Source organism: Linepithema humile, chromosome 4 (genome assembly GCF_040581485.1).
Source record: "Linepithema humile isolate Giens D197 chromosome 4, Lhum_UNIL_v1.0, whole genome shotgun sequence".
Classification (NCBI taxonomy): Eukaryota; Metazoa; Arthropoda; class Insecta; order Hymenoptera; family Formicidae; genus Linepithema; species Linepithema humile.
The window spans coordinates 23,215,891-23,328,322 of record NC_090131.1 but is presented as its reverse complement, the minus strand read 5'-3'; the positions used below and the strand labels follow the sequence as shown (position 1 = coordinate 23,328,322).

At 40.0% G+C, this 112,432-nt stretch overlaps 1 protein-coding gene across 1 annotated transcript; it reads left to right on the top strand.

Moving 5' to 3' along the window:
- The first annotated feature begins 23,760 nt into the window (after positions 1-23,760).
- LOC105672592 (cell adhesion molecule 2) lies at positions 23,761-109,226 on the top strand. The gene is made up of 6 exons (XM_012367633.2): positions 23,761-24,226; positions 79,419-79,624; positions 85,788-85,920; positions 86,801-86,934; positions 93,656-93,899; positions 108,292-109,226. The coding sequence occupies exons 1-6, from the start codon at positions 24,151-24,153 to the stop codon at positions 108,462-108,464; spliced, it is 966 nt and encodes a 321-aa protein (XP_012223056.1). The 5' UTR covers positions 23,761-24,150; the 3' UTR covers positions 108,465-109,226.
- The last annotated feature ends 3,206 nt before the right edge of the window (positions 109,227-112,432 follow it).

Below are 112,432 nucleotides of genomic sequence, written 5' to 3'. Positions count from 1 at the left end.
ATATAGATTAAATGGCTTTCATTAACTCAGCTATGAGTAATCAGCATCATTATCGCTTCACGGGTCACAATTTCATTGAGAGATATGGCATCAAAATTTTTAGCAAATCATTAATCCTTGTTACATTACGAATGAGTTAAAGCAGAATATACCCTCGATCTAGAAAAATGGAAAGATTATACTGTAAATATGATTGCTGCAGATAAAATAATTACGGAAATATATAAAGAAATCAGCGTGAACAGTGCGAGAAGATAGACAAAAATACAGACAAAGTGGGGATTATGTTTGCAGTAAAATCACATAACGAAGTAATAAGAGAATTACTCGCGAAATTATTACGAGATAATACGCAATTTTGTCAAGTAAAATTCTGGGAAAGTGGAGATAAACTCGTGAAACGTATCTAAATGTCCGTGCAGTCAAACTGTTAGGAAACAAGAGTGGAAATGAGAAGGATGTCATAGAGACGCTATAGACAGAGGACACTCGAATAGAGACCGACGAAAGCCGACACTAACGAATGCTGCTACAGGCAGATATGAGTTTTATTAGCAGGAGCGCATTTTCCCCACTCGAAAAATAATGAATGCAAAACGCGAAAGTTCATACGTGAGCGTGTTTTCTTGCAAGCAAAAGTCAGGGTGAGAAGTAGGTTGCAATTATACTTTGGCTCGTCAAATAATTTAAAATATTACAACGTTGTCAAGTAAATTACAACGTAAATGTCAATGTTTAATCCACAGTTATTTAACGCATTTAATAAAAGCTGCTCTTTAGTTTAGCAAAGACGAGCTTCTTATTAAATGTTGTATAAGCGGATTAAAAACAGCGTTGCGCAGTAATGAAGACAAATTATCAAGCGAGTTTTCCTACCATAACTCCCATATTCTTCGTAGATCATTAAGCTATCTTAGGAAGTTACGCATTGTCAAGTTTTCCAGATGCTCGGTACTTGTGGCTTGGGCTTATATTAATATGCGATTAAACTCTTATCGCGTGGCAGGCGGTAAATGAGACCACGACTCTATTGTACAGGAAACTTTTCCTTGTGGTTGTGTATCCCAGATGGTTTGCTCGAGCAGTTTATTTCATTAGACGTAAATAAAATGCTATTGCTCTTTCAGAGTTATTGTTTTATCCAAATCGCATAAATCATCTTTTCAAAATAGTGATAAAAAACTATATCTTCTTTGTTTTTCTTATAAAAAGATTGAAGATTAAAAGATAATTATTTAAATTATGTCCATTCTATGAACATATTATATTCTATTCAAAGTTACATTTCGCAAATTATTCTCTTTACATTTTTTGCTTATCCTGTTAAAAATAAAAGACCACCGTCTCGATATCTTAATTGAAAATTAGAAACTCATCAGAGAATATGTTATTAAAAGTAAAGTCACGTGTTTGCAGATACCCCATATAAATTCATCGCATTGCCTTATCGCTCTGCTACTGAGAACCAATATTTTTTAATAATGACGAAATAAAAATGAAAAAAAAGAAAGAACATTTGAAATAAGTTGCTGAAGTTGTCCCCGCGCCCGTAGATCTGCCTCACAGACTTACGGAGTGCTCGATAACACGTTCTCCAGATCCCCGATAGCTGCAACTTCGGCTTATGTTAATACGCGATTAAATTCTTATCACTCGACGGACCGTAAATGAATCCACTCGGCGAATTCCGAGCACGTCCTAGTTTGGTGCTCTCGATTCGCCAACGGCATGGGTTCTGCGCTGAGTACCGTCGGGAAATGCAGGAGAAGGTGGACCCGTAGAGGCAGGGCCGGGTTCAGACGTTAAAAATAGCGTTAATGATATCAAATAAGACGCTTTATCATTTATAATACCGTTACTGTTATTTAAGATTCGTATAATTTTTGACATAATTATTTTCAAGAAATATCTGAGTGACAGTATTAAAGAGAAACAAACCAGCGTCATTAAATATAAAGATATTTAAATTTGCGATGCATAAATAAAATAATATAATTTTATAGATATACACACTTTATACTTTAATACATAAACTGATTTGAAATAAAAATTTTATGTAAGAATTAAAATTGATGAAGAGATGCTGGTTTTAGCTTTGCCTCTCAAGGTACACAAACGGCTGATCCCGGTCCTGTGCCGGAGGTTGAGTGGCGCGGGTCATCGCGAATGGCGTGAAAGGAGACAAAAGGAAGGAAGAAAAGAGTCGCGCGACACTGTAGGCGTGCATCACCGCGCTCGCTAAATTCACGGTGCCGAAGCGACCGGGCGTTCGTTACAATTTCAACTTGCATCAATTACCAAGATCTCCCCGCCGCCCCTCCCTCGTCCGCTCGTCGCCGCGCTCCGTGTAATTTCCCCCGCCTGGAATAACCCGGGCGCGATTAAAAGCCTTCTCGGTCCCTCTAGTTTATACTGAGAATTATTCGCAGTGTTCGGACAGATAGCACACCAACCCGACTGTGCTTGGATGTACATTTAAGTGTATGCGATCCGCAGTGCGGTGGGTGAGAATTTCATCGCAAAAAGTGCACGCGGAAGTTGGGGTGCAAATGCGCGTAATCGCTGATTAACATTCTATGTCGTGTTGATTATAGCGTTAGTTGACCTCATTAACGAAAGTTATTGAGCTCGTGATATCGAGGAGTAGATAAAATTCGGATTAACCATGCGTATTATAAAGAAATGAAAAAATTATTTTAAATTAAAATATGTAACAAATAAAGTAATAAGACTTATATGTGTTCATATTCATTTTTCAACATTATTGAGATAAAAACATAAAATAATTTGATTTTGACTCACCGATACATGAAGCGCAACAGCGGAGTTGTAGTCTACGTTGATCTGTAAAATACAAAAATATTTTTCAAATATTACTGATATTTAACTACGTAATAAAATACTAAAATAAACTACAAAACAAGTATTATTTTACAATAAGCTTTATTTTATAAATTCTATATACGTGCATTTTTTTCAACCAGATTTTACCAGCGTACAAAATAAAATTAATATTTAAAAAATAATTATTAAACGTATAATAATTAATGTATAATTACTACATGCAAATTTTGTGTTATACATTTTTTAAAATATATTTAAATATACTTAAAAAAAATTTAAATATATTTAAAAAAATGTATAATTATAAATAGCAGAAAAAATTTATTTTATGTCTACAAATTTATAATAATTTTATGTACATTATATCAAACAATGATATCTGATTATTGTAGTAATAAATTACTTACTCTATAGTTACTTCGCCGTCGCCAGACTTCCCCCAAGTCTGCTCCTCTTTTCAGTAGTCCATTGATGACTCCTTTATGGCACAACTTTTATTCCCAAAATACCATTAATTACGGATTACGTGATATTTTCTACAGCACTCTCAACTACGTACCTTGTCTCATCAAGATGAAAAACGACTCAATAAACGCGATTGCGTGGAGTTACGAATTGTTTGATATTTTAATGTCCGCAGACAATAATCAGAACAGAGACAAAATTCGGAAATTTTACGACCAACTTTACGTGCAAACAATAAATCTATTATTCGTACGAAATAATCTTTTAATATTTAAAAAATAATAATTGTGATTGTTTTAAGACGTAATAATGTAACGACACTGTGTTAAAAGATATAAACACAACATCCAGCGCTGTGTGTGAGCATTTGTCATACGGATTTTTACGTATTGTAATATATGTTATACGTTATAAAATATGATCCTTTTTCGTTTCAAATTTTGATTTTGCAAAACTTGAGAGACAATTGAATTTTTACTATTATTTTTTACACCTTTGTTAGATGTATTTGTAGGATGCTGATTTGTACCTATTTGTAAAATAATGATCAGTTCCGTTTTCCAAAATTTCAATCCAGCAAAATTATTACCTTAAGCGACACTGACGAGTAAAATAAAGATATAAAAAAACGCAAATAATAAATTTATTGTTCGCGCACAAAATCGTAAAATTTTTTATTTTTTTTTTGGCCGCTGTTGTCTGTATTTTTCAAACAGATTTAAAAAATGCATAACAAAAAAAATTTATTTTATGTCTAACAATTCAAAAAATTTCAAACACGAGTGTTGAACGGTTCGTAGTTCCGTGCAATCGCATTCGTTAAGTTGTTTCTTTAATCGTAACTAACTATTTTGAGAATGAAAAATGTGCCATAAAAAAGCAACTATCGAGGGACTGCTGAGAGGAGGAGCAAGTCTGAGGGATGTCCGGCGACGATGGAGCAACTGTAGAGTAAATAATTTATTATTTATCCATAATTTTTTTCGAAAAGAATATTCATCGTTTATTATCGTGATTGTCCAATTGATTGTATAGTATAATGTATAAATATATGAAATAATTTTTAATATTTTTTGTATTTTGCAGATTAACGTAGACTACAACTCTGCTGTTGTGCACCATATATCGGTGAGTCAAATTATCTTTGTTTTTATTTCTAACGTAATAGATCTTTGGAATTATGTTATATAGTCATACATATATACTGCATACTGCATATCACAGCATTATCTGTAATAAAATTTATTAATAAAGCAGACAATATGGCATAATGTTAATCATAACGTACAAAAAATTAACTGTTTAATAATAACTAAAATATTCAAAGCGTTTGTAAATTAGCAACACGCAACGGCGAAATTTCCGCACTGGATTAAAATAAAAGTTTAACGAAGAAAACAATGTGATATTGACTCTTGCTTTTTTCGTATGTTACTTGTTCTCCAAACAATATGATATTGTTCTGGCACTCGCTAGACGATTATTTTACGTACTATTTGCAACAGTATAATGGCGGAAACTTTCCAAAACCAGCTACGGAATATTCGCCGTTTTAGAAATTATTAAAACCACGACGTCCGGTTGAAACTTCGCATTACCGTAAAATAAAGCGAGGACCACGTTGAAAATTATTAAAGCGCAGCATGTACTACTCATGGCACTGGAAACGCAAGTAATGGAAATGTGCTGTTAATAGCACTGCAGAGATGAAAAGGGAAATAACAGACATTTTCCTACTTTGTAGGAGACACGAAACATAATTTACTGTGTTATATACGTGTTTCTATCTAGAAATTACATTTAAGTATACCTGATGTTTTCTGTCTTCACGTGTAAAAGTATACGTCATAACGTGAACAAACTTTACTGAATTAAAGATTATTTACTAAATTCATTTTTCCTTGATACAAATTTTGAAATGGATCTTATTATCAAGATATTTAATATTAAAGAAAAGTATTTTCTTGAATTAGATCGATATAGTTTCGATAATATCATAGATCATTTAGCAAACGCATAATAAAAATTTTTTAACTTTAACTTTATTTAAGTAGAAAATTTATCACAAGTTTACCAAAGTAATTATAATAGTGAGAATTTATAAAGAAATAATAAATTTCAATTTTCGCTAAGAAAAAGTTTATGAGATCTAAAATTAAAATTTGATACGGTGAAGGTGGCGGATCTTCTTCACAGGATTTTAACCACCGAATTTTCTCATGTAGTGAATAATTCCATAGAATTATAAGTTGGGATGAGTTATAACTTCACAGAAATATAAAATTCTATAAGCAATTCTGAAGCGTCTTAAGAGTCCGTAGAAATAACAAAATCATGTAGAATGTAGAATATAGATAGTAGTTGAAAAAGATCTCGGTAATGCAATTGCAAGTAAAATATCGATACGATAAATGCTGATGTGATTAAGGATAATACATTTTTAGTTTTAGAAAATCAATTTAAAAAAGCGTGGCAGTTATTGTGTTATTACTGCACGATTGAGCAAGAATATTATCACCATAATGGTAGATAATTGTCCTTCGCGATTAGCTCTCAATTTATGCGAAGCGGCCATTAGTGATATCCATTTCGGGATCTTTAATACATTGGCTAATATACTGGGCGTTTCAAAGCGGAGCATTTATATTTAAAAAAAATGTCCCTTTAGTTAATGGATTTTCCGTCAGTTTATTTTCTAAACAAAAATGTGATATTTATCGTAATATTTTAATCTTTAATCTCAATAAAAATTAAAATTTTATTGCTTATTTTTTGAACATAAAAATCATGATAAGCTTATTTTTATTTCTATATAACAGCATTTAATTAAAGTGATAACATTATACTTTTTACATTAAAGATAAATCGCGTTTCCGTTTTTGGGGTTAATGTATCAACATGCAAACAATCAATACCTTTTTCAATTTGACTTCTCGTGTTGATTATTGGCACACGTGCTTTTGAAAACTCTGTATATATAATGTCAAAATAACGAAGAGAAAAAGCCGAATGCACATAGAGCATAATCAATGATATCGGTACACGCGATCAGCACGGATCGATACATTCAGAACGATGTACTTTTCGAACCGTAACGGGATTCGATACTATCAATTAAACATAGAGAGGATGATTTGCTCTCTATCCTATCGGCTTCCTTCATGCTAATGCACGCCCCTGATCAAATTTTCCGTTAATTTACGATCCTGCTCGGAAGCGAATCTCGAGAACGGGCAAAAAGTTTGCTTACCTTTGATGCTTAAGCTTCAAATATTAACTTCGGCAATCTTAAAATACATTTATATATATAATATATATATTTATTTTATATATTTATATAATATATATAATAACATTTTTTAAAAATTGTCGGCATTTTTTGTCGCGATCTGGAAACTAATGAAAACATTCTACACCGACTTATAATTGATATTACAAAATTTTTCAAACTCGTTTTTTTCTCTTCCTCTTGTTCATTCACTTTTTACATGGTTTAAATGATATTGATAAAACTTGAAGTGTTCTGTTTTATATTAGCAATCATTAGGACAATATCAATTCAAGAGCTCGCAACGTAGTTTCTCTTAATTAAATACAGCGCGAATTTAGCAAATGAGGGACATTGCCAAGCTGTTTTCCACGGCATATCTGGACTTTAGTACAAATTTTTTGCCGATATAAACACGAAGACGCTTATTTCGGTATCCGTGTTGTTTTTCAACTGCCACCCTTCCCAGCATCAACTCTCCTCACACAATTGGCGAACCTCCGATACGGGAGTTTAACTTTGTATTGGTATAGTTTCTGTAACTGGCGCGTAGACGTAACACACCGCCAGCTGTACAAGGAGCTTTTTATCCATTAAGCGGCAATGCGCTGAAATTAGCTTGCGACCACTGATACGCGCGTATTCGCGAGCGTTGAAATACGCGCGCGCGCGCGTGCGCAAATGTCGTTCTAGAGATAAAAAAAAACCAAAAAGAATTAAAACTTTTTCCGATCGTCGTTATTTCGCTGGTCAGCTCCGTTCGATAGAAGGACTCCCTCGGCATTTTCGATTCTGCTTGTACCATAAATTGTCTCTATATTTTTTTGCTTTTTCTGCTCCGAGGGCTCATCGCCTGTCTGAATAAACATCGCACGATCGATGTTGTTATTATCGTCGTTGGGGGCATGGCAAACGCTCTTTGCGATGTTTTCCCCTCTGCTTTCAATGCTTTATATGTGATGCCTTGTGTATACGAAGTACACACCCATGTGCGTTCTCGGTGTCGTTAGAATTCTTTAATCGTTTTTGGAGCGAGCTTTTTCTTGCAAAACTTATTGTAAGTGTTTTAAAAGTACAATAAACGTGCATTATGACAAAGACAGTTTTAAACTAGATTTTTTCTTCTTTATCTTTGAGACTAGGCGTTCTAATTCTAAAGCAGAGATTGTTATCGTAATGAGCAACTTCTTGTAACATAAAGTATTTAAATTTAATATCGAATTTTGTCGTATTATAGGTGTAATTAAAAATTGGATAGATAATATTTGCGATACCAAACGGATACCAAACGGTATCCGTAGTTTAAGCAAAAATTTAGGTGACGCTTTTTATGTACACAGGTGTGTACCATATTATATCTCTGGACAATGAGAATATGCTATTTCCGCTTAATACTGTCTATAATATTGTCAGTTTCCGTAGTAACCGTCAGTTTCAATTTGCCCACATAGAATTGTGTAATTGGCCTTGCTGAAACTTGTGGTTATATGTTGAAAGCAATTTATCGAGAATACGATAAACGGATGGTTTTTTTTTTTTACGAGTAAATGAAAGATGCGCTACTTGCAGTCGTGAATCACTGCTAATTTCAATTTCTATCGTTGTTGCTGAATTATGTCCGATTAGAGCGAGAGTTATTACCTAAATCGTGATTGAATTCCACGTCAATTAAGTTATTAAATCAATTAATTTGGCGGACAGCGCGATCACAGCACAGCATAGAGCTTCACAATGTCTGGTATTAAAGCGATGACGGGGCGCAGCGCGGTTCGTGAACAATTCGCGCGCAGACCGGTGTGTGAAAAACCAACCCTTAACGAGACGCGACCGCCCGCAGCGATCGCGAAACGCCGCGTTGTCTTCCGCGTAATGAATGCGGAATTGAATAACATGCGGTGTCGGCATGCGACATTCACCGCGGACATGCCTCCGGATGGTTTCAGCATCCGGCAGCTGTTCATGCTTATCGAACTGTTCGAGCGAGACTGTTGCGCGGCTCGCTCGCTCTCGCTCCACGCTTTATCGCTCTCGATGCTTTAATCGCGAATTTTTTCCCACTTAGTTGTGCAATACGAGTTACGTCTTTTTGCGTTTCGCTTCGAAAAGCAGCGAATAACTGCGCTATCGTTTCATTTGGAAGCCGTTTGTGCACTATAAGCTCCTCACCGCTCTTGTTATCGTTAAATCACGCCAAGAATACGGAAAAATTCATTTTTCGTTTCCCCCGTTTTTGTTTCATTTTTCACGATACTCGCGTTTTCAATTTTCGCCGCCGTTTTTGCGAGCAGCGTAAAATAGAAATGCCTGGCAAAAAATAGAATGTAAACCAAAACGATCGCTTTAATTTGCTTCAACATAATAATAGGGACTCTGTGAGAGGAATTTAATTACAAATCCACATTGTTTCTTACATATTAACGCAGGCGAATCACTTTATAGCGCGAATCACTTTATAGTGCGCAACGCACTGTAGATTAATGTGTCTTTCTGTTGGAAAAGGAACCGCACACTGACAGTACGGAGAGGTGTGAAATGTAGAAACCGCTGTTACACATGCTGTCACGTCACGTTACGTTGTGGGATTTTGACATGATGGCACATTATTAGAATCTCGTGATATTGTTGTCATTTAGTTAACCATACACTTCCTCCCGGAGGACCCGTTATTATGGCGCACAAAGTAATTGCAATATGAACGCATACATCATCATCCCTCTCTCTTTCTCTCTCTCTCACGCTCTAAAGCCGATATAAATCTATTTCAAATAAAAAAAACGAGCGCGAATAAAAATTATGTATTTGCATTTTTAGATTTTGGATAAATATATCGTTGTTAATTTCATATATTTTACCCGTGAATTTATTTCACACACAGGACGTTAAATCCTTTAAATTGTTTTGGCATTTGTTCAGAAATGTAACGCAGGATCTGCGTTAACACGTTGAAATAAATTTTTAACGCGTTTTATGAAATGTTACAAACGACATCTTTAACGCGCAGTACATTTATTCAGTGCGTCGAGAATTTATTTCCGAGCTACCCGGGCCCCACTTTTTTTCCTCGTGTGAAGAAATATGCTTGAAAAAATATCTCGAGAGCGAGAGAGCTTTAATTTCGCGTTTAGCCCCGTCAAATATTTATCATGTTATTGTGTGTGGCGTTCGCTGAACAAACCTATCGCTACCCGTAAAACAATGCACATTCGACAACACAATTACGCCAAGATTTCTCAGTTTTTTCTCGACGCATATTGTGCATCCGGAGAAAAAGATCGTCGCACAATGTCGCCGCAGGTCTTGTTGCAAAAATTGTCACCAATAGTAGCAGGGGAGGGGGGGGGATGAGCAGCTGCGCGAATTGCTGCATCGTCATTGTTCCGAGAAGGGAAACCAACACTTACCCTGCATTGTCGCGCATCTTCAGCATCACTTCTAGACCGACGTTCCTGAAAAAGACGCATTATAAAAAAATGATTAATGGAAAATAACGATGCGTAAATACGTTATTAGAAAGTTTTTATATCACACACATTCATACAATTTTTTAAAAATTTCGATATAAATATATAACGTCAGGAAATTTAAAATAAAAAAGATCTGAGTTGCTTAATTAATAAAAATAAAATAAAAATTAATTTTTTTAATTTTGTTATTTATAAAGTATTTTAATTCTAATCTAATTGAAATTATTAACGCATAGTGGAAGACCATGTAGATATTATTTCTGATTTAAGATATGAATTGCTTCTCTTTATTTTTAGCGTTTCAATGATTACTTATTCATACCCGAAAAGCTTCTCGCGTCAACTACGGATCTGTATAATAGCTACCTTAAATGATATGCGTAAAGACAATATTGTACATATCTATACACTGTTGTTGTGCATGTTTGTGTAACGTGATACGTCGCATGTGTTAATGGTACTAGACGTGGCTTGAGGATGACATTAAGCGGCAAGTGCAGCGGACTGTGCATTGTCATCCCCGGTGAATATCGTCGGCGATGGTTATATCATACATTCTCCATCCATCTAGTCAAACCTTGCTCTAAACCCATCAGTTATTTCCTTCACTTTTTCGTCCATCTCCGTCTCGTCCGCTCGCGCCCGATGAAGCGCGCACAACCATCCCGGCCGCTTTGTTTCGTTCTCGATGTGCAGTCATGACTCGAACGACCGCTCATCCATTAAGTCTAATAACATTTCGATGAATGCGCTGCGGTTGTTATTAGCTATGCATTTGCATAAACGCCGGAGCAATTATTTCGCGAGCCGCGATTATGATGTGCCGTGATCCTCCTACGTCCCGCGCATTATACCTATTCGATTTTATAATACGCATGGCGCGTTATTATAATCGTCATCTATATGACGAAAACTCGCGCTTGTGGAGCAATTAAAGCGTGTATTAATTGGATCCACAATTGCACGCGCGAAATATCAGCCGTTAGCATACCCATGAACCAAAAATGAAATTTTTTTCGCCGCGGGGCGCGCAGTCGTATTATCATCACTCATGCGGTATTATTGTATTGTAAATAAATGCGCGAAAATGGTGCGACATAAAATTCCATAGGCAAAAGTTGAAATTTTAAAATATAACATCACAGAATTTCAGACTCATTTTATCGCCAAATCTCAACCGAAGTTAAATTGCTTTAACTTCCGATATTTTACGCTATTTTTCTAGGTGTCCCGTTTTATATTCGATGATGACAATTTAGAATATGCACATGCTGCATTATATCACTCCTAGTTCAACCTTATTTAAACCAGCGCAAGCACTTCACTGCGGCGAAACTCGATAAAACCGATCGGAAAATTTAATTGGTCGCCATCGCTTTCTATTCCCACACAGCTGTTAGGAAAAATCGAACTCCAGTCACCGAATATAAATTTTTCGCTATAATACCAAATTTCCCGAGAGGAATTAATTGGTAATTATCTCGCGGCATGTCGACGCGGTCGAGCGTGATGCGTATTTATCATATGAATTAATCAAACTTGCGGTATCCATGCGTACGTCCGTGTCGTCACGCGCGCGTCAATTATTAAAATTCAAAGAACAACCAGTGACGCGCGACGTGTCTGTGTCGAGTTGTCGAGAGTGTAAGAGATTCATAATTTCCTCGCATATCGAAAATATCAATACTAATCTCCTTGAATGTCGCAAAGATTCACCGTGCACACATCGCACACTCGAGACTGCCACACAGTTAAGAGACCTTACGATCTTTTAATAAGACAGCAAGCACTTGTGCCGCTCGATGTCGCGAGATATTCGCTGATGTAATATGAGCGCGAGTATCCGATTCCGCAAGAATAAATCAGCGTTTATTTTAATAGAAAATAATTTTTCAGAAATCCAACAATCTGGCGATGGTTTCCGCAAAATTGTCGAATGGACGGTTTCGACGGTTTTATCGGTTCCATATTTATCATTAGCAGAATTATTAGCGTTCCTTCGATCGTGACGCAAACTTATCGTATATAGTATTGCGATCTATTTCTGTGTCTATGCTACAAGTATGAGTAATTTGGTAATATTGATTTGGTGCTTATCTTGCTGGAAAATATTTTTTCGGAAATCCGACTATCTCGCGGCGAAAACGACTTCGGCAAAATTGTCGCATGACCGACTACAGCGATTTTATATCGGTTCGATACTTTGGAGAAAAGTCTATCTGTCCTTTCGTAACATAATCTTATATGGTATTACAATCTATTCCCGTCTGTGTGTGCGATCAGCGGTATGCATTCTTTCCAAACGATCCCTCTTCTTCTGGTTTCATTCCCCCCCCCTCCCCCCCGCACGTCCATCTCATCCTCTTCACCGTCGGCGGTTCTCTTCCCGTTGCAGTATCGATTTCAATCCTCGCGTTTCCTCCATCCCTGCATTTTTCCTCGTCCCTTTCCCCCTCGCCTTCTGTATCCCGTCGTTTCTGTCCGTCTGTTTCGCAAAAGCGGCTCTTTTACATTTTCCGTTGACTCGATGAGAAAACCCCCGAGTTTTGTACGGATTGTTTGGCGCGACTCCATCTTGGATCGCACTTACTCAGAATTCTTTGCACTCCCTGCGGAAGCTATCGTGCCGCGAGAGCACTTTCCGCGCTCGTTGTATACGATTATCGGCCGCGAAAAACAATGCGCGCGGTCTGGCAAACGTATTGCGAGCCCTGGCGATTCGCCTCGCGAATTATGTTAAGCACCATGTACGCGCGCTGCATGCTCGGCTACCTCGGCGAAATCGCGTCGCGAGTTTTATTGCGACGAGACTCGTTACGCGAGATAAATCGAGCAGTTCTCAAGGAAAGCCTCACCCGTACATCGTCGCGAAATCGGGGGCTTCGCCATTGCCTTCTTGCTTCATGCTATTGTTTCTCGAACGCGACAGGTCGCAAAGAATTACGCTCGCTGCGTAGCGCGCCTAACTGTCGCGATATCAAGCTTGAGTCTCGGCGCATCAAATTACACGTTATTGCATTTTTCTCCACGCTATTGTTGTGGAAGACTGTTGCCAACCTGCGCTCATTGGAATACGTTTCGAAAAAAGAGAGTGGAAACATTCCGTGAAAAAATGTAAAATTGTGAAAAACCGGTTTAATTTTTAATTCAACGTAAATATGACGTTGCGCCGGTGAGCTTCAAAGGATGCGCCGGTAACGCGCAAGACAAAAATACCCTGATATTGTTACGACAGGAAGGATGTCCGCGGCATAAAAGGATATCAAGTGTCAGGAATATTTCATGCTTTATTTCGTTTCCTTTCTGCCCATTTTATTTACTTCATGTGCTTTACGTAGCTGTATTTCAAAACAAGATTGCTACGCGCTCCCCGTTTATTACCCAAAGTAGGCCACGGCTGTTCTTGTCGTGCTCGTCTAATTTCTTATCACTGCCGCGCGCACGCAATATCAGCATCGTGGGAATAAGAAGATCATAAACAGTAGAAATAGTGCAACTGCACGACTTTTGTTCCACAGAAAAATTGCAAGCGTAACGTCAGCAAAGACGTTTAAGTCTGTGATTTAATTCTCTCGAGACTATTGCAATGCATACGCCGCAATTGCAATAAAAACATACAGTAATACAATTACTAATATAATAACATTAATTATTTAATAATTCTTAATTTCTATTACATTCGCGAAATACTTTTAAAAGGGACTTACAAACATACGTAAATGTGTGCTGGATTATCATTATGTAATTTACTACGTGATTATATCGTTTGTAGCCAAGCTCAAATGAAGGCAATAAACAAGAGAACATTGCGAGAGGGAACTAAAGAATTAATATCTTTCTTGAACAGGAGTCACTATTATTTTTATTTTGCTTTTGAATTAAATAAACGGAAAGATTTTTACCTCGAGGTCGCTCCTCGTTTTGTACCAATTAATAGCTTACCAATTCAAAGCTTTAATATGCAGCATGGGCAATTTTATCCAATTAAAGATTGAATTAGCCGAAACAAAGCGTCAAACTTCTTTCTTTTCATATTTATGAAGCTTCATTATTATCCGGCGAGTAATTTTCAGAACATTTTTCTACGTTACATTGCTCCGTAATTGCAAATTTCACTCCAGTATCACCACTTTTTCTCGCTCCCTCCCCCTCTCTCTCTCTCTCTCTTTCTCTCCTTTAATAATTTCATTCAGAAACAAGCGCGCACATCCACGACAAGTAATAACGGAAACTGGTACCGCCGTTGAATCGATAAATCACGCGGCTGTATGAAATCGAATGTTATACAGTTCAATAATCCGTGCGCGTAGAATGTAAATTCGCCGATCGACGATGCAAGTGCATGGCGCTCATTCGAAAATCAGAGTTCGTACAGAACAGTCGATTAAACGGCTGAAAAAATTCGACTAAAAAGAATAAGCATCTCAAAAGCACGAAAATTGGCGGCGCCGATCTTGTTCCGCCCTAAAAAGACCGGTTGATCGGAATTTCAAAGACGGTTCCTAACCGCTTGAGAAAACAAGACCCGATCGATGTGACTCATTGATTCGTTAAATGGCTCAATTATCCAAATGTAAAAGAAAGCTGGCGAAGTGCGAAGTCGGGAAGAGACGAAACCAAAAGGGGGAGCAGCAATTGTGCGAGCCGCAAAATGCTTCCGGAATTTTCATTGAATTTTGCGCGACGTCTCATAACGAATATTGAAACGACGAGTCGCGTATCGATCGGCAGCAAAAAAGAAAAAAAGCTTTCATATTAGGCGATCATCTGGAAATCCGGGCAGATAAGGGCGCCTTTGAAAATTCATTCGGTTGTAACGCGACGATCACGACCGCATCGACTAAAGGGTTGATTCAAGGATTTCACTAGAAAAAGTGCACTGCAAAATTACAGTGATGCAATGCGAAAGTTGTAAAATGTATAAAAAGGAGAGGAGACTTTCCCGGCTCGTTAGCGTCAGAAAACATAAGAATCAATCAAACTGATCGAGTCTCGAACAACTTTATTCCCGCAACTTTCGAGAGGTTTACAAGGACTTAATTAAAGCAAATGGTCCCGCGAGTAATAAAAGTTTTCCGCGTATAATGAACTCGCTTAATTCCAGGCTTAAAAGTGAATTATCCAAAATTTACATTCGAGAAAATTTACGTTACGTGGAGGGAACGGAATGATGAAGGACGAGCGAGACAAAAACTCTTTTAACGAGCAGTGTCTCCTGTGGCGCTGCTAACTGAAGCTTAGGTATTGAAGATCGTAAACACGATGACAGCCTTGCGCGATAACAATTTTTATATCTATTAATATTGCTATCTTAATAAACGCCAAATTCGATAGATTAATAATTCTTAAAATTTTGCATCTTGCAATGCAGTGTTTTTATGTTGTTTAAAATTAAATAACAACGAGAAGAGGAATCGCAAAAGAAGTCGTTTTTGCAAGTAATTATAAGTATCCCATCTTGAACGAACTCACTTAATGCTGCGCTCAAAACTGAATTATCTGAAATTTGCATTCGGGGGAGATATCGCGACAGGGTCCGGAACGCGGGTTGTAGGCGAAAATTCTTTCGAAGAGTAACATTCCCCGCGGGATCAATGCTTCCACCCGTTAACCATCCCGGTAACGAATAACGGCGTCGTTTCAATTTGCTTGCAAGCAGCATCGCAAAACCCGCAAAATAATGGTACATAAAACCGTTCCGTGGTTTCCAAGTAGATCGCACCGTCTGAAAGCAAAGGACTCGCATATACATTGACTAATTGAAGCGTACTTCGCCTCGAGAACGCTATTCGTGTCTGTTTTCCGTCCATCAAAACCATTTTCGCCGGTAAAGATGATTTTTCGCTGCATAATTAACCGCGTCGCGAAGCGAGACATCTATTATAATCTCATTCGATACGACACTATTTCCATCGCTTCTTCGTACGGAGCGCAATGAATTTTTTATCGATCGCGTTATCGGTGAATTTTAATATTCTCCATTCTTTTTTCCACGCGGAAGGTCATTGACGGATATTATTGCCTTCGACATTTGCAGATTCAATATTGTATTAAGCTTTCCATCGTGTTCGAGCCGAACTTTTGCATTATTTGGCTAACCACTTTTTCACGACACTTAATTTAGCAATTATGCGAGGTATTCCATTTTTCGTGCAATATGCATTTTGTTCATCAAGTTTCGTTTACAGACCGATCGGCCGCGATTCATTGACGGTGATGAGTCGGGAATACACGGCGCATAGCTTTCTCGTTATGCTTTCTCGTTACAACAACGAACCAAACAGCATCAAAATACGACGGGCCACCACGGTCGCAGGTTAATTTTACATTATCCCGCACTGTACTGCCGCGGCTTCGAATTAGCAGTAACAGAGTAGAATACACGCTACGTGCACCATGCATAAGTGCCCTCGCTGCGTTTACATCATCACCGCCCATTCGTGTGCATATGCATTTTACAAGCACGAACAGAGAATGTGCCACTCAACCGGTCGCTGCTAACAACTTTAAAAGTTCCGGCTAAACGAGAGATTCGATTACATTCTGTTCCGATCGGTGATCCTTTTCGGCCGAACGAAGATCCGCGATATTTATATTGTGCAGCGCGAGTATAAATACATATACCGTGGGCTATATTGAAATCATCACGGCGTGTCTGTCCAATAATTGAATATTCTACTTGAAAAGTTCGTTTAATTACGGCGACAGTGTTACTCACGCGTGAACGTTCAGTCTGGTAAGAAATTCTATAAAGATAAGATATATAAGACTAATTTTACAAAAATATCACATTGCTAGTTATACTTTTAATTCAATTGGGTTATTAAAGAATAAATATTTTATAAGTTAAATTACGTTTGTTAATTCGCGATGAAGTAACTGTTCGTTGATACGTTATTTTCTCAATCCGCAAGATTATACAATCCCAAGCTTTTTATACGTCGCCGTGTGTAATACAATTATAAACAAGATTGATTCCATCGCGTCGAACCTTCCTACCCCGGCCGCTTAGATGAGCGCTCGCGCAGATGCAGTAATATCAGTTAATAGACGAAGATAATATCGACCGCCGATTCATCTTATCGTTGCAATAATGCTCTAATGGACGTCAAACTTCGTCGAACTGGCATGCTCGGGCAACTTTACTTAATCTTGCATAAGTTACAGCCCCAAACTAATAGTAATAGAGTAGAATACGTTTGGCGTACTGCGCCATAAGTGCTCCGGCTGCATGTACGCCTAGTACCGGCGTGTTTTCGAGGGCGCGTACTCGCGCGGTACACACGAGCGCAGAGAATACGAGGAGGAAAGGCATAAGAGCGAACAGGCCGTTGGGAGAAAGAGGACGAACAGACGGACGGGACATGCGGCCAGTGCCTCGTTAACAGCTTTGAAAGTTCGGATTAAACGCAGAATTGCGTTAAATTCCGCCCGGGCAGCGCTGATACCTCCGCCGTGCTTGCTTTCGACGAAGCGCGATAAAAATTAAATCAAAATGCGATAAAGAAGGAAAAATATGTTCTTTAATGACACCTGAAGTGCGACCTATTCAGGTTACGTGTATATTATATTTGGTAACATTAAACTCTTGTTGAAAAATAAATGGATAATATTAAGTGAAATCCAAAACTTATAAATAGCGAACTGTAATAATTTTGGAAAAAATCTTTAATGAACACGGCAGAAACACGATCAGTTTGAGTATTTTGCGGCGCAGATACAAACAATATAATTATACGTACGAAAATTTTATTCAAAAATGTATTACAAATGCAAGTATATCAATATAAAGGGATATTGGATGGAAATATAAGCCATGAGTAAAATTAATTTAAAATTGTTTTGTAATTTAAAGTAATTTTTGTACGTTATTACTTGTTTTTGTACATTCATGCATTATCTCTGTATTATAAATTTCTCAATGTTAACAAGTCTGATATTTTTATTACGTATTTGTTTCCCGTTAAAATAATACATTGGAAAACACATCAAAGAGGAAAGGGATTAACGACATATAGCTTTAAAATACCGCTGCGAGTAAAGTTCAGCATGTCGCGCAGGTGAAAATACCGCTTAATACCTAATCCGATTACCGGTTTAAAGTATACAGGGTGTCCCGCCACTGTCATGTCAATCTTTAATGGCACGTTTTTCGATGGACATTGAAGATCAATTACTTTATATTAATAATGTTGTGCGAAAGATCAGCGCGCTTATCGCAAGTTTTCATTTTTCGGCATTAAATATCTTCGTGTAATTTCTTTTTGACTTACAAATCCATTAAACCTGAAATCTATTCAAAATTAATAAATCCAAAATAAATCGTATAATAAATGTAATTTATTAGTAGTTCCAAAATTTTCATTTGTTATTCGCTGCTGGACGCTTATAACATGAAAACGTCACATCCATCAAAGAATATGTCATCAACAATTAATGAGAATCACCGTCAAACACCCAGTATAACACGCGCATAATTTCAAACATGTTTTTAATGCTCGCCTACATATCTAAACCGCACTGTGGATCGCGGCGGACACGCCGGCGGGAGCGGAAATCCTCGTATTGCATTATATTCCATCAGGCGTTGCTTCTCGCGCGGAGATGAATTTTGATCCGCGGCAACAACGTAAAAATGGGATCCGCCACTGAAGTCTCACCGCGATGGCGCACGGAATTTGTCCCCAGTGTGTTAACCGCCAAGCAGGTATTTTCACTCGGCCGATGGGCTCTGTAGCGTGGAAGGAGAGTGCTAGCCGCGAAGGTCGGATATAGAAACAGGAAGAACACGCGGCCGCAGAAGGGAAGGAGCGAAGAGAGACGAAATGAAAATGCCACCGGAAATGTTAAAAGTTGAGAATATTACTCCGCTGAAACCGCATGGCGGTATAAAGCTGGCTGGAATTAATGTTTAAGGGTCAATTTGAGGCCCGCGCGCCCGGATGCGAAAGTGACGTGACCCACTATCGTATCAGCCCCTATTTCCCCAGTCTCCATCCAGGTCTCTCGAGCGATTCGTCCTTTCCTCCCTATGGAAACACACGGTGCATACGGGGCTAACGTTTTGCGCGAAAGTGATATAACTCTGCGCACTCGTGAATACCGTCGCGACGACGGGGAGAATTTCATTTGTTATTATTACTCGCGACTTTTTATTCTTTTTCTATGTCCGCGCGTCATGTAACGTTTCAGTGTTGGCGCACCTTGATATCAACCTTGTCAAGGACGCAATCCGCTCCATTCTAGTTGTGCATTCCTTCCGACGCTCTCGTCAATATCACTGCCGTGCAAATCAATCGGTTCCGCGATTCAATTTCTTTCCGTTTTATTTTAATAATTTGAGCGAGAAATTCGTAATATTATAATTTCGCAATATTAAAGTTATGATTATGCATATGTTAATTATTTCGATTATTTATAAATTTGACATATTTTTCAATAGGAATTAATTCATCTGATATTTCGTGTTGTTATTTATCCCACGTATTTGCCTAATAAAATGATTCTCATGTCCTCTCTGAGGCCAAGTAATTTCCTGAATTACGTCCAGCCCTATTTTACGCGTCACCGAGTATCTTCTAACCGCTGCAGCGTGCGGTAATAATGGAACGCTTTAGGTAAATCGCACAATTTGGGATGCAGAAGCGACGCAACCTCCCCTTCGTGTCGCGCAACCCGCATACGAGAATAACATTTGCCGTGGCAGTAATTTAACTTTCTAATTATATGTGCGCGTATGCCTCTTGATTCTGCTCGTGACGCTTCTCTGAGAATTGAAATTGTTATAAAACTACTGCGAACTCGGCGGGAGCTTCGTTTGCTTAGAACAGCCTTCGAGACATCCTCATGAAATGTTAGATAAAAAGTAAGATTCACACACACACACACACACACGTTATTCGACTATTTTAAAATTATTTGCTACGTCGCGGATACATGTGAATTGCAGCAATGTTTACGGCGTTTTTTTAAACTATTTCATGTCACATAAATATATGATAATGACAAGTGGTATTGTCGCGTTAAACATTTCTCTTATTCATATTTGTTTCAATTGTTTGTCCCAATCCGTTTGTAATTTTGTTTACAACTTTCTCATCGCACCGCTATTGCGCGCTATTTACTGTACAATTTTATTTCAGTAATATTAAAGTTATGCAGTTAAGTTGAAAAGTTAAATCCAAAGCAAAACTTGTCCATGCGGGCTTCAAGCTCAGCACCACGTTATCCTGGAATTTCGCGCTGATTTGTTAGCAACTTTGTTGCTGGAACATATTATATGCGAACGCGAGTGTAACTTCTCACGTGGGAGTAATTTAACTTTCCAATTACGTGTGCGTGTGTGCCCTTGAGTTCGGCGAATCGAACTTTATTGCGTTTAGTTTAAAATCGCGCGGGCACAGTTTTATACGGGGCTATAAATATTTCACTCTATTTCGCGATAAAATACGTACAGTTGGATTGCTCGCGAGTGCCAAACTTTCCGCGAAATTTTCTTCAATTCTAGACAGACTTGTAAAATCTCGCGGACATTCCGTGATGATGTGGAAAGAGCAGCCCCGTGGTGCTTGAAACCAAGCGTAACGTACGAATATAAATGTGATTTTCCACGGCGCCAACTTCCCTCCAGATTCCGCACAGTTGATCGATCTGCGCTTTGAGAACATATCGTGTATGTTACTTACGGGAGTAACTTCTCGCGTGAGAGTAATTAAACTTTCTCGCTCTTTGTACACATAATCCTCTTGGTGATACCAACGATGTACTGGAAAGTTCACTTCTCTGACGCGACACATATAATGTTGTTGAATCAGCAATATCACCTTATACTTGCCGAGAGACCCGAGACTGCTTTTTTCTTTCAAGTCACGCATATATAGTTAACTGTATAAGCAGCTCGTATACATATTTTACGGGGGAAATTAAAGCAGGAGCTTGTAAAACGTAAAACAACTACAAATATTATTCAATACTACTTATTTATTCTGTTTTACGAGACAAATATGCAACAAGTAAAAGCGTATTGTATAATACGATTTCCTCCCGTTTGTACCGAAGAGCTGTAAAAAGAAAGCGTAATGCACGTAATGACTCTTGATATTGATTTCGCTATGTCATCTTCATCGAGACTCGCCACAGAATAATTTGCACAGATAGATGGGAATTATTCATGAGTCAATTTAGTATGCTTCGGTAATCAAATGCGTCAACGCGCTTTCATAGCAAAACCAGCGGCGTTCTGACGCTTGCCGAGCGCGGATGTGAGACGCAGACACCGGAGAGTTTCGGTGTATCGCGTCGCCGTAATCAGTAATAAGTCAACGAATTGATAGAACATCCGGCCGGCTCTGCGACCTATCACCATATTTTCCCGATACTCTGTTTGCCAAAGTTACACGCGGATGACGCCTCATTCCATGTCCTGTGCCGAGCGGCCGCTGACCACCGCCGCGAAAAGCATCCGATTGGAACGCGGCGAATGTTCGATCCTTCGTTACGTATGATGCATTGATGAAATTTGCGGATCCGCGCATTACGATGTCGCAGAGTTACGCTGATGAACGACGCAAGCTCGTCACAGCGTCAAATTACGGAGTGGCTGCAGCGCTGTCGGTCGGTCCGACTGTTGTCCGCGGTAACGAGTTGACTTCCGCGATGCCATATTAATTATCATATTGCCGGCGCGGCGAAACGTCGTTTCGCCGCGAGTTAACGAGCAAGGAACTGATCGAGTAATCTGATTATGATCCCTCCCTGAAAATTCCTTACGTACCCGCGTTCCGTGCGGTTCTTGGGCGAGATTTCATTATCACCGGGAATTCACTCCGTGGCGGCGACGTTGCTTGTATTTTTACGGGTTTAACATATGCGCAGGCGAGCGAACGCGTAATTTGCATAACGTAGCTCAGGCAACTTGCGATTGTTATTTCACGCGATGCTTCTTTCTCGAATACTTTTTTCATTCCTTAAACGGAGATTTGTGTTGCCGCGCTTTCTCATTTAATTTTACATTATTTTGCACTTAGAGCGAATATTCGCGTTACTCGCAACGTTATAAAATAAACAATGTCATAAGTGCTAACTCATGAACACTCATGCGACTATTTAATTTTAAACAGAATGCCGAGCAATATGATTTAGCGCAAAGTATATTTTGACACGATGATGTGGCGAGATACGAAAACGAAACTGTTGTCACTCTACAACGTAGCCGCGTTCTCTGCGTTAACTTTGCACAAATTCAGTTGTCTGGTGTTCGTTCCTGGTCGAGCTAATTGCTTTGTGCGAAGCTGCCTCTTTTACGGCTTTGCTAGGAACAAAGCCATAAAAACTTACTAGTAATTGGATGTGAAAGGTAAATGTTCGCATAGTTCGTTGGTATATTATGATAATCAACTCTCCTGTATCCTATTTCCGCTCGCTCTCCCGCGCACGCTTTTAGAATGCACGCTACGCAAAGCACGGAGGAACTAGTTGTCTAGTATTACATATGTCTTTGGAATTAATGTTTCTCGTCAGCGAGTCATCGCGAGTGCAACAGAACGTGCGTGCCGTTGTGCAACAAAACATCGGGAACGTAATCGCGAAATTGTGAGGGAGGCTGGCTGACTATTAAGCCGGCCTGGCTGAAATAAAGCGGTCAAACAGCTCGTCCCGCCTGCGACGGACAGCGCTATCAGTCGCGCCGTCATCTTCGTCGTTGCGAGGCCTCTTCTAGGAAATCCCGTTCCTTAAACGTATGCATGACTCTCGACCGATTCGGGCCTGTTAACATATAAATTGCCGCTTAACGGCGAGACAATCAGTTTCGCAGGAACTCTTGGGGAAGAGGGGTGATGACGGGATCGACAAAGACGGTCGACAGCGAGCGCGAGAGCAAACGGAACGTAAAGGGCAGAGAAGACAAAGAGAGAGAGAGAAAACGCGAGAAAAGGACCGACGAGGATGGGATGAAGAGACGAGGTCACCCCCGAAAATAACGGAGAAACGCGGTGGAAAGGACGGAGAGCGCGCGCGAGGGTGGTCGACGGAGAGACAGAAACAGGGGAGGGTGGCATTCAATTCAATTTCCTAAGAAACTCTTTAGTGTTTGAGATACAGCCGCCGAAAGGATGCGCGTGAGGTTAGATATGTGGTGGAGAGATTGTGAGTGCGATCGCGAATGTGGGGGGAAGACGGATAAAGGGGACAGAGGGGTTGGAAGGGGGGGGGGGAGAAGTAGGTGGGATAGAGAGAAATCCGGCGGATGGATGGAAGCGCGATCGTGGTTGCGCGCAAACGGGGCGGAAAGGGGAGCGAAAGAAGAGGAGACGCGACACGCCGCGCGGGAAGGACGGAGCGGGAGATAGAAAAACTGTAATAGGGAGTGAGTCAGAAGACAAATACAGCGATAGAGGGCTGTAAAAGAGAAAGAAGTTTTTCGTGTGAGTGCAGAGGCGGGAATAAGAGGATGAAAGGGCGAAAGGAAGATGAGGAGGGAGAGAGAGAGAGAGCGAGAGAGAGAGATGAAGGCGGAGGGGAGGGTGGAATTGATATCACCGAAAAGAGAAGGAGGATAGCGAGTTAGGATACAAGAGGGACAGGATATGAGGGAGAACGTGGACGGAAGAACGCGGGATGAACGGAGATGCGGAACGGCAGAGAGAGAGACTGACTAACTGACTGTGGCCGGTTTCAGGGGGCGAAGGGGAATAAGGATTCTGTGCGCGGGCGCGAAGCTGGCGCAAACTCTTCGTGCAGCATCCCTCGTCAGTTGCAAGTCAGGAACTATCGCGGCCGCGTGGCGCCCGCCCGTGCCGCCGCCAGTCCTGCCGATTTTCAGCGCGACGATCGGCCGATCGGATTCGCGTGAGGAGGCGATAGCCGCAGGAGTGAAAAGTTTCGCGCGAAATCGTCCGAGCACGCGATCTCCACCGATGCTGTCCCGCCGCGCGACACGTTTTCGTTCGCGCGAGTAGATTTTTTTTTTCTTTTTTATGGAAAGCCGCGGAAACGGAAACGCTGTGGTACCGATCGACGAGCGGGACTTTTTATATGTAGAGAAGAAGCGTGAGATAACACGCGCGCGCGATTACAGTGTGACACGCAATTAGGATTCCTCACGGCAGAATGGATAAAGACTACTGTCGTCGGAAGTACAGAAAAATGCGATGTGCTCTGCTACACCTGCTGCTCATAGTGGGCGGTAAGTTTCATTACGCAGTGTTAAATTTATTACGGAAGGGATGGTCTCTAAGTGATTCTCGGTTTTCTCACTGATTATCACGCCGGCAAGGTGCTCTCTTCATCGACTTCTAATCTCCGGGAATAATCGTTCAAGTGAGTCTTCCACCGGCGCTTCGCCGCGTTGATGAGAAAGTAGCAACGCTGGCTACAGAAAAGGTGGGTGGGGGATTGTGTTTCTCCAGTCAGTGGTAATTTCGAAGCGAGGGTACTTTAAACAACAACTCCACGCAGAAGAGGAGTCTCGTTGATGAAAGCCCTGAAACACTATGTGGCTCTATCAGCCCCGGTTTACATTGCTGGATGACGTCGGGTGTAGCGGCGGGGAGGGGGAAGGGTGGGATAACACCCCCGCTCTTTCGTATCGCGCCAAGAAGGAGAGACGTAAAACGGTTAAGTTCCTACTAAGTTGGGCCTGCAGTCGTTAGGGGAGTCGTTAGGAGCTTTTGGCCTTCCACGCCTTACCTACGTTTACTTCATCAAGTCCCGTGAGGTCCGTTGATACGAGAAAGGACGCGAAATACCTTGCCTTCCTGGCGAATGGGCGGTCGTTTACAGCCGCTCTACGATCGACAAGAATGATATCATTACAAGTGCAGCACGGCTGGATCGAAATTGCAACCTTTTACGCGCGCCGGTGCATTCCTCGATGTTACTACTGCGGCTCGCTGTACTCGCGATTATCACTGCGAAATTTTAAACTGTACAAAAGTGACAGCACGACAATGTTGCTTGACGGTTGCGTATAAATCATGTTTAATTGATCGTCCCGCGCTTTTGGTGAACGAAGCAAACTTTTACGTACTGCGAACTGGAAAAGATTGCAGTGCGAACGTTTTGCTCTGATTCGCGACATCTTGGACGTGAGCCATTTCACTGGGATGGCTCTTATAGAATAACAATTTCAGTATCAGGCTTGTTATAGGCGAGCTCGCTAAAGTTTGGTTTCACTTCGTCAAAGTAGGTCGGGCGCGCAGTACTCATACTTAAGAGAAACATTGGAGAGTGATAGCTTTCTTACAGTCTGTCTTTCGACATAAATCATTTTAAATGAACCTTTTTTTTTCTCGTTAAGAGAACAAGTGTATCTATCATTGAATAGATCTGTCATAGGCTCATTCAATAGTGATGAATGAGTAGAATTGAAAACACGGTCGCATGAGAATTAAATCTTTCTCACGCTACGGAGAAAAGGATATAATTTGGCCGCGTAAGAACAGCTGCTGTGACAATCAGGAGAATTAGTGGAGTAAGTTAAAGTCAGCGGAGGGGTGTGTGAGTCGGTAAGCGAGTTTTTTAGACACGTTCGAAAAGAGTGATGTATGCATTCGACGACGTAAAAAGCGTAACGGGCGAGAACTTCCGAAACTATTTGAGATATCGAAAAACCATTTCCGACTTTCGCGTTTGGAAAAATTTAAAAAGTTTGGTGTGTACGTGTATCTAGATTGACTAACCGGATTGAACCGAGCAAAACAGTCCATACGTTACGAAATCGGACTCTAGTTAAGCCGCGATTAAAGATCATTATCGCTTTTTGCATTTTCAAATTAAGGGGCGTTTAAATTCCATAAAGATTAAAGATTAAAACTTTTAACTAATGTATAGAGCACATTTATATATATATAAATCATTTTTATTTTTAATAAATAATTGTATTAATAAACTATTTTTTTAATAAATTTTATTGATAAATATTATTTAAATATTATATAATTCTACATGATTATATAACATAAAGAAAAAATATTGAAAAATTCTACAAAATTTTCAAATCCTTTTAAAATATTTGATGTATTATTTTTATATTCTATTCTGTCAAGAAAGGGCGGAGCCCACTGGACATCTCGCAATCTGCTAAAAACGAGCAGCAAGCGAGCTAATTAATTTACACAATCTGATTAAACATTAAAATCTTCCTATTAATCTAATCGCTGTTATTATATAAATTTGTTAAATTAATTATAGATATTCGTATACTAAAAGCACATAGCATGCATAGTAAATATGCCAGTGCATACAAATGCTATGTGCATACATGTGCTTTTAGTGTACAAATAATTGATATGTCTGTTGGTATGTTCTCATGTTTTCTCCGAGAATTTTAACACAATATTTATCTTTATACGTAGACAATATAGAGATCTTTTATAGTCATATCGCGCAGTTTTCAATTCCTCGAAATCCACATTGTATTCCGAAAGTTTTTGGGAAGCAGCATGCCATTCTTGCGTTGTGGAACTCGGTTGTTTCCGATGAGACAAATTTTTCCGACTGAATATTTGCCCTACGCCGGACCGCTGCTTTTCCGCACGATTGCGCCGTGCCACGAGAAGGCGAACAGATACGTGAAAATTCTTCGTAGAGAAAGGAAGAAGTCGAGATAGAACAAATCGTGGCGAACGCGTACCGGAATGCAGACATATCCGAGATACACTCACCTCCTTCGCCATCTTCTCACAGATACTTTACTTCCGTGACGTAGCTTCCGCGAATGCGTTCTAAGTCCGCGTTTTCTTTTATTGGAAAAATACTACGCGATGTTGAAAGAGTATATCGATGACATGATTTATCTCTCTTTCGGATGTCGCTTTTAGAGGAGAGATTTTTATATCCAACGGTTTAGCAACGCTATCGCGCATTCTACTCTCGCATCTATATACATACAGCCTTTGTGTATTTAGAAAAGCACTGTGTTTTTTTCGTTCGATCGCGCTGTGATTTTGAGCGAGAGAGAGAGGTAAGATCCTCGGTACCCAAGAAATTTTCCTTTATTTCTATCTGGTACTAGGGTATTTTCGAAATGAGCGTGTTTGCTTCCGAGAGTGCACCATATTTTCGAATGCTTCTATAAACTCTCTTCACTCTGCGAGCAGTTTCAGCGTGAAACGTTTGTTATCTTTCACAACTTTATCCACCGTTGTCCTGCTTAGTTCTTCCCGTACTTTTTATTGCTATTGTTAAATATTTTTGAAAAGAGATCTATTGAGAAAAGTTTGCGCTCATATATATTCATTTAAACTGAGATATGAGTATTGTCAGTTATCCGAATGAATTTGTATGATATTGATGCATGAAAATGAACTGAGAAGTTGAGAGAAGCACTTTTTCTTTCTTATGCAAATGCAGCTATATTTTTCCGGCATGCGCGAACGTTTCGGGAAGTATTCTATAGTTGGGCTCAATTTCGACGGTAGGCTTTAACAAAATTGATCTTTGTCGGTTAACTGCGACGAACGGATCCATTTACAATGTAAATTTCGAAATCAATTCAATGATAACCGAATTAATCCTAGCGCCCAATTATTTGTTTAAATTTTTTAAACCATTTTTGCGTCATTGGTTCATTACGTCACGTATGAATGCTATAGGCATTTCCGTGTTTAAACTGGCAGAGTAAACATGCAAACATTTGCAATTGGAATATGAATTTGCAATTGGAATATCCATCCCTCACGAATTTTTAATGACCATTTAACTTCCTCTTCGGTGTCATTATTTCCGCATGGCGTTAAGAATGTAAGCATGCGTATGACGACTTAATAAATCCATCACAAATTACACATGATCTATTCGCAAGAAACGTCGTTCATATATTTCTCATAATTTGCATAAAGAGATCAACAACGCGAGAACTTGCGCTCGTAATATAATTTTTTCTCGATGCTTTAAAGTAAGAACGTAATAGTAATAACATCCGTTCTTCCTCAGTCTTTCTGCAATAATATTACATTCCAAAATATAACGGATTTAATTCATTCTGTGTAAAAGTAGCGCGCTAAAAGAAAAGCCCTTCAAACAGCTCTGTTCTCGGTATCTTATTCAACACTGCAAATTTTAATCTGCTAATTGTACTTTTTTCTTAATTGATTATTTCACGTCTTAATCTCCTTGTCATCGAAATGTACTTCAAAATAAAAAAGCGAAGGAACACGGCGTCATATTGATAGTACTGTTATCGTAATATACATCAAAATGCAATGCAAATGAAACAAGTGGAGAAAAAGAAATGACAGCATATTAATAATCCTATTTATGCACATTGAAATTTGCAATCCCTTTGGAAGGACTACAAACGCAAAAGCACTAATGTATAAATATAAAAGTCTGCTCGAGGCACTCATCTTTATTGATCGCGAATCAGTCCGCGTCCCCCATTCATAATTATTACATCTGTTGCGACTCTCGAACAGCGATGCCTCAACAAACTTGGCGCGTAGTTCCGCCAGACATTACTTCTAATTACCTTATCAAATTAACCACCCTTCCTTTATTCCTCCTCGCAGCAACAGCTGCAATTCAAGCAGCAGAAACATGGCGCTCGGTCGCGCTCGTGGCAGGGATCAAATTTTGACCAATTACTTCCGCCAACGTTGCTTTTATCGCTCACGACCGGCACTAATGAACGCAAACTTCACGAGGCGTCTGTTACCCGACATGAACTTTACTCTTCGTTAACCAAATTCAGTTTCGCATTCGTAACAATAAACACGAAACATCTATCACCCTCGCTCTTACATATCGCGCACAGTTTCGCGTTCGTTAAACTTTCTTCCTCAATCGCGCGCTCTCTCCACGACTTTAATCTCGATGTCAATTTGAGACGTTCCGAAGTAAGATTGAACGAGATGAAAAAGATCTCGTTAAGGCGAAGGTACCTAATCTGCAGCGTAGCATTACGAGTCCAATAATGATCCCGCAAGCCAAACATTTTATCCACTCGTCGCGCTTCGATTTGCGAAAAAGCAAAAGAGAGAGATAGAGAGAGAGAGAGAGTGAGAGAAGGAGAGACGTCTCTATTCTGATCTCGTCGACCGTCTCGAGCGGGCTACAATCCGCGGGCAGACAGGCCGAAAGATTTCTTCGAGACACGGCATTGGAGATGTACCTTCGTTCCTTCCGCCTTGTCTCTTCTTTCTTTTTCCCCTGAAATCGGAATGCAAAGGATGCAGAAATGAAGAGGGTACTTCCGTCCACAATTCGAAGACCTCATCGCCTTCCGCCTCGACCCGATTGTTCCGTCTCCGTCTTCGTCACGGCCGTCGTTTCTCCTTTGTTCCTTGAGTTTCTCGCTGCTCGCGTCGCAGCCGGAACGAAGAAGGAGAAAAGGAATTCTCAGAGCGAGAGTCCCTCCTCGCGGACGCGCCGCTCGCCCCTTGTCGGATATTACTTTTATTCTGTTTCGAGCCTCGTCGCTGCCCGGACGATGTCTTCACCCTCCCCCGCTCTCGAGCATCCTTTCATCTTCGAGTCGTTTTGTATCATCGCGATTGTATCGCTCGCGTGTACGTGATCAGAATTGCTCCGAATCTCCACGGTACCCGTGTCCGATGGTATCCTTCCGTGGAGTACAATTTCCCGACAAGAACGAGCAGTGTACCTCTCCTTGTACCATCAGCACAAAGTTAGTCACTGCCATGAATTGAAAAACAAGGTACGTTTCGCGCGTTGATTTTCAATTTGAAGAACACACGATATAAAGGCGCTCGCCGCTCGTAACTGTTCTCTCACGCGAGCACGTCGCGCAGATACAATAAGTTTTCATCGAAATTAGAACGAATACTTTTATATCGATAAAGAATTGAGACAGAAGAAAAATTCTACAAAGTCAGATGGGAAAAAAATGCAATTAACAGAAATTAACACAGACATAATTTGTTCACGTCGGATCATCCCTCCTGAAGTTTCTTCCTTCATCCTTCCGAGAAGATCTTAGTGTATCCTGGGAAACGTGTCCGCGCCACTTAACATTTAATTACGCGAATTACTCAAGTCACGCGATGCTTCTAATCGCTTCGAAATTGGATCGACGCGAGGATCCGCACGCTGGAATTTATCCTATAGACACCGGGGTGATCAGTCGAGGACGGATCCGGCCGCAGCAGCGGAACGGAGAGAGAGAGAGAGAGGATGAGAGAAAAACAAGGATTGAAAGTCGATCGAAAAGAACGAAGCGCTTCCGGATGTAATTCCGCAAATACGTTTCGGTTTCCGCTCGAGCGGGCAACCCGACCAGCGTCGAATCATCCATGTGAAATTTCGTCCACGGCGTCCGGGCCGACCACGCGCGCGCCATGTGCGGTCAACAAGCGCGCCTTTTTGCGGCCCGCGGAGCCAGAAAATAACGGCGCGCGTGCGCCAACGCTTTCTTTTTACGGCCGGGAAAAGGGTCGGCGTGCTGACATGGGGGATAATTTCATCAGGCGCGACACGGAGAACCCGGTTAAAGATCGCCGTCCGGCACCGCCTTGGCCGCGGAACCGAATTACGGTTTTCTACACGGCTCGTTAATTGCCGTCATTCCCCGCGTCAGTCCTGCGAACTGTCACGTTTTCGCGGAACCTGTGCGCGTTGGGTCGATTTAATTGTTTTCGCGATCACAAACAGCCGCGGTAACCGGCTACGACAAATTCGACCGGATTAATCGAATTGAGTCACGCCGGATTTATAGCTAATTGGAGCGTGCCGCGTTGCTTCAATAGGCGACTGTAAAATTCTGATAGCGTAATTACGGGCAATCTCATCGATTCGCGTTTTCGGAAGCGCGAATTATAGTCAAAGCGTAAGGCAAAGAAGCGCAATTTTGAGATTGCGACCTTTGATAAATTAATGGTTCGCGTTGCCGACCTATAAAGCATTATATACGCCGTTTATTATGGCGGTAATTGCTATATTTAAAATAGTCAGCCGAGATCAAACGACGATAACAAGACGCGCGACTCCTCTGTAACAGGGACGATTCGAGACGCAGGTAACTGCGGATTGTTACGTGCAACTCGAATCGTCGTTGTTTCAGCAAAAGAATCGGGCACAGTCGTGCTTTATAAAGTATCACATTTAACGCACCCTTATAACGGCTGTATTTCGCAGCGACGACAAAAGATCGGTCCGGCGATAAAAGGGCCGTTAAGACTTGGATACGCGGGGAGAAACAGGGAACAGGTGAACTAGTAGGTCAAGAGGGAAACGAGTAGCGAACTCAAATGTCAGAGGCGGGCGAGACGACGCGAGAGCAGGAATCGAATGAAAAGGACGGAGAGTAGTCTCGCGGCGGAGCATACAAGGAAAGAAATCAAGCGGAAGAGATGGCGGTGCGGGAGGTGGGACGGCGATTCACCTTCGGCACGAAAGTTTTTCAGAGAACTGCGAGGCGTCGGCCATTACCGTGGATCACATACCTCTTTCACTTCGCTTCCACCGCTTCGTCTTGCGCGCACGTAAACCACTATGGGTCTCGGATGCCCGCCGGGCGAAACTTTCGACTGTGCTCCGTCGGGAGTTAAAAATTTATCCGCTTTAAAACTGATTAGGCGGCGCGCGTACAACGCGTCCCGGCAAACGTCTCACTTTCCCCTTAATTGAAAAGAAAATCTGAAATTGCGATGCGCCGCGATCGCCCGCAGTTATTTAATTCCCTTGCGGTGGACGCGCGCCGTTTCTCCCGCCTTGCGATTCTCCCCCGAGGAAATTCGACGCGAATACGAGACCTCTCGAGTGCCCGTCGGGTTGTCCTTATACGTTTAATGGATTCCATGGGACCGGTTTAATCGTCCTTGCAAGCACGAGACGGCTGCGGCGGACCGAGCGGATGCACGGAGATGAGAGTTGGGATTACTCTGAGCGCGTGGTCGCGCCATTTTTGCTTAGTTGTCTTTCTGAATGTGTTGGCTCCGAGTGAAACACCTAATCGAATATCTCAACGTTGCGCTTTCGCGGTTATTGCGACTTTACTGCGAGATATGGAAATTATTTATAGCGCGCCGCGTGTGCCGTAATGTTTTTCCAGATAGCATTGAGGACGCGCGGAGTGCTCGGCGGCTTGCGAGATACATGCAAAACTACCGTAACACAAGTAATGTACATTACAAAATAAGCTTGCAACGGTGAATCGCATAAGGGTTTAAGTTGTCGCACATAAACTTTATTTATCGTATTATTAATACTCGTTGATAACATTCCATAAAACAAAAACAGCATTATTACTTCTGACGTGAATAATTAACAATTCTTTAGTTTCATCTCTCTTGCTAAAATACAACAAAATTTCACTTCAAATGCACGCCGATCGTTCATATATTTTTCCAAAAGCGAGATTTCTATTATCGATTCAATTAACTAAAGCGCTTCATTTTAATTGGAAGCAAAATTTGTTTTTGAGCGAATATCGTTTTATAAATCGTATAGGAAAGAGAAAGGATGCATATCTGCGAGAAAACTCGGATAATAAACCCCTCGAATGTCTTCACGTTGTCTTAATATATTTCGTACCGAAAGGTGGTCGGATTGGTCTTTGTTGGAAAGCCACTTACGCCGCCGAGATACGTAATCTTGCCCGATGGCCCTAGGGCTTACATCGATCTAGGATTTCAGCTAACGCGGCGCAGGGAACTGAAGTTTATTAAGAAGCCTTTCGAGACTGTACCGAGGAGAATGGCGGCGCATCGGTTATTACGGGGACGAGCTCTCCCAGGCTCGGACCAGCTGCAAATAATTAATCTACCTAGCCTGGGTATTTGCGATGCGTTAGGAGCACGCCATGATGTCGGGTCAACTGAGGCTGCATTAAAGCCACCGGACACGAGATTTTCCTGCTTCTTATTTATGCACGAAAGTGCCTGTATCAACTGGTTCGTTGTGAGAATGCCATTGTGAAAAAAATATCAGATTAATTTGCAAAATGCTAAGTTTCATATTGCTTTGTTGCACATTAATCTCTTTCTTCTTTAATAAATCTGTTGGTGAAAGGTCTTGAATTTTGTAACGTGTTAAAATAATTATCCAGGATAATTAGCGTTTCAAAATAACTAGAATTGATAACGTCAACATTTTGAATATCTGGAAACTAGAGTATTGATTGATTATTAAATATTAGAGATTCGTTAATTAGTTATCTCTCAGCGAAATTAGAAGATACTAATTATACATTTCTATACCAACTATAATGCCGTAATGACCTGAACAAAATAATATTTTGCAGACAATGATAGAACAGTTATGCACATATCAACGAATCGTTACAGTCATCAGCTGCATTACGGCGCGTCGTTATTGTTGTAAAGTAGGGCGCTGCGTACCGTGGTCTTCGGTCACGCGATAAACGTGACAAACGGTTCAAAAATAGTATTAACCTAACGCGGCGCGCACGGGCAATGAACGGGCAAAAAAGAAAGATATTAACCGTGTCTGGAGACTCCATCCGGGGATGCTCGGGGCTAAAACCTCGCCTACGGTACGCAGTATCTCAAGCTGGCGTCTCACCGGTTGTACTTGGCGGAGCACTGGCTTTCGTTGCGATAACAAACGTTATTTCCGTGCGCCACGGAAGAAACTAGCTTGCTTCGGCGACGGCCGGCGCGATATATGTCGCTAATTTTTGTCGCGCGATTTATTCGAAATCCAGTAAGCATTCTTTATGACGGCGAGTGTCACGTGCAGTCGCATTTGCATTATTGCGAAAAGACAATGGTTCAAAAATTATTTTACTCTTAATTAAAAACTTCAATAAAGTCGATGTAATTTGCGTTACGCAATTTACGTAAACGTTATAATTAAACAAATTATATATTTTCATTTCTAGATACTCGACACAAAAGAGAGGCAAATCTGTTTTAATGTACATATACAATGTAATTAAAAGAAAAATAGGTATGTCTTTGAAGAAATTCCCGGAAGAATCTTTGAAGAATGTAATTTAAAGAATGCTATTACGTTTAAATGAGCTAGAAAACTGATTGATGACATTGATATTTCATTCGGCAATTGACATCGACGATTCTCGCGACGACGTCCTAATTAAATTTATTCCGCATGGCAATAGAAGGTGCAAGTCTCAAGAAAGTAACGTCTCTAAATGAAGAACAAATTCCCGACAAAACATTCCCGAAACGCGACCGGAGATAATGCGTGTGATTCGCCGCGAGGAATGAGGCAAGAGATGAATCAAGAAGGGCGCCCCCAGTCACCGGGATGAATCAAGAAGGACGCTCTACGAGCTACATTTAAAAGTATAATTTAAAAATGGCGGCGCAGAACACACGAAATGGCTCATAAGCATAATTTATGCGGTCGTTTCGCCATCCCCCTCACGTCGCAGTGAGTTTGTTTCCCCGCGCACTTTCTCTCTCTCTTACATTTAATAAAGGATCTTCGCCGCGTGGCCGGGAGGTACGCCAGTCTTTTTTGTTTTCGGAAACTGTCGCCCTTTCCTCTCCCTTTCCTTACCTTTCATTTGAATTCGTTAACTCGACGATCGTCAAATCCACTCCCCCCCCCCCCCTTCCGCGCCATCCGCCGCGCATTTCGGGTGGAGCTGCGGGTGGAATCGATCTTCTTACGAATCGAGGCAGAATAATTCGCAAGAACCGCGGCAGCCTGCATCTCATCTGCGTCGAAATAAATTTCAGAGAAGAAACTCGGAAACAGAAGAAGAAGGTGTTATTTGTTACCGTCGGAAACGCGCGGGAGGACCGCGGAAAAAGAGAGGCGCGCAGAGCGGGGGTGGCATAATTTAGACCAAGCGCCATGAGCGTAGCTGTTATAATTTATTCAACGGCTGTCCAGATTGGATTTGTCAATTAATCGCATTTCTCTGCGATAATTTGTTCTAACAACTATCAAAATTTGTATTCGCGCAGTCTCCAGTGTATGGATTTATCGTGCACGCCAATTAACTCTTTGCGATGTAATAGTCGTGTCGCGTGACCAATTTTCAGAGTTTTATATTATTTTTACCATTTGAGATTGTATATTGTTTTTTTTTTTTACAAAAATGGTAATAATTCCATAAATTCCGCTTTCTGATAAAGTAGTAAATCTCCACAATTATTCGTAGCACATCGTAAATATCAAATAGAGGAAAACATTTGCGTTGAAAAACGCCCTCGGGATATTTACCGTGTTGCGCGGCGTTTTCGGTTTCTTAGAATCCAGCAATTTATAAATCACGGAAACAAATTGCTTCATTTCGAGTTTGTTAATAAAATAGTTGTTGGTAAACTTCTTGATATTCGTCAAAGGGAACTCGCGAAACAAGTTGCTATGCGACAAGTAGACGTCTAAATAAATTAATTATTGACATTTAATCTTTACTTGCTTCAAAAGGGTACTTTACATTGACACAGGACCTTTCCTTTCTCCCCCACGCTTTTCGTTCTCTTTTTCTGCTAAACCAAGTTCAAAAATTTAAACTTGTTTGCCTCGAAGTAAAATTCACAGATAGCGAAATGAGTTCCAACTGTTATCGCATATTTAAAGATGAAGTGTGGACTTTGCTCTTTCTAATTTTTTTTCCCCCGTACCCGATTCTTGTGCCTTTTTGCTTTCTTTCCATGAGAATTCTGATTAAACAGCCAACTTCTCTCATATTTTCCGTTAAACAAACTTCTTTATACAAGAGCGTTTGGTTAAACATTCAGTAGTACAGTTCAACCGAGCTTGTTAGATGTAGATGAAGTCGCACAGGCGGAAGGACGCTCCAGGCGAGTTGTCTTACACATGGACTTCGAGTTTCTCAGATATTTTGGAGGGAGAGAGAGAATGATCAGTTGATCGCGATCGTTTAGTCTTTGGTAGCGCAGAGCAAAGCCGCACGATTTGTCGGCGTGTAAACGGCAGCCGATGCTACTTCGGCGGATGTTCTCGCGATTGGCTAGTCCTTTGATCATCAAGTATTTCAGCTTTGCTGCACGCTGACGGAAGTCGTATTTTTCTTTAAATCAATACGTTTACGGAGCGAGCTTCTCGTATCGCAATGTCTTTTTGCCGCATCATCTTTCACGAGCGTGACATATTACGGCAAGAAATATAGCAAATGCATCGCAGTCGAAAAATATTATATATTATCGCATATGTTGAATTACAGTTGAACGAAAAATAGCGCGTTAACTTTTATGTGCGTCGATGCTGAATATAGAACTACCACCCGCGAATATCTTCGCTGTAATCCCATAAATACCAATTATAGCAGAGACTTTAATGCAAGTTTAATTCGGTGTAATTATGCTATATCGTGCCTGGCTTCAGTCCAAGAGATACACACGGTTACGTCGTATGCATTTTCTCTTTCGAAAAAAGTGGTGTCAAAGTAACTAACAAGCTAACTACGCAAAACTGTTGAGACAGTTTATCTAATGAAGCCGCAGATTATGTATTAATTGAATATTTCTTAATAGTACAAATCAATTTTCGCTAATTGGTGGTTTGCGAAAAATTTGTAACACGAGATGAATGGTATGTTTAGTACAGTTTTGAGCTTTTTAATGGCATTTTTATTACAATTTAACGCAATTTTTCCAAGTTTTAAATTGGACAAAACACGTTTTCTAACTGGGTCAATTTAATGTTTTACAACCGCGAGTTACGAATCCTTTCCCTTGGCAGAAAATTTTGTACGCGGGGCAGATTGCTCCTTCTATTCGGATTTAATGATGTATAACCAAGGTGCGCAATTTCGTCGGCTGGAGAGAGCTTTTATTTAATGACTTGACCTATTTAAATGGCTTTCTCCCGAGAACTTTTGACCTTAAGACCTTAGAACCTGCTTAATATATCACGCCGCTAAAGTGCATAATTCCCCGGGATCTTTCTCGCGTAATTTCGGCGCTCTGACAGACAAAGTGTATATATCTTGGCACGGCTAAGAAGAGCGATAAAAGCAAATATATTGAAAGCAGGGAGAGTATTTCGATGAGGAGACTGGCGCTGTACGAAGAAACGTATTATATGTAATGCCATTTGAAGTATAAATCATAATGCCATCGATTCTCTCAAGAGGGAATTGCGCGACGCTGCGAACGTGAGTCGCGGAGACAGCTCTTTTCCCCGGCACTTATTAACGAGACAAGTGAATGTAGATTGCAAAGAGAGCTCGGGACATCCCGCCGAGAATTGCGCTGTTTGCGCCAATCGCATTAAGCAACTTTGTAATCGGAGTCGATGAAACGAGTTACCTTCACGGAGAACTTCGGAGACAAGTCGCACTTACCCGCAAACTTCTCAATAGAGATCCACTTTGAATTTCATGGAGAGGGCACAAAAATTCAATTGAGCGGACTCGCGTGTCGATTGATCTTACGGATAATTGTGCGACAATCGCGTCGAGATATCTCTTGCCCGCGGATCATTAGGCGAGATTCTTCACAACGGCGTTCGCGCTAGACACAAGTAATACCTTCTATACCCCGCTTTGCGCGGCTCTCTTAAAAAATTTCAACGAATGAGCTTCTCGGCTGAAACGGAGTCCTTTGTATCCACGGCTCATTAGGTGGAAGCCTTTTATGAGAAACGTCGAGAACGGTATTCCCTTTCTTCGTTTTCCGAGTTATTCAACGTGCTCCTGACTTTCGTAAAAAATTTCGTATAAGTGGCTTTCACCTTCAATTACACCACGTTATTCTAGCGGGTTCCGGCAGACTCTCATGGTACCTTCAATACCACGTTCGCTTCATTGACCGCGTTCCTCCGACCGGCAGCTCGAAGTCTCCGAATGCCTGTTCCGCGGCTTCAAATGTTTTACGTATTTGCGTTTATTGTGCTATGTATAAAATGTAAATGAGATATCGAATTAAGCGTAATTCACTACTACTTCGCGCGGTATTTATTAACGCAAAATGAAGTCAGGATTTGCTAAGGAAGAAAAAAGATATCCTCTGTGATTATGCGAGATTTAAAATGCCACTTAATTAATATAAACAATTAAAAATTTGCGAAGCTGTAGTGTGTCATTTTGAATTTGCAGTTAAAGAGGAGAGCCTGAATGGGACAGTTAAAAAAATTGACTTTTTGGTTTCAAACACGTTCGTTTTGTGTCGTATAATCACAATTGAAGTGCTCTGTTTGTTTGTAAAACATCGCTAAAATATCAATATTACTATTTGCATGGAAAATATAAACAGCAGGACGCGGGACCAACGCATGTTACGCGGCAAAATCGTTTAATGCTATAATCAATGTGATCGCTTCCATCGGAACGGAAGCGACGTAATTTCCCACCGCTTTTTGCCGCGTCAAATTGATCCATGTTTAGACAATGGCGGCGGACGTCGTGCAAAAACATGAGCTGGCCGTCGTATCAGATTAAACGTTTAGACAATGGCGCGAACTTTGGAAGTCTTCCCTCATGTCAGTATCGGCAAAAAGCGCGGAAAGCAGGCGAGACGTTTTATCTCCCCTGGAGAAGTTTCCTTCGGTGCGCCACGGCGGTGGATTTTATTCCTTCGCGCTTCGTACTTCCGCAGCCGCTACAATAAAGTCTCGTCGTTCGATAAAACGTCAAGCCACGAATTTCCGGCGACTCGCGGGAGACGTCAACATCGAGGGTGGTGCACGCGGGAAAAAAACGCCCTTTACGGAATCGACAAAAAGCGCGCTGAGAGGAAGGGGTCCTATATTTGGTCCCGTGCGGAAAACGCGCTCGAAAATTTTTCCTCACGTGAGAAACCTCACGCTGCAGAGCGCATCGGATTATCGGCCCTTTTCACGCGATGACTGGAATATTTGACGGCCGGATTTCTGCGCATAAGAGGTATTTGTCTTGCATTTGACGTCTTACAGGGCTAATGGAAATGCAAAACTAGGACGAAGTATTATTAATAGTGAAGTGTAAGTGACAGCTAAAACGAGAGAGTTTCTTGAGAAAAATGATATAAATTGTATTATGCATTATAATATTCAACATATCTCAACTTTTATATAATATTTAAATCGCATTTTTCACAACATTTATTAATATTAATAAATTTTCAAAAATGCTGCAAAATTATTTTGCAGCAAATTATGTTATACAATATCGTATGTGTGTGTAGTTAAAAATAAATATACTTATATATGTCTTTTCACAATCTTTGATTAACGCGTGTTTATTTTTGCGATATGTAAAAATGATGGTTTAAGAACTCAAAAGTAATTTCACGCGCAACGCCGTGTTTCGGAAAGGCGTTTCTGTTTCGTAATTTGTTATATTTTATTTCTCACTGAAGAGTGCCGGACCTTTTCGCGGCTTTTCGGCTTCGAAGCGACGATTCTCAACGATTCAATCAGCGCGGCCAATCGAATTCGACAATTGAGTAATCCGGTACTCCGTTCAACGTTTCTTCTTTTCCTTTAGTGCTTCCTCGTATTCTTTCTCTCGCCCTCTCAAAGACGCCGCCGATTACAGACGAAGGGATCCTTCGCGTACAACCAAACACACGGGCGGACAGATGAAAAGAAAATGTGGGAAATAACGGGAGACCATTAAGATGAAAAAAATCACATTTTTGCATTAAATAAATGAATGGCTGAGAAAATGTATATATTACATTTTATAAATTTTACGAAAAAACAAAAAATACTACGCACTTTCATATTTAAAAACTAATACCTTACTTTACACATATTTTTCCATTCATATAATATGAAAAAGAAATGAAATAAAAAACAAAAAACGGCATGCAAAAATAAGATTTTATTGTTTTTAAATGTTGGATTAATACACAATATTGTAATTAACAGTAATTTGCTAAATTAATATGTATTTGCGAACAAAACTAACCATGATATTCACGCTTACCAACTATTTCTCAGATATTAGTATCGTAACTTCAACATTCTTTCACGAAAAATAAAAGCAAAATTCAAACTTTGAAACGCTGTAATACCATTTTTTGAGCAAAATAAAAGTTAAATAAATACATGCTTTTGTATAATTATATTTAATGTTTTTTCAGAAAAAATTTTTTTTTAATTTTAACATACAACGGTTTTTCAGCCACCCATTTAAATTTCAAACGGCAACTTATCTCTAACCCAACTTACCTGAAGTTATAGCTTTAAGAAAGTTGTGCGACACTTTTTTTTATTTACAAGAATGATTCAATATTTTAATCAATTTCAAATGTTAAAATTATTTTGTCTGCAAGTATTTTGTTACAAGTGATTATCATATTTTATAATTTTTTAAATTAATGTTAAATAATTCGAAAATACTAATAAATCTAAATAGTACTATACATATAACATAAACAATTAATATTTTGTTCACAAATAATTATATGACAAATAAAGTTTTTATGATAAATAATGGAAATGATATGATATAATAACTTTAATCGTTAAATCGTCGCGTTGAAAATAATTAATCTGCAGTTAGCAGCTGCAAATTACCCAAGTAATGTAAAATGTAAAATAGCAGCAATTTCGTAGTGAAAAATATTTATATTTATATTTATATTTACGCGTTTGAATCTCATGGAAATTCGTCCTCGAAGCGCACATGCTGCGAAAGCACGATATTACAATGCTATAATATACCCAAGATTCCTCTTACAAGCAAACGCATATTTCGCGTGTAGCTACGCGAAATCTCTTGCTCGCATCCCATTTTAATAAGAGCAAGGAAGGAGGACCGAAATTTTCAACGAATAGCGGCTGCCTGCTTTCTGGGAGATTGCATACCTACTCAGGGAAAAGCCAGGAGCATGTGAAAACTTCAGCTAAGAAAATTACTAATCGCAACGAGTGCTAAAATTTCCACACGCACACAGAGCGTTACATTCATCCAGAGTCGGATTGTGCCTGTCACTGATAAATTCACTCCTGCTCTAAATAATTATATTAAAATCAAGAAAAATAAATGTAATATTTGTGTAGCATTTTCATGTATCTTTACTAAGAAAAAACTCAATTATTTATTACCGTATAAAATATATAAATTTAAATGTCTTTGAATAACACGCTTACGTTAGCAATCTTAAATCTTTGAAATCGAACAGCAATTTATGACAGGAAAGAGAGTCAAAGGATCTCATAACTCAGAGCTTACGGTTTAGAAATGTGTACCGGTTACATGTTCCATATTTATAGTCTGATGGACTATAAACCTGATTTATAGCTGTAGAAAAAAAATTTAAGCGAAATTTAATGCGCGGGAAAAATGTAATCTCCAAGAAATGGGAGAAATTTTCAAACTGTTTCCATCATCGGCAATATCGCTAAAAATGCGAAGAGATGCGTGCATCTCCCGCCGCTTCGCTCTCCTTTTATCGCGAGATTTGTCGATAAACGTCGACGAAAAGTTGCGGGCAACCCGTTTGAAGAGATAAACGGCTTTCCACAAATCGACGTTGCAGTTGAATCGCAAAGGTAGGAAAATCGTAGGTACGTCATCACGTTCCTAGCTACATCAATCTTGACTTCGACTTGTCAACGTCAACGACAATCGCGAGCTCATCACTCGCGTGGAAAATATTTTCTCTGAGATCGAGGAGCTCATCTTTTAAAGCGGCGGGCGTGTACGCAAAGTGTGCTACTCGCTCGCTCCCCGAAGAAATAACCGCGAGCAATGTTTTGAGCACAAGTTATCTTTTGGTTTGTGGAAAGCGATATATCAATTATTATCTAAAGAAACTTTACATAATTAAGTTTTTCTTCGAATAAGCGAATAAATCTCGAATATCATAATTTTTCGAAATATTATAATTAATGGAAGTTTTCACTCAATGCTAATGAAATAAAACGATAAAGTTTAAAAGCAATTATAAATTGTTTATAACAAAAATTAAATGCCGCTAATTATAATTAATGCCAATTTTCGCGTATTAATTATATAAAATTGTTTGGGAAAATGATATGAATATTATTCATACTTAATCAACGTTTTTATCATAAGCCTATTATAATTAAATGACTATATTAATGGACCTCTCGTTATTATTTTTCTTATTATTGTTTTTAACATCAATTTCTCAAACATATATACGAGTTTTCAGACACGCTGTGGAGTAGAATGCACTGAATAACGGTTGCAAAGAAATAGCGGAGAGAAAACTTTAGATTGAAGATGCGCGCTCTCCTTTCTTTAAATCGCTGTAGGATTTCACATCCAGAGGCTGCTTTACCTTCGCCAACGTCGGCGATTATCTGGCGTCGAGCGCGCTTGTATTCCCTTGCGGCGAATTTCGCTTATTTCAAATGAGAACAAAAGATGCAACTCCATTGTGTCTTACATACCTAATGCGTATCGTTGATAATTTAGTATCTTATTTCTTCCAATTGAGACATACGTTTTTTTTCCTATAAATTACAAGTAACTAAAATTGAATATTATTTATTAAAATGCGTGAGAAAATTATATATATATATATATTAATTTGGAGAATATTTTGATATAATAACGATACTTTTCCGTCTTCTATTTTCATCGCATTGGTAAATGGGAAAAATTCTCTTTCGCACATACACAGTCAAATAATCTTCACTCCACAGAAAATGTGTAAGAGTATCTGAAACACACCATTTCGCGTTTGGCGGATTCTTTGTAGGTTCTAGGAAAGAGCAACGAAGCGCGCACATCCCATGCAACTTTATTTAATAAACCGCATACACACGCGCACGGAACTCGAACAGACGCCGATGTACGTGTGCGAATGCAATAGAAGAGGCGCCCCGTATTTTGATGCCCCGAGCGCAGTGGTTTTCTCAATTTCTGACAATTTCTGTTTGGTTCTCCATTGAAGCGCCCTTCTACGTCTCGACCGACGCGCGCGTCTCGTCTTTCCTTTTTACTGCCGGTGGTCGTCGCGAGCTCTTTTTGCCCCGTCGCTGGCCTCGCCAGCGTCGATTCTCCCGCCGGTTGTCGCGGTGGCGCGTCCTCGGTTTTTCGTCGCCGTTTCGGTGGAAACAATGCGCGTGCGGTTTCACAATATCGAGCAATCATTTATTTCCGGATTCGTAGGGCGGGATGCATGCGGAGAGGGAAGGCAAAACGTGAGACAATTACTCAATGTTGCCGGAGCTGCGCCATGCTGGGTGGATTTTGCCGGTGTGGTTATTGAAGATAATTGGGAGCAGTCACCGAGAGGAACGCTCGTCCCGGCTCTGTGTGCGGCGCCGTGCACGCGTGTGTGCATGCATGAGAGCGAGAGACACGGCCGTATGACAGTCACACACCTATACGTTGATTCATGTACGTGACGTTTATGGATCAGTACGTGGGGAGAAAATACAGAGGAAATTCTTGGGCTCCACGCGAACACCAGGGGTTGTTCGTTGTACTTATTTACATAAACATTTGCCCCTAAGTAAGTGGACAACGCGGATTAGTTGCGGACGTGTGTACCGTGGAGCGAGTTCCGACGAGCGAAGAGATAGAACATAGAAAAGCTCGCCGTGTAAATCTAAATTTTACATCATTATTGTAAAAAATAAATTTGAGCTTTGTTGCATTAAAATATTTAAATGGAATGTTATTGTTGAAATAAATCTTTAATATTAATAGTTATGAAAAAACTGCGTCTTTTTACGTAAAATGACCTGTCTTGGTACGGTTAACATAATTAGAGTATATTTTTACAAGGATTATATTACACTAATAAAGATTTTCCAACAACAAATTTTAAATGTAAAAGAACGAAAAGTGCCGCTTTTTCGTTCTTTCGGAATTAAGCAGCGTGCATATAAGCAACGCGTAAAATTAACGTAACTTTCGACGAGAGAATTCAACGATCTCCGCTTCTTTTAGCGGCACTACAAAGAAAAATGTTTTACCGAGTTTCATAGGTAAGTGCTTAGAACTAGTTCAGAAAATACTCGTTAGACTTACCTTATTATGGGTAAGTAATTTTATGAAAACGGGATTCTTATTAAAGCTCCACACGAGTTTCGAGGAGCGTTTTCATCTTTCCGAGGAGCTGGCCGTATTCTCCGGCTATAATAAATTCAATTTGATCGGGCAAATAGAGGACTGCAGTAGAGGTCTGTCAATAGATCTCAATGCAATACCAAACCTAAGTAGCCATACATATGCTGCCGCACGTCGCTGCATCGCAGCTTCTCGAGAAAGCGCGGCGTATCCCCTAACGGTTTATATGTTCGCAGCTGTTACCTAAATCTGCATTACGCCGGTGGCGAATGGCCTCCGGCAAGGGCAAATGAGCTGCTAAAAAAAAACGTTATATTCGAGAAAGAGACGTTGCTCGTAATTGCGCGTTTGCGACTTTACGATTATTGTCGCCCATTTGTGGAATATTCGCGTAAATACACAATTCTGCGGGGCAACGTTGCGGAAAGGAGCATTTGTCGTTTTCGCCGAGACGCGGATACATCTTGATTCCGGTGGATTATTCTGACACTACATTCTACTCCCGGCGTCGCGTGTTTTCAGGTCAGTTGTCGTCAAAAAAAAAAAAAATTTTTTTTACAAAAGTCTCCACATCTCTTCCGCGTGCGTTACATCTGTCGTGTATAATCTTAAATTTTCATCCAGCATTGTGGTGATACCGTTTCTTGATGCACTTTATCCCAAAATCGTTATTGAAGCAGCCGAGCACGTACAATATTTATATATATATATATATATATGTCTGCGGGCAATGATATATCTTTTTAGCATAGATAGACCACACAATCGTATCGTGCGTATCCGGCGAGCACTTTAAAATTAGAAAGTTACCAACACTCGGCTGCACACACGGCAACTTGGGCGGGCGGCGTCGCGATCCACCGCGCATCTCGAGCATGCAACATGTTCTTCGTATCCTTGTTACAAATTTACGACGGGGCGGCGCGCACAGGCAAGTTCGGCACGCGGGTTTGAACTTTGGAAAGGCGGATTTGGAAAATTATTCCGTGACCTGGGAAAGATTACTTCGCCGCGAGGAGCGATTCTTAGAGGCGAGGGTGGTACGTGCGTTCCGCTGTACACAAGCGGAAGGAGGCAAGCGTTTTCTGTCTGAACCAAACACGGATGTAACTGTGTCTGTACGATCGCGCGTATCGCGCCGTACCGAGCGGCATCGATACAGGGGGGAGGAGGGAATGGTAAACCGGTTTCAAACTTTTCCGGCGTTGGCACCACCTACTCCGACATTTCAATCGAACCGCTTTCTCACGCAACACCCCCGTACGTCGAGTTTTCCCGCGACTAAAATTCTCGATTCTCGTCTCCGTACCTTATACAGGGGGCCCCCTTTCGTCCCCTCCAAAGACCGCCTTTCGCCTTTCCGCCCAACCCCATTCACAACACTCTCTCGTCTTTTCCATCCCTCACCTATGTTTCCACGCTCGTCGTTCCACGCTCGAGAACTCTCGCGCTGAAAGCTGGAAATTTTCTCTGCGCCGCGAAATTTTATCTGGTACATTACACGTAACATTGCGCGCGCGTAAGAGATGTTTGATTAATAATCGGATTTCGATAGGTGAGAGAGAACGACTCAATTTGTGAGAAACCTATTTTTAAGTTAAAAAGCTTCTAAAGTTGAAATCCATTGAATATGCAGAAATCTGGAGTGCTTCGGCATCTAAACCTGTTATTTTTGATACGTGTTTATTGAATTATATATGAATTTCGCGTATAATTCTGAAATTTGATCTACAAACTATTATTATTTAAAAAATAATTTTTTATTATATCCAATTCGCAACTGTTTTGTAATTTGAATGATCAACTAATATAAAACGAAATAAAACAAAATGCAAAGCGTATCAAATTATCAATTGCTATAAATTCATGGCGATTATCTTGCAACGATCAACCAATTTCGCTGGGCTTTTATCGGCCTTTTACCATCGATAAATTTGACGAAACTGCGTGGCGGCATTGTAGATACATATTATCACGCTGTTTCATTGTTGGTGAATACGTCTCTGCAGACGTGTCGGTCTGGCCGCAGCGAAATATCCTGATCTATTATTGGTTTATCAGTTGAATCCCAGCTACGTGCCCAACCGTTACAGTCGATTATCGTAAATCGTTACCATGCGTCAGTCATGTTAGGACAGAGCGTGGGACAATAATTCTCAGTTGACAATCTAATCCAGGATAGCACAGTTCCAATGCGGATGTAATTTAATGGCGAAACAAGTCGAGCGTACGTCAGGTCTTGATTGAGAGAACAAACTGGAAGATAACGGTTGTATATCGGATAAACGATACGCGAAAATATTAATTGGAGTCGCGTGCCCGCATAATTCAAGCCTATAATGTAAAAAAAAAAATATGATATTTATTTAAATATAAAATAATAAAGTTTTTTGAAAACGCTGCACTTGTAGAAGTCTAATAAAGTCTGATTTTTTGACATTATTTCATAATATAGGGGGTGGACCAAACACAAATCAATACGATGGCCAAGTATATATAGGAAAGCTGGCGCAGTAGACGATAAAGTCATCCTGCGTCAACCTACGTCCATCCATAATCGGTGATTATCATTACTGTCATTATTTCTCTACAGACCACACTCGTTACTTTGGAAATTAGATTTACTGTACCATAAGCTGTGATTCACGATTCGGCCAGACGTTAGGTAGATACGACCGTGCAACCTATAGTAATCTATCGCGAAAGGGGCTTTCGGCCTGCACAATCGCTCCGATAACGCGCCATGGCACGGTGATAACAGGGTTTACCAGAGTGGGGGATGAGTTGAGGTTGCTGGAAGGGCGGGACGAGAGTAACGGCAGGGGTGGAGGGAGAGAGACAGAGAAAGAGAGAGCGCAGCAAAGAGTAACTTAGCGAAAGATCGTATCGATCGAACGTGCAATCGAACGTGCAACGTTTCGAAATTTCTCTGGGCCGCTTTCCGCTTCGTGCCTTCGCTCGAAGGTAATTTGAATTTAAAGAATTCCAGCAATCGAATAGGATTAGGTAGCGATTCGAGGTAACACGTATCGCATGAAATGGTAACGAGATTTTTTTTGCATCGAATCCTCTTAGTTGGAATATTCTAATAGAAGCTCGCATTATAGCGATCAGTAATATTTCATGTAAAAGCACGGACGTCGAGTGAGGAGCGTAAGCGTTGAAGGGAACGGCGAGCACAGGCTCACTCTCAGTGCATTACAAATTGCGGTGAATGGATAAATTAATTTTTTTATTCCTGCCGTAATTTTAATGCGGATGTTTATGAAAGATATCCACGATAATTAGAGATAGAGATTAAAGTTTTTTTTTAAATGTTTCTTAATGAAAGATTCCTGGCACATGCAAGAGCATTCACAGTGCACACTATTTATAAATTATATTTACAATAAAAATATGATTTTTGCTACTTATATCTTTCATGTTTGTAGATATTAAAATTGCGTAACAAAAATATATCTTTTTATTCTTTCGTCATATAATATTTCTAGCAATAGAGATTTTTTTTAAAGATATCCAAATGTATATTATATCTTATACAAATTCTAATTGATACAGCGTAATTAATAAAAATGTTAATCGCTTCGAGGCATATATATTCAAATGTTAATTGCGTAAATTAAGGCCAACCACCAACATTAATACAGTATAATAACCTAAATGTGGATATGTTGATGCTATATGCTTATTTATTAACCGTTAATAAATATTGTTTTACATGAAGTTAAATTATTATTGCATAGTATAGGTACTTTAATCGTACATGCTTTGTGTATGATCACATTACTGGGAAATATGCATATATTATCATTGTTATTAAACATTAGCTCGTTGTCATTAATGTTATTAAAATATTATGTCGCTATTAACGCCATCGACTATCTTTGTATATAATTACTCAAAATAATAAGAAATTTGTTTATATTTGAAAGCTTGAAAACATAGAAATTAATTCATACATAATATTAACTTACTTTTCATATTTTCAATTTTGCGATGCAAGTTTAGTTTGTTTTATAAACAAAATCTGGATATTTATTAGTTTTTTCTAATTTATTCCAAAAAAAGAACAATATTTCTCTAAATAAAAATTAATTCACACACACACACATTGTATACCTTTTAACAATATTAAAATAAATTCACTTCAATATGAGTTGCATCTTATTCTGATCAGTCAATAGTGAACATCGGAATTACGTCGATATTGTTTACTGGCCCGTCGACTCGCGATAACACTTTTATATCCCTGGGCACCGGTGTTGCGAATGCAACTGAATGTAACATGCATATCTATGTTCGACTGCCAACGCCGATTTAATATTCACGTGCGCTTTACCGTATACCCTTATCTTCGCGAGCTTACACCCCCCATTTCCATATAAACGTGATACACGATAAAATAACTCGAAGGGTTAGTCTCGCTTTCATGAAAGTCGACGAGCTCGCCACGCATACGTCCGACATCATGTTTTACGTGGCACATTTGGCAACTATTAAATGCAGCACGAAATACGATATCTCGATGTCTGCTTTGCGATCGATTGATACTACTTATTTTTCTTTTTTTTATTAAGCACAAGAGAGATAGCAGTTTAGTATTATAAAAATAACGTTGGCTTAAATTCTATTATATTTTAGAAAATAAAGCGTTAAAGCTCCAGGCGAACATCTCATGCATTCAGTGAGATATTCCAATATCACGCTGTTGCATTTTACCAAACACCACTTCAACGCTTTGCGAAGCTCATTTACATAACATCGGACCAAAATGCACGAAGCTGTTTATCAGACTATAATTAGACTATTATGCATCGGTGAAACTACGCCAATACATTCATCACAGACCGCTATCCTCTTTGTGAGCGTTTCGCCAACTTCGTAAACTGCCAATTTTAATTACTAACGTCATTCCACGTCGCCGCTTTACGTTTATCAAGTCGATCGTGTAATCGATACCGCTTCGACGTACGCCGAATATAAATGGTCGGAAAGGTGAGTACGAAGTCAAACTTTACTGACATGGCCTCATCCCTAGCTCCCTGAACGTCCGAAAGTATTTCTCGAGCTATGCCAGAGCTCGGAGCGCTTGCACGCCGCGCTTTTCTCCGCGAACATGCCGGGGCGAGAGTTCCTTACTTTTCCGATAATTTTCACGAATTATTCAAGCACCATCGCGCGTCCGCTAACCATGAACAACGCCCGATTTAATGTGCAGAGGGAGATATTTTTCCTCGCTAATTACCCTAGCGAGCACGAGTCTCGAACTAATTAGGTTTAATACAACGCCTTGCTTTTTTTCTGTCAAGGTTAAACATGGTCGTATCCAAGATAAATGAATTATATTAATGATATGTTCAAAGTCTTTTAACGTTAATTTTCTCAAATTACGAATCGTATTATTCGTAATTGCGCATTAAATATTTTAATTTTACAATTAAATATTATTCTAGTAAAGTCAAATCTTAATTTTATCGCCATTATTTTACACTTTATAATTTATAACATATAATAATTTTATAATATTTTTAAATGTCTAACTTATTTTGTCTTCTTTTTACAATTCTCTACACAATTGTTTCTTTCCATTTATTGAAGACAAATGTGAAAGAGTTACTTTTATTTTACAACAATAAACCAACAATAAATCTTTATGCCGTTTATTTATTGGCAATATTCGGGACTTAACTCGCGATATAAAAACGTATCAGCCAGATTTTTCTTAAATGTAACAAGCACGCGAACGAAAACACGTTGTATATGTCGACCATCGTTTATATTCTGTCGCTGTTTTATGTCATCTAATTTTCACCGGGCGGCTTACGTAAATTTATTCGTCCATTTATTACGGCCATGAAGCTTTCGTAAACAGCCGCGTTATCACCGGCCGACGCGTTCGACGAGACTTATTTTTCAGTTTACGTCGCTTAATGCAAACTAAAAAATAAGTATATATACGCATAGTCTCGGTCGCGCGTTGAGGACTGCGCGTCATGTGTTTCAACAATAAAAAGAAACTTTTGTATTATTACGTGCATTATTGTTTTTTTTCCCCCTCTTTTTCGGGTCCGTTAAACGGTGCACGTGTGCGATGCAAACGGCGACACGTTTCCTCCGCTATCTTGTTTCCGTTTCCATTTATTGCAACGCTTTTGCTGCTGTTCGCTGAACGCCAACATCATTTGCTATTTGTTCAGTCTATTTATTCTGTTAATTATATTTACTTATGTCCTCGGTACACCGCCGTCGTGCTCCCCGCGTGCGTCAATTGCACTTTTATATTTTTCCCTCTCTTTTTTTATTCCGTTAGTCCTTTCCGGTTCTCATATCGCTCGCAATTTTGTATTCTGTGGAGTTTGCCATTTCACCTGATATTGCATCTCGTCGGCGTTGCGCGCGGAAAGTGCGCCCATCGGCCGATTGGCTCCGTCAAACTTTCGCCGGTCTGCTTGAAGCGAACGGTAAATTTTCGATTCGCAACGACTTTCTTGGTATTACGCTGATTTGCCGAGGCGCGTGTGCACAGGCGAGAAATAACGCGCACTCCTCCCTGCCAGAGTGCCGTTTTTCATTTCAGTTTTATTTCGCCGCGCGCGCGTGGCTCTGCACGCGCGAGAACTTTACATTACATCGCTTATTTACCTCGCTTGCCCAACTTTTGCAATCACGCGGTGCAGTCAACTCGCTGTTATTCGCGGTAACTCTTCCTCCGTTTCCTCCGTTGTTTCATTAAAATGTGCGTATGCACGCGTAAAAATCGCATTTTCTCTTATATTAAATTGTTTCATCATGTGCGACATTGATTGCGCTCTAATTTTTGCTTTAATATTATTCGCTCCGAAGTCACGTAGAATTAATAATAATTAAATGTCTTTAATAAAAGTATCCAAAAGTAATAGTCTGATATAAACTTTGTGAAAAAATCAAAACGGGTAAAAAGTATGGAAACTACTGTTAGATAACAACTACTTCTTTCTTCCGGTGCATGTAATATCGTAATTATTCTTACATTGTAGTTTTCGAAACATGTTAATAAAAGAATTTATTGCGCGTAAAGGAAAATTTAAAAAGTTTTACAGGAACATGCAAAAGTTATTAAAAGGACAGCAATTGTAAAATTTTTTTAGTCCACTGACAAATAACGAGAAAAATGCTTCGTTAACGACCGTCCTTTGATTCCCTAATTGATTTAAGCTTTCAACCAACTTAAGCTTTTTAATCTCACAACTCGACGTACGTGCTTTAAATTCATACCGTGACATTTCTAACGAATCAATTAAAGCGAAAATGATAAAATGTACATGTAATTTTAAGAATTTTAACTCTTTGTTCTTCGTTAAATGGATATTCTGTGATATTTAGGAAATAAACGCGATATTATAATAGCTTGAGAACAGCTTGGAGCACACAGGAGATGCGCAACGATCGATACGCATTATGTGCACTGACCGGCACGGCATTTTCAATTATCTGCAAATTCAGAATGGATTTCATGCCCCGCTCGCCATTTGCTCTGTTCCTCCTCTTCTCGTTCATACGCCGAACTCGGATCGTTTTCGTTTTTTCTTTCCTCTTTCTTCCTTTACACTCCTCTCAAGAAGCGTTGCTATCGGTTTTCAGCACGTCGACGTATAAAAGCGCACGCGTGTCGTCGTGTGGCTCGTACCCTTTGTCCATTGTTGCTGGTGCCGGGCACGACTGCACCAGTTGCACGACTGCGGCGATAGCCGCGCATCGAGAATACGTACGCACGCCCGATGATGCACAACTGAACGGGCACCGGACAAAAAGCGGCTAACGGGCGCGCGCGGTCTTTTCCTCCGCAGCCAGTCGATGTCGCGATTTTTCGGCTCTTTCACCGTCCGTTGTGCCGTTTCTCTTTCTCCTCGAACAAAGATAGGCGCACAAAAGGAACTCAGTTTCATTTCCGGTGCCGCGCCGGAAAACATTTTCACGCAATTTAATCCTCAAACGTACAAACTCCTATCGTGCGATTCAAATCTTTTCAACCTTGCAGTAAGTTTCACAATGTGAGCAATTTTACAACGAAAATATCATCTGAATTGTGTTTCGAATTTTGGAAAAATTGCATTTACCTAGTGCTTGCGCGCGCTCCCGGGTTTATCTTGAGACTCGCAAGTGAATTCATAACGCAAAAGCATTTCCGCTTCAGGCGCCGAGATATGTAGAACGAGTTCAATCTTGTACAACAACTCTGTGCGAGATTGTCAGACAGCCGCATTTAGCGTTAGGTGCGCGAAAATGGAGATTAAATGAACATTATAAATTATCTCTTTTTCTAGAGAATATTGAAGAGATTGAATAATGATAAAAATTAAATTAAGAAAATATTCGTGGAAATTCTATTCAGCAATGAAATAGAATATATAATATTTTATTAATCTCATTTTCTTTCACTATTTTTAATGTAATTTTAACAGAATAACTTTAAAATTTAAATCGTTTAAACAATAGCGAGCAATTATCACGCGACATAAATAAAAATTTCAGACTTCATCGATGCGACTGTAAGCTTCATGAACCGTTTATCCGCGCCGCACCTGCTTCAAGTAGAAGCGGTGTTTTTCCAGCCAGTTTATAAACTTGTCGCTTGATAAATCTAAGGTTACGACGGGTGTAATTCTGTTGCGAGACGGCACTAAAAGTTTCACGGCGCTCGAATGGCCACTTTGTTTGTTTCCTGTGCCTTATCTTCGTTACAGCCGGTAGATATTCCGACGCTGAACTTCGGCCGGAACCCCAAATAAAGCATAAAACAAAATGTACGGAACACGGGACGGTGCGGGATGCGATAAAAATATTTCCATCCAGTGGGGGGATAAAAATCTCGCGAAAATGGTCGCCCTTCAGTCGGTCGAGCACGGTAAAGGAGGGGGAAAAAAAAAAAAATGGAAAAGGGACTACACAACTGCCCGCAACTGACCTTACGTGGTACGACTAACTGTGACTTTATCCCTCTACTTATCCTCGCTCAACTTCGTAGCTCCTGGCCATCTTTCAATCCTCGGCCTTCTCGGCCAATCCACAGTTCCACCAAGGTTTTCGACGGCCGAGCGATTTTTCTCTCCCCGATTCCGGCGAAATTTACGAGCCGCCGCGCTCGGATGGTCGCCGATAGTCTCGAGGTCGGGCACCGAGCGGCACCGAGCGGCACCGCGGGAGAAAAATCGTCCCGTATGTTTATCTTAAGCCGTACACCCGCCGCGCGTTATTAGTTACATCCTTAATATCCATAATCCAAATATATCGCGACGCCACGTCGCGACTCAGATTGTTTCAGATGCGTCGCCCGAGAGTTTACGATGAGGACGCGTGAAACTCCTCGCAAACATGATTTATAAGACGTTCTGCATTCTGAGATATTCACACTGAAATCCCGCTGCGATTTGCACGACGAACGAATGGCTGCAACGAGTATCGTTCTCGCAAACAGAGATTTATCTGTGCGGGGTATTCGATCTTTGTTTCCAACGCGCATTGAATGATTCCGGTTAGCAATAAAGCGAGACGTAAACTGATTTAATATGCATAATTAATATTAATTAACGCGTGATATTCGATAATAGACGCATATGATGAACAGGGTATTATTACGTATTGAAAACCAAAAATAATTTTATTCCCTCTGTAATTTAATCGATCGCCATCGCTTTTCATTTAAGTCTCGGAGATAAATATTGTTTCGTATACGATAAAATGGGTCTATTGACAAAAGCCTCGTACAATGTAATTAGTTATGCGGATTATTCTTAAGCTCGTCCCGTCTAATTAAATAATTCATTAGCAAAATGAATTGATGGCAACAAGAGAGGGAACAAAGCAAAGGATCTGCGGCGTGTAACATGATTGAATAAATTCATATAACTGGCTTTAGAAAAAGATTTATCAGAAAATTGGATCGTTAGCTTTAAATCCAGTTATTTATTGAAATTGCCCTGAAATGCATTTAATGCGTGCACTGGCAGTAAAGATACGATCGGGGTGATGCAATCGTAAAGCACTCGTTTAGGATTACGGAACAAACTGCCCTCGACCTTATCTTCTTTCTTCTGTAGACCGTCGTACATTTTTTATTGAACTCGACTCTTCTCGAAATATATAAAACATGTTTTGATAAATTGTCTAAAATAAAACGAACTTTTTTGAAATTTGTTTCGAAACTTTTGATACTTCACGAAAGTTTTTTTATCGCTAATTTAAATAAAATTGTCTCTTTTAGTCGTAAAATTTCACAGAAAAAGATGAACAATATCAAACGTTAAGTTCATAGTCTGGACATTTATCTAATTAAGGTAAAGTTCTTATAAATGTAAAATTTTTCGACATATTCAAAGGAAAAAGGGATAGGTAAAACGTTTCTATCCAAAGACAGAAAGAACGACCCGACAAAATTAAAGTATGGAAGAGAAAAAAGGAGGAATTGGGATTCGTAATAACCTGGTTCTGCAGTAACGATACGTAGGTACGTGCTCGTAAAAAAGGATCAGTAAAACGCGAGCTGTGTAATTATACCGAAGCTCGCAGTAGTCACAGTCAACGCGAGAGCCGACGCGTGCTCGTGCGAGATGATCGATCCGGATCTAAACGATCTCGCTCAAGATCCTTCCTTTTCCCTATCATTTTTTTCTTACACTGTTCATCCTCGCAAGCGCCGCCAGTTGAGAAGCGAATGCCGTTGCTTCATAAATTAAGGCGATCCGTTTTTACATCTTTCATGAAAAAGGATTTAAATGGTTTTTGCTGCTACGAGATAAAGGGGAATCGTATCTACTCCTTTATCGCGCATAGGCTCGCTTCTCTCCACGAGAATGTATAGAATGGTATTGCCCGATCTCGTTCGATTTTGGTATCCGACCAGCGCGCGGCGTTTATATTTCGTCTGGCCTTGCAATTTCTTACGCGATTTCCCGCGGGAGAGCGGGAGCGCCGAAAAAGGAAGCCGCTGGGCAACATAAAGTCCTGTGGGGCGAGCAAAATGGAAATTTGCCTCTGCAGAAGTGGCCGATCACCTAAAACTCAATCTAACCGCCGCATCTCTTCATACACTCCCTCTACACAATTTCCGCTGAGCTAACGATAGCACACAGAGAGCGGAAGGAGGAGGTGGGTCAGTCGAGGCGGGGAGGCAACGCCGGATTATGTGGATACTGTGAAATTTTTTTAAGAAACACGCGCAGGCTTACCTGAGGGGGTAGAACAGTTTATCTTGGAGGGAAATTTGCCCGACGAACATCCCCGGGGACCCGACACCGCGCTCTATCGGTTGTATTCCCACGAAGCCGGAAGCCACTCGGGGTAAAAGCGCAATCGTCTGGATGTGTGTGTGTGTGTGTGTGTGTGTGTATTGCGAAACTGGCGAGTGAGCACGCGCGCGGCTATGTGTACAAGTGTATGTTTGTCGTGGCCTAAGTTTTCCGCGATGGTGTGCGCAACTGCATGCACAGGCGTGTGTATATATATATATATATATATATATATATATATATATATATATATATATACATATAAGAGAGGAGAGCGAGTTGGAAGGGGTGCGTGCGTGATAACATCGGGGCCAAGTTGTTAAGAAGCCCTACCAGCGCACTTCGTGCGATATAGCGTCTTTCACTTATCCTCGCGAAAAATCTCTCGTCACGGCGAAAAACTTTAGAGGCAACTGTCGTTTCCGTGGCAACGTACGTGTACCGCTTCGCCGATAGAAAACACAACGCGGAGACGACTGGCGTCGGCGTCGTGTCGCGTCGTCGGAAGCTGGGGGACCCGTTGCCGATAAGAGCGGAGACATTCGACTCGAGGTCTAGCCGATGCGGCTTATTCCATTGCCGTAATTGGCTCCGTCGCCTTCGATATATTATTGAGAAAGTATTAGCAAATTTTTTTGCTTTCAAGCAATTGACATAGTTACGTGGAGACGTTAACAATTATTTCTGGACAGATCGCTTTGCGATATCTAATTTTTTATTCTAACTTGTAACTCGGCGAAAGAGAGCGAACCGTATATATTGACTTTGTTCCCGATCGATGGCGTCGTATTGTCTGAGAACGACGAATTAGCCGGGATTGGCGCTGACTTGGAGGTTTTCTAATAAAGGAACAATGTCCATGAAAAGTGATCGGCACTTAGGAATAATGTCCGGCGTCCGATATTTAACACGTGGAAAAGAATTGGGATCGATGAGAATTCCATTGCTTTTTTACCGGCAAGAAGGAAAGATTAGAAAGAAAAGTCCTGCACGATTGTCACATCTTTTTCCAACTATTCAATGCTCCAACAATCTTGACGCTATTTTTCTCTCAGAGAAAAAAATTAGAAAAAAATTATTCTCAGGAAAGAATTCTACAATTTTTAATATAAAAAGACTAATTAGATTTCGGGATTAAAAAAAAAAATGCTCTCGTGTAATAAACTTGCAATGAGATATGGAAAATGTAGTGTAGCCATAGATTTATGTCACGAACAATGACATCGAATTAATGTGTATTGCATTGGAAGAGAGTCTGATGTAATCACTGGACGATAGAACTGACATGTTGCGCCGGGAAAATTCCAGCCGAAACGTAAACACGAGTTGCGTAAATATTTCACGAGCGATTTTATTGCAAGAGAAATTCTCTTGCCACGCCGGTAATGCCGCGTCGAATTCGTGACTGTCGATTCGTGGATGTACCCGGTGGGAAACGCATTAAAGTCCAAATCCTATTTCGCCGCCCGGACGAAGCAAACTCGGGACGATAAGACGCGGTAACGACGAGGCGACGATAGTTCCCGCGAAAATACATGAAAATCAATATGAACCGGCGCTCCGCGAAATGGAACCCGTATAATGGATCATCGTATCTTATCGGGATGGTGCTTTCCAACGATTTCCAAAATGGTTTTCCGATCTTATGAGCTATGGTGTTATACGATCCCGGCGGTTAACCTTTCAAGCGATACTCAATTAACTAATATTTAAGCCGCGCGCAGTGTACATCCGTCATTGTTCAAATATTTATTCGGGCCACGGATAAATATTGCGACAGTTTTAACACATTTAAAAATATTTGTAATTCAGTGTTGAGTGATGAATGGTTCGGAATTGATTAGAATTAGATTTTACGATTGAATCCGCGTTATTTTCCACGCCGATAGCTTAACATTTATTGGTGTAGACATTGGGTCGTAATCGCTCATGTATTAAGAAACGCTGCCTGGCACTTAAACGCTTCGAGAGAAGCGCAAACTTTCTTATTAGCGACACCACCAGCTGTGGAGAGATTATCGCGAACTTAATCGCTACTTTACGGCGAAGTTATCGCATCGTTTATCTTCCGATTCCATTTTTCTTGGGGCACTCGCTAAAGCAGATTTGGAAGGATGTCCATTCCTAGTAACAAAAGCCACGCGAGAGAAAGAGAGAAAGAGAAAGAGAAAGAGAAAGAGAGAGAGAGAGAGAGAGAGAGAGAGAGAGAGAGAGAGAGAGAGAGAGAGAGAGAGAGAGAAGCGCCGGCGAAAAAGATTAAAAATTAAAAGTTTCGATTTGTTCGTCCAACTTGACGATAATCCTTCCTCAGTGATTTCAGAATCCAATAGGCGAGGGAAAAGTGGGATGGGAGATAAGAGCGAAATAAATCAAGATCCTCGTCTTGAAGATGTCCGCGGGAGCCGAAGGAAGGATAACGAGGTGGAAGGATCGTCCTTCGAACAAGAACTCCGTTCCCAACTCGTTATCCATCTCCACGCCGCATCATTTTAATTCTCACTTTTTCCCTCCCCCAACTTCGATTCCGTTTTTCTTTCGCTCTCGTTACTTTAACTCCCTTTCCCCCTTCCTCTGCCCCCCCCCCCCTCCTACCGCTCACTGCGCTACGTTGATAGGCCGGCCGGAGAATGAGGATTAGTCGTTACCAGAGCGAATCGCGAAGCGGACTAATTAATGAATGATAGGATCCGATCGACAGCTAATACTATACTCGCCTGCTCTCGCGAAACTCAATTTATTCCCGGACGGGAAAAAAGATTTCCGCTCTTGAACTTTCGCGAACGACGGACGAACCTCACGTAACGCCACGACGGATTAGATTAATCGTGGTTGAATCTCGCATCTCTTCAGGTGAGTTGTTTCGGCCGCGGAAACCGGAGAATGCTAAACAGTGAGGCGAATTAAAAACAGAACGTGCGCGGTATTATTCGATCGTGAACGTGACGATTTTCAGCGGGGGCGTTTTTACACGGTCGCGTCGGCTTTATTTGTTTACTCCGGCACAGTGAGTAAAAATGTCAGGGATATATAAACGCAAATTCGATGAATTTCGCGATACGCCGTCGAAACAGCTTTCATATTGTATTTCCGAATTTTGCTCTGAAATCAGCTGAAATAATGTAAATGAAATTTGTGTTTGAAAAGCTATTCTGTCAGTTGTGCGTACGCTAACGTTTCGGTAACTCGATATACAAAAGTGAATTAACAATACAGTGATGTATGAATTTGTAATATACAAAGTATCCCCGTCATTTTGGATTATACAGTAGCTGAACTTCATTCGACGTGCCATAAATTCTCGCGTCTTTACAATTAATGGCAGTACACACCGCGCGGCGATGTCATCAAATCGTGATCAAGAATACTAATTATTTCTATCCAAGTAATTTCCGTTATTTCCCGTCATGAATACAGCTCTCACACGACAATATTTGTTTTATTCAACAAAGTTCGCGTCATGTTTACGCGAGCAACGATGAGCTTAATTAAAAATGCGCAAGATGCATCGGACTTTGCAGATGTCCAATTATCCGGTCTTCTCCTGTTTCGGGCGACACGGCTAACGGAGTCGTAATTGAGCTCGCGGAGATGCAAAATGAGCTTCCCTCGCTTTTATCTCGCGGCTAGGAAAGAAATTAAAGATTCGTCTTAATGACCGTTACTGGAGATTCCCGAGTTTTGATCGCGATCTTAATTACCGATAATAAGACATACACGGGATGTCATCGTAAATTTCGATATTTAATTTTTTTTATCAATTCAAATAGATTTAAGCTTATCACAACGTAGATTTATCCAGCATTAGGTATGTTTACTATTAGAGATTTCTACTTAATGATAATTATAGTAACTCCTTGCTCGATAATTACATTAACTTCTGTATTAATGCAAGTATTAATGTAATCATAGGAAAGTTCTCCAGAACTAGACTGATAATTGGACAAAAACACAAACTGCAACGCAACTACCCTTCTTGCTTGGTACATCGAGGCTTCATTACACCTCTACACAGAAACCGCTATTCCGCGTTGTAGGTGAATTAATTATGATAATCAAGAACCACACAAGTTCATAATCAACTTAGCTGTATGCAGGAAATGAGCACCGTGGTTAGTTGTTAAAGCGACGCGTGTTATGTTACACCTCTCTTCACCTCAAATAATAATAATAATTCAATGCTAATAATTAAATCCAATGTGATAAATTGAATGCATTCTTATACGAGCGTGAAAATATTGAATTTCAGAATGTACAAATTTCGCATAATACTAAACTTTATTAAAAAAAAGTACATATATTTTTCAATAAATCAAATTTTCAAATTAAAAAGAAATAATCTAAACAGTCTAAATATATTGAAATGCAAAATTAGCAACTGCCATTAACGTCGTCCCGCGCGTTTCGACATCATAATCATTTGATGCTCATACAAATTCCTACAAATCTCCGCATTACGCTGACAGATACGGGCGCAGCTCAAAATCAAAACGAGCGCTGATTGCTAATTACGTTCGTTCTTGAGAGATATAATTTTAAACGGAGGCGGAGACTGCGTTGGCGCAGGCGGAGAGTACTCGTAATTGGACTCGTGAACGTGGAAAAGAGCTTCATTTGCGCTTCGTTTTGCACGTTTAAAGTGTGCTGGCGGAAGTGTAGAGAAACCTGTATCGGGTGAGTGGATTTAAGATAGAAATTAAGAGAGGACCCGATGTCCCCGTGTCACGCGTAACGAAACTATATTCCAGAAGTGATAACGCATAGGTCGCGTCTACTCGTTATATTGCGACGATATGACGCGCGATCGTGAATAGGCTTGGCATCGTGCAAACATCGCGCAATCAGCGCGCGCATCTACTCATCGCGCAAATATCGTCTAATCAAGTCTGGTCTCTGCTAATGACATAACATGCGAAGTCAACAAGTGCATCTCTCTCCTATCCCCCCATAAAGTCGGAATAAAATCGCGATACCGAGCGGGAAGAGCAACGGAGTTGCGAACTTTTTTCCGTGCGAAATATTTCGTTCGTGCACGCCCCGGCGATGCAATAAAATCAATCCGAATGAGCCCAATTTCCGGCGATATCGCAGGTATCGAGTAGTTTTCAAGCATTTCCGAGCGTTCGCGCCAGCGTGCTGCCGTGCTCGCGCTTTTCCGTTAACTTCGTCGGGAGGCAACCGTTGGAGCGTGTCCGGAGAAAACGCTGCGAATTCCAGAGCGTTCAGCTTTTACCGCTGACGGATAAAACATGGCTGGTTCGACTTCCACGGCTCTATTTTTCGCGATAAATTTATCGTCGTTAGCGGCTACTTCGGCCACGACTTCGAGGCGGCGTCATCGGATTGTGGGGGAGGAGGAGGGTGAAAGAGAAGAAACGAAACGAGACGGGTGGGAGGAAAGCGTGCGGGAGAGGAGAGCGGAAGAAGGAGAGCGGGTCGCTTTATAAAAATGCTATATCTGCAAACAGTACCTGCGCGAATTACGCGCCCCTCCCCTCCCCCTTCTACCTCCTCCTTTTTTTCTCTTTCCACTCTTACGCCCCTCGGCCGGCGCGCTCAATCTCCACCCCCGACGTCGCGCCAACAGCTAATGGCGAAATTATGATCAAGCCAACTTCTTTTCAATGGAACGACGGTAATTACCGCGTCGGTTGTTCCCGGATACCGGTGTTCGTGCATTATTCAGGAGCCGCGTATAAGTATCGCGCGCGGTGTGGAGGTGAGAAGCCGGCGACCTAATCGCGTATATTCCCCTCGTCGGACTACGCGCGCAATCGTCTCTACTGCCAATTTTCTCGCGGAAGGGGCAATAACGTTAATATCGTGTATATATAAAATGATCGAGTATCTAATTGTTCTGTTCAATGTATTGTTCGCAACGGAAAACGACGGTCGTGGAGCGACACGGCAAAGCGCGAAATAAAATTTTATGCAATTGCGGAATAATATTCGCGCGTCCAATTGTTTCGATTACTATTGCATCATTTAAAACATGGATTTTCGATATTATGCACTGCGCAAGATAATAAAACACGGTTAAACATTAATTGCAATATAAAAACTCGCAGATATAACAATATATGCATTATAAAATACATTAGTTGAAATTATAGTATTAAAAAAATTTTTCTTTCTATAAGATTTCATAAAACATATAACATAACGTAAACGATCGGGCACAAATTTTATATTGATTTATCGGTCGACGTAAAAATCTTTTGCTGAAGATATTTTCGAGTATCGCCTGGATGTTCATTTCGTTTGCGTCTCATTGATCTTTATGTACGCGCATAAAAAGTAACATATGATCGAAAGACGCCCGTTTTTCACGCCTCGTTCAGTCAGAAGTTTCGCTGACCGCACAGAAATTCGAGTTTTTTCTATCCTTTTATGACATCCATAAATTTTTCGTTGATCGAGAGACCAAATGACTTGATGCAGAGAAAGAGAGAGAGAGAGAAAGAGAGCACTTGGTAGGGCAGTGCCCTATTTATATCGTAGTGTCGCTGGAGGTGTATTTTCGATCGACTTGCAATATTTTTGGCGTTCACAAAATTTATTCTCAAAATAAATAATAAAATGCAATGCCAAAAAATAAAACAATGATACTATTAATATAAAAGATTTAAACAATAAATTACAGTGTATTAAATATGTAAGAAAGATGTAAAAAATATCTTTGAAATAAAATTTTATAATATAACATGAGCTTATATTTCCAAGCATATTTGTATCTTTTTATTATTTGTAAAAGAAGCTTACATGTGTGTATGTGTACTGTAAGGTAGAAGAATGATCGCGGAAGTCTTCAAAAAACTTGATAATACCAAGCTTTCTTTAAGCTTAAGAATGTTATTATGCATAGTTGCTCAAAGAGCCGCAGTATGCAATCTGATATTCTAAATTGCTCAAATTTTTATGTAGGCCATAAACGTTTTTTATTAAGATGCTCAGATTACTCCGGTTTAGTGTAACGTCGTATAATTTTACAACATTTTACATTTTATGTAGAAATAAACGAGAATCATTAATGTCGTTTGCTACTGGTCATTAAACGTCATGCGGCCGCTTGAGAATACAAGCTAATGATTTCTGTTACATAATGCGGACATAAAGTACATTGCATTATATGCACATTCAGTAACTCATTTGCGATTACGGGGAAGTTTACATTGTCGCTATGTTGATGATTAGTATCACGGACCCTTTGAACCCCGTAAGTTTATTAACTCTCGTATCCAAAGTTCATTAACCTTTATTTGCCGTGAAACTAGATATCCCAGTATTCGTGATTTTCTACTGTTAATTAATTAACATGACAAAACTGAAATATTTCTTACATTATAAAATAATTCGCGAAACACTTTCGTACATAAACATTACGAGCAATAAGAATTAATGAACAATCTTCGAAGATGGATTCTAGTTTTCTCAATTGTGTAACAGTATATTAATTTACGTTGCGCTGTTGATTTTATTGATCGACAGCAGACGTTGTTACATCAGTGCTGCTATTATTATCCTGTCACTTAGGTATCAATGTAGGGCATAAATCGTCGCGCGGTATATAGAAATAGTTGTTGCATTGCAGGTGTAATACTGCAATGCGGTGTCTAATTAGGCAATCAACGGAATCGACAGCAGCGCGATCGAAATACGAACACAGCCGCGGCAACCTCTATCCTATGGTCTACTCAATTTCCGCAAAACGACACAGAGACAGTCTTGAAACAAGACCGCTCCCTGACCTCCGGCAATTTATATCGCCCGAGCTTGTTATACACTTATTGTGGAAGTGATTGGATAGCCAAGCCGATCATAGATGTTATCGCGTGTATATGAGAGCTTTGTATTTGCGTCTCGGAAACTAAGTTACATGTTTCTGCTTAGCATCGATACTCGGATGTACCAACAACGTTCTAAATTTAAGCCTTCTATCTAAGCTGAAAACTTGGTTCAGATTAAAATATAAAAAATTTTCACTTTAATATATAAAATAAGACTGACATATAAGATGAGATATTATTTAAAATATGAAATTCTAATAATACAAATAATGTAAATTTAATAGTGGTAAATTTATTATCAAATTCTCAAAAAACAAAATTTTATTTCTATTGAATTTCCTTGCTTCTGCTCACTTTCCAAATAATACGAGCACTGGCATCAGTTTGCCTCGCAGGATTAAAGAATTATAACCGATTGACTTTACAGAAGAAAAACTCTACACTGTTTCTGTTCTCAAATCGCGATAAAGCACGATCGAGATAACACGAAGAGGCATCTGGTTCAGCCGCTCAAACACGCGTAGAGAAGTCGCGAGAGAAAAAATGTTCCGCCCTAGACCCGTGGGGTAATGAAAACGTGATCTTCGGGCGATTCCTCTCAGTGTGCCAAGTATCGGAGATCGCTTAAACCAAAAGTAATACGATCGCGCAGGGAAAGAGAGAAAAATCGGCTTCGACTGCAACGTCTCGATTTCCATAAAACGGCACCAAGCGCTTGCCCCACGCCGTTCACCTTACTGCTATTGACAAGCATTGCTTCTGATAATAAAATAACGCGGCCTTTGCCGCCTTTTAAGCTGTCCGCGCCATTTGTTTCACCGAGCGAACTTTGGTACCTGCCCTATCTCGATCCTCGTGTCTGTCTGGTCGCGGCTGAAAACGCGGCTCTTCCCCTTTACGGTAATTATAACGTTCAACTGGCGTAACCGTGGAGTACCGTCACTGACAGGCCAGACGACGCGGTGATTACCCCGCCGTTTATTCGGCCGGAAGCGCTCCCACGGCTTAATTCGAGCTGCTTTGTCGCTGACGTTGCTATTATCCGCTTATTCAGCGACTGCTCAGACTTACGTGTACGGTACATCGAAACACATTGACAGTCAAAAAGCGCGATCATCATACATTCTTGATTGAAGATTATTATACGCCTCTTTGTGAATATTACTCAAAGCGCGCAGTTACACTTTGCAGTGCGGATGATGAAAAAAAGACGGTAATAGTCGTCGTAAGTTGAAGATTAATATTTATTGCACATCACGTAAATTAATGCTGACATTTCTAAATTAATATCGGAAATAAAGGGCTGAATTGTTTTAGCTGTACCCGCAAGCAAACGCAAAAAATATCAAAAGCGTACGAAACGTCACACAGACGTGATGTGTTTTACGCAATCATCGAATATGTCACAAACAGAGAGGACATGACGCAATCATTACCTGACTAGAGATGAAAATGATATTCGGATTAAATCAACGTTTCTAGCTACTGACGTTGTCATTATCCGTAATTGCTCACGCATGCACAATGTATGCGCGGAATGGATAATTAACCGGCGTGTAATTAATTGATGAACATTGGAAGAATATTATAAGAACAAAAGGACGTTGTTAATTTCGCAGTTTTCTCTCGAATTCGACATTCATTCCCATCTTTTTCAGTTAAATCGATAGGTACGTGCCTTGTAAATTTTTTAAATGTTATTTTTTCAACTTTTTGGAACGGAAGAATCAATTTTTTGGAAAAGTACTCACTCTCGCGATACAGCCGGTTGTGAAATGCGTTCGGGAAAATTCCGCAGGAGGTACGAAGAAACTTGGAATAAACGCGGCGCTGCGCAGTATCGGATGGAAGATAACAATCCGCGCGCGCGAAGCGATACGTCCCATATTTAAAATCAATATTTCATCGTAGGCGGAAGCAATCCTGCGGCGCAAGGATATACGGAGGAGTACAAATAAAGTATTATAGCGAGCGGCGTCGCCTCGAGTCAATCGATCGACCGTTTCTGCAAGGTAAATTTCCATCGATACGCGCGAGCGAAACGGTACTGCAATGTTTAAATCCTCTTGCGCGAACGTGCACGCGACGAATTCGCAGCCGCGGATGGAAAAGTGGAATGGAGAAGGGGGAGGGGGAAGGTAAACTGGAAGAAGGGTAAAGGGAAGAGATATTCTTGCAAGGTAAGAGATTTCAAGGGATATAGGCGAACCAGTTATACGGATGGAGACATTCGTTCATATAGCGAGCGATACGTAAGCTCTCGCGCGAAAACGGTTTTTCTCCTTTCACCAAGGAGAATCGGTTAGGCACGCTGGCACGTTCCGCGGGCACGCCTATAATATGTTCACCAGTGATATATCACGTTAGTCTGATACACCGCCATTTTTTTCTTCGGATGCGAACGTATACGCTTGCCTCACGACTTCGAATAGCACAAATTTCGCAGTAAGCGGAAAAAACTCCTTTTTTATATTATTGATTAAATTCTTCATGCCTTCGACGGTTCACTTTTTTTACTATCCGGAAAATCTCATTTCCTTCCTTCGTTTTTGCTGTTTTCTTTATAAAATTGTACAAATGCATATGTATGGGCTACGCCGAAACGTAAGTGAAGGCTTATGTCCATATCACAAATTTTGTAAGCCGAGTTTTAACATTTTGCGTGTTTCAAAATTTGAGCGTATATATAGCTGTGGAGAGTGGCATGCATTCGGTTTTGTAAAATGCGTAACGAGCAAATATCTCCGAAGCTGCTGTAGAGATCCAAAAAACTTTTCGGTACTTCATGTTTCATGCAAAAATGTAAAAGGTTGCGAGCAGAAGCATACGTGTGTGTTCTGCGCAGTGTCCAATCGGGTAAGCCGATTAAAGCGATCTATACGTAAAAAAATTGGGCATCCGGTCTCGCCGTGCTGCAAACGAAGAACATTATTGTTTTCCGTACCAAATAGCTGTGGCTGTTCTAAATCCTTTTTAATTTCCGGGGATTGGCATACATGTTTAAAATAATGTAAAGACGATTTTGTCCTCATCAATTTTTCTATCCGATAAAATCGTTTGATAAAATTAGTCACGTTGTCAATTGTGTTCAAAAAAATGGGAGCTTCTTCTGTGAGAAATTTTGGAAGAATCAATTAGCATGCATTTAATTCTTTTGAATAAAATAAACAAGATAATTTGATACGCGTTACATTATATGTCTATTATGGATACTATTTATGTAACCTTTCTCGCGATATTTGTAATATTAACTTGTAAATTGCATTATACACTTGTATTGTACCTTTTTCTTAATTCACAATCGTAACAATTGCGCTTTTATTGAATTTCTCTTTTAATTCAGAGCTAATACGTATCCTCTATAATGGAAAAGGTTAATATCAAACCCCAGGTACTTTACCTTCCAGAGAGCGCCTTGTCGAATCCCATTTCCTCTACTTTCGCATTCACTCTTCAGGCTTCGCTCCTGCTTGCCGAGTGGCGGCTTTAATGAACAATTTATAGTTCAACTTGCACCGCTTCCTCACTTTTTCCATAGCTCCGTCCAGTCGCTTTCTTTCTGTCTCTCTTTTTCTCTGTATCTCTTATGCTTATCCTACTCTCGAAAAACCGCAGGCTATATTCTACATCCTTTCGCCAGAATCCCTCGTGAATTCATCCGAAATATATGACATGATATCATGTGTGAATTCTTTTGCCTTTATCATACTCCTTTTTCTCGAATTACGACGACATTAACGTAGCTCGCGATTTTTACAAGCAGATTAATGTCTTTCGTTACGCATACCGAGAGATTCACATGACTCCATGAAATACAAAATTATTTATGACATCTCTTTCCATTATTTTTAATGCTCTTTGTTTCTGGAAGCTAGAAAACTAGCTTTGAGCTAATTGTGCAATAAGATATCAACTGCAAAAAAAGACGTATTATTATGAGAGATATTATTTATTACTGATTTTATTAATACATTTTAATAATATCTTCAAACAAGCACAGCCTAGCATCATAAAATTCGAGAATCTTTTAAAAATACGATTCACTCATCAAAACAACTCTTCACACGCGAAAACGACTTTTGAAAATCTTCTGTCTTCTGATTCTCATTCTTTATTAATAATAATTATCTTTATTAGTGAATACATAGTTAACTGAATCATGCAATTGAATAATTCTCGTGCTAGCAAGGCAAACAAGTTAGTTTAGTCAACATATCACCGTCTGTGTCCGGATAGAGATACTGTCTAACATAGTTATATTTACTCAGGCTTGATGATGTTCCGCTTTGAGGATTAAGATTTGGACTGTAGCGCAAATGCTAATTTCGATCATAGCGATGATGGAGATTCTACAGCTATAGCTGCCACAGCTAGACTCGTATTCGAAACGAAGATCGGCAATGGTGAAAAAGTTCAATTCGACATTTGTCGACGTAGGGGAAAATCGACATGACCTCACTTGTCCATCCTCTTCGCTACGTGATCCCGTCACGGATCAATCTCATTCGGAAAAATTTCTCTAGGGTATAGCTACCGAAAATTTTTCAGCGAAGATTGTTCCATTCCGATTGACTTCATCTTCTCTCTCAGTTAATGAGCAAAAAAACATTTTTTTTTCTTTTTAAGAAAATTGAAGACTTATTATGCATTGGCTTAAATTCTGACTGAAAAATATATTTGTACGTCCAAACATTTGCCAAATTAATTTGAGCATTTTAAATCAGTGCTCAATATACATAGTGGTCAAGCATTAACGTGCTTTTTTATTTTTTTTTACTTTTATACTTTATGCAAATAAAAAAAAAAAAATATTTTAGACACGAGAGATGAAAAAGAACCTTATTTATTCTATCTATATGCTAAAGATTAAACATCAACACTGAATCGATCAGTATTCAGCGTTGAAATTTCCGTTAATGCGACGAGCATCCAATCCGAAGGTGCAAACGCCTATCCTGCACGAGTGACTACCGATGCATTTGCGGAGGATGCTATACATGAAGCGCAGCTGATGCCGAGAACCAACTGCCAATACCAAGTACCCCGAACGTTACATCTTTGCCGCTCGATTGCAGACGCGTGTGGATTGCGAAGAACGATGGGGTAGATAGCGTAAGCTACAACATCCCCACGAGCACTTCATGTCCTTTCGGCGCACCCTTCTTAAACCCGAGTCCCGTGAACGTCCACAAGAGATACGATGTCTCTATTTCGCTTGCAAAGCTGTATACATGATGTCGCGAAAATTTCCAGATTTGTTTTATAAAAAATATTCGATATAGGATGCAATTTCTAAAGAAACACTTTACTGTATTTCTATTATACATTTTTTTAATCTATTGAGACGTTCTAAGCGTCGACAACAAATAACTTCCACGATCAAATGCTCTTATTTCGAACGATTTTTGCTTTATTCCTGAAAAACGCTTAGATAATACACATTCCTTTTAACACTTTCCAATTTTCTCACGATATGTATTACTGGCGCGATTCCAGCGTTTTCTCTTAACCTGATTAAACGACGTTTATTACCACTAAGCGTGGGCGGGATGCGGGAGTATCACGGAGAGAGGAACGACGAAAACGATGGACACGGGCGTCTGCTTTCTAACCGGAACGAAACGAAGCGGAGCGAGCGCGACGCGCGGAGTTGATGGTATTAGGCGAGCGGATGGAAAATGGAGAATGCTCGATAACCGCGATGAAAACTTCGCAGGAGGAGTCGGAGACACTCAGAGTCGGCACTTGGCACGAACAGGCAAGTTTTCCCGAAGAACCTTCGAGATTCTCTCGATGGAGACTGTCAGCGGAATGGTTCTGTTGACTTTGCGGTATGGCGCGCGTTACCGCGTGCCGTCGGGAGCGTCGTTAATCTTATTTCGTTAGAGAACGCCCGATGAAATTGTCGGCCCACTTTGATTTATTGAATGAACGCCCGCACGGTGCCGAATTCGTGACGTCGTGAGAGGGGGACGAATTTATCGGATACACGGCGGCGGCGTGCGGTGCGGTGTAGCAATCTTTCTCGGTTGTTCCTATACGAACGGGGCTGGAGAAAATCGGATATTTATGCTAACGCGAACACGTTCGTGGGATTCGCCTAAGTTGCGGCGGGGAGGCGCGTGGCAGTCGGGGATATCTATGGACTGCTGTTAATAAAGCTCTATAGAGCGCACGGGCGGGTTACGGTGCGCGTGAAACTTTGGGGAGATAAATAAATGTATAGCCGGCGGTGTGCTAAGCTAAATCCGGCCCTCTCCGTGCTGCTCGCCGAGAGAACCTCGGCGCTAAATCCCGGAGCGGTTTTAAAATCGGCCCCGTTTGTCGAAAGTCACGCAATGATCCGAGATATTTTTAAATCCCGCGGAGAGCCAATTGCTCCTCAAGCGGTGCGATACGTTGGCGAAATGCTTTTCGAAAAGTCAAAACAGAAAAACATTTAGTTTTTAATAACGATAAGGAAAAAAACATCGCCACAAATCACAGAACTCATCACGCTCCTCGCAAATCGAATCAATGTTACAATAACGTATTAGAGTTTAGATCGGAGAGGCGTTTGGACACAACAATACTTTCTCCGTGATATCGAATCAGCGCATAAATCAAATTACGCTTTCGTGCTGTAGGATTGAAGAGAGATGGTGCTCCTGAGAAAAATAATGCCATGTGTTGTCAATCTATTTCATCGATCGGAAATACGCCGGCAGATATACGGTTCAAGATAGATACATTGCGTCGCAGTGACTTCGTTTCGCCTCCATTCTTACTTTGTGAAATGGCTTCTGCATTACAATAGGGCAAGCCACATGAAATCCTGCAGCGCGACTGATTTTGAAAAATGTACGTCACTACAACCGAGGAGAAACAGGAAGAGATTGTATTTCCGCGTTATCATATAAGAAAAGGGCGGACAATTGAATTTTTCATTCGTCCACAGGTGGTGAATGAACCTTTCTTTCCTGAAAAGAATTCCGCTCTTCTGCAGGCGTTCCATTTATTGCCCGTTAACATTCTGTTTTTCTCGGCAAAGCACCCTCATGAATCCACTTTGTTAAATACTTGTTACCGAGATTAAAAGCAATGACTAAAAAGAGTAAAGCGAGCTATATTGCTTTAGAGTTTTGTCTGGAATATTTATGCTCTGTGTGTTGTGCAGAGAATAAATCATAGTTATTATATTAAAAGGCTATCGATCAATCGCTGGTTATGTGATTAAAAATAATATTCGAACAAAGATATTTTAACATATCCTTGCCATTTTTTTATGTAGGAAGGAAGTAAAACAAATTGTTGAAAGTTTCGTATTAATATTCACGCTGAATGTTAAAATAGAACGTTATTTACTGTCGCGCGAAACTAGCGGGACACTGCGAAAAGCCTTGCCTATTCAGCAATTTTACAGTTTGCCTAAGATGGTTTACGAAGGAAGGAAAAAGCAGGGCAAGAAGGAGGAGAACCTACCAGCACAATCGCTCTTGGCGGCGGTATATTTAACGCTCGCGCCCGGTGTAAACGTACACATTTGCTTCGAACAGAAATAATCTTTTAGAAACGCAACCGCTTCAGGACATCGCTGCACTTGCCGCACCAACGAAGTGGCATTTTAAACCACGTCGCGAAGAATAATGGCGTCGTTAGAGGCCTGTGGGAGGGAGCAGAAAAAGAGATGCATTATCGTAGAAAAATCGTGCAGAGGATAATTATTTTTGTCCCATGAAAAGCACAACTGGTTACGATAGAGCCCAAGCGGATAGGCGTGGTCAGAAATCGAACAACTAAGATTGATACTCTGAAGGTGCAATATTTTAAACTGCAATTACTAAACGAGTCATCGCAAAATAAACGTTACGTAGCGACAGTAAAAAAAAATAGCGATGGAATATAAAATCAACGTAGTAAAATTTACAAAAATTAACGCGTTAGCACAAAAATGCTCCCTACGTCACAATAAAAAATGAAAAGCTTATCGACGGTTATCGCAATGAAAACAGCCTGCCTCAGAAGTAGTCCGGCGGCGGCGCGAACTTTATCGAAAGAATGTTATTTTCATGAGCCCGAAACTTTTCCGCATTCGACTCTCGGTGGCAGTAGAATTTTAAATCATTTCATTCTAGTGATAATTTGCACGAGCTTCTTATTAAAGTATGCGTCAAGAATTTAAGAAATTCGATCAATATAAGAATCGGATGAATTTTACATGAGACTCCCGGTAGCGATAAGTCGTATGAAAGGCAGTTTGCGCGAGGATGTTGCTGCCTTGCCGGAGTTGTTCTCGTGTAACGTTTAACGGAAGCACTTAATGAATTTCTTAGCATTTTACGGTGTCGAGTATCGAAGCGAGTGAGGAAACTTTTTCGCAATAAGGATGAAGGATACTTTCGGGTGCTTTTCCGCTCCATAGAAGAGATTGATTATGCGTCGTTCGTGGATCGTGCTCCATCGTGCAGCAAATATAACGAAGGCACTAACGACAGAGATAAATAAGCAGGAGACTCGCATTCGGATATTCGCACCGTGAGAATTTATGACCAATATTTCTGTCTCGCAGAAGCATACAAGTTTAAAAAACTAATCTCGCGACGCCCGCAGTAATCAAATGGCACTTCCGAGCGCATAAAAAACGTATTATATCTGGAGTAATATCTCTCTTGTTAGAAACACATATTGCGAGAGACGAGAGTAAAAATAACGTCTGTTTCGTTACAACGCTGAAACAAGAGCTCACCGCTCGATAGAGCAATATCTTTTTATACCGTCGAGTTTTTCTTCGGTTTATTCCGGTAGGCGGGTCTCTGAATTTTTTTGCACGGTCAGGCACAGATCAAAATAGAATTGTATTCCAAATTTCCGTGCCTTTATTGAAACCGTGATAAACGGGAACACGCTCGAAGCTAACGCAACCAACGCCCACATGTCGTAGGGCAAAACGTTAGAATGGAACGTGTATGGCCTCCCATGCAGTAATCCTGTGCATCTGCGATAGCCCAGACTAAATTCCACCCTCTACGTTTAAGGCTTACTCTGTGCTACAAATTTCTGCGCGGGCGCCGATTGGAAGGCCCTTAAGGCGCGTTACAGACGATACCGCCGACTGCACGATCGGTTTCGCTCGAGGTTCGTGATTATACCGTGCTACTTTATAGCTTGCGTCCCCCGGTAGAGATACCGGGGCCGTGAGGCGAGATTGCAACGACCGCGAAGACAACGTAGTTGTAGCTCGCATAAATTAGGCGTCGATGTGTCGCAAAGTGCCGGCCAATGTAGTTTACACGACGCGATTACGGTGACCCTTCGCTGTACGCCTCTGCTGCGGCGAGGCATCGTGTTTTAATAGAACGGAAGTCATTCCTACGGTTGCATTAAGCACGCGTTTAACTTTAGCACAGGAATAAATAAGTGACCGATCACTTGAAATACTCGTCTATTTAAATTTTAACACGCGTTAGTTACTGATGTGTTCAATGATTAAAACAGTGCAAAATTTATAAACTTAGAAATTGTACTTTATATTTTGTCAAAGTCAAATTAACAAAATTATATTAACATGCAAATCTATTTTTTATTATTCCAAAACGGTATAATAAAAGATTTATTTCATCAATATTTATTAATGTAACTTTTTTGAAGCGCAATTTATGTCAGCGTTATTGGAATTAATGCGACATCTAACAAAGGTAATGTTTAAATCATGAAAAATTATCCGTCAATATATAAATTAAAACACAATTTCGATTTTTTACTTTAATGCATTAATGACTTTATGTGTTACATATATTGTAATATCGAAATCTGTCAAAATCGATGACGTACAGTTATAAACGTTCGGCTGTTTTTCGTTTTTATCAATAATTAATTTGCTTAATTCGATGTTCATTACTGAAAAGAGTAACTCGTGCCAGTAACAGTTTTGCGGTATATCAATACAAAATATGGTTCCCAAATTTCCCATGCGACACGCGAGTTTCTCATTACCAATAACGAAATTCGCGTGCCCAGTTTCGCTGGTAACCTGATGTCGGTGCTTACATATTAATGACATTTTCCGGAATTGAAACGAGAGAGTTCGCGTGGAATACCTATGCTCGCGTCTCTAAATTCCGTATAACGCTATTCCCGCTACGCGAATTTGTTTGCTGGAAATGATAATGGAAGCCGCACACAAACGTCGTTTTGTGCGTGACGAACATTTCACATGCGCCAATAACAATATAAAAATATTTGTCCTGCAAAAAACATGTGGTTTACGATCAACCAAAAATTGGAGCATGTATTCGAAAACCTTACATAAATAGTATGACAAAAACAATAATGCAAAAAAAAATACATAAAATTCGTTCTATGCGCGTTGTTTCGGCGTTATATTTTGTACATATCATATTTATCCAACAGCACAATAATTTTTTACAACCAGCATTTTCAGGAATAATCGCCGAAAGCTCACGGGACCGTAGGCGTTCACCGATCATACGTGATGCTATCAAATCTAAATCTGACACGTAATAATCCATGCATATTTTTTTCGCACTGTTAATTGACTGACAGAACCATGCCGCGCGCGCGATGTCGCATCATTGCAGCGGCTTCAATCACGGCAATCAATAACGAGCCACTTATGATTTAACCATATTCATTATGGGCTTATATCGTCACTACCTACCAATCAGCCTCGATAATTACCCGCGTAATTAGGACACACGACGCTTAAGCGTAACCATTGTGCGGTTTGCGATGTACTAGCAAATAGATTTTGGCTATTACGGATATAGATGAAAGATTTTTACACAAGATCTCGTGCAAATCCGGGATAATCCTTGAACATATTTGGAATAACAAGTGGAGAATAACGCTCTTTCCAGCCACAGAATATAACTGCGTTACTACAATTGCATCACTTCAACGGATGATACGAAAGAATGTGTTTTTAACGCGTAATAAATGAGACGTAGAGAATATCGATACAAATATATCCTTTCTGCATATCTTCCTGACCCTCTGTGTCGTCCGTCGTTGTGTCCCCTCCCCCCCCCCCTCCCCCCCGGAGACCCATCTTCGGGCGGAAGCTCGAAATAAAAGCGGCAAATAAAAAACGCAACGTACTTGACGGCCAAGTCATCCCTTTTATCGGCGCCGTAAATCACGTCTGGTCGTGGGAAAATGATGAATGCTCTCGGTAACACGATCACGCGCGTACGCGTACGCATTCGACATTCAATCGCTTTTTTTCATAAACCCGTTCACAGAAAGTATTCCGGGCCCGCTATTTGCGTTCGTTGAACCGCGCCGATACGAATTCGCCCGTCCACATTTGTTCGCAGCTATTTACCAGGTCTGAATTGTCAACTCGCACATAACGCCCGTCATTACATCGAAATTGAGCTTAAATGAATAGGGACTGTCACTAAACATGACATCCCCGCGCGAAATTGCTTACGTTGCGTGCGTGCTATTAGAAACAGGCAAATAAAAGTGTTTTGGGCGAAAAAAGCGCTAACATTTCGCGCAAAATACCTAGTCACGTTCGGCTCGTTAATTGCAACATCCGCGCAGCAACGCAGCGACGGTAAATAATTTCAGCGTTCAACTCGATACGCAACTTTGCAACTGATTATGTTACATTTTCCGCGCGGAACAAACTCGCATAACCGTTCGGGGAACAGGATATTAAATTGCTCGCCCGAAGTTGTTTAACGATCAGAGCCGTGGCTCGGCAAGAGCGGCCGATTCGAAATTTCGTTTGCGCTAACGACGACACTGCCGCACGCCGGGAAATAAATCGGAGATAAATCGCGTGTGAAAAATTTCGACGCTTATGGGACGAGCTGTCGCGTAAACGCGCATCGCGATCGATAAAAGTGGCGAAATACCAATTGCTGCGTTACGGAACGGACAGACGGACGGACGGACAGACGGCGGCCGCCGATTCTCCGCGGGGTTACCCATCGATTTCCTATGGCGGACATCCCCCGCCCGGGAGCACCGGCCATACCTTGTTTATGTGTAATGTTATATCGGCAATCGCGGACTGTTCGCGCGCGAGTTTCATTTGTATTTTACGTTCGGATTGCATTCCACCGCTTGCACTCGGCAGGCGCGAAGCTCTTGCCCACAATCAGAGTAATAGCCAATAAAGCCCGTTATTTTGCAATCAACACGGACATCGGGAGAAAAATGCTTGTTTTCTTTCGCACCGGCTTCGTTTGGGCGAAACGGATTCCGCTACGTTTATTGGGAATACTAGTAATTAAGCTGAGACTATCGCGTTTCGAGCGTTACTAGCGCGGGCTATTGTAAGCAGCAAGGTAGATTGTAATACGCAAATAATATAAAAACATTGAAACTGGCCGCGAAAAGATTGTTATTGACTTAAGTGCTTAAATAATGCTTCCGGCGTAATAAATTTGATTTTATGTTCTATCAAGTTTGTTAGCGATTAGCCTTTGTTATCTCGCTCTTCTTTTTTCTTCCTCTTTCTCGTCTCTATAAATATTTAATCCTGCAACTGATAAATCGTATTTATCAAATTCGAACGCGGTGTTAATTAGTAGATGAATTCTAAAATGTATTTTAAACAGTTTGTATAACGTGTTAGTTGTGTATCCGCAGAATGAGATCTGAATTTCGCATGCATCATGCACTGGCGCTAATCGATTTTATGGAAACACGGAACGATTCCATATGATATTCCGCATTTCATATCTTTTGCAATTGTGATTTATTCATACGGACTCATACAATCAAACAAAAAACAAAAAAAAAAGAAAAAACAAGATTCACTAAAGATATTTTATGATAATCATATGTAACATGCAGCATCGTAAAATTAAAAATTTCACGTTTGAAAAAATATAATTAAAAATATTGTTAGGAGATGAATTATAATGTTTTAACTATTATTGTTACGGTTCTCCATGTTATAAAATTAATAATATATATGTAATACTTAAATAAACGCAACTAAATGTAATGAGTAAAAATATAAAATAATATATTTTGTTGGATAAAATACTAGAAAAAAGATACAGAATGAAGAATATCGAGAAAAATGTTTGCATTAATGAATTACACATCTTGCGAATGATCCATCATCGTGATATAAAATACCATCCGCAACATAAAAACGTGTAACTATTTATAACTACGAGGGGAAAAAAAATCGTCATAAAAATAAACTCTGCAGTAACAAGAAAAACGTTATGTTTTCCAATGTTAATTGAAACAGAAGTTTTCTTGAAGAATAATTGTAAAAATTATAGAGGAGTAGAGAGAGATTTGTTTTTATGACAGATCTGGCAGTATATCAATCTATTTATTTGCCCGCATTTTAGGCGCGATATCTCTTTTACGTGTATTTATATGCGCGCGCCTTCACGGACAATAAATTGCTACAGTATCGAGAGCATTCTGCGAAACGAGATGTTGCAGCATTTGCATGTTATCTCCTGCTCTTTTGCGAAATTACGCTCCCGTTGCGAAAAAGCACAAGATCGAGCGTGCAATGGTGTTATCTGCACGCAGAGCTTAGCGGCACGGTTACCCGTGCCACGGAATTATTTATTGTACTTAATCACCGATCTGCGGCCCTTGGCAGCAGTTAACCCATATTTTCCCGGCTTAATGGCGAAAACAAACAGCACTCAACCCGCCGAATATCTCTTTGCGCAACTAAACGTCTCGTGGGCATCGTGCGCCGTATGCGAAATGTCTAATCGTGACGTTCCGCCGTTTGCACGTTATGCGCAGCTATTCCGCGAAGATGCACTTCCATTTGCTCGTGCAATTTTGCGCGGGGTAAAAGTGCTCCGGGCGTTACTTAAACAGCGATCCTGGTTTATATTGAGAGCGATGAAAATGATATAAACGTATATGTTCATAACATAACAAGACTAAAGCATAGAGGGATGCAGAAATTGAGAAATTTTTAAATTCCAGCGAGCAACTTGCATTAAATTGTTCATTTTTCAAGTCTACAAGTAGAATATAAATATAAATTTGGCTCTTGCCAAATTTCTGGCTCTTATATGTTTCATGTAGATTTATAGTAATAAATTTGATATTGACGGCTAATTTGATCGTCGCGCTATAACGTCGACGATCAGCAACTTTATGAATCCACTTAAATTTGTAAGCGCTATGCGGGAGAAAAACGTTATACGCTTCCGTGTCTCGCGAAAGCGCCACATTCTATGCGGCACACGTTTCATGCATTTTTATCCCATTTCAAGAAGTAGTACGTTACGTGCGCGTTGCATCTACATTATGTAAACACCGCTACAACGTCTCGGAGTAACCTACTGGATTATTTATTATACTAATTACGGAATTGCGACCCCCGAAATTCTACTTCCGCGCTTGACGGCGGCGAATAAAGTTTACCCCGGAATAAGTTGTGGCCGCAAGCGCGCGTCCTTTGCGAGGCGGCGCGCTCGACCAAGTTTATCGAAAGCATTCACCCCAATACTAACACGTACATTGAATTAATTTAGATCGCGCGGGATAGCACACTTCCTTCTTTGCGATTGGTTTCTCGAGGAACAGACAAAGAGGAATGAACGGGAGGATCGCATCCCTCTTTCTCTCTCTCGGATGGTAATAGAGACCATCGACTGTCCTTTCTCTTTGATCGCACCGCTGAAATAGGATTCGAAGTGTCTCGTAATCGACGGAAAGACGGCGAACAAGAGTACCGATGACCGCAAACGTCTCGAGTGGAAATTACTGAAAGACAACCACGTCGCCTTCCTCGCATTTCGACGTCGCCGGAATCTCGATACATTCGCGACCGCGACAACTCTGAGCGTGTGAGTAAAGCGTTTTCCGATCGCGACGATCATTTGTGAGCTTGTCTGTCTCCCGGTTCGCCGCCTCGTGCAAACGAACGATGCGGGGATATGAGAAAAATGGATCGTTAAAATCAACTTGCGTCGCAAATTGCGAGAAAGACTCGATGACTCGTGCTGCTCGAGCGCTCTTATTTCACCGCTTTCACCGCTCATAAACCGTGAATAATCCTTATCAGCATTTGTTGCTCAATAGCGCATAATCCTCGCGAGGTAATATCCTTGTGAGCGCGAAAACAAAGCTATGCCCACGAGTTCCATCACATCTATCGCGGAGCTGCACGGAATTGAGTTTACAGAATAGTAATAGAGTTTACATTGAAAATCGCTCATGTTATGTTGTAATATCGTTCGATTAAACACTTTAACGAATGTTGACGAAACATAATCAATTATACTAATTGAGTTAATTACGTGCATAATGATAGATATTGTGCATAAGATCACTATTATAACTCATGTTAATAAAATCTTTAGTCTACACAATAATTTAATCTACACAATAATTAATGTTCGCATATTGTGCAGCATTATTAATTATTCAAAAAATATAGTCATTCCCGTTTTTTTCAAATTCTGACACAGATAATTGAACCGCTTTTCTTTGAACAATTCTTTTTGTTGTATTTATTCTCGTTAGTCTTGACTCGCAATTTTGCATACTAAATCAACTTATTTTTTACATAGATTGATGATGCTGCAGTTAGAAAACTATTATTCTTGCACGGAAACGTGCTCAAAAAAGCAAAACGCTTTTCTTCGCAAAAAAATAATGGAAATAAGATTGGTATATCCTAATCTTGAGAAAAGATCTCCTCAAGAATATATCCTCCATTCTTTCACTATCAAATAATAAAATACAATGGAACGAAAATACGAGTTCTCATACAAGCTCAGCAAAATATAAATAACTTCTGAAAAATTATTGCAATGTTTTTCATAATCTTGCATTCTCGTTTTCATACATTTACATAAATAGTGCTCGAAAAATGTGTGATTAATAATTGTTAATTTAATTATCTAATTTATTAAATTAATGTTAAAGGAACCGGCTAATCCTCCGTACAAAAAAGATTTATTGCAAACTAATTGAGTTGATCCCCGCCAATAACATGCAATTTTACAAAACAACATTCGTGTGAAATCTAATTTTAGTTACTGCTCGGATCACAAGAATTACGTATTCCTTGAAATACATCAAAAGTTAAATGGAGCGAGCTTAAACTTTCAGCTTGACGCTTTCCGCCACTTATAAAAAGTCCACTACTGGCAAAACAAGTTTGCAATCACTAATCTATAGGACATTAAATCACGCCGCGAAGTTTAAATTTGCGGGGTGAAAAATTTGTCTGAATTATTTATAGCTGTCACACTCTCCGACCGGCGCTTAATCCTAAAAGCATTGGGAAATGGCGTGCACCAATCAAATGCATCACGACTATTCACCGCGCATAACGCTTTGGTAGAGAACAACACGCATAGTGGACTGTTCTATCTGCGTTTCGCGGAGTCTAATCACGATTGCCGTGCATTATAATGCAATGTCCATATATATCTATACACTCAAACGCGACGCATTATTATATACACATACAGATAGAAACTCCACCATTGAACATTCCCCGTAATGAAATGTTTTTTTTATTGTTTGCAGGTGCAACAGGTTTGAAAGATCTGACGATAAACGTACCGGCTAAGGTGAGATCAGGCGATACCGTAACATTGTCGTGCCATTACGACCTGGAGGGTTTACCTTTGTACAACGTACAATGGTTTCTCAATGATAATCAGTTTTACCGCTACTCACCGGAGAATCCAAAACCTTACAGTATCTACGATGTGGCTGGTATACAAGTCAATGTGAGTAACTCTTTTGGATAATTCAAAATTTCTAATCGATTTTCAGCATCTCTAAAAGTAAAAAAATTTTCGAGAATAAAATTATGTTTGGAATAATTAAGAAATTATAATGCTCTTTATATTCTCATAACTTATTCTCATAACTTTTTTCGTTAATTAATTTCACTTCTGAATTTAAACTTTAATAAAATATTGAGTCGAGACTTGATTATCAAGATGTTTAAGCTAAAAATTGAAATGTGGAAAAAATTAACAATGAACGAAAAAAGACCACAAATTATTCAAATAATCGGAAAATGAAAACAACAGTGATAATCCTACATTTTGCGTATTTTATATTTAATATAAGTAGCGCTTCGTTTACGATAATAACTGAATCATTGAGTATGTTTATCTTTATTACACCCGCCTTCTCAATTAGTCTGCAATAAAAATCTTATCTCTCTAATAACATTATCGTGGAGAGGTTTATGATTACACTAACCTCGGTTCACTATGATGTTCATTACGAATGGTGCTCATCTGATAAGCCAATCTGAAATCATAAAAAAAATTCTAATTATGCAGTGCCACAATAAACAAGATTAAAGCTTCAAGTATCACAGTTAAATTTTCTCATCGTAAAACTTAATCATCGACGTATTTGGGCAACAATTGGCGCAACAATTGGCGCAACAATTCGCACAATATAGATGACAGAGAAACATTCAAGTTTCATTGAATGCCAAAGATATACATTCTCAAAACTGTACTTTAAATCACAGCGTTCTGCATTCTTGTTGCACGATGTGTATTATAAATTGTATTCCCCGAGGGATGCGCATATCGATGCGCCGTTAGATCCATTTATCAAGTGAGCTCTCTCTTTCGAAGAGTCGTCGAGATAAGAACTAAAGCCGGCCACCAATTTTTGCGCTCACGAGTAAACGACGATCTATCTTTTTGCGACTCGCGCTCGATCCGCGACCGTAATCTATTTTTCTGCGGAGAGCACAGCCTGCAAGTAGATTCGATAAGAGGGAAGATCTGGCCGCGCGCGCTCTCTCGTCCGACCAAAAGCGAAACTTCTTGTACTGCTGCCTAGACAAGCCCCCCCCTCCCTCCCTCTCCCCCGCCGCCGCATCCCAACCCCAACTCCTCCTCCGCAGCATCTACAAGCCTCCCTAATCTCCCATGCGTCGGAGCGCTTCCATTTTTCCGCTGGTATGGTCACGACGAAGGCAAAAGTTTCTCCCGCGGACGCCGGCAAGGAAAGGGATCGATAGGCTGATTTATGGCGTGTACTACGACCGCGGCACAACTCGAACCTGGGTCAAGCGAGTTCCGTGTTTTACTGACGTCGATTCAACGTCGCCGCAATCGCGTCGCGACGCGCCGTCCCTCTCCACCCGCCCGCCCGCCCGTCCAGCCCGACTTTTTTCTCAAGTCCCTCGAAGGTGCAACTCTTCTTAAATTTTCCGACGCTCGAGAAAATCGAATCCCCCTTTCCGCAAGAAAGCACTCGGCGCGAAAGCAATATCCCGTAGGTTTGTATAACGCCCCCTTCGAATGCGAGCCATCGAAGAAAAATGTTGGAGATTAATTCTGGATGTTCGCGCGTGTCGAGTGATACTACATAAGAAGTACGAAGTCGCTCACGATATGTACGGACAATGATGCATTGACCTTCGTCCGAGTAATTTAATAAATCAGAATCAGAGGGGCTTCTGATACACGTGTATATATATATATATATATATAGCGACTAAAATTTAATATTTTTTTAAAAATAATTTGAACAAAGCAATCTAGATTTACTGTTCTCAAGCAAACTAGAATCGAGCGTCTCGTAATTCATCAAAGGATCGCTTGTACATTGTTTTAAAAATTACGCGTCACAGGATATTACTATATTAATATCGTTTTTAATCACTCCCTAGTTTCTTCTCGGAATAAATGATAGCTAGTTGTTATTTCAGTGACGATGATTTGTTATCGTTATTAATTTTCTTCTTTTACCGTTAATTTTAAATTGTATTTTTTCATAGTTATCACATGGAAAATATACTCTTGCAATATCTAAAAGACGTGTCATGAAATTATACATATAATGCCTTCATTTTACAAAGAAATTGAGTTATCTAACAACATTTTTGATCTGTATACGACAATTCCGCCGGTATACTTACCCGATTTCATCTAATGTATTTTACGGTCAGCAATATGAATGAGATCATAAATATCTCAAGTAAAATGCCGCAAGGAAGACGTGCGCGCTTATATACGTCTCGGTAGAGCGTGTACATTTAATAGCGTCCAGCGCTGACTTCCTTTTTGCTTCCTATCTCTCGTTGCCCTTTGTCCGGCAACTCAAAGGAAGCACGCCGAAGTCCTGCAGGAAAATACTCTCGTGGGATCTGCGACGTGCTTCGCCGATAATTACCGCAAAGGAGCGGTCGTACAGCGCACGAAAGTGGGGCAGAACTTTCGAAGGAGAAAAACGTGAAAGCATAACTTAGATAGAGAGGATACTGCCGGAAAAATGACGCAGATACGGTGGAGCGAGGAAAAAAAGAGATCGGTGGAAGGAAATATAATTATTGGCAAAACATCTCAAAGAATAAAGAACGTAATGTGTAAGAGCGCAAATGAATTATTAGAGCTGCGGGAAACAAAACAAGAAAGCGAGGAAGCAAGAGCGGAATAATGAAGGAACGGATAAAGACTGGCGTGGAAATAGCGGTGGAAAAGCGTGGTAGCATTCGCTTAAAGGGTGTCAGGTGAACTCTGAAGTCTCAAATATTTCTAGACGTGAAACGAACAGAGGGTGATGAGAGAAAAGAAGACGATACGGCAAGAGGAATCTGTCGGGAGAAGCTATGGCAAAGTGACGCTGACGGGGCTTCATCTGACATGAGTCGGTCTTCTCGATTTCTTCCTCCGAATGCGACAGTAAGGATTCAATTTTTCCAACTTTCTGGAACTCCACATGGATTCGGAGTTATTTTACAGGATTTTCTATATGGGCGCTTCAGCATGATTGTACAAGCGATATGGAACATGATTTGTCCACTAATTTTCGATATTAATATGTATTTCAAGAAAACTCAAGTCGAGAGCGATTAACAACGTAAACGATATGAATGTCCTGTGATGCATCTTTTCTAAAGTTTAATAAATAATCCACGAACAATTTTTCGACGAATTATTATGAGACTCACGGTTTCAGCTTGATCGAACAAAGTGCAAGATTAAACCTTTTCGCTACTAATTACGTTCTTCCTTTATTTTTTCTTTCTTTGAATTATCCATCTATTGAATTATCTACTTAAATTAATAATTGTTAACAAAAATATTCGAAAACCATAATTTTTAATATGCACATGAAGTGAAGGCAATTTAGTCAGCATATGAGCGCCGAGAGATTGCAATCGCTTGAGGCAGCGAAGGGGTTAAGTTCGATCCAAGTTGAAACAGATAGGAAAAGCCAGGCTGGGAATTTTCATGAGCATATAAAGCCTACAGTCTTAAATCAAGTAGATAGAACGATAACTGGAGCATGTAATCTTTATGCAAAGAATTTACAACGCCCGCGCTGACAAATAGCCGATGGTGTAGACTCGGAAGACGTTTTCCGCTATCATCCGCCTTTGACGTCGCGACAGTTATAACGAGATTGCTATCTCCAGCTTTACCGCGATGATAAGCCGTTGCGTCGTTTAACGGCTACCATCCGTGCAGCCGCACATCGACAATCTTGTCTTTTTAGCGCCACTTGAGAGTATCCTTCTCGCCGATCATCGCTGCGTTATCGCTGAACTAAACTCGAGGGAAAGCGATGGCTTTGTACAAAACGCTCGTGGTACGTGAAACGCGATCACTGTGATAAAGGTGTTCGTGCCCGAAGATTTAGGATAATAATTTTTCACTATTCGATTAAGTTTCTATCGTCTATCGCGATTGGCTCGTATATCTCCGAGCGAGTATTTTCAGTCGATATAAGAATAGGCGATATTTGTTCCACATGAGTCATGGTCTGTAATACCATGTAACGGTATTGAGCTATTGTTACTACGATGTAATCGATGAATCGAGAGAGAATAGCTTGCTTGTGCACTCGTAACGTTTTAACGAATACGGGGAATAAAATCTCGGATATTGCTGCCGCGGGCTTTTAAAGAAAAAGACATCATATCAAGCGTTGAATAAAGGTACACGTAAGTGTAAAAAGAAAATATCTTAAAAAAGGCAATATGTTCAGAAATCAAATTACAAACTTCACGGTTGATAAATAACGCGAATTGCTGATGCAAAGGTTTGTTTTTTTCTTTAATTTCAATGCGTATCACGAATACGTGTATATTTGCTCATACGGCTTCATCTAATCAGGAATATAGGACGTGTGAAAAATAAGGTACATGCTCACACTTTTCATAAAAGCGGTAACGCGTGGCTCCCGTTGGTTTCCACACCGGCAGATCCGAATAGTCGCGGCGCACAACCCTTTTCAATGATATTTTTCATCGAGCGTCTCGTCCACGCCGATGCCAGAAGCGGAAGAAACGATGAAAAAGACTTGTCCCCTCATCCGATATAGTTTGTAAAGGAGGCGGAGACGCTCGCCGCGATGAATATAAATGCCTGCGAAGAGGAAAAGAGCAGCGGTGCAGCGCAAAAAGAAACGGGCGGATCGCGGGATTTAGATTTAAAACCTGGAAAGGTTCGAACGTAGAGTCGATCAGCAGTACAGAAAATACGGAGCATTTTGGCAATGTTTAATATCAGGAGAATTCGGTGCAGCGACATCGAATGAAAAAGGAGAAGCGGCCGCGCTTAGATTAGTCGGATTTTTTTTGCGGTATAAAACTTTTTTTACGTACGGCAACGCGAATAATCTGCTTAACGGAATTTAAGTTCGCGCAAAAGAATAATTATGTAGCATATAAAAATTGCAATAACTTAATTATAATTTTAACATTCCTATTATTTATACTTTTCAAATCACCATTTGTTCTCGTGCTATTGCGGAAAGAGTTCCGCTCTACTTCAACTTTACTTCCGCCTGAAACTCGCCGTGCATATCTTTATGCCAACTTTTTATTTTAATACTCAGTATTCAAGAATTCTACGTCATCCCTCGCTATTCGAAGTTTCCGTGATAGATATGCACATTTCTCCGGCATATTCGGAAGTAGCGTACGAAGTCGAAGCACGCTGCTAACTTTATTTTTGACATAGAAGTCATACACGTGTTTCGAATCAATGATGTCACGTTGATCGATATTGCAAAGACAAGAAACTTTCGCCCTTTGTTCTTTCGGCGTCTAAGAGATAGCTAAGACGTGATGCTTTCTGCAAAGATGTGCCGGTAAAAAATTCTCGTCCGCGCAGTAACCTATATCTAGCACCATCAGGTCTCCCTCCCCCCCCCCCCTCCCCACCCTGTAAAAGCACTCCGAAGAACGTCGTTTTGAAAGGAATCTTCGCGAACGGCGTTACTTCGGTGACAGTTTCACTGAGATCCGTGCTTTTAGCGAAGTTGCCCGAATGCACGATCGATACTTATTATCGTTCCCTCTCACTCTTTCTCTCTCTCTCTCTCTCTCTCTGTTTCGCGTCCGGACAGTCGACAGAATAACCAAGTACAAGTCTTCACAATCATTCAGATTTGCAGATTTAATTTTCTGTCTTGTGGTCATAACACCCTCATAACACCGGATAAAAAGAACCGTTAACTATCCCGAAGCGGTGAACCATCCGTAATGAATATTCCTTGCATCTTATTCACCGCTTCCCGACAAACTTCCTTCCCTCAACTCGAGATTGCGAAGCGTAAAGTTTAATTGGAGCAACATCGGAAATGTTCAAATGTTGTAGACGCTCGCGAAATTTCCGTATGAATTCTTACGAGATTACGCGAAAATAATTCACACCGCGGCGCGAATTATCGGCACGAAAATACCGTCGAGGATTGGAAGGATTATGGGAGATACGCGGTTGTAAAAAACTATTGACGTGAATCTATCGCGCATGAAAAATGGTGATACGGCGTACACTGTCGTAAAAAAAAAAACCCCCCGTCTGTTGGGAAAAACGAGCAGATGGTGGAGAATCGTAGAAAATAGAGAGGATGGAACGAAAGCACATAGGTGGAGCACGGTACATCAAGCTTTGCGTTTTGCAGATCTCCAAATCGAACTCGCACGATGTAACATTGGTGCGCGTGTCCAGAAACCTCACCGGGATGTACAAATGCGAGGTGTCCGACGCCATTACCTTCCACACTTTGATCGAAAGGGCCAAGATGGAAGTAGTGGGTAAGTGTGTCGCAATTCTTAGGGATTAAGTAAACTTCTATCGCTTCGATCGAAGATAAATCTTTCGTTTCTAGGATCGCGCATATGCTTTCCGTTTATTTCGGTGCTCGATCTCGTAACGGTAATATATTTCGTAAATACATATATGAGGTTTCAACGAGCGACTCTAGCACCGAATTCGGATAAAATCGATATAGTCTGTAATGCACCAATAAGATATTTCGTTTATTTCCGACTGAATTTCCACGCATTTTCTTCTAATTTTATTTTCACCCTTTGATGCACAAACATTTTTATTTAAAATATGATGTGAAATGTGATTCAGAGTAATGGTACATTTTTTATGCTTGTGCAATACTCTGACAGATGCAAAATAAAATAAAACTCTCACTAAAAATTAATATTTCTAAAATTGTGCGCGTAATGAAAAAGTTAATCATGTCACATCGTTGTATTATTGTCACAATTTTGTTTCAATCACGTTTTAATCGCCAGAACAAATTCTTTATTACGACTTTTCTTAAAAATTATAAGTTTTGAAGAACAACCCGTAATTTTAACGTTGTTGAGTGTTATACGCAGCTGGTCCTGCGCAGCCAAAGAGGAAACTCATATATCACATAAGCGTACACACTCCGGCGGGAATATCACGACGTGACATAGATTACAAATTGTTAAACAAAATGCGCGACGGCGGCGTCGAGGGATCCGCTGGAAACACTAGCCCTCGTCGTCGGTACCGAGCATGACGGGGTCGTTGTCCAAGTGTTTCCTGTACGCTCTGTGACGCCCTCGGCGCCGTGCTGGCGCGTCGCCAGGTGTCGAGTTAGTGCCGTGGCAGCAGTCGCATGTGCTAAACGACATAATTATTATGCCTTAGACGCCCCAAAAACGGATCCTATGATTCGTACCGAGAAGGAGCGCATAACGGTGGGCGAGACGCTGCGAGTGAACTGCACCTCAGGCAACTCCCGGCCCGCCTCCACCGTTACGTGGAAGCTCAACGGGGAACCCGTAAGTATTGCAACCCCGCCCCGCCTTACTCTCTATATACGTCTTCGTAGTTGTAGCTACGTGACCTTACTGGATGATTAGAATTGCACGCGGAAGATCCGAGCTTGCGCCTATACTCCACTCTGTTTCTCGCCCCGTTCGATTACGTCTATCCCACCTATTTCGCCGCTCACTGAGGCTTTTCTCCTCACCTCAATACAACCAATATCGAGATACATTGTCGCGGATTCGCGCAAAAGAATTGCATTCAACGCCGCATTGTAGCGACTTGCAGTGAATTTGTAGCTCGCAATACGATTCTACATGCAAATTGACAAACTTACTTTGTAATAAAAAAAAAAAAGAATAATAAAATTCTAACTGCGAAATTGTAAAGTTTAATAGTCTGGTCGTTACACTACAAAATTAGCTCCGCTTCGTGAAAGATATCTTATTGCAGCTGCGGAGGATAAGCAAAAAGTAAAAAAGACAGATTTATAAAAATGGAGAAAGGAAAACTCTTACACCTTGGATTTTTTTTTAACTTATAATATAAAAAATGTCAAAATATGTTATTGAAAATTTGTCTCACGTAGACTCTGCTTAATATCTACACTTTTCCGTGTCGTAATTTGATATTGAAATTTAATAAAGGATGAACTATGGTTGCCGTCACTTTGGAACATTCTGTGCACGTCCACATAGCCAACACGATTATCAATAAACTAAGTCCGTGGATGGAATTTTGTTTCCAGGTTATTAATCTGCTGTGCGTTCTACATAACGTTAATTAAGATTATTCGTAAACATTAATAGTTTTATCAATTATTTTGAAACAAACACAAATACACACACACACAACCGTTTATTGATATAATAATAAATCTACTATTAATTAATTTACTTCTATGATAATTTGTTTGGATAATTAATTAATAGAAGATATAAAAACGAAATATACGTTATATAATTGTTGTATATTAAAACTGCATATTTATCTTTAATATATGTACATAGAGATTTTTTCCCGATACAACCGCACGCTGTAAAATATGCAACATTGATTTACAAAAATTAAAATTTCACGTTGCAATATGTCTGATTTTCGTCGTCAATTTATAACAACTGCGCAAGCAAATTATCATTTTAATGCACTGATATCGCGAATACGTTGCATACATATGTATGCCTTTTGTATTTTATGCACAATGATGTTTGAATTGTCGCACATTTTTTCATTCATCGTTTTCGATATTTTTCATACGCGCTATTATACGAAAGGTCTCATACATAATTTCTCGCGCAAAATACCTCGAATTCGGCCTCCTTCATCACTGGCCAAATTGTCGTCATAAATACGGAATCGAGCTCGTTTTATCGCCATTCATTATTCACATGCCATTCGAAACGCTCTACTTCTACCTCTATTCGATTCTATTTGATGTGAAATTCTCACAAATATCTAGAAATTTATTAACTGTTTATTCCGATAAAAAAACTAAAAAAACTTGTATAAATTAAAAATATTAATTAAAATAAAATGCATAGCACACACAAAAGTGACCGAGCAGCATGTTACTATTGCAAGAGCTTATTGTTCTTGTTAAACGAATACTTTGAATATTGTGACGCAAATGAGATACACACGTTTTACACGATACCTCGCGTGATTAACTATAAAGACGTCCGGGATCTTCCATTCCATAAAGTAGATAAATCTCGAAGAACCTTCAAGTAGAAAAGCTTCGTACGCTAGTAATCTGTAGAGCTCTCCTGTCGAGTGCAGCATCAGACGAGCTACGATCGCGCAAAAGAGTACTAAGAGAAACAAAAAAAAAAAAAGAGAGAAGAGAAAGAAAAAAAAGAGAAGAGAAAGACAGGCAGGGGAGAGGATTAAGTGTACAGTTGCTCATCCGTATCTCTGCTGCGATCGTCGAGTGCCCTATGTATCGATCGGCAAAGTTTCATCCTTGACGCCTCAATTAAATGTCTTAAGTGTACGTCGTCGTCTCTAGATTGCATCCCGCTGAATTTTCTCGAGATCGGCATTAACTGCGTTATAACGAGTTACGCCGCTGCGCACTTTTATTCGCGCTATTTCATGACCCGCGCAAGACCGGCTGTTTTATGATTTAATTCCACTTTAATCGCATCGGCGTAATTGCCGAGGAGCTTCCGACGCATTTGCGAAAACAAGCTCAATATTTACGCATTAACCTGCTGTTCCATTGCATTGAAATATTGAAAAAAAAAAAAAAAAAAAAGAAACAAACAAACGACATCGCAGACCTTTATCTTGACGAGCGGATCCATTACTTTCGTAGAAAATACCGTTGGTTTAAATAACCGGGGCGCGAGAGAGGCGCGATATTTTCCACTGAATATTCGTTTTCAGAGGCCGGCGCTTTGTTTTTGAACGTGCAGATTTATGCCGTCCTTTGACACTTTTCATTCTGACGATTGAAACGGCGTAACTCACTTTCGGCCGGTGAAACTGGGAAAACGTCAGCGCGACGAAACGACGGCACAGCGATTTAACGGAATAATTTAGTTGATTTAACGAAAGCCGCGAAATAACGATTTATTTGCATACCAGGCATCCGTAATCCTTCAACCGTGCGCGAATGCGTCCGAACGAATCTTCCTAAATTCGATTCCTACCGCATCGCGCAGGAATTTCAGCTGTCTCGCTGAAAGATATGCGACATTTGAAATCCTCTCGCGATAGGCTAAAATATTAAGAATAGCAAAATATTAATGAAATATATCAATTATTAAATGATCTAGCAACGAGAGTAATAGCAAGTAATAAAATGTCATTAAATTTTTAGTTATAATCCTGTATTTAATATTCTTCGCAATATGTACATATTCTATGAAATACTTTTCATTTTATATCTCCAATATATAAAAAATAATTTTTCATTCATTTCAAAAGATAAAATTTCAACTTTATCATGTTTGATTTATTTTTTATAATTTGTCTGTTTGTTATATCATAATGGAAACAATATGAAGCAATTGTTTTGCGCGGCTTCGATATATAACATTTATATCAAATTGTTTATTTCACCAAACTAAAATAAAAATTTGGGCACTTTAGAACATTAACGTAAAAATCATCGGATTATAAAGTGGAATATTGAAATATAATTCATTGAACAAATTTCCAATTTAGTCTGAAATAATAAATAAACGCAAGTGTTTTTAAATAGATACTCGGAATAGCGCGTGAAACTTGCTTTTCAGAATAAAACAAAGCGGTGTAAGCAGCGACCACGTTCAGACGAGCGTAAGTGAAAATTCGCATTTCCGGCGGCGAGAGGAACAATAGTCCGACCCTAGCGAAAGCATCCCGACCGAAAGTGCACCAAGGGTCGCCGTTTCGACCTTCTCTATTTTCGGTTTTCACCCATCCTTCTGTCGCCCGCGACGTGTGTCACCACTTACTTTCTTTGCTTCTAAGCACCGCTATTGTTGACAACTTCCTCCATAGTTGTCCTAACGGGGCACTTTTCCTTTATTGCAGACTCACTTCTCGTTTATTCACCCACGATTCAACGGGCAACTCTTTATTCGGCAATCTTCAAATGCCTGTCTACTTTTCTTGTTCGCAGTTCGCGCTAACAAATTCATACTTCAACGTTAACATTAAATTTTCTCATTTCTACTTTTGGGATGCTTTCCAATCTGGAAAAAATGTTACGTCTACCTTTCCTGCTCGTAGCTCGCGTTAACAAATTCATACTTTAACGTTAAATTTTCTCATTTTTATTTTTGAGATGCTTTCCAACCTGGAAAAAATGTTTAACTATAATATATAAAATGAATATTGTAGATCGTTTTTTTATTGTCAAGTGATACATGCAAAACTTATTCAGCAAAATATCTCTTAATATGAATCATTCATGTATAACTTGATACATTCAATAACAATTTCATCAGAATGGTAAGCGTCACTGCACTTTTGAACTTTATCGGATATTGGACGGAAAGCGATTGAGAATTAATGTTGAAAATATCGTCGGAGCGCAGTGCTAATTCGGGAACGATCATGTGCGATAGAGAAAATTAAATGGCTCTTACGTCCGATAAGAGAAGAGAAATTAGAGAACCGAGATAAGAAGCGAGAATCTCTCCTCTTCCCGGGAATTTCATTTTAGACTTGTCCATTTAGAAAACGTAGTCTTATCAAGTGGCGATTCCAGGTAATGCAGGAACCGGTCACTGAGTTAGAAAATCGTTTTCATCGATTGACCACCTGCTTATCCCCCTTTCTCAGCCTCTCTGCTTTTTCTTGCGTGAGAGAGCACACATAAAACTGGCACATAGATTTTTGTAGGTGAGGGTATATAAGTATATGCGCTTGATCCGTTGCCAAGAAAACTCTACTTGGGCACCACCTATCTCAAATCAAGTTTTCGCTCATATTTTCTCGCCGCCAATATTTCCGCCTTGCTATCCGCGCTCCACCGGAAAGCTTCGGCCCCGGCATATGAAACATTCACCAATATTTCGGGCAAATAATCCCTAGTCACACAGCACGCGCATTCTCGTAAATTCGAGTCCGAACGTAATTTTCGGACTTTTACTGCGTTTTCTGCACGCCTGATTTCCATTTCGAAAGTTCTCTCGTATGGCTAGTTGAAAATGTTCGCGGAACTGTTACGTGATAAGTTATATTACAACTGAATATTGCAATTGCTGACGAGAAGTGAAGGAAATATAGAGGAAATAATTTGTAATATTTTGTACGATAAAATAAACGTTAAATTTTAACAATTTGTAAGTTTTTAATTAATAAATTATTTCTGTTCCTAATTCTCTCTATAACTGTACAAATATTCTACAATCATAACATTTTATAAACTATACATAAACTGCATGACCACTTAAACTGTATAAAATGAGAATCTCATGCGTTTTTGAGATTGTGTGTAATCGTGTGAATTTATTCACTACACACGATTAGATTAATTCTATTCATATACGCTTTCAGATATAGACAAATATAGTAGCTTTACTGCGAAATACAAGATCCACAATATGTTGCGGGAATGTGTGTGCTACGAGGTGAATGTGTGCACAGCGAGCGGAGAATATTACATTCGCAAAGACAATAGGGTGAAGGCAAGCTGCGCCGAAACTCTATAACGCCAACGTCGTGTCAATCAGTCTCTTCGCTTCGAGGAAGCATCCAGACAAGTAACATTATCAAAACCCATTTCGGAGATATGAAGATTGTACGCAATGCACTTTAGATTCGCGGAGGATACACGTATGCGAGAGCTCTACCGACAATCTCATGACATATAGAAGAGGGGAAAAAGAAGGTGCGAGGGAAGGTGGCATCCGTGATGGCATCAGCTTTATGCTTTATGCTTTATGGATGTAGCCTGTATCCGCACGTGACACTGTGCACCCGTGGACATGATGTATGTCCTTGTTTGTTCTACAAATGATAACGTCGCCTTCGGAGTTCTCGAGGTTTTCTTGTTCTCGTAACGTAGCGGACGATCGAAGACAAATTCGTTTCTTCTTGGCCATATATTCTTCCTGAAAGTAGTCCTGCTTGTACATAAAGTAAGGTCCCCCTCGTGTGTATTTATTACAAATCATACGACACATTTATATTTTTCCTACGACACCATTGACATTGACGTATATTAGTTTGTAAATGATGATAGCATTTCCCGTTACTGTGTATATCAAGTCGTGCGATATCTGAAAGTTTTTCATTTTCTTTCAGCTTTCTGCGAAAGATAATTAATCGCTTTTTCTGCGAATATCACGCAAATTTTGAATTATCCAAATTTTAAATCTGACTTGGAGATTCTTTTTGTCCAAATATTTGAACGATTAGAATTTGAAATAATTATTGCGATATCCAAGCGTAACAAACACAAACAGTTTTAATATAAATTATTAAATTTTGAAAAATTTTTCTTCAAAAACTATCGCACGGTCTCTTGCGTGCAATGTCTGCAAAGGTGTAGATAAAAAGTCGAAAGATACAGCCCGAGAGGAGCCATGTGTCAACGCTAACTTTATAGTCCATGAAATTTTATAGTGCACGTATCATAGAATCACGTTGCTGTAGCTAAACCCGTCCACGTTTGTTCCTTGAAGTAATAACATTGAGCGACTCCTGACTCTACCAATTTCATTCCGTGCTTTCCTTCTTTTTTCTTTTTTTTTTATTTTAGTCTGTAGAGACAAAAGGTGCGCAAGGATGAGCAGGACAAAAGACAAAGGCTTCATCTGCATTAAAAACAATGTGATACCGCGTGATATCTTCAGCAAGTTGCAACAGTAATTCCCTTTGGGGAGTATGATAATATGTGTGAAAGGTATTTTGATACACTCAGACGGTTCTATGGAATAAATGATGAAGATCTTCTCATAAGTACTAAATGCAAGACATTAATTATTTAAGCTTTAGATGCTTCTAACTCGGTTAAATTATATATGACGACAAACCATCCTTCGAATTGTATACCTATTGCGAGAGGATTTATCATACTACATTCGAGATAAAGGTGTTGTTCGCGTCAAAATTTATATTAAATTTTTCATTCCCGACGCACCAGGAATTTTTGTGCAACAATTTAAAATATAAATTAAAATAAATGAAAAATTAAAAAGTTAATATTGTTATTGGTTTACGCGGTGCCAAAAAATATTCCAGTAAAATATATGTCGTTAAGTATTAATATATCTTTTTTATGATTCTTTTTTTTAGATTGAGGATAACACAATTAAGTACAAAATACGGAGTTACAAATATCCTCATGAAGAGGACACGGAATCTACAAATTCACTAATAGAATTTCGAGTGACAACTGAAATGTTCCGCTATGGGCATTTACATTTGCGCTGCACGGCCTCCATTGCAGACGTTTATCGGAAATCAGCGGACATCGATATCAGCGAGGATGTGCCGCGTATTGCATCGATCACCGGCGAATCACCACCGTATAATAACCGTAAGTACATAAGCCATCGACTTTGCTACAATGTTCTTCGCTCTGATTTTATCATTTTTAAGCATCACTTTGGAATTGTTAGGAATATAATACTATTGCTATTTACGAAGAAAAATAGTTCTACTTTCTCTTTGATATTTCTTCAGTATTTCTCTCACAATCGCATATTTATAACAATGAAATTATACTTTTGAACTTTATCAAAAGCTGGATTTATTAACTTTTGATATGAATATCGTACCAAACATCAAAATAATTATTTTCATATTTCGTACACTGATTGCTTCTCGCTTTTTAAATTGCAGCTTTATCACTTGAATTATACGATGTGATACGTGTATTTGGAAACCGCAGATACCAGATAAATTGTAAATTTCTCTGTAGATATTTCTTTTCTCCTCTAGGTATCTTTCTAGAAAGTTTTTGAAATACTCAGTGATTGCAAGTGAATAAATAGCAATCATCGAACTTGTAACGAGCACGCAAGTTTGAGTCACACGCGTATCGCCGCGGGAATCGAAAGTCTCCAAAGAAAAACGAGAAGCGATGGTAAACAGAAAGATTGTCGCAGCAGCGGGAATACTTTCTGTGTCATATGTCGACGCTTTGTCACGACACGGAATCAATGCAGCATCGAGATAGTAATACGATCAACCATCTCTCCGACGGTGGAAAACTATGAAACTGGAACGTACATTAGTTCGGTATATCTATTGCGACTGGCAGTCGTCGGGCGTGCTTTCGAGTCTCGCAATTGCTATTGAACCGAACGAAGTTTGTTGATCAAGCTAAATGGGACAACGCGGCCAGGCATAAATACTCTTTATATACGCAAGTGACGGAGCGGTAAGTCGAACTCGATCGACCGAATCGTGCAGTTTGGTTTTCAAGCTTAACGAGACGCGAAATCACACTTTTTTTTCTATTTTTTCAACAATGCCGCTGTTTTTATCAAATGCGGAATTATCGAACCAACGAAATCGGGGAATTGGATTGTGACGAGCAATTGGACAACTTGTACATACGTCATGCGCGTAATAATCGCCATTATAAATTCAGCATTGGCAAACGTCTCGTAAAATAGCTCGATATCGAATTTTTCCTTTACTGCAGTTCTCATGACGCGTGTAGTTTCGCGAGAGATACGCGCAGACAAAGCGCGCCACTTGGAAGGAGCATTTCTAGGGACGAGTGTAATAAGGCTAACAGCGACAATAACATTTATAGCCCCGCGGCCCCATGAATGTATCGAGCCATGTGCAATCTTTCACGTGAATCACGCCGCCCAGCGACAGTTATGTGCTCGTCGCAGTCGTATCAGCCGCTCACCAAGAAGCCATAGGGGCTATGATTGTTCCAGCTGAAAAAGCACGGCCGTTATCCAGTTACAGAAAATGGTATCGCATCCGTCTTCCCGATCGAATCACTCCACGCGATTCCGCCCGTCACTCCGATTTAATGCGCGTCTTACTCCCCTCCGTCGCACGTAAACGCAGTTGCAAAAGCAAATTCGTTCCCCCTTTCAGAAAGGGGACGACGATGACTCACTGTGTATCTTTTATTGTGATGTGTAGCGACCTTTGCGATATGTAATAGAGCGATCAATAACATCAAAATGACAAGATTACATCGAGCATTCGAATCAAGCATCAGTAAAATTATTCTGAATTATCATTGCAATTTTCTAATTGTAGTTAACCGCATTACGCGGACAAGCACATTGCGCCTCGCGCAATTATCGACGAGTAAAGTCCTGAGGAAAAAGCGTCATGTGAGAGTGTTAGGAAGTTGTAGACTTCCCGGCGCGCCTTTGTGCCATCCTCCGAGAGAGAGAGAGAGATTTACTTAAGACTGATAAAGAGCCGCGATATTTTTCTAAAGATTTTTAAATTACCGAGCGGTTTATAAATAGGGGATTATACGGTGATGCCGGTGGCGCCGTGTTATACACACCATATTTCCTCTCCGCGCACAAAGCCGCAAAACTTCCTGAAGATCCCTCGCCGCAAACCATTAATCAATGAGGAGGGGGGAAAAGGGAGGGGCTGGTAAGGCCGAGTTACCAAGTTATTTGATTGACACCATAAAGATCGTTAATAGCAAGAGTGCCATCGTATCAAAGCGGGCGGCGTACACATTTATCACAATGTCGGTAACAGCAATTTGCACAGACACAGGTATACGCGCTGTATCCCTCGTCCGCGTAATTTAACGATGATTAAACTGCGCCTCATTACAAGAGGTAACAAAATGTAATTGAAATCGCTTGTTTTGCCGATATCGATCGCGCCTGTCAGCGCCTATTTATCCGCATAACAGACGAGACTTCGCGAAACCATTTTTATGCAAAATATATCCAACGGTGTTTGGGTATTAATTAAAAACTCCGCGCGCAAGTGAGATATCCCGATAGCGGCGTATCGCGCTAAAACATTCCCCATCGTCCCCACTTCTCTCCGCTTGACGTTAGAAGACGCAGATAATAAAGTAAGAACGACGCGATCGATTGTGATTCAGGATTATTTCTCCATCGGAGTGAAGATCCGCGAGGTAAAGACCAGCTATTTCTCTCGTCCCTGAAATTGTCGGCTCACTTAGGTCCTGCATCTCCTCGAAACCGTCGGCGCTATTAATCAATGAGGAATTCAGCAATTAACGCTCCGGTTTTATTAACGTGCCCGATGGGAGTTCCATCATATGGACGTGTTTGCGCGAGCGATATTTATGGGGATATCTCGGAATATTAGTTTGTATTCGTTTTACTTGCGCGATTTTTACGAGATTCCATATGTTTAAGGAAACAAAACACGGATAGCGATAAAGACATAGTGCAAAACGTTTTACGACCACGCATGATGTAAAAGAAACACGGTCGAGGAAGGTGTAACGTGAAGTTACGACGATCGAATACACCTAAAAATTTCTCACCGCCAGAAATGAGATTTAGTTTTCCTTCTTCCGGCGGGGAGCTGTTAAATAAATCTACGTCGATATCCGACGTCGCTGAGAAATCGGCCGTGTTGATAAATTCAATCCGATATCGAAATGCATTCGTCGTCGCTAATCAAAGATCGACCCGGCGAAATAGGGTCGCAGCCTTCGTCCCGAATCTAGAAGAGCCCGCAGGTTGCAACGAGGACGGAATCGTTTACGAGCGACCGGCGGATAGTTCCGCCGGGAAGCACAGTGCACACCTTCCTGAAAACGGCGCTCACGTGGAGTGAATGATCCATCCGCGTTTACGATTTACGTCGTTACGATTACAGAAGATTTCACGGGCGGAATCGCCCCGTCGCCCGACATCCGCGCGAGAAAACGCGATAAAACTGCAACCGGGGCTCTATATCGCTCTCGGCGGGATTTTCATCCGCCGCGCCGTTGGCCTACTACCGATACCCATTACTCCGCAGTAAAAGGAGCGTAAACGTGGAGCGTTAGGGACTTAGCGAGAGTACACGCCCGCACCTTTCGCTCACTTTCACCGCCCTTTGCGCAATATACGCGTCGCGCCGCCCCCGTTTGTCGATTCAGCTCGTCTTTTATACTCGCCACCGCGACGCCGACGTCGCCTTTTCTTAACGAAACGAGCGAGAGCACCCACTAAAAACCCCCGTAGCCTCGAATCTTAATATCCTCACCGGTCGTTTGTGACGCGCGCTCGCGCGACTATTGACTCGTTTTCCATGAGCTTGCACCAGACAGCGAAAAACTTATCGCGGCGATAATTTCGACGACGTTGTCTCGCTCGTTTAATGGAAATTATTGAGCTTTCAATCACCAACGGGATGACTCCTATGCTTTAAACTGTCGGTGCTGATAAGGTGACATAATTCCCATTAAATTTATGCTACCTTCAATACTGCACGATATTACTGCCCATAGTTATTTAGATATACTGGCGTGGTCAACAACATTAATAAATTGTGTTGAACGTTAAATTATTTTAAAGTGTTATAAACAATAATTTAATTCTTGAATTCTTAATTAATTTCATGATTAACAATTGGAGCAAAACTGTTGAGAAAGAAAATTATTTTATACTGAGATATATATTTCAAAAATATGGTTTTTAATATCAAGTTTTTGGCTATTAATAAATTTGAAAAAATTATTATATTTTTGATACGTTAACTGTTGTAAGTCAATTTATCACAACTTATCAAACATGTTTCTTATTTTTAACCACGACTGTATATCGCAAATCCAAGATACGTTGGCACGATGTAAGTGTATGTGCTTGAGTCTAGTACAAGTGTGGATTCGTATCTGAGTTTGAAGTAGTTGCCGTGTTGACACTGTTCGGCCGTGAAGATACGAGTAAATATAACGGAAATTGTGCGCGACGGGATGTGCTATCCTGAATTATTTATACAGCAACAATAAAATATAAAAAAACACAGTAGAGAAAATTCCGATCACTATCAATACATAAATCGATTGAGACAATGAATATACATATTCAAAAATTTAATAGCGAGATGTATCTCTTGAACTTTAAATGTTTTTCCGCTGTGATTATTTTATAACTACAAATGAAAAAGTTTATTACATTTTATTTTGTATAGAATCAAATTCCCTTTTTTGAATCTTTGTTTTTTTTTATATAAAACTTCGACGATTGCAAATAACTTTCCATCAAATCTAAATTTTGAAAGCTAAATTATATATATTTACTAAGTCAATATTGAAATCTTATTAACGAAAAACTACAAATTAGAGTAGAACAACTCTCGAAAATAAAAATACTCGGAAACGCAAATGAAAAAATAATTTTATTTTAAACATAGGCGGATTCGTGATTCACGGTATTCGGTCGAATAATTTTCTAACAGAGAAACAGGTATTGAAAGTTTGACAATCGGGACAAAAGAAGGATATGCCGGTGGCGATCATAATTCATAAATCGTAGTCGAGTTTCAAGTAGAGTCGAGCAATCGCACATATCCGTGGTTCCTTTTTTTCCCCAATGAATTTGCATATCCGGTTGCGCTGCCGGCTCAGGAAAATTTGCATGGCCGGCTGCGCAGCCAGGCAATGGAATTGGTATGGCAGTCTATAATCCGCATTGAGATCGACCGTCTGCTGAACCCGAAAATCAAGCGGTCTACCCTCTACGATCGATACCGATAATAACGTGCACGCGGTATGACAATATGGTGAAGCCGGAAGATTAGAAATTCCATCGCATCCATATTCAGTCAAGCAAAGTCCATCGGACATGCGCGTGTAGGAGAGAAAGAGTTTTGAACAGTATCAATTTTCGAATACGAAAGAAATAAAACAAGAAAATTCCGTTCGCGCTCACCATATATTGCGGACTTTTTGTGTGTTGTTAACAAAATCGTTTTCGTTGCGCAGACAATATTGAGCTTCAGTCAATATTTCGTTTAACATTCGAGGAATCCTTGTTTCTCTCTCTAAGAGACTCGGATAAAAAGTCCGATTGTGCTATTGAAAAAGGGTTGCAGCCCCGAGAGTTCAATATTCTACATTTCGTTTGCGAAAACGCCGAGCGATATAAATAAGCGAGCAGATTAGAAATTCCGCTGTATCCGTGTCCAATCATCTTTATGAAAGCGAAGCGCCGGCGGGCGGTCGTTAATATTCATCTCCGGCTGCCGGAGCCCTTTAGATTCGTCCTGTCCTCAGAATTGGAAAGGAATCGCAGCTCGATACGTCTCCGGTAAGAAGACAGCCCGCGCGTTCTTTCCTTTTTTTCTCTCTTTTTTTTTTTCGTCGTCGTCGCACTCCGAGAACCCCGTTCTCTCTTTCTCTCTCTCTCTCTCTCTCCCTCATCCTTTCCTTGCAAGAAATCGGCCCGCCCCATTGGCAGGATATACGTTTCGCATTATCGATGCGAGGCGAGTTCGCAGCCGCGCTTTCGAAGGTATCCTGGAATAGTAAGAAGTAAGCACCCGGGCGTGCGCGCGAATGCCGAAGTCTGCAAAGTGCGGAAAGGGCCACGTAGAAGTGGCAGAAGAGTGTGAAGCGAAAGTTGGGCGCCGGAGGAAGGAAGAGCATTACAGTGAAGAAAGAGACAACACGGAAAGGGAGTAAGAGAGAGAAAGAGAGAGAAAGAGAGAGTATCTCCGCAAAGAGATTCGCTTCGATTAGTAAGTTGGCGACGTAAGCTCCATCCCGCCGAGCCGGATTTTCCATCTCGGACATATTCATGAGCGGTTTTTTCTTATTTCAATATCGTTATGTACACCGCGCCGCGAATCGTAGAAGAATACTGTATTCGAAAAGTTTAGCGGGAACACGAGTGTAGCGAGAGTTTTCTTCCCGGATACATCGTATTACATTCTGTAACATTGATACTACGCGTCGCGGAAGATAATAATAATAATAATAATAATAATAATAATAATAAGGAAAGGGACAGGCGTTAAGGTGTATATTAATGATGCGCTCTGCGAAAATTACTCGGAACTTCAAATTACCGTCGTGAGAGGCGAGGAATAAATGTCGCGGAGCGAGCAGCACGAACATGTAGCCTTGTCATTATAGAGCATCTCGGCGAAATGTGCGTTAATGCGAAACACTTCGATGAGCATTATAGTTGCTCAATTTGCTAACTCGCACGGAAGCGAAGGAAAAACAGACCAGGCGAAACGCCTCGCTCGTTATTCCGGTGAGTTTCTGTACGCAGGTTCTCTTAGACTTTCTGTTCATTTGCACGAAGAAGAGATAACTCAAAACAGATTCTATCCATTCTAATAAATTATAACAAATTTATATTGAAATAACTGATACCAGCCCGTGTTATAACAGTATAACAAAGAAACTTGAATTACGCGTGAAAAGTTGTTTCAATTGCTCTTCCTCTCTCTCTCTTTTCATTACATATCGTTTCATCAGAATATCATTGAAGCGTCGTTTTTCATCTAAAGAATTATATTTTGCTCAATAGAAATATTTTTTTCAATTTTTAAGAAAATAGATCTGAGAAATGTCTTGTATTACAATTAGCGGCTTAAAATTAAATTCCTTGCAAATTTCTTCTGCAAATTAATCCGTGGAATATTATGGGAGCTCCATAACGTCTACATATACATTATACATTACATATAATACATTACATAATAGCCATACTAATATTGATCAATAAATATTGCATACTTAATTATCAACAGTAATCATATTAACAATGAATCCATTAACGCTTATCAATTATGTACCCACGTGTTAATATGCATCCCGATTCATGATTATTTATATGAGTATAAATAACGCACCGAAGTAATGCCGGCGTTTGCCGGAAAACATAAATTATCATATTAATGGTACATTTTGCGCGATAACTCGTCGTGATATAGATTAGCCACACTCTTTTGCATAAGAACGCAATTATTTTTCCGATTCCGGCGAAACACTCCGGAAGCGTATTTCAAATTTACTTTCTTCTTCGATACGGGAGTCAGTCGTTGTATCGGTTTCGCGTTTCAATCAGCGAGATTTTTTTCGCTCCGCATAAACGTTTCATTTGCATGCAAATAATAGCGTCTGTGGCACTCATACAGTACCGGTCCTTTGTCTTGCTTTACTATCGGTTCAGGTGCAAATTCGCGACAGTCTAATTCCATCGACTACAAATTGCATTGAGCCGACGAGTGTGGAAATGTATGATATTCGTGTGCACGAGATGCCCCAGTTTTTCTACATTCCCTTTCATCTACAAATTTTTCGAGCGACTCGAAATCAATTCGCCTTAAAAAAAATCTAATTACGTATCCTATTTTTTTCTTCAGAGTCCAGCAATATTATTCAACATTTTAAGATGTTCGAGAATACTTTTAGAAAGTTAAAAAGAAGATGGTAAGAAATAATAATGAAAAAAATTATAAAGCAGTAACAGCTAATAAAAAATATTTTGTTGTTTATCTGCATTTCTAAAGATATTAACATCTTCTACATAATACATTATTTTTCAACGTGTTTGTCTTATAGAAGATTAATCTTATAAAGGAAAAAGAAATGTAACCTGCAAATTAAGAAACCACTGCAATAGATTCTCTGTCAATAAACAAGAATTGCATAAGCCGTAGAAGATTTGATAAACCGCGTGGAAATGATGAAATCTGTGTGTCCTGACAATCAAAACGAAACGATTTCAAGCATCTCGCGGATTGGCAATTTTGATTGAACGTGGAAATGAGTTATCAGAAATGGAAATCAAATTTCGAAACAGGAAACGCGATCCAAAATCGGCTAGCAAGTTCGTTGTGAGTGCGATGCAATATATCCTACTTTATCTGGTGGCACGATCATCCTTCGCGACAGTTGCATGTTGTGAGAACTAACTAGATCATACATATTCGTGACGGAGTACTGCATTTGTTTGCTTCCATTATTCTTCATTTCGTAAAAAAAATCTTTCTATTCTTTGCTTCGTTACGTTGGATGAAAGGATTCATTATGATATGAATATATCTTTTGCTATTATTACGGTATATTGCATTATAACGCATTCATATAGCGCGTATAGTGAAAAATAAGTATTATTTATTTTAAAATTTTAGCAGCATAAAAATTTTAATGGAAAGCTGAAATATTAATATTAAGAGATGCAATATCTGTAAAATTGCACGCGGAGACATCATGATTCCGACACATCTCGCTGCGCACAATTTCATTTCGTAACAAGTAATTAATATACGGTCGCGTAATTGCCGTCAAAATTAATAATAAAAAAATACTCAACGCGGCCGCATTCCGCTTCATCTAACAACCAAAAGTAACACAGCCGTTTTGGAGGAGAGAAAAAACTTGTTCCGCGTCAAAAAAGCAATTACGCTTGGCCGCTATCGAAATTGTTATGAAGAGAACCATCGACGAGTGACGTTGATGGAGTACGGCGAGCCATGTCTCCGCTCGTTTCGCTGGTATGTCACGTTCCGCTCGCAACCCTTTTTCCTTGTGTCCCTGCGCTTTGATTCAACATGTTTACCTAGGCGATTCGGCGACGTATAACGTTGTAATCTGTTATTCGTGGCGTCGAATGCGTTATGACGGGGAGGGGACGCGACGCGTCCGACGCCCCCTTTAGCCACCTTCGAAAGGGGACAAATGCGGAGCCAACGGCGTTGCGGCACCGGAGAGATTTCGGGCTGGCTTCCGCAAGCCAACGGTTTCCGACTCGATGCGACCTGACAAATAATTGGCCATCCGCCAAACACCGACTCTACACGTGCTAAGCGTCATCGCGAGGTAAACTCACGGGGAAATGCGTCCGCGACGACAAATTTCGCTTGCGATTTGCGCCGCATTACGGCGTGACGACGGACCTGCGATGGTGGATGCGTAATTAATTCGCGCGAATTAATGCATCGAAATAACATCGGAATATCGAAATAATGTGTACGCAATTATTATTTTCGAGTCATCGTTGTGGAAATTTAGGTCAATTATTGTATCTGCTAACCTTTTATCAATAATAATATGTATTAGAGTGGACGTTCGCTCTTCTCTATTTCTTAAACTTTTTTACGACTCACAGTTTTGCGCAAAAAACAATTTTGTGATCATTGAAATCTTAATTATTAATATTTTTTCTTCCAGTTTATTGATATTTTTGGATTGAGAATTTTTGTCTTTAATAATTGGGATATATGCTTTTTTGTTATATGCATTTCACAAGTTTAAGTCTCTCTATATAAATTCTCAAATAAATGACAAAATTGAAAAAACCATCATAAAGCAGAATGAAATTGGACGATTAAATTTGTCAATTCACATAAAGACGTTTACCATATTGTAAGTATGCAATCTTGCACGGACCATCTAATTTGCCATTATAACGCGATAATAGTCAAATGGGGCAATGGTTTGCGGTTTAATTGGGTAACGGTTAAGCACACACAGGTGCAATTTACCGCGAGCTAAGTGAACTGTAACGAAGGTAGTCCATCGAATGAAGTGCTTTGGAAGTTGATTGACGAGAGGAGAACGAACGTGTCGCTAACAAAGTAATTTTTCAAACGAGCAAGCATTATTTCTGAGTTAAGCCGATGAGCGGGTTTATCGAACGTGTGCACGTCGGCAAAACAAATGCCGATTCAGAGCACATACATACATACATACATATAATCGTCCTACATTCACATGCAAATATATATGCACGTATATACGCGTCCGGCGGAGAGGCAGAAATTATATCCCATATCCGGCGTCGCAAATGAGATAATTTCCCGAGCGTGATGGAGATATCGTCACTCTTATAATTAAAAGTTAAGTTCCTAACTTCGGATTGCTCGATAACTCTTCTCATTATTCTGGAAAGCGAGTTTTTGCGGTCATATATGTATACTCGAGAACGTTGCTCTCTTCCGTCCATTTAGTAATGGTATCACGCGCTTTGCAAATAATCCTGACGTGTGAGATTATCGCTCCTGTCGGGGTCATAAAAACTCCATCTGCAGACGTCGTGGACGTCGCAATAACATTGTCTTGTACTTTAAAACGTAAAAAGGCAATATCCGTTTGCTGTATAACGGTGATATGGAAGAAAACTTACGCTTCTCCTGGGTATACGTTTTTAAAAATTGATGCTTTTACTACGGACACGACGGAACCGATGAAGTTGGCAAAAACTTTTTTATTCCGCCCTGAAATAACTTATTTTAATATTAATAAACAAAAGTTGTGACACATCACAAAACCCACGCTCTCAAGAGAAAAGAAGGAAGTTGAATAAGAAAACTGAAAAAGTCGCTTACTTCCGCGATTATTTAAAAAAAAAATGAGCTTCTCTCAATTTAATCTGAGCTGCGCAATAAGGTTTCTTTTACGGCGTACATAAGCGTCATCGAGTGATTTCAAGATTAATTGAAAAGTTCAGGAAACTCGCTTTCCGACAATCATTCAAAACATTTTTAGTTTCCTATACATTTTCTGGCTTATTAACACTCGTCGATCGTCGTGGAAGAACCGATGACGTGCGGCGAAAGCATGAGGAAAATACGAGTCGCAATGCACGTACGTCGAAGAGTCGTAAACCGTCAGCCGTAAAGCCGAAGCATTTACGAACACGTCGCACGCTGAAATCAGATTCTTTTCACAAGAAATTTTTTGATCGTACTAACAACTACAATATTCTGATTTTTTTTCCAAAAAACCTGATAATTATGATAATTTAAGAAGAAATTTAAATAACAAAAGGAGGGACGAAATATGCAAATATGCGAACAACAAACAAACAAATATGCAAATATGCAAGAGTTTGAAATTAAAATTACAAAATTTATTTCCTAACTTTCTTTTGTACAATAAAACACTTTACAATTTGATATACGATATCCCATCCTCAATTAACATTGTTCCATTTTACTTTTTGTAAATCCGTAATTGTTTAATGTATAAAAAAATTTTAATGTTTAAAATTTTTTTAAGTGCAAGCATTAGTAGTGTTTCATTAGAAAGAGAATAATGGTAAAGATACGAAATGATTAAGCGATAGTGCAGATTGCGACGTCGCTTGCAGTAATACGAAAAAGATTGAGATCAAGTGGAATCTTATAAGTCGTTCTTTTGTTCAACGTAATAACGCAATATAACAAATAGCATCTTGTTTTCAACTCTGGCAAACCTCCAGGCTGTTGCCGACATGAATTGTCGTTGAAAGCAATAAAAGGGACAAATTCAGAGAGGGTTTACGCGAAATAACATTTAAGATGTAATAGAAAACATAACGTACGAAGGAAAATGTATTAATGGATGTTTGTTTTAAAGCGAGGAAAATTTAAATAGATCATGTACATTTTGCATTTTTAGGAAAAATGCAAAAGCTTTGACCGGCTAACGAAACAGCAGAGACACTAGTTGCAAAATTTACATTTTATTTTGTATTTTTCTCCACAGTTGTACGTGCTTTCATGACGGCCGGATTTCCAGGAATATTTTCTCGCCTCTGACATAATGAAATATATAGCTAAATCGACTTCCTGTTATTCAAGCAGATATATTAATCTCTCAAGTGCCGTTTTTTGCTTTCTCATAACTAGAAGTGGCACTGTCCCCAACGGGTTTATTAATCCGATGAGCCGTGAGTGTAGAAATACGCAGCTGAATGTCGGTAGATTTATCACGAGAGAACAGAAACGGACGAAGACGAATGTCCCGTAACAATTAATGACTGTTATCCGACCACAATAGACGAGAGCATGCACGGAAAAGAATCATTGTTTGTTCCACGGTCACAATATATCGTGCCATCATTAATAAAGCAAGTCTATTTAAATCAAACATTAAAAAATACAATAGAAATAAATAATTGAAAAATTTAAATACAAATATAGCTAGATGATATTTTGATAGCAAATTTGTCAATGTGCTAATTTGTAGAATTTTAATTAGAATATATTCTGTTATGTTTATATTAAATTCATTCTTATTCTTATTGCAGCGCTGAAGCAGTTTGATAAATATAGAAATAAAATTATTAATAATCAGAGCGTAATCAGGACGTCATTGTCAAGCATTGCAATGTACAGTGTGTATTTATATTTTACACACATCCATTTTCATTTAATTGGATTCGTAGCAGGTCAAGCGTGAGAACTTTAAATTGCGAGATTATCTTCGAAATCCAGTCGCTGACTTAAATCCCGCAAAAAAAAAAAGAGAAAAACAAAAATCTCTCCTCTCATTTCCATTATAATGCGAATAATTCTTTCGTCGCTACGGCGATCTATAAATTGATTAGTAAAGTCCGTTCAAAGTCGACTTTAAGTGATGCGTAAAGCCGATTAAAACGCAACATCGGAAACTTGCTAATCTCGTTTAAAAATTATAGATAGCGGTGGTGTAGCTGAATTATAATCCGCGAAAAGATGGGCGAAATTACAACGACTATAACTACAGTTCGCGCTCGTTTCAGACTTCACAGGCGCAACCGTTCAAATTATTTCCTCGTTCTAGGGAAATTACTATCGTGCACTTTTTGCCGAGGTTCTTTGCATCTTCCTGCCGACGTTATCCGACGGCGACCGGCACGGCCCTTCCGGTAATTTGCTTTTTCCCTTCTGGTTTGCTTGGCTCCTTTCTACAGTGCTGCCCGCTACTCTTCTACTTTCTTGAAAATTTAATCGCGGAGCCGCGACGTCGCCTTTAATGCGATTCTTCGCCGCGTTCCTTCTTTTACCTTGCCTCGTTTTACCGAAGTTTTATTTCATGCCGCCGACATCCGCCGACGCGAGACTTTCTAAAAGAGCCATCCGCATCCGTTGCGGTTAATAACGGCAACCTTTTTCACAGAGAGAACACTCGCTAGATATCTTACGGTAGAAAGAGGAAAAAAAAACAAACCAGTGTGTTTCGGAATTATAGCGTCGGTTAATATCGCCAGCGCCACTGAAAAGCCGGAATAAATCGGTTTTCGATATTAACGAATGCGATTCCGGGGATTGGTTAGCGGAATTAAATACGTCCTCTGGTTTGGAGCGGAATCACGTTCTAAATTTCGCAATCGTAAGCTAGATCCGGGAGAACCAATTTCGACTCTTACATTCAATTTCGTCTTACTTCAACTCTCGGCTCAAATACGTTAACGTTTTAAGAATGCTTACGGTGAAACGTCTAATATGCTACCCAGTCAAACCAGTCGTGAAATTACGAGATATTACAAGATTCTGAATTGTAATTTTTGTGAAGGATCTTGGCTTTCGTAATATGACTCTGAAAAATGCTTGATTCTACAATAAATCTCATAAAGCGCGACATAAGCAAATATTCGTCATTTATATCTATTGAAATTTAAAAGATAACATAATAGGAGGTACAATAAGTCAACATTTTTGCTCTCACAATTTATACACATGAATACACATGAATGAAGCAAAATTAGGAAATTAATTTTGAAGGTATTTGCATATGATATCAGCATACAAAAATATATTGTACATATAAAAATTATTAAAAGTGGATTTAATATTGAAATGATCGAAATTGAATCGCTCTCTTCGAATTTATACATTCAGCAATATTTCTAATACGCGCAGGCGAAATCAACAACTGAAATTACTGTCTGCCCGTTTCACGTCGAATCAAATTACTTAGTCGCCGGCAGTACATAGGGTCGTAATTGCGAAGGAAACTTCTCAAAAGATGCTTAAGTTCAGCGCAACTTTCTTAGGCTCGTTCTCAAATTTACATTTTCCACGTTTTAGCGAGGAAGACTTTGCAGTCTGCGACGACTTTTACCGATGCAGTGCCACCGCCGACAGCATAATTAAACTTGTCGCATATCCTTTCGGGATCGTATCTATCACTCGGAGGATGAAGCTGCTGCCGCACAGCTCGCTGTGAACTACGTCGACACGTTCCATAAAATTTCATTACTTTTCCGCGGTAGTTATCGCGGCTCGTTAACATGCGATTACTTTTTGTTGAGCAGGAGCAAACGGATGCGCCGGACAGAATTGGCCCTGGAATGGTAATCGCGGCGCGGCTATAATAATGGCTACCGTGGCGGCAACCCTGTTCCTGATGATGACATCGCTGACGATGACGGTGCCCCCGATAACGAATGTACTGCCGAGAAGCGAGCCGGCGGTTATTAGCAGGTAGCTCACCGGCGCCCTCCATGAAGATATCGCTGCCATTGTCTGATCCGATTACATCGTCCATGTAAAACCTAGTAGTCTAGGGCTTCCAGTTATGTATGTTACTATGTATAGGATAGATAGTCGAATAACCATGATTTTTATTCTCGAGGAGCCTATAAAAATGAGGAGGATCGGTGAAACGCCAAGCGGATCGACGCGAGAGTATGCGTAAACTCATATACACAAGTTACTTTTGAACATGTTGTCTTTTGATGTGAATTGTTGATATTAAGAGGAAAGAAAGAGAAAAACAAAATGAAACATAGAACAATTTGTCCGTTTGTCCGCGATCCGAGACAGGAGTAATGGCTACACGCAACGAGGTGAGCATGAAATTGTTACAGGCCGAAAAATCAGCTTCATCGAGTGATCAAGTGATCGGGATTAGAGAGTGACAGATGTTTCGATAGCGGAGGGAGTGGCGAGAAAACGATGGAGATTCGACATTATCGTTTTACGTTAATTTGAATTTCTTCGACGGAACACACGTCGGCTGCTATAAATGCGACATTTATTAGTGATCGGAGAGTGTTCACCAAGTGTCAAATATAGATTATACAGGGGTAACTATATAATAACTGATATTATAACGTTAGCGCAGTAACGAGCGGCGTTCTGCTCAAATATTTGCTCCTTTTATGATGTCTAACAGAAAAAAAATGCATCAAGATAGGTACCGATTTGTAATCTGTACAAATTGTAATAAATTATAATATGACGTGTACACATGGTGTTCTGCTTCATTGCGTATCAATTCTACATCGCTACATTTTCTATATTTTTTCATATATCTGCATGTATTTCCTCATCAACAAAGAAGATGAATTCGAATTTGTGGTAAGTGCATTTTATCTTTATTATTAAAATAATGATCTATTTTGTATTCTAAAACGCCCATTTTTAGTAACATTTACATACACATTTTGTTAACAATATAAGCTCAATATTAAAGAGCAAAATAAATTGGGAATGAGATAATTTCAGGTTGGTGTGCTTTTAAAACTAAGCCTCAATTCAAAAGATGTCTTCAACCTTCCATGCCTTCAAAGCGAGTTAACATTGACTCATCCACTTTACGCGAGTACGCGGCGCGTTTACGGGAAGCACTCTTAGCTTTCGCGGCACAACGGTTTAGCATAAAAATAATTATCATCTGGCAGCGTCGGGTATGCGCTTCTTACTGCGGAAACGATTCTGCATCCCACTTTGCAGGAACGTTTTAACCTTTACGACTGCCCATGTCAGTTCTACGAGAATCCTAATTGGACGAATCTCGGGTCAGATCGAAGTACCTGACATTTAAAAGCACTTTTCACTCGTCAAACGAGAGTGCACATGCACCTTGGTTATGCAATACGTTAAAGTAGCCCTATTTGATCGGTTCGTATAAATTAAAACTTTTTAAATTAAAAATTTGCTTATTATCTGAAACTCAGAAACACAATCGGATGAAGGGAGCAAAGAAAGTTCCTCGAACACACAATAAAAGCAGCAACGAAATAATTAGCTTTTGTCGCTTTGAACATTACGAGATATTATTTATGCGCTTATAAATTTCTGCATTATGCATTTTCCAGAAACCTCGCTATACTTCTGTAAAGTAAAAAGACCGAGGCGCGATGAGTAGTTTGGAAAGCCTCGCTGAAAGTCGAATAAAATCTTATAGACAAGGAGGGAAAGGCGGGGAAAGGCGGAGAAAGACGGATAGGGAGAGAGCTCGGGAGAAGTCATGAAAGTAGTTGGATTAGCTGCTCCGAAGGGATTGGCAAATTGCAGGGACTGGCTTATAAGCGTTTCTACCGGTAAATTAGGTCGCTCGTAATTTCGCCTCTCCGCGAAGCGGTATATCGCCCTTATATGATGACAGTTTGCAGCGTTGCGGCAAGGACGATGAAAACGTAATTGCGATCGTCGTGGAATTGACATTAATCAAACACGCACGGAAACGTAACGGGAGCAGGTGGTCGTTCGGTCCACTTGGCCCGACGACGAAATTAAAACTCGGCTACTTGCGGTATGGATCGCACGTGTCTGACGGGCCGCACGTGCGGTTCTACTCCTTAACGTTGCACATGATCCGCGAAAGCTTTGATTCAAACCACTGATCTTCACGCTTAACAGGATTTATTGCTTTGCTTCGACCGATCGAATTATTACTGCATTTTCTGCATCATGTAACTGCCTTTATACAAGCGTAATATAAATTAGTAAAATTGAAAATTAAAATCAATTAAAGGGCTTAAATATTATATAGACTTATAAAACTATTTTAATTTATGTTATATGTAAAAAAATAAGCACAGTAACAATAAAGTAAAATTAATCAATTTATAATCCTTTATCTTTTTGTTTAAAAATTTATTTTTTGAATATGCCATTATAAAACAAAGCTAAAGTATAATTAATATTTTACTAAACATTAATTTGTTCGTAAAATATACACAGATGATGTAATTAAAAAGTTATTCATAGTGACGTAAACTTTTGTAATTAAATTGATATAACAATAATACACTCATTTCTACTGATGATAAAATATAATTAATTAATCGGTTTATGCTATTGCAATAACACCAATAATTGGATGTCTCGGAACTTCTACAAGAATTACGTTCCCGCGTATAATCTGCATTGATATACTGAATAGAGAGTTTATTACACCTCGGGCATTCTACCCCGATAATTGAAGAATTAATACCTCTCCAAGGGTATTAAGGACAACCGCGAATACCTCGAAGCAGGTCTTATCGTAAAGCCCTGGACATCTTATCCGGTGAAAGTTTATACCAAACTAAAACTATCTATTACTCTTAGAGTTCACTGAATCGTGTTGCACGGAGGAGAAGAAGAAGAAGAAGACAAAGAGGAACAGTGGAAAGCTGCAGATCGCCATTCCGATACTTAATCCACTCGACTACGATGCATCAAATTACTCTTAGGAGAATCTAAGAGTCCTAGTTTCCAAGAATATCTCATCGTTTCACGATATGCAGTTACCTCTCTACAGCTAGACAACAAGGCGTTATAATAAAATATTGTTCAAAACACTTTTGCATCAATCTTCCGTGAAAAATATTAAATATCCTTACGTCTTTGTCGTACTTTTAATACACCGGGATAATTTTAATACTGTAGATTATAATGTCCCTCATTAATTATCAAGTTTGTTTTTCCCTCGCGCTATAACCAAGTTTCTCATTTCTCTTGCTAAGTATTCCACAGAGATATACGTTCGGGCATAAATCTCTTGACGTGAACTCTTAAATTCGCCGATAAGCATTATCAGATAAATAATAAACAAACGTGTATTTAGAAATTATTACGGCCTACATTGTCTGAGCCTTTAAAACAAACAATGACGTCAATTTACTTCGCAATACCGCGCTCAAATACGCATGACGAGAAGCGAAAAGCACCGTGCCATCTCGTTAATGATTTCTGCAATTCAAGCATGCTCCCGATAACTGGATGCATCAAAATCCGTAACCAGCGACGATAGCGAACCGTTCGTTACATCCGCGTTAGTTATCTCCAAGCTTCGTCCAATTAAAGTCTCGTAACAGGAGCGACTAAAGAATACAAATCGCAGTATTTACGGCAAAAAAATTTCCGCGATGTTCAAGTGTTCCAAAAAACATAGGAGAAAAACAATTTGTCAACGCTCTGATCGCGATATAATTGCAGCATTGACTAATCCGTCCCGAAGCATCTCCGTAACAATACGAAACTGTAATTTGTTCCGCCGAACTGATTCTTTTAAATCCCCACCGATTGTTTCAAGAGTCTCGTAGCGTATCACTATACTTTGTATTAAACTCTTAGTTCCATCAACAACACAACTTGAATTGCTAGTTTAAATCCCGATCTAGCGCGAGTCTTAGGTCAGACTTGGTTAACGCGAGTTTCTATTGGCGAAGTTTGGTCGAAACT

Coding starts and splice junctions, on each gene's coding strand:
- LOC105672592 (XM_012367633.2), top strand. CDS start 24,151: ATGGATAAAGACTACTGTCGTCGGAAGTACAGAAAAATGCGATGTGCT. Junction 24,227..79,418: donor CCTGCTGCTCATAGTGGGCG/GTAAGTTTCATT, acceptor TATTGTTTGCAG/GTGCAACAGGTTTGAAAGAT. Junction 79,625..85,787: donor TGGCTGGTATACAAGTCAAT/GTGAGTAACTCT, acceptor TGCGTTTTGCAG/ATCTCCAAATCGAACTCGCA.